Here is a 117,077-nt window from a genome sequence, read left to right on the forward strand (position 1 = left end):
TGATCAAATATTTTACATGATGTTTTATTACGGTTATAATTATTCTGTGAGTGCACCAATCCTTAGGTGTATAAAGTTACAACTTAAAATACAATCAGTGATAACTGTAGACTTTGCAGTGGACGACAACCTTTTTAAGGGAATGCGATGTAGTCAACCATTTATCATGTCCCAGATCAAGCCACCATTTTTCCACAAATTTGCAAAATTTTTGCCAAATTCTGAATAGGAGTATTCACATCAAAAATTTTATTTTATCTGTATTATTTCTTTCATCATTTTATTTCAAATTAAAACCAACATCACCATTCAAAAACAGATAGTTTATTGAGTGTGAGTATATTTAGTGGGGGACCCCCACAGTACCCAGTTTCTGAGACAGACCCAAATATCAATGGGGATACCAAGGTGGAATTTCAAAGAAGTCAACTGGGACAAATTTCAAATATTAAATAAAATAAGATGTGAAGAACTGGTAAGGGAGGATATTACTGGTGTAGATGAGTTTAATAATAAGTTGGTGACAGCAATCATACAGACAGCAGAGGAAACAATTCCAAAGGCAGTAGGAGGCAGAGAGAATGGGATGAAAATTGTAGAAAAGCTGTCAAAAGAAGAAATGAAGCTTTGACAATTAAAGAAAGTTCATTAGAAACATCAATTCAGTATAAAAGAGCACAAGCAATAGTTCAAAGAACTATTAGAATAACAAAACGTACATATTGGAGACACTACTGCAGTAGCATAGGCAGGGAAACGCAGCTATCAGATGTCTGGGGAACGATCAGAAAAATGAGTGGTATAAGAAGAAGGTATGAAATACCAGTGTTAAACCAAAATAATAAAATAGGAGTTACAAACAGGCAAAGCAGAGCTATTGGCACAAACATTTGTTAAAATTCACAGCTTAGAGACTCTGTCAAATATGGCTTGACAATCTAGGGATAATACACTGGCATTAAATCCAGGTGTTGAGGTGAGGAAAACTACATTAGGACGGTGATAGTCTAGACTTACCCTTCAGTCTATTTGAGTTAAATAGCGCCATCATGAAGGTAAAGCAAAGTTCCCCAGGGAAAGATGGTATTAGCTATAGCATGCTGGAACATCTGAATAATAGTTCATGTGATGTAGTTTTGAGACTATTTAACATGGTTTGGGAAACAGGAATAATTCCAACAACCTGGAAGCAGTCTCCTTTATCATTTAGTGATGTGTCATGTGCAGCTTTGTAGTGAATCAGAAGAGCCAACTCCCATCGAGTGAGAGCCGGCTCCCCACTTTTTTTTTCCTTTTGCTGCTCAGCTCTCACTCTCAGTGGCTCAGCTCTGCTCACGGCAGAACTTTGTTTTGATTGGCAGCATGGTGGCCTTGTGGCCAATCACATGTGAGGATATAGGATCATACCATTATGTGAAAACAGAGAGAGGGACAGACACGACAGTCAGGTGGAGCATCTGTCCATCCCCGTCAGTGAGTGAGACAGTAGACAGCAGTGAGGAGGACAGTGCGAGTGCGTTGCAAAAACACGTAAATATGACTGACACCCGTAAACGAAGCAGCATCTGGCTGCAGTTTAAAATATTGGGAATAGCAGAGCAGAGTGCCTTCACTGTAAAATGAAAATAACAGTAAGAGCAGGTTCCACCACAAACCTGCACAGACACATCAGAACTGTCCATCCCACAGTGCAGTTGGAGGAGAGAGGGCAAGCTGGCTCAACGTCTACTGACCCTGGTGTGTCTGGTCCCAAACCAACAACTGCTGCAGCAGCTACTAGTAGTGCAAGTATAATAACCCCTCCTACTGCAACTCAAAGCAAAATAAGTCAGTTCATACCAAAGCAGATGACCCCAGCCAAACAGCACAGTATTGATGAGGAGTTGGCTAAAATGATTGCCACTGATTTCCAGCCCTTTTCCATTGTGGAGGACAAAGGTTTTAAAAGTTTTGTCAAAGCCTTAAATCCCACGTACACTCTACCCAGTAGAAAAACACTGTCCCTAACAATGATCCCAAAACTATATGACACAGAACATGCATTATGGCAAGACAGGGTGAAAAAAGCTCCATCAGTTTGCCTGAAAACTGACTGCTGGACCTCTAGAACCACCTGCTTTTTCATGTCCGTCATTTGCCACTTTATTGAAAATTACAAGATGACATCTTGCCTGCTGGACTGCTTTGAGTTCACTGACAGACACACTGCAGAAAACTTGGTAGAGGAGCTATTAAGAGTGGTAAGTGAGTGGCAAGTACAGGACAAAGTGGTATGCTGTGTGAGTGATAATGCTGCAAACATCACCAAAGCCATAAAAAATCTGAAGTGGACCCACCACCCATGTCTGGCGCATATATTAAACCTGATAAGAGATTCCCTGAAGGTGGTGAAAACAACCGTGGACAAGGTAAAGGCTATTGTGGAGTTTTTCCACAGAAGCACAGTAGCTGCAGAGAGACTGAAGTCCACACAGCGCCAGATGGAGTTGCCCGAACTGAGGCCCAAACAAGAGTGTACTACCAGGTGGAACTCAACATTTTATATGTTGAAACGCATTCTTGAAACAAAAGATGCCATCATCTCCAGATGCCAGGTTTTCTTTTTTCTCCTCCCCCCAAATCTGTCCCTCTGAGTTACATGTCGGTCCTGGGATCCAGCCCTCTCAATATATTTCTGAGAAAGGGGCAAGTAAGAAAGAGGAGTAGGCAGAGGTTAAGCATAAGCTGAGTGGAGGCTGCGTTAGCCGCCGCCGTGATGTATAAAAAAGAGGGGGGTCCGGGGGTCCTCCCCCGGAAAATTTTGAAAATGTAGATGTTACATGGTAAATTCTGAGTGATCCTGAATGCAAAATTTGGATACAAAAATTATATTCATGATCTGAAGATCATTTAATGTGTTTATATGTACAAATATAAATTTTAAAAATAAAAAAAGACTGACACAAGAATAAAATTTCAATCAGTTATTCATTAGAACTTAGAAAAAGTGACAAATACTGTACATCATTTGTATTTCAAACTATTATAAGCAAGTCAATTGTATTGAAATATTCTAACAGAACTTTAGTAAATATCATTCACAGTCACAGCTTATAGCATTCATAAAAATATTTATGATCTATTATTGGAAATTGTTCAGAAGCCATCAAATTCCTCATCACTGTAATCCTCTTCATACATGTCTTCTTCATTGTCACAGGCATCTAAATTCAGAAGACTGCCAAGTGTCTGCATTTCTGCTTGCATGGTCTGTTTTGTAGCAGTGGTTTCCTGATGAACCTTCACTGGAGGCAGCTTTCTCCTAGGTTTAGCTGCCAACCAGTTTTTCACAGCTTTAAAAAAAAAAAAGTCACTGATGTTTGCCTGGCGCTTCCCCGACATTTTTCAGCTTTTTGTAAGCCTAAGGTAGTGTTGAACAGCCCCGGGTGAACACCACAGTTACATATAACACACGTGCATGCATACCGCAATATATCTGTCAAGTCTAGGCTGTCCGCATACCCGAACAGAATTCTTAGGCCTACTGTCTAAAACAACCGATTTTTGAGGGAATAAAAGAATGTCTTATAAAAATAGATGGGGGAAATTTTTATTTTTATGAAGTAAATTATGAAGTAAAAACTTATGAATTTAAATTATTTGAAAAACCACTGTGAGTAGCCGGCAATGGAGCGTTTGTAGGCGGCAAAATCGCCGGTTGCCGGCAGTTATTGAGAGGACTGGGGATCGAGATGCTGACCTCTTCTACTCCTCGGACCTGCCTGATCCATCCTGGTGCCCTGTGTCTGGTTGGAGTCTCATCGCATTGCTCCTGTGGAGGGTGGCCCCATGTGGACAGTTGGGGGTCGCGCCTGGAGGACACTCTGGACTCTTGCAGCAGTGCTTTTGTGGCAGGGGACTGCAGTTGACTTGCTGACTTTGGGACTGCGGTTGTCATGAACGGTTTTGCGCTCGGGTTTCCGTCGGTGGGGGGGTTATAGCAGCAACAAAGCTGACTTTATGTTAGGACTGTTAATGTTATAGTCATGTTGTCTCTTGCCCAAATGAGGATGGGTTCCCTTTTGAGTCTGGTTCCTCTCGAGGTTTCTTCCTCATGTTGTCTGAGGGAGTTTTTTCTTGCCACTGTCACCACAGGCGTGCTCATTGGGGATAGATAAGGGATAAAATTAGCTCATGTTTTAAGTCGTTCAAATTCTGTAAAGCTGCTTTGTGACAATGTTTATTGTTAAAAGCGCGATACAAATAAACTTGACTTGATCTCCACCCTGGCCCTCATCAACGCACCTGTTGATACGTTCAGTCAAGAGGAATGGGAGCTCGTGAAAGAGGTCTGCACTGTCCTGCAACCATTTGAGGGGGTGACTGTGGAGATAAGTGCAGACAGGTACCTTGGACAATTGTTTTTTCTCTACTACTATTCAGTCACTATTATACATTGCAGAAACAACACATATGATTGACAAAACTAAATTGAAAAAAGCAATATGCTGCATAATTTTTAAAAATCCTAATTTTAAAAGTTGCTGTTTTCTCTCCTTCAGCTATGTCACAGCCTCCAAAATGCTCCTGCTTTGCAAAGGTCTTCAACCTGTGACAGCCCAACACCAACTGACAGTAACCGTGCAGAAAGTAAAGGAATTGGTTGTGGCTCGTTGTTCAGCCATGGACCGAAAATTTCTGCGTATGGAGTTCAACACTGTCCTCTCAGAAACCACATTACCGGATCCTAGGTTTAAAAAGCTTGCATTCAGTGACAACAGAGCTGTTGACGAGGCACTTCAGAGAATAACTACCACAGCAGCAAAATGCACCCCCAGCAGCCAGCCAGCTCCACCATTAGAGGGCCAAGTGGAGGAGGAGCCACAAACTTCTGCTGTGTGGAGGCTCTTTGATGAAAGAGCTACAGAAGATGCTGCAAGGAGAAATACTACAGCTGATGTTATAATGGAGATGTGATGTTATGTTGAGGATGTTATCTTAAGTCAGGAAATGAGATGAGAACTTTTTATTTTTTAATTTTTAACTTTGGTCAGAAACACTTCCACTATAGATTTATTTTTAGAATGTACTTACACACACACACACACACACACACACTTTTCCCCTTCTGCTTTTTCATTTTATCCTTGGGCATTTTTTTTTGATAATTTTATTTCTACTGCTTGATCATTTTGTAGTTTATTAGATTATTATGGTTTCAGAATGGGATCAGAAATTTAAATAGAATGTAAGTAAACTCTGTGCAAATATTACAACAAATTCAATATTAAAGATGTTTTTAATTACAGTTACAGATAATGGATGGATGGATGGATGGATGGTCAGATCAATTAATCACTTCAGAATCCTGTTCATGAGAGAGAGAGAGGGAGAGAGAGAGAGATGTGTTCATTGTTCATTTAAACTATCACTGGTAAGATTGTTCAAGTCTATACGCCCTGTAGGAAATACACACACACTGTTTCAAATCTCTTCACACTGAATAGCAATTTGCGAACATAGCCAGGCCACGCCTTACACATTACAAAAAAGGAGCCCTCTCTTTAAAGCCATGCCCACTCTCTCTGCCACACGGAAGCAGGAAGTTCATTTCAGAGAAAACTAAACTCAGCAGAAAGTTCAGAGTCTTTCTCTCTCTCAGTACAGGAAAATGGCAGAGGCTGGTATTTCAGTAGATCATTTTTCTGTGGATCAGTTCAGCTGTTCAGTGTGTCTGGATCTCCTGAAGGATCCTGTGACTATTCACTGTGGACACAGTTTCTGTAAGGTGTGTATTAATGGATTCTGGAATCAGGAGGATGTGAAGGGCGTCTACAGCTGCCCCCAGTGCAGAGTGACTTTCACTCCAAGGCCTGTTCTGTGCAGGAACGACATGCTGGCTGAAGTGGTGGACAAACTGAAAAAGACTGAACTCCAAGCTGCTTCTCCTGCTCACTGTTACGCTGGACCTGGAGATGTGGAGTGTGATTCCTGCACTGGGAGAAAACGCAAAGCCACTAATTCCTGTCTGGTGTGTCTGGCCTCCTATTGTGAAGATCATCTTAAACCTCATTATCAGTCTCCTGCCTTTAAGAAGCACAAGTTAGTTGAAGCCTGTGCAGAGCTCCAAGAGAAGATCTGCTCTGAACATGACAAACTGAGCGAGATCTTCTGTCGTACTGACCAAAGCTTCATCTGTTATTTGTGTACAGTGGATGAACATAAAGGTCATGATACAGTTTCAACTAAAGCAGAAAGAAATGAAAAACAGGTGAGAACTGGACATCATTCTTCTTTTCCAAGTCATTTTATACAAATTCTATTTCTAATCTAATTTCTATTCAGTGGATTTAATTGGTTCTCTGACTGTCATTCTCTGTGAAGTAAATTTTTATTTCCAGTCAAACAGTAATATGTAAAGACATGTTAGAGGTCAGACCAGTCAGTCTGCTTTAAACAGCCAACCCGCAACAACCTTCTTCCAGCATTTTACAGCTAAAGTGCTCACGTGACTGTGTTAAAGCTCTGTAACTGGATATCATATTTCATAACATTTAATGATCTACACGTTAAAAAAAATCTTTATCTTTCTGAATGTGAGTGGATTTGTGGTCCATTTCTGAAAACTTCTTTGGGATGAATGATCCCGATTCTGGAAAGTTCAAATCTCTGCAGAGATTTTGGTCAAAACTCGGCGTTAATGTGAACATTCACTAGATTGATGAAGTTCAATCCCAATGTTCACTGATGGTTCCTTTAATCCAGTGGAATTGGGTGTGGTTTTGAATGTACACACAGCACCTTAAAGAAGTAAACCTGACTATGACTCTGGATCTTACTGCTGAACAAATAAATAACTCCCATGAATCCAGATGTGCACTGTGCATGTCTCCCCCCTCTAAACTCACTGAGAAATAAAAGGGAACAGTGATGACACGCACTGCTCTCAGATCAGTCTTCTTCTGTCAGGTTTTATGGCAGTTTACAAGCAGAGTGTATTACCGCCATCTACTGGACTGAGGTGCAATCAAATGGATGTCATTTCAAAGAAAAATTGGATAAAAAGGAAAAAGAACACAAAACAACAAACTAAATCCTATTTGCTAATTTTGTTTCTTTGATAAATGTTATCATAGCACAAGTGATGTTTTCTGACCTCGGCTCACCTAATAAGGTGTCTAAAGAAAAGGCTTTCTTGACTGCGTTCACTTCCCTCTTCAGTTTTTCTCTTTGTCTGTAGAATTTTAAGCACCTTAAAAGAACATGATCTACATCCTCTCTCACGCCACAAAGTTCACATTTTCCAGATGGATGTTTGTTCACAACGTATAAGCTGTTATTTAATCCAGTATGGCCTATTCTCAGTCTTGTAAACCAAACCTCCTCCTGTCTGTTTGGGTAACTAGGTTTGCTACTTGAGATATCTTTTTGTATATTATACAAGTGTCTACCTTTCTTCTCCTTATCCAATTCAGCTTGCCATATGTTAACTTTGTTTAATGAGTACCTTAAAGTGCATATCACCGGGTAAATTCAGGAGCAAGATCAATGTAATTCTATTTTATATTAAACTTTGGTCAAATATCTGTAACATTCTGCATTTTTTTGTTTGTTTTTTACCTTGCGCAATACCAGAAAAATTCAGTTGAAATCAAGCCATTTGAGGCGAATTGGTCTGCCACTGAAAAAACTTGGCATTTGAATTTCCCGGCAAACATTTATTTTCGTGACATCATCTGCGGGATTAGTACTCATCGTTTTCCAAAAGACCGGACAATGAGAGAGAAATGGGAGCGCTTGGTCTACACAGGCTGTGCACTGAAACCGCACAAGCTCTCGCAGCCTGCCGGCGCTTCCGCAGGTGACGTCACGATTCTGGCTATCAGACTCCCTTGGGATTTTTCCAGACGCGTTTTATTTTTTTATTTTTTCTGCTGTAGACAGATGGCCTTGTGAAAAATTACCCTTCTGGATGAGTGTGTAAAGGGACATACTTTCATATAAAAAAACGAAATTGGTCCAGAATATGCACATTAACTTCTGATCTACTGAGTGGAATACTTAACTGAACCTCCTCTTCTTTGGTTGCCTCTTTTGCCAGCTTGTCTGCTTCCTCATTGCCACCGACTGCTTTATGGGCTGGAACCCATACAAACTGGATTGATATTCCCTGTTGACTGATTGCAAATAAGATATTATTAATTTCATTCAATAAGTCCTGTCGGCATGACGATTCTCCACTTTGAACAGATGTGAGAGATGACATAGAATCAGAACAAATAACTGCTTTAGGGGGCCTAGTTTCTTCTATCCACTGTAATGCAATAATAATGGCTGTCATTTCAGCTGCAAATATAGACAGATGGTCTGATGTTCTCTTTTTAATAGAGATTTTGTAATGGGGATATAAACTGCAATACCTGTTTTACCCTCTGAATCTTTAGATGCATCTGTATAAACCTGTGTTGTATTATAGTACCTACTTCCTAAATATTGCTCTACGTTCTGATACACTCCTCCAGATTTAGCTATCTCTTTGGTTTCCATGATCACTGTAGGGGAGCAAAACAACCAAGGTGGAGTTGTTACCAGGGGCACAGTCTTACTACAAATGATATCATCTATTCCCAATTGATTTGCTAATTTGTTACCATCCCATCCAAAGCTACAAATCTGGGATCTACCATACTCCCAACACTCATTGAGAACTTTTTTAGTAGGGCGTGATGCCTCATGTCCATTTAAATTAATCCAGTAAGCCATACTCAACTTAAGACGTCTGAGGCTTAAGGGCATTTTTCCTGATTCTACTTGCAACATTGGTATGGAAGAAGTTCTAAATGCACCACAACATGTCCTGAGACTTTTAGCCTGCATTCTATTGAGTTCATTAAGCAATGTCTTAGATGCTGAAAGATACACAATACAGCCATAATCTGAAACTGATCTCATCAGTGCAATATAAATTCTTTTAAGGGACATCCCTGAGGCTCCCCAGTTGTACCCTGATAAACATTTCAAAACATTAATGCCCTTTTTGCATTTCTCAATTATTTTCTGAATATGTTCCTCAAATGTTAACTTGACATCAACCCAAACTCCCAAGTACCTAACAATATTAACTTGCTCTAAGGACTGGTTATACAACTTAAGCTCTAGTGTGGGACTTACTCTTTTCTTTGAAAAACAAATAAATTTGAGTCTTTTCTACAGACAAATGAAAACCCCACTCACATGCCCATTTTTCTACCTTGTTGATAGCTCTAATATTGCATCTTGCATTTTAGTTCTAATATCAATATTTTGTCCTTTTATCCACAAGCTCCATCATCAGCATATAATGCTCTATTGATTCTAATGTCATCTATTTTATTAAAAACATCATTAATCATAATGTTGAACAGTACTGGACTGCATACACTACCTTGAGATGTTCCATTTTCTATTGAATCGATGTTAGAGAAGTTAACCCCAACTCATACTTCTATTGTTCTGTCCTTTTGGAAGTCTCTAATCCAGTTAAACATCTTGCCACCAATACCCATCCTATTCAGCTTAATTAACAACCCCTCCTTCCATAGCATATCATACGCTTTATATCAAAGAATGTTGCTAAAAATGATTCGTTATTGACTTGTGCTTTCCTTATTTCATTTTCTAAACATACAATAGGGTCCACTACGGAACCCGCTCTGGTGTGGGGAGACAAGACCTCTTTTTTTCAGTTTCTTACACTAGCCTTCTAGTGATCATTCTTTCCATAATCTTACATAAATTAGATGTTAATGCTATTGGCCTATAACTTTTAACTTCAGTTTTATCCTTCCCTGGTTTTCCAATCGGAATCATTACAGAATGTTTCCAACACAAAGGCAATCTACCTTGCTCCCAAATCTTATTAAAAAGACTTAAAATTACATATTTAGCCAAGTCATTGACTTCATTAATCATTTTATAACATATACCATCTTTCCCTGGTGAAGTGTTCCTAACCCCATTTAACGCTCTCCAAAGCTCAAATAATGTAAAATCCTTATCAAGTACACTCTCACTTATTACCTGCTTTTCCAGTAATCCTTTATTCTCATCTATTACTTTAACTCTCCAAGACAATTCTTCATCAGTTAAGTTCTAATGCCTCCCATCTTTTTAATCATGCTCCAAATATCATCCACTTTGGCTTCTGCCCCTATTTTAGAACAGAAATCACGCCAATATTTCCTTTTAGCTTCTCTTATAATTCTTTTAACCTTTGAATGTGATTTTTTTTTTGTATTCCATTAAATTGGTATAGGAATGGTTTGATTTAACAATTTTGAAAGCTTTATTTCTAGCTTTAATTGCTTCCTTACAATCATCTGACCACCAAGGTACCATTCTCTTTTTCCTCATCCCAGAAGATTTGCCAAGAACCTCTTCTGCTGACTCACATAATATATTTGTAATCATTGAGTTTAACTCATCAACATCATTACTCATATTCTTCCCATCAGCCTACCGCTTGCCTTCATGCTATATAATTTGCTTCTCTCATTTTCCATCTTGGAAACCAATTCTCTTCAAGTCTCACATTTTGATTTCTAATACATAATCAAATAATATATAGGCTAGTGACAAACTGCCAAAAAGTGCTTTAGTTTTCGAGCTACCCCTACCGGAGGTAGAACTAAACCCAACAATGTTTTTCTTCATCTTTAAGGTCTCCATATGAAATGGATTCTTGGATAAAAAATATTTTGCTGCAAAGACTGTTAAATTGATAGATGTTATACACCCCAAAACTAAAAAAGACCTAAAATATGGCCTGGCCGTATGGGACTTAAGACACATAAACTGCTGTAGAGAAGTAACACAAGCTCAGAGAGCTTTAAAATTTGGCATGATTATAGTCAGGATGTTGCTTTACTTACTAGAAAAACTTGGATGTGAATATTTTAACGTATGTGGCATTTAGGGACCTAGGAACACATACCTAAAACAGGCGGACATGAAAAAAAATTTATATAAATGCAGAATGCGCTCATTTACTTTGTAGTTGCTTTGTCAGTGATGGTCATAGAAATATGTATGATGGCTTGTTGGAAAGGTGGGGTATCCAGCAATACCACACATGCCAATATAGCATGCATAATCTGGGCGCTGTATCCCTAAATGTATGAGGTGTTCCTAAATGTATGAGGTGAAACACAAACACTGACATAATCAAGTCTCCAGTCCAAAGCCCATTATCAGTGGTAAGAATAATGTTGACCAATTCAATGATACCTTTTGTAACTTACTTTGCAGTAAGTACTGCTCTACTTATATTGCATACTGGTTAACATTCCTAAATGGGGCTGACCTGTTGTTAAGGATCCTTCGTTCAGAGCGTGAAGCTGACTTTTTAGCTTTGAATTTTTCTTATCCACAATTAAAGTCTCTTCAGTTACTTTACAGCATTTCAGAGTCATTTGAGTTTGACTCGGGGGGTAAAACTACAGGAGTCATACTTCTTTTAACCATTGATTTTGCTTGGTTTTCTTTGTCAACCTTTTTAATAGCTGTGGCATAAGTAACGCTCTCTTTCACCTTTACACTTTGCACTTGAATTGCTCTTTTATACATCTCGCACCCTTTCTAGGCCGCACTGTGTTCACCTCCACAGTTACAGCACTTGATTTTTGTTCCTTCCTCACATTTACCATATTCATGTTCACCAGCACACCTAGGTTTTGACTTGCACACAGAAGAAATGTGTCCATATTTAAATGTGACATTTAAAGCATCTAATTGGTGGGTGGATGTAAGGCCTCGTCATATAACTTAAATATCCAATCATGATCCGCTCAGGCATCTTAACCTCATCCAACACTAACAAGACAGACAAACTTGGTCCTTTAGTTCCATTCCTAATTACTGGCAAACGCTTGACTTTGTTGATTTTAACTCCTTTAACATTGCTTTTAATATCGTCCTCTAACAAGTCAGTCGATACACCTGATATCACCGCCATTACTTTACCTCTTTCTTCCCAGTCTTGGACTTTAACGTGTTTCCCCAGTAAAGTTTTAAGCTTCATTAATCCCATTCTCTGATCTCTATCTTGACAAACAACTAACAGGTTACCATCTTTTAACGTTGTGACGGAGCGAACTTCACCTACTTGCCTATAAATGGCTTCACTGACTTTCAATGGGTTTAGTATACAAGGGGTTTGAAATCAGATCACAACTTTAACATCAGTCCTCGATCTTTTCGCTTCATCTTGTTTAGCTTTCACCTTTTCTTCGATGCTCTTTGAACCAAATTCCATTTACCTGACTTATCTTCACCTTCACTTTTATAGTACTCTCACTGTCATTCTCTTCTTAAAACTCATCTCATCTCATCTCATTATCTCTAGCCGCTTTATCCTTCTACAGGGTCGCAGGCAAGCTGGAGCCTATCCCAGCTGACTACGGGCGAAAGGCGGGGTACACCCTGGACAAGTCGCCAGGTCATCACAGGGCTGACACATAGACACAAACAACCATTCACACTCACATTCACACCTACGGTCAATTTAGAGTCACCAGTTAACCTAACCTGCATGTCTTTGGACTGTGGGGGAAACCGGAGCACCCGGAGGAAACCCACGCGGACACGGGGAGAACATGCAAACTCCACACAGAAAGGCCCTCGCCGGCCCCGGGGCTCGAACCCAGGACCTTCTTGCTGTGAGGCGACAGCGCTAACCACTACACCACCGTGCCGCCCTTCTTAAAACTCCTCCAAATCATTAGTTTCACACTCATCTAGAACTCCTTTTAATCCATGATCGCACCCCAGTCCACCAAACGCCAGTTGCAATGAATCTGGCGGCTCTTTCACATTCCCGGAAGCACTCATCGCGTTTTTTCTCAGATCAGTCTGTCTGTGAATCCCATTGAAAGTCACAGCTGCCTTTTGAACAGTTTCACTCCAGAGAATATTGCTAAATTACCTTGATGTTTCTGTCACACAAATAACATTGAAATAATCAGTTGACATTTTCACAGAAAACTAAACTTATAATATCATAAATGGTGCAAACATATGAAGATAGAAGTTACTTCATTTTGGGTGTCTTTTAATTTTAGTTAGTTCTCGAGGCGATATTTCTAGTTTTCATTGAAATGTTTTTATTGCCTTTTTTAGTTTAGTTTTTTTCATTTTGGTTTTAATTGTGTAGAAGATGATGAAATGTATTTAAAACGTATTTCATTTGGTCATAGAATGAGCTAAAGGAGGAGCAGATGAAATCCCAGCAGAGGATCCAGGAGAAGCAGAAGGAGGTGCAGGAGCTGAAACAGACTGTGGACACTATTAAGGTGAGGAGTGAAGAGTAGCTGTGTTTCAATTAACCTGCTTAAAGGAGATACGCAGAACCATGGCCTCATTTTTTGTTTATAAATGCCTTGAGACCAGTAGCGGCTGGCCTATAGGGGGCGCTCGGGCACTGCCCTCCCAGATGTGGAGGGGAAAAAATATATATAAACAAATGTTATCAATGGGGGCGGTATGGTGGTGTAGTGGTTAGCGCTGTCGCCTCACAGCAAGAAGGTCCGGGTTCGAGCCCCGTGGCTGGCGAGGGCCTTTCTGTGTGGAGTTTGCATGTTCTCCTCGTGTCTGCATGGGTTTCCTCCGGGTGCTCAGGTTTCCCCCACAGTCCAAAGACATGCAGGTTAGGTTAATTGGTGACTCTAAATTGACCGTAGGTGTAAATGTGAGTGTCAATGGTTGTCTGTGTCTATGTGTCAGCCCTGTGATGACCTGGCGACTTGTCCAGGGTGTACCCCGCCTTTCGCCCGTAGTCAGCTGGGATAGGCTCCAGCTTGCCTGCGACCCTGTAGAAGGATAAAGCGGCTAGAGATAATGAGAATGAGATGAGACATTTCCACCAACTGACTCTCATTCAACAGTGAATTTCCACTGACAGACTCGTATCATTTCTCTTCTTGGACACTCGTCTAAACACCCCAGAAGTGCAGCGAAATAGCCAATCATGTATGGTTGCTAGGGAAAAATAATAAATATTTGGCCAATCAGCATCGCCGAATTTAATGGTTTTGGGGCGCTGGAAATTTCGCCCCCGTTACAGAAAATGTGGGAGTTTTGGTTGCTATGGTGACAAACATGAGGTCTCAGGTGAGTCAGTCAGAGAGATGATGGCGACGATGACAGCTGAGGGGCAGCTTCCACCAAATTCAGCGAGATCTTTGAACTACCATTTCGCAAGAAGGACGATGGTGGAAAAAAATCCGTGTTAAGGAGCTGGGACCCGACCAGCCCGAAATAAACATCACCCAGCCAACCAAGGAGAAAGTTAAAGCCTACAACAGGACTTTTTGCAGGAGTTGGTTCCAGCGCAAGTCGTGGCTGACAGGCTGTGGAACAGCCAATGCACTTTTTTGTTTCCCCTGCATCCTTTTCAAAAGTGACAGGTGTGATTTGACGTGGACACAGTCTGGACAAACTGACTTAAAGCAGCTCTCTGAACGCATCAAAAAGCAGGAAAGATCAAGAGTTCACATGGGAAACTGCGTAAAGCTAGCTGTGCTTGGAAGGATTAGCATAGCGGCGCAGCTAGACGATAGGCACCGCATTGCTGGAAGAAGGCACAATGAAGAGGTCAATAAAAACTGTCATATTTTATCTAAGATCATCGACTGTGTTAAATGTTGTGGTGCTTTTGAACTAGCAATGCGGGGACAGACAGACGAGCAAAGTTCTTGTACAAATAAGAACTCTCCACCCCATTCACTCACTTATTTCATCTACTCTCTCTCTCTCTCTCTCTCTCTCTCACTTGCGTACAGACATACAAATACCCACCTACTCAGACTCGCACTCACCCACTTAAAAATCACATCATACTCTCTCTCCTCACTCACTCACTCACTACACAGTCCAACTTCACAAACACACACACTGACTCAAAGTAGGAACATCACTCTCTCCCTTTGGAGTTTGGACAGAGGAGATGTAAGGACTAAATCTGCCGAGTGTAAACATAACGCCACTGTTGAATCAGAGCTTGTCTTTGTTATTATTGTTAGTTTTGGTTCGTGTTGTCTCTCAGTTCTGAACTGGACAGTAACTTCAAATCCTTCACTCTCTCTCACAGAAATCTTACCCTCATCTCAGAAACACACACACACACACACACACACACACACACACACACACACACACACACCACCCCTTTCTCTCTCTCTCTGGTTAGAGGTGATGTTCAAAACTAGACTTTTGGTTCATACTGGACAATAATCACATCTTTCTTGTCATAGTTTGTATTCACAACAAGAGTGTCAACACTGTGTTTCACTCCCCCTCTCTCTCTCTCATTTGACAGAAATAAACCTAGCTCAGAACACACACACACCACCTGTCTCTCTTTCTTTTGAATGACCTTGACGTCTGTAACGTCACAGCAGGAAGGCTATCGGTCTCATCGCCATTTCCACTATACTAAAACACAGAGGTAACTGCAACTTCCAGCTTCCATTTTGAGCTAATTTATCGCCATGTCACGTAGATGTGTTGCTGGCCGGTGCAGCAACATGACAGAAGGTGGATTTATGTTGCATTCATGGCCCAAGAATGTTCAAACTGCAGAGATTTGGATGCATTTTGAGAGAAGTTCATAGGCACATTCGGCGTCTATGAAATGGTCTCTCCTCTGCTCTGCACATTTTACTGAAGACTCGTATGCAAGGACGTCACTAGGTTTGAGAGACAGGGGTAGCTTAGCACCCAGAGGAGAAAAGGTATTGTGCGCGCGCAGCGCGCGCCGATATCAATATAATGTATACCATATTTTCCACAGTACTATTAGTATTACAGCATAAAGGGAAGTATACGGCTGTTTAATGAAATGATGTTATAATAAATTAAGTTCATATTTTGTTGTGCACTGTATATAGGCCAATTTCCACGTCACACAGTGTGTTCATGTTAAATTGGCCAGAATAAGGGCAAAACACTCTCTAAGAGGGAAAATACCTGAGTTTGCATAGGTCATCACTTTGTGTTGTGTTTTTATCCCAGGTTGCTAATGCAAAGGGATTACTTGATTTTCTACCTTAAACGTGTAATTTAACAGGGGGTTCATGTTATACACGTTCTAATCAGGCATGTCATACTGATAAGCATGACACTTCAGACACTGAGACGCCCAACTCAGATGCCTTTTTTTTTTTTTTTGATAGGACAGTGTAGAGAGACAGGAAATGAGTGGGAGAGAGAGACGGGGAGGGATTGGGAAATGACGTCAGGTCGGAATCAAACCCGGGTCCCCGGATTTATGGTATGGTGCCTTAGCCATCAGAGCCATGACACCCCCAACTCAGATGCCTTTTGAAAAAAAAAAGTTCGGCGGCCACAACGTTCTGACACTTTCCCAATAATACAATTAGAAGGCGACATTTGCAACGTCTCGACGAATGCGTCTATTGCGTTGCACAATGATGTGGCCAAAATACATTGTTGCTCGTAGTAGACCTTTACTGACCTCAATCGAGACAGCTTCAGCATCTGCTCCTTTGCCTCTCGCTGCTGACTCCCTTTCTTAAAAAATCTTCGTATATCCATCTAGCCAAAGGATAGACAGACAGATAATCTTTTCCCATGCCAAAAAACTAATGCTAGTAGGCTACAACCCACACAGCTTAGTAAGTTTGTTCACCATGCTAACGTGCCAGATTTACAGTTGAAATAGAAAAGCTACAATATCGTCTTTCCTCACTACCCATTGCTCAATATAGCCTAGGTAAAGTTAAGCAAATGCAAACCACTGACATCAAATTACAATCTCACCGTGTGTGTCTGCAAATGAAAGCATAGAATTCTGACTCTCTGCAAACCCAACTCAATGGAAGCCCGCACCGTGCCTGCTGCAGAATGCCCGCATAGTTTTTTTTAAGTCCTACTAGCCTACCACTCGACGTGACGCTTGACACAGAACCAATGAGGAGGAATCATAACGATATTAATAATATTGCATTAAACAATAAATAAGCAAGCAGAAACTGTTGTTCGGATTAACTTGCGTTCTTGATGTCTCATGTTCAGTGCTTTACTGCCTTTGTTTTTTTTTTTGGGAAAAAAAATATAAATAATTTAAAAAAGGGCAAAAAATATAGGGTGGCTTTGCCATAAGATAGGGTGGCTGGAGCTACCCTAAAATGGGTCTGGCGACGTCTATGCTCGTATGAAACCTCTGATCTGTTGAGGAGCGTTGGCTATAAGCCCATTTTGAAAGAGGGTGCAGCACCATTAATTAAATAAAACTACAAGCAAAGGAAAATTTATTCATTTTTTTTTTTTAAAGGAAAGTAAGTTCAGTGGCACCAGCTCTCCCACAGTTTGAGCCAAGGGTTGTTGGTAAAACCCAGGATGGAATGGGATGCAGGGATGTGATTTTGGGCTAGTGAAATTATCTGAAAATTTTAGCCGGGGGTCTGGGGGCCGCAGGCCCCCAGCTGGTCCAGGGCAGTGCCCTGGTGGGGGGACAAGGGGGGTGAAGCCCCCCGAAGCTCCTGGGTTCTGGGGTTTTCTGACTTAAAAATTGTACTAAAATGGCAAGCAAACACACAAGAAAAAAACTTGTCATGATTAACAAATTCAAGCCAATTTAATGGTCAACATGCAACTCTGAGCCCCTATAGTAAATTCAATGATTCTTAACTGAGAAAAAGCCAAAACATGAAACCTAAAAATGTAATTCTAAATTAAATCATCTGCATTAGAATAAATAGAAAATTGTATAAGGAAAAACAAAATTTATACTTTCAATTACTGTAGAAGTTGAACATACCTAAATGTGCCTTTTCAAACAAACATGATGCAACATAAGAATTCATCCACAAGTCTTCAGGAACTCTCAAAGAAAAAAGATGCTAGCATCCATGTCCAGTTCCAGCATATCAGTCACTTTTTTTTCTGCAGTTTCTACTCTAGCAATGTCAACTTCATATACATAACTCTATAGTGTTCACTCACCAACGGATAATCATAACTCCACAGTGTTCACTCACTTAAGGATATTCAGAACCCCAGTGTTCACTCACTTAAGGATATTCAAAACTACTGTGTTCACTCACTTAGGTTTCGTTTCTATCCCGGGCTCCAGCCCAACTTTGCACGCTCGTAGCTCGGGCAGGGGAGGTCCCAGCATCCCCAAACTTGACAGCCAGAGACCTCTGCCCTCTCCCCAAAGAACGAAATTGCTGAACAAATGTCTCAGTCTTATGTCCAACGTCTGTAGCAACCTCTTTCTCCAAAAATTCCCAGCAGAACTTGTTTTTCACTATTCTGTCGATTTCTTTAACTCGATTTGCATCTTTACGCTCGATCACGGAGGCTGCCATCTTTCAAATCTTTGTTTGAAGCGAGCTTACGTACAGCTATCTAACAAGCGCGTTCATTGGTTGTTACAGAGCGATGGGCCAATCACGTACCTCGTTTCATCTGAATGACAGAATTACTGAAAGTCGGAACGAATAGGATACGAATGCGGATTTTTGAGCGAAAAATCGGAAAAATTTTTTTTTTTCAAATTTTGAGGTGAAAAAAGCGGAATTCCGCGAATTCGTGAAAAAATCACATCCCTGGGGACGTGACATATCACTCAGGCAGTGACCTCCCCGCGGTTATTGCTAAAACCGGCGATGTCCCGTCCCGGGTTTTAGTAATTGCCTGAGCCGAGCAGTAATGGTGGAGTACTCAGTATGGAGAAAATGGAGAATGAGTGGAGCAGCCGTCTGATTTCTAAACTGGATATTGTTGCCATCTCGCCCTTACGTGGAAGAAGCGAATGAACGGAGAACTGAATGAACAACTGAACATCAGATTGTTTTGAAACAATCGGCCACAAGATCGGCCTTCAAGAAGCAAGAACGCAGACGGGTAAGCTCTGACTCTCATTTGGATAAAAAACAACAAAAACAACACGGTTACCTGCATTTAGATTAATACATGTAACTTGTATTGTGTATTTAAGTTACTGGTAGGGTGGCACGGTGGTGTAGTGGTTAGCATTGTCACCTCACAGCAAGAAGGTCCTGGGTTCGAGCCCCGTGGCCGGTGACGGCCTTTCTGTGTGGAGTTTGCATGTTCTCCCTGTGTCTGCGTGGGTTTCCTCCGGGCGCTCCGGTTTCCCCCACAGTCCAAAGACATGCAGGTTAGGTTAACTGGTGACTCTAAATTGACCGTAGGTGTGAATGTGAGTGTGAATGGTTGTCTGTGTCTATGTGTCAGCCCTGTGATGACCTGGCGACTTGTCCAGGGTGTACCCCGCCTTTCGCCCGTAGTCAGCTGGGATAGGCTCCAGCTTGCCTGCGACCCTGTAGAACAGGATAAAGCGGCTAGAGATAATGAGAAGTTACCGGTATAAGATTTATTTAATTTGCTTCAGAATGTGATTGTCTCAGTTCATCTGATTATTTAATGAGCCTTTTATGTTTTATCAGTGAAAATGGATGCATGTACATGTATGTTGCACAAGTTATAACACCTATCCTGTTTTAATGAGAGTCAACCCACAATCAGTGAAGTCAAATCAGTCTTACTTGAGCAAGTCGGAAACGGTATTTCTTACTTTCACCATAAATTATTTATATGACTTTGGTCTATAGCTGTCAAAGGCCTTGGCCTTAAAACTGGTTCTCGCAGTTACGTCACGCGCTCAGGGCTGGCTGGCTCAGCGGGGCAGCTCCAATATCAAATTTGCGGTAGAGTTTAACTCTCAATTTTTTCTTTATTACCATTTATGCATCATACAAAAGTCAAGGATGGAGATACTATCCACTCAGAAATGTATTTAGAAATAAAGATTCTGCGTATCTCCTTAAAATAGTGAATTAAAAAAACAAGGAATGAAAACCCGGGGTTTAACAAAAACAACTCAAATATCTCGAGAGAGAGTTTATTTTTTACAGAGTATCCCATTAGGCCTCCATTTTGTGTGTGTGTGTGTGTGTGTGTGTGCGCGTGTGTATTAAGGTGTTACTCCAACACCTCAGTCGGTGAGGATATCCTCATTTTTACCATCAAAGCCCTTCTTCAAGTGCTACTGACTAAATCTAATCTGGCCATCTGGTATCCATCATCCACATTGCATTCTCCATCTCACTACCTGTCATAATGAGACGGTTGCACATGTTTTAAATGGATGCAACTTTTATAAAGGTCTCTATATGGCACGGCATGACAGGTTAGTGGACCTGTTAACAAAAGACATCAAAGAGGTGTACGGACTTTCAATAACCATAACCACTGTGCAGTAAAAATGGACTGGTTTAGTGCTAATCATAAAGACACCCCCTTTAGTAACATTCCAAACACCCCTGACATCACCATTATAAATGCTGAAAATAAGAATTTTATTTTTGTGGAAATAGGTTGTTTTGATTTATACATGGACACTTGTTACTACTCCAAGCTTTTAAAATAACAGCCACTTTTGGATACAGTCACAAACCAGGGCTATAGGTGTAAACTTGTTCTAGTGTTTGGCAGCCTGGGAAATGTACCGTACATAGATTTGCTCTGCATGGGCTGCAATTCTGTGGACTGAATAAGGACAATTCAAAAAAGCTTGCTAAGTATTGTTCAATCTCTGCCATAATAGACAGCATATCAATCTGGAGAAGGAGATGCCATGTGTACCCTTAACCATGCCTATTTTTACATGTTTACCCCAACTATCAATACAGTGTAATGTATAGTATGGGACACTTTGTGATTGACCTGTCCTAGTTAATGCATAGCAATGGATAGCACATGACATTTTGTGATTGACCTGTTCTTACTAATCCTATGAAATTACTTCCATCAGTATTTGGATCTGTAATAAGAAATTTCCTTGTGTTTAGAGCCAAATAAAAGTATTAAAATGTGTACTAACAGGTGCATTATCAGTCAGCAGTAGATGACAGTGAGAGGATCTTTACTGAGATGATCAGCTCCATGGAGAAAAAGCGTTCGGAGGTGACGGAGCTGATCAGAGCTCAGGAGAAAGCTGAACTGAGTCAAGCTGAACGACTCCTGAAGCAACTGGAGCAGGAGATTGCTGATCTTCAGAGGAGAGTCACTGAGCTGGAGCAGCTTTCACACACACACGATCACATCCACTTCCTCCAGGTAACACTCACTGTCTGATCTACAGAGGGCGCTGTTCCTCACAAAGTTTCCTCCTAAAAGCTCATTACAGCAACAATAAATGTTCCTGTATGAGATCCCAAGTGTGTCTTTGGTCTGATTCAGTCTGAGATTCATTCGTTCCTCTCCTACACTTTCCTCCTTCTCTATTCTGTGTTTCCTCTCTGTAGAGTTTCCTGTCTCTCTGTGTTTCTCCTGGATGTGACGACTCACCCAGCTTCACTGTCAATCAACATCCCTCGTTTGATGGAGTGAGGAAATCTCTCTCAGATCTGAAAAAACAAGTTAAGAAAATCTGTGAGGAGGAATTCAGCAAAATCCATCCACAAGGTAAACAAACAAACATTTGTTCTGTATCACAGTAAAGAGAGACATAAAATTAATGTAACGGAAATAAAACGTAAGCATGAACAAAACTGCATCAAATCACAAAGCATTAGTATTAGCCTCAGAAATTACATGTGCAAATTACAAATAAATTTCCCAGATAAACAGGACCTTAATCACAAATCCACAAACTAATCTTATTGAACTTTACACATAACAAATATGATGAACATTAGATCAGAACCGAGGCCTTAATTCCTCCATAAAATCCATCAGAAAGTAAAAACACACACATTGTCAGAGCTTCAGCTGGGAAAAGTTTTTTGCTTCTTCTCATGATTCTTACATTCAAATGCTGCACAGTGTTATGACATTTTGGCCGATCTCTAAATCGTGTCTAACTGAGAGCAGTGAGGAATCTAATTTTTCATTTTCATGCTTTAAACTGTTTTCATGTCATTTTTCAGTCTCCATTTTGTCTCTGTGTCTCTACAGCTGCAGCAGTTCACATGATTTTACCCTCAAAACCAAAGAGCAGAGAAGATTTCCTGCAGTGTAGGTGTAAAACACACACACACACACACACACACACACACACACACACAGAGAGAGAAGAGGACCGCCCACATGATGGCTTTTCTTTATTTCTTTCGACCTACAACATACAGAATGTGTATCAATAATAGTTTATTTATATCACACACAGAAATCGAGTTACACACACACAAATCTAATACATACGAAGGATAAAATGCTGCATTGAAATAACTAGTAATCTAATCTCACCAGGCAGAAAAAAATAATGGATTACTGTTATAAAGAAGAAAGCTAGTCACACAGAGGCACAATGATAAAATACAATATTTCAACAAATACAGAAAACAATAAAAAAGAGGGAAAAATGAAATGACAGTGTGAGGAAAAGAGAAAGGAATGCTGATCTGAAGCGATAATCATACTTTTGAAAGAACGCTTGAAATTGCTGAAGCTAAGACTCTGGAAAGATTCATCAATACTGTTCCAGAGAGCAGCAGCTTTGAAGCGAATATTAAACTTGCCATCGTTAGTTCTGGCTGAAGGAACACAAAATGAAGATCTCGAAGCCAGTCAAGTTTTATACTTGTGCCTTGATGCTAAAAGTGTCAAAAAGTTATCAAAGGCAGGCACCAAATAAACTAGAATGAAATTTAAACATAAAAATACTGTTTAAGTAATCTATAAAATCAGAGAATTTCATCATCTCCAGCTTTTTAAAAATAGGAGGTGTGTGTTCATTAAAAGAAGCTAAATTAATAATTCTGACAGCTTTCTTCTGGAGTCCGGTTATCAGTCGAAGGGTAGCCTCATAAGTATTACCCCAAACTGTAACACCATATATTAAAAAGGAATAAATAAGAGAGTAGTACAGCTGAGTTAGAATACTTTGAGAAACATAGTGATGAAGCTCAGCAATAATTCCAAAGCCTCTGGAGATTTTCTTGCTCTACTGGTGGATGTGTTTCCTCCTGATGAGGTGAGAGTCGAAAACTACTCCAAGATACCTGATGTGGTTCTTCTGTTTAATCGGCTTATAATTAATTTTCAGCAAATGGTTCTGCTCAATTTCTTTTGGGGTGGATTAAAAAAAAGAACAAAATTTGTTTTGTCAACATTCAGAGAGAATTTATTTGCACAAAGCCACGCAATGATATCAGAATTACTTTATTAATCCCTGGAGGGAAATTCAAATTTGCAACCAAGCTCCCGAATATTGACATTCAGAATTTACCCTGGCTTCTAGAGAATCTAAAGATGAATCTGCCAGGAATAAATTTGAGTCACCTGCAACAAGATGAAAATCAAATATATTGGAGCAGTTCATAAAATCATTTATGTATAAGAGAAATAGAAGGGGGCCATGAAGCGAATCCTGTGGTACTCCACATGAAATTGGTAAAGAGCTGGATGAAATATTACTGATTTAAACAAACTGATGTCTATTTGATAGATATGAGGCAAACTAATCATGGACAATCCCACGGATGCCATAAGAATATAACTTTGCTTACAAAATATCATGATCTATGGCATCAACGGCTTTACTCAGACAAAGAATGATACCACAGGAAAATTTGCCATCTTCAATTGTTCTTTGGATTTTATCAGTGATTTAGTAAAAGTGCATGTTCTGTAGATCTGTTGTCACGGAAACCAAACTGACCAGAATATATTAAATCAAACTTCTCTAGATATGTATTCAGCCTATTTTACATGAGTTTTTCTAATATTTTTGACAAAAATTGACAAAAGAGAAATTGGTCTATGATTAGAAGTTAAGAGTTGAGCTCCTGCTTTAAAACACGGGTCTGACACGAGCAAGTTTAAAAGAATCAGGAACAGTACCAGAAGTAAAGAAGTGATATAGGATCTCCACAGGCTTTGAGATTGAGTTTAATATCTTGAACAGGGCTACAGAAATACTAAAGGGGCCACAAGCCTCTCCAGACTTGAGCCAGAGAAAAATGTCTTGAATTTCTTATGTCCATGTAGGACTAAGAAGAAAGCTGTCGCTTGTCGGAGAAACAACAAAATCTGAAAATATTTTGTTGACCTTTGGTATTGCTTGGCTGATACTTTTACCAGTGTCTGCAAAATAAACATTGAACTCATTTGCTAGATCCTTTTGCCTATAGGAGTCAAATGGTTTAGCTTATTTCTCTACACTTTGTACTGAGCATACAGGCACTGATTTCTCGTCTTGATAGATTTTTCTATACAATTTGATTTTATAATTCATTGTTCTAAGACTGAAAGGAAATCCAAGGTGCAGATTTGAGTTTGATTTCCTTCCTTGACATGGTTTTTCAGAGGAACATGAGCAGTAATAATTTCATCAGAGTTTTCAAGAAAGCTGGAGAATGTCATGAATATCAGGCTCGCCATCGGACTGGCTAGAGCAGTCAATTTGTTGAAAATCATAAATTAATGCATCTTCATTGAACCATATGAAATCCATCCATTATCCATAACTGCTTATCCTGTGCAGGGTCGCAGGCAAGCTGGAGCCTATCCCAGCTGACTATGGGTGAGAGGCAGGGTACACCCTGGACAAATCACCAGGTCATCACAGGGCTGACACATAGAGACAAACAACCATTCACACTCACATTCTCACCTGCGGTCAATTTAGAACCAACAATTAGCTTAACCTGCGTGTCTTTGGACAGTGAAGGAAACCCACACAGACACAGGGAGAACATGCAAACTCCGTACAGAAAAGGCCCCCATTGGCCACTGGGCTTGAACCCAGAACCTTCTTGCTGTGAGGTGACAGTGCTAACCACTACACCACTAATCAGTCCCCCCAGGATTTCGCGGGCCTTTTTTGTGATTGTTGCGGGCTAAAATGTCTGATGTTGCAGGCGGTTTTCCAAAAAATTGCGATGAAAGTTGCGGTGTTTTTTAGGTTTTTGTTGCGATTACATTGCGGGATGAAGTGAAAGTTGCGAGAAATTGTTGCAATTTTCTCTTTTTGTGATTAAAATTGAGTGATATGTTAAATATTAAGTTATTACTGAAAAACTATTGATTAAAAAAACAAAGACACTGAGAAATGGTCCTATAAACATCTTTACCAATATAAAAGATTACCAGGACTACAAAAATGCAGAAAAATAGGCTTTACTTATCCAAATGCACCTGTTGGTTCAAAAGTTAAAGTGCATAGAACCTCACAGCACAACATGAAGTTACCTTAAAATATAATATAAATGCCTCAGCTTTCATGTAAGAAAAAAAAAACTATTAATACTAGTGCTGTGTGCAGGCAGTCTCTCCTGAAGACTAAATTAAACAAGAATTATAAACTAATAAAATAAATGGCTCAGGCTTCATAGAAGAAAAAAACAATTTGAACAGAATCTCACAGTATGATGCTGAAGCTGCCTAAACAATGGAAAATAAAATACCATTTTGGCAAAAATGTTGGCATTCATTAATTTCTTGTATTAAGTAAAAAAATAAAGTGCGCACAGTCCTTCACTGTAAACATAACACACTTTCAGTAACAGAATTTAAGTCTATATAAACACCGACTCGCACATGCTGCTTCTCTTGAACGTACACACGGAAGTAAGGCGGGAGGTAGTTTGTCGACGTCACCTCAAGACGACGCCAACGATTGGTCAAATTTGCGGGAAAGTTGCAGTGATTGGATATAATTGCAACACCGCCCTGAATTCACGGGGATTGGTTGAATTTGCATTGAAGTTGCAAATCGCAACATCGCAAAATCCTGGGGGGTCTGTTCAATGGGGAGGGTGAATTGAGTCAACAGACAAAAAGTTGGGAAAATGGTTAGTTAGGTCATTATAAAATATTCCCACTATATGTAGCATATTCAAGTCATCCAACCAAGGGTGTAGATTTGTTCTTGACATTGGTGGGGACCTTGGAATCCACCCCCCCCCACACACACACCAATCCGTCTCCATCTCTGCTCTGTGATAGAACAATAAATGACTACATACAACATATGCTGTTCTACGTACTTGCAATTCTACATAATTCACACTTTAATTCATTAATTAAACCAGTGACTGACAAACAAGTTGTTTAGAATTCAGTTTACTTCTGCCACAGTACAAATTAAATAGTTTTCATACAATAATAAAAGTAGCTGGAGCACTGCATAACCTCCACAAAACCAACAAAGTAATCAAGTAGCCTAAGTAATCACAGAAAAAACATTACTCTCAATGTGTCAATGAAAGTACAAGACATATTTTCAGATAGTGTTGCCACGAATACATGGAGCACTGCATAACCTTGTGCTGTTGTCCACAAAACCAAAGTAAAAATCCCAGAAAAAAATAAATTCTCTCTCAATGTCTCAATTAAACTAGAAGGCATAGGCTCATTTCAGCACGTTTCAAACAGTGAGTTTATATCTAAAGGCTTATCAACATTACTTCAGCCATAGTGCAATTGACATCTTTTACAAATTAGCACTGATAAAAGTAGGGAACATTATCACAGAATAAAAAGTATTTCAGTAGTCTCTCTGTGAACCCCACAACAGCTCAATGTTCATAGCTCCTATGTGAAGGAGCCAAACACATGCCTTCGCCTCTCATTAACTGAGATAAACTGTTGGCATATTTCTTTTATATCTATACTGTCCAGTCTGTCCTGGTGGACATGGCATACAGCAGCATTGTTTAATCTCACTTGGGTCATTGTTGACCTTAGCCATGTTTTTAGTCTTCTGAGAGCACTGAAGCTTCTTTCAGCCTCAGCCGACGATACAGGGATGACTAAAAGCAGCCTGACAAGGCTTTCGACTTGATCAAATAGACCCCTCACCTCCACTGGCATTCCCCTCAAGATAGTAGCCACTTCTGTACTAGATGTAAAAGGTATATTTAGATCTGAACATGGCTAGCTGAACTTTTAGGCTCTCCCTGTTAATTTCTGGGTACTGATCAACAATGCCCTCCACCTCTTCAGTGAGCAGAATTTCTTCCAGCTTCTGCAAGACACCTAGATCTGGTTGGTTCAACCTCTCCTGAAACTGAACAACACTATCCAGCACTTTGTAAAACTCTGCTCTGTAATGCTCCTCAGGTGACTTGGGAGTGTGCTGGCTAGCCCCGCCAGTGTATCGTTTTGGTGGCTGTCTCTGGTGAGGAATCTGAATGGGCTCAATACCAAGGGAGTCCACCATTTCCACTGCTTTATCAAAAATCTCGTGAAATCTTTCATTTCTTTTCAACTGCAGAGTGGATCGGACACACTCTATTGAGCTTCTCATTCCTGCAATAGTCCGTTTCTGCAGAGACTTGTTCAGACATTCGAACTCCTCAATAACTTCCAAGGCCAAAAAAAGCCCAAGCACTGTTTTGCCCTTTTCAAACCTCTCATGCAATCCATTTGCCCTTGCACTTGTGCTAGATCCCGTTGCTGCCATCTCCTCTAAGTTAGTCAAAACAGTGTCATACTGAGACAGCACTGCTTTGATAGCATTTCCCCGTACTGTTCACCTGGTTGGGCAGAGTGGTCTGAGTGATGCTGATGGTCCCTCTGATTCTGCTGCTATCGCTGAAAACATAGCTTTGAATTTTCCAGATTGTTTGCTTAATGACCCCAGATCATGTACCCACTCTAAGGCCAAGTTTACATTAGACCGTATCTGTCTCGTTTTCTTCGCGGATGCACTGTCCGTTTACATTAAAACGCCTGGAAATGTCGGGAAACGGGAATCCGCCAGGGTCCACGTATTCAATCTAGATCGTGTCTGGTCCGGTGCTGTGTAAACATTCAGAATACGCGGATACGCGGATACACTGTGCTGAGCTCTAGCTGGCGTCGTCATTGGACAATGTCACTGTGACATCCACCTTCCTGATTCGCTGGCGTTGGTCATGTGACGCGACTGCTGAAAAACGGCGCGGACTTCCGCCTTGTATCACCTTTCATTAAAGAGTATAAAAGTATGAAAATACTGCAAATACTGATGCAAATACTGCCTATTGTGTAGTTATGATTGTCTTTAGGCTTGCCATCCTTCCACTTGCAAGTGGTAAGTGATATGCGCTGGGATCACACACACAGCGGCTCAGTCCCGAATCACTGCTTGTGCACTTCACTCGCGCGTTCTGTGAGCTGCGCAGGGCCGGAGTGCGCACCCTCCAGAGGGCACTCGCTGTTCAGGGCGGAGTGATTTGGAGCGCAGGATGCCTGCGGAGCCGAGCGTATCCGTGTATTGGTGTTGCTGTGTGCACGTGAATCGTGTATTGGTGTTGCTGTGTGCACACTAATCGTTTTAAAAACGTTAATCTGATGATCCACTGATACGGTCTAATGTAAACCCCACCTAAAGCATCACGTATTAAAGGGCTAGCCTGACATGCAGCCTGTGTAATTAAGTTCAGGCAGTGAGGCCCGCAGTGCACGTACAATGCCAATGGCTGTCGTTTTTTCACTTCTGCCTGAGCACCTGAATAAGCTCCTGCCATGTTCAGAGCACCATCATAGGTCTGACCTCTTAAACATGCCATCAGAATATTCAGCCTCAAAAGCACATCCACAGCTACTCTAGCTATCTCCACTCCAGTAGTTCCTGAGACCTCACAAAAGCCAATAAAAACCTCATGTGGAACCAGGTCCTCATCCACATATCTAAAACATATGGACTCTTGCTCTCTACCTGAGATATCTTGAGTACCATCTATAATGATGGAGTACTGCAGGACAGATAGGGACTTGATAGTTTGTGCAATATTTCTGACAATGCAGTTTCCTAACAACTGCAAAATCTCATTTTGCTACCATCTTCCTTGCCATGGCCCCACAGTGCCAAACCCTGCCTGGTAAGGAACTGTATTGAGCCCAAAATGCTCTGTAAACAGTGTCTGGCAGTTTCCTGTTGTTTTGACCAGGCACTTGAAAGTTGCAAATCTATTGGGGCTGCTTCTTGAGCACTAACTGTGACTGCATGGTGATGGGATTGAGAATTTTTATGCCGTTCAAATCTTTCCAGAGCATTCTTCCAGTTAGTAAACCTCTTTGAGGAGAATGCAGGGTCTGCCTTTTTTGACATAGTACTTTTCTGTACAGTATATGTTTTCACACAGTAAAAAACAGAGAATCCCCTTCACTGCTGGGCTATAATGGAGCCATGGATACTCTTTGTACCACCTCTCCTGAAAATGAAGGACCCTACTGGACAATGTTTGAACTGGGATGCATTTGGGATTAGGCTGGTTTGGCTTGTTTTCAATGTCCAGAATATCTCCACTTCTACACTGTTCTTCATTGTTGTCACTCTCACTGCTGCTCTCCCTGTTGCTCACTACAGGTGTACCAGTTTCCTTAGAGATAGACCACATTATACAATTAGCCATACTGTGACACTGACTGTGATGATACATATGTGACTTCATGAGATCACCACTCATTTTATATAGATTACATAGTTTACCTCCACATTAAAACCATGATTATGTGCTTAATGGGTCTCACCATTGGCCCTGACTCTTCCTCGCTGACTGCACTAGTACCTGTCAGGATTGTCACCTGATAACATATTGATACATGCCATACAAAAAGTGAGACATGTCAATTCAAATTCTGTCAAATATACACTAATGAATCACTTTACATCATCAGCCTAACATTTGTAATGATGCTAAATATTAGTAATCTATAGCACCAAATCAACATTCAGATTCACCTGTGACCTTGCCTCTACCTCGGTCACCTGTTATATAACAGTGAGACATTCCATATGAGCTGTCACACAGTATGTGCTTCAAATACAGTGATGAACCACTGTTCACATTGTTAAATCACAGGACAACTAGCCTACATCACCAAGTCATCATTCAACTTCACCTGTGAACCTGTCTCTCCATCGCTGTCTGATGGTTGTGTTGGTTCTGTCACCTGACAAAATAGGACATGCATGCCAGTATGGAAAAAAAAATGGATAGCTACTTCAACCTTTCTGAGTCACTTTGTGCAAATCTTGAATCATCATTAATGTTTCAGTGAGTACATTTTTAAAACAATTTGTGCCAACTGCACTGCAAAGTGGAATACTTGCAGAAGCACATGATAGCCTACTTTGTTGTCTCAAAAAATTAACCCAATGAACATGTCAAGTCAGTAGTAGGCTACTAATACAACTAAGTTATTGTGTGTCACCAGATAGACATGTCATTTCAACAGGCTCTGTAGTCTAGCCTAATATCCTTGCACAAGGCTGCAGTTTTCTCTGACAGAGTTTCAACCGAAGTTAGAGATGCTACTCTGTGAGACTTTAACAGAACTGACAGTTGGCAATTTGTGTAGTTGGTTTCCAAACCATGTTATTCATCATAGCTGACGTTACTGACAATTTTAGCCTGCTGTATGTACAGTAACATTATGCTGTGCGACAAAGCCTTGCCATGTTATTAGACTAATTTCATTAGTGAACATGACTTTAAGTAACTCACAGGTTTCTTTGAGAAGTAGGTCCTTATGTCCACTTTCTTCTTTTTCGCTGCCATCCTTACTCGCTTATGACACCCATGTGTCACGTTGCACCCGAGTCTTACACAGTAAATCCCGCTGGTGGTCTACCTTCCAGTTTTGGTGCTGCTAACAACCAAACGTGGCTACAGAGTCTCACATGACAGCTCGGGAAAGGCACAGCCAATCACACTAACTCATCTCATCTCATTATCTTTAGCCGCTTTATCCTTCTACAGGGTCGCAGGCAAGCTGGAGCCTATCCCAGCTGACTACGGGCGAAAGGCGGGGTACACCCTGGACAAGTCGCCAGGTCATCACAGGGCTGACACATAGACACAGACAACCATTCACACTCACATTCACACCTACGCTCAATTTAGAGTCACCAGTTAACCTAACCTGCATGTCTTTGGACTGTGGGGGAAACCGGAGCACCCGGAGGAAACCCACACGGATCACACTAACTATAATGTGTAATCGAGGTAAGACTCCAGTAGAGAACGTGATTTAACCCTTTCTGCACCTCTAGGTGAATTAGACATTGACAGATCATTTTTTTTTTTAGGGAAATTATTGGTGGGGACAATTCAATAATCGCTGGATATTGGTGGGGACACTTACTTCCGTCCATGCCAATTCTACACCCTTGCATCCAACCATCCATCATCCTTAACCGCTTATCCTGTGCAGGGTCACCTGGAATAGGTTCCAGCTTGCCTGTGACCCTGCACAGGATCTCATCTCATTATCTCTAGCCACTTTATCCTGTTCTACAGGGTCGCAGGCAAGCTGGAGCCTATCCCAGCTGACTACGGGCGAAAGGTGGGGTACACCCTGGACAAGTCGCCAGGTCATCACAGGGCTGACACATAGACACAGACAACCATTCACATTCACATCTACGGTCAATTTAGAGTCACCAGTTAACCTAACCTGCATGTCTTTGGACTATGGGGGAAACCGGAGCACCCGGAGGAAACCCACGCGGACACGGGGAGAACATGCAAACTCCGCACAGAAAGGCCCTCGCCGGCCACGGGGCTCGAACCCGGACCTTCTTGCTATGAGGCGACAGCGCTAACCCCTGCACAGGATATTTAAGTGAATTAAAATATATATTGTCAATAAACATGGTTGAAAAGAATAGCAGGGGTCGAAATTAAGCATGTACCGATGGACATGGGCAAGTCATTCTCATACTCGGGCAACAATAAAATGATCACTAGTTGTCCGTCGGACAACTGTGTTTGAATGTTTATTTTACCAAGTGTGGCAGCGGGGGCGTGGTCAAGCATCGGTCTGTGACCGGAGGGCAGAGTCAGGGAAGGTAAGTGGCAGAATCACTGCACCTGATGTTGATTAACATGTGTTTGTGCGTCTTCCCCAGTGACCGTGCCCTATTTAAGGAGCGAGCGAGAGCAGAGGAGAGCGCTCTCCCCGAACCAGACACCTGATGTGTGTGTGCGCGCGCGCGCCTGTCTGGATGTATGTTTATGAGAGACCACTGAAAAGTGTATAAAAATAAAAGGGTTATGAAACTCAGTTCTGGCTTGCCGTCATCTTTTGCGCTCCACGCCCCGGGTTTCGGCACCACTGTGGCAGTTTGTAGGAGTGGGAGAAGCACAGAAGACGGCAGGCCAGAACTGAGTTTTGTAACCCTTTTTATTTTTATACACTTTCCAGTAGTCTCTCATAAACATACATCCAGACAGACGCGCGCACACACACACATCAGGTGTCTGGTTCGGGAGAGCGCTCTCCTCTGCTCTCGCTCTCTCCTTAAATAGGGCGCGGTCACTGGGGAAGACACACAAACACACGTTAATCAACATCAGGTGCAGTGATTCTGCCACTTACCTTCCCTGACTCCACCCTCTGGTCACAGACCAATGCTTGACCACGTAGAACACTGGTGGCATGAAGGTCCCAGGGCCAGAAGACCCAATTTTTTGGACTGATTTTTAATTCTGATTTGATCAGTTACACTTGACCATGATGACATGATGTTTTCTGACTGTTTAACATGTTTAATAGAAGATACTAGTAGTTATATCTAGTTGTTTTACTGTTCATCATGATGAAATAAATACCAAACACATACGAGTGTTATAACTTTATTTCTATCAATCAGTAATCAAACAATGGCAAAACAAGTTGAAATATTTTATTGCATACTCTATAATATACATACAGATTGCTTTTTATGCAAATTACTTACCCAGTCAACCTGCAAAAAAGTAGGGCAACTGATACATGCATGCAGGGAAGTAAATTTTGGGGGTTGATTGCCCTGAGGGCAAGTACATTCAAAAGTTAATTTCGACCCCTGAATAGGAAGATAAAGTATTGATAAATTCACCTGTAGGTATCCGAGTGTCTGAATTCATCAGATTTAAGTTTAGGTTGCTCACAAAAATACAAAGCTTTGAATCCTCATGGATTTTATCAATTATGGAAAGCTTATCCAGAAATGGCTGAAAAGAATGGTTTCGGTATCTGTATCTTACACTGTAACATTGATATTATAACTGCTTAGTTAGACCTTTCTGTTTTATTGGTAGTTAAACAGAGCCATCTGGTGGTGATTTAGTTATGCAGTAATGCCCGGATGTTGCCTGTGTGTGTCAGTCTGAGAGTTGCAATAAAGTGGTGCAGACGTGTTGGCCTCAGTCATCTTTAGTTGTTATGGATATATTAACAGTGTAAGATTAGTCCAAATATATTACAGTGGTGACGAGGGTGGGATCTCTTTTAAGTGGAAGGGAATTCCAGTTGCAGAGCTAGTATATTAAAGTTTAACACGAAGTAACGGGATGCTACAAGATAGCTAGCAGCTAGCAAGACGAGCCAAGCTAACATGGACTGTGGAGCGCGGTGCAGCATGGCATTTTTCATCGGAAACATTTGCAAGTACAAGGAAGGTCAAGAAGACTTTGAGTCATACCTCGAGAGGTTTGAGCAATGGATGATCGTCAGTGAAGTGGAGGAAGGTAAACAGGCCAATGTTTTCCTGTCTGTAATAGGCGCAGAAGCCTATGGACTGTTTAAAAAAAAAAAACCTCTACATACCGGATAAACCAAGTAGCCACTCATATGAAGTGCTGAGCGGGAAACTAACATCCCATTATAAGCCCAAGCCACTAGTTAGTTATCGCTGAAAGGTTTAAATTTCAAAAAAGGAACCAGCAAGAAAATGAGTCCATGTCGGATTATGTGGTGGTGTTAAAGCACCTGGCCACACATTGTGAATTTGGTCCGCATTTGGACAAAGCACTGAGGGACAGATTTGTTAGTGGTTTGAGGGTGGAGGCTATTCAGAGAAAGTTGCTTACGGAACAAAATTTGACGTTTGCAAAAGCATGTGAACTGTCTTTATCGATGGAAATGGCATCGGAGAATATGATGGAATTCGCCAGCAAAATGAAAGGACCTGCCACAGTGAATAAGATAGACAAGGAGAGAGCAAGCAAGGGTGCGTGGAGAAACAAACCAGACACCAGAGAGTGGAAAGGTAAGGCCACAAGTGACAGTTCCAGACCACAGAGAACAAAAATGCACCAGCCCTGTTACCGATGTGGCGGTAGCAATCACGCAGCGCAAGTATGCATGTATAGAACAGAGATGTGCCACAAGTGTTCAAAAGGTAGGATGTGTAAAACTAAAAATAGTCATGGACACACACAGTATGTCGCTGAAAACAGTAGTCCAAATGACAGCAGGAAGTGGAAATGATGATGAACGGTTCGGGTCATATTTCATGAATACAGTGTACATCACTAATACAGTTGGTAATGGGAAAAAGGACATTTGAGTAAATGTCAAGTTAGAAGGAACCCTGGTAGCTATGCAGCTTGACACAGGAGCGGCCGTAACACTTGTTTCTGAGATAGTGTATAAGAAACATCTCTCTCATCTGCCTCTGAAGGAAAGTAAAGTGCGGCTGTCAACCTTTTCTGGTGAGAACATTCCCTTGATGGGACAAGTGACTGTCAATGCGAAATATGGAAACCCGAGTGGTGATTTACCCCTTGTGATAGTGAAAGGTGACAGACCAGCCCTCCTGGGCCATAACTGGCTCACACACTTCAAACTAGACTGGGCAAGCATATTCTCAGTTATACCAGCAGGGGGCAGTAGTAATGCAGATGTGGAGGCAGTGTTGCAGAGACACAAAGCAGTGTTTTCTGAGGAGACTGGCACTATTCGTGAGTTTAAGCCAGCATCACAGTAAAACCAGAGACCAAACCGGTCTTCAGGAAGGCAAGACCAGTGCCATATGCACTAAAAGATGCAGTTGAGAAAGAGTTAGACAGGTTAGAAAAAGCAGGTATTATCTCAAAGATAGAACATAGTCAGTGGGCTGCCCCGATAGTAGTTATACCCAAATCAGACAAGTCAATTCGTATCTGTGGAGACTACAAAGTCAAGGTAAATCAGAGTGTGGAGGAGGAGAACTATCCACTACCGAACGCCGAAGATCTCTTTGCCACACTGGCCGGGGGCACTCTCTTTAGCAAATTAGACTTGTCACATGCCTACCAACAGCTTGAGTTAGAGAAGGACTCAGAGAAGTATTTGACAATAAATACGCATAAAGGACTGTATGTCTATCATAGACTTTCATATGGGGTGTCCAGTGCACCTTCAAATGTTCCAGAATGTGACGGATCAGATCCTACAAGGTTTAGAGCATGTGACCTGCTTCCTAGATGACATACTGGTCACGGGCAGAACAAGAGAGGAGCACCTGAGGAACCTAGAGGAGGTACTGAGCCGGCTGGAGAGTTACAGGGTGAGAGTAAAAAGGGCAAAATATACTTTCATGCAGGAGAAAGTTGAATACCTGGGGCATCTGATAGAGAGGGACTTTACCCCACTGAGACAAAGGTTGCTGCCATAGGAAATGCACCCCAGCCCACAAACGTCACAGAGCTATGGTCATTTTTAGGACTGTTAAACTATTATGGCTGGTTCATGAAAGACCTGTTGACCATACTGCAGCCGCTGCACCAACTTCTGAAGAAAGAAGTTGACTGGAAATGGGCACCAGAGTGCGCAGCAGCATTCAAAAATACAAAAGAACAGCTAGTGAAGAGCTCAGTAGTAGTTCACCATGACATCAAGAAACCCCTGAGATTAGCTTGTGACGCATCCCCTTATGGGATAGGTGCGGTCATGTCACACATAATGGAAAATGGGGACGAGAAGCCAGTCGCTTTTGCAACGCGCACACTGACAAAGGTGGAAAGTAAATATAGTCAGATAGAGAAGGAGGCTTTGGCCATAATATATGGCGTGACCAAATTTCATAAATATCTGTATGGCCGCAAGTTCAGTTTAATAACTGACCACAAACCTCTCCTTGCCATCTTAGGACCAAAGTCTGAAATCCGCACACTGGCCGCTTTGCATATGCAGCGTTGGGCACTGAGACTGATGGCTTATGACTACAGTATAGAGTACAGAATGTCAGTGGAAAATGCAGATGCATTATCTAGACTGCCAGGGGAGGGAAAGGATAATACAGCGGAGGAGAACAGTATCTTTTATTTCTCATTAGTAGATGAGCTTCCCGTGCAGGCTACAGAGATTGCACAGAGCACTCTAAAGGACCCAGTCCTATGCAAGGTACTGGAGCTGACTCATTCTGGATGGTCGAGTTATATCAAGGAGGAGGACACACTGAAACCATACTTCATCCGAAGGAATGAACTGTCTGTGGAACACGGATGCATTCTGTGGGGAATTCGAGTTATCATCCCACCAGCACACTGAGACCGACTACTGCACGACCTACACCAAGGGCACCCCAGAGGGTGCAAGATGAAGAGCTTGGCCAGGAGCTACTTGTGGTGGCCCCAGTTAGACAGTGATATAGAACATGCAGTACAGCAATGTGATGCTCGTCATAGTGTGAGGAAACTACCAGCAGCAGCACCACTACACTGCTGGCAGTGGCCTACTAGGGTGTGGCAGAGGCTACATATTGACTTTGCAGAGAAGGATCAACACCACTTCCTAGTGTTAAGTGGACAGTCATTCAAAATGAGGTAATCCCCATGGCAACAACTACAGCTGCAAAAACGATTGAGGTGCTGCGGAACATTTTTTCCTCCTACAGTCTCCCCGAGGAGATTGTTTCCAACAATGGTCTGCAATTTACCTCGCAGGAGTACAAGACATTCCTGCAAAGCAATGGCATAAAGCAGACCTTGGTACCAGCCTACCATCCCGCTTCGAATGGAGCCGCAGAGTGAGCAGTCCAAACAGTGAAAGTGTCACTGCTAAAACAAGTGCTTGACAAGAAGAAACAAAATGTCACTATATCAATGCAGCACAGGCTAGCCAACTTCCTGATGTCCTACAGGAGTACACTACACAGCGTTACAGGTTGGAAGCCAAAACAACAAAAACAAAGACTACCATGATCAAACCGCCTCCAAGCTGAGACATCTGTCTGAGGGTGACTCAGCTCTGATCCGGAATTTCCACGGAGGAAAGGAGAGGTGGACGAAAGGAACAGTGGAAAAGAAACTAGGACCAGTCACCTACCTGGTGTGGAACGGGGTGAACCGATGCCCAGTCCACATCGACCATCTGCTGTACAACTGGCCATCCAGTCTGGAGACATTTGAGTCCCAGGATGAGCAGATGGACATTACCAGCAACTAGCATGCAGTGGTTCATGCGGACTTGGGGGAGGCACACCTGGAGCAGTAGGTGGTAGCCCGTACTCACCTGAAGCTACACCGTTGCCTCGGATGCAGGCTAAGGAGACACTTGCAACACCTTTTATCAGGCTCAGTGGCCTGTGACAAGGCAGCGACACCTGACAACCGAGCAGCCACCTCCCCTGAGGTGTTTGGGCACAGGTACCCTCTGAGAGAGAGGACACCTCCTAAACGACTGACCTTGTGATCAGTCAGTTCCTGAGAAACATTGTTCCTGAAAACAAAAGAGTTCCTGTTCATACAAAATTGTGGGGAGGAAAAAAAAAAAAGAATTCCTGAGACTAAAATGGAAATGGGGCAAAAATGGGTCTAATGGATTGTGCTGGCAGTAATGATTTTGTTAAATCTCTGAAAGTAAATTGCTGGCGCAAATGTTTTTTTTTGTAAAGTATGAGTTTTTATTAGTGGGGACTTCATAGTCTAAGGGGGAAGAGTGTAATATATTGATATTATAACTGCTTACTGTCTTGCTGGGATTGCCACCTTATCGCGGTGAGGCAGTTTGCGTGTCCCAATGACCTCTAGAGCTATGTCAGCTGGAGTCTCGAACTCCTGGCAGGGTCACCCATGCTGAACAGGTCGAAAGGTAGGGGCCAGACAAAGAGCAATTCCACATTTTCCTCTTGTGAGAGGTTGGTCTAGGGCTAACAACCCTCTACTCTAAAAAAGGATGTTACAGAATCATCGAAGAGAAACTTGCAGCAACCGGGGCTGGGAGAGGTAGGATCTTCAAGAAGGCTTATGACGCGACACAGTGAAAGCCAATCGGAAGCTGTGAGGCCGAATGTACTACTGACTCCTAGAAAGACCATCAGAATAGGGAATTGGAATGTGAGAACGATGTACGAAGCAGGAAGAGCAGCACAGATAGCTACGGAAATGAGAAACTATGGCCTCTTTGTTCTTGGTTTGAGCGAAACAAGATGGAATCAGGCTGGATGGCTAACATTATCATCTGGAGAAGTGATTTTGTTTTCTGGTCATGAAGAGGATGGAGCCCCTCATAAGCAAGGCGTCGCACTGATGTTATCAAGGGAAGCAGCCAAGGCCCTGGTTTGCTGGGAAACGGTGAGCCCTAGAATGGTTACAGCTAAATTCGCCACTAAGCAGAAAAAGATCAATGTTATATTATACAGTACTATGCTCCTACTAATGATGCGGAAGAAAGCAAGAAGGAAGAATTCTATTCCGTACTACAGGATCTACTTGACAAGGAGAGAAGAAAAGATATTACCATCGTCATGGGGGACTTTAATGCTAAGATTGGATCTGAAAACACCCAGTTATGAGGAGGTTATGGGAAAGCATGGTCTGGGTGATATGAATGAAAATGGAAAGCTGTTAGCTGACCTTTGTGCGCTAAATCAACTGGTCATCGGAGGTAGCGTTTTTCCACACAAGAAGACACATAAAGCTACGTGGGTATCACCAGACCACAAGACTGAAAACCAGATTGACCATGTTTGTATCAGCAAGAATTTCAGAAGAACTCTGCAAGACGTCCGGGTTAAGAGAGGAGCTGACGTGGCATCAGACCATCACCTTCTGGTAGCCACCCTAAAACTGCGCCTCAAACGGCATTGTCAACCTGCAGTCTCAAGGACGCGATACAACGTGGACCTGTTCAGGGAGCAAAGGATGCGAGACAAATACCAGGAGAGTTTGTCAAATAGATTCCAGGTATTACAGGATTTGTATGAGGCAGAAGGAGTTACTGATATTGAGATGGAATGGAGAAGAGCAAAAAAGGTTTGGACAGAGATTGGTGAAGAGACCATCGGGAAGAAGAAAGCAACACCTAAGGACTGGATGTCTCCAGATACTATGGAGAAGATTGAAAAGAGGAAAAAGTTGAAAGCTGAATTGAATAACTGTCAAACTAGAGCTTTGAAAGCCAGGGCCCAAGAGGTATATGGAGAAGCTCACCGGGAAGTACGGAGAAGTGTTTGGAGAGATAAAAGGGTCTACACTGACAGTTTGGCAAAAGCAGCAGAGGAAGCAGCAGAGAAAAGAAATATGAAAGATCTCTGTAGTTGCACAAAGAAGCTGGCGGGGAATCAACATCATCTACAGAAACCAGTAAAGGACAAGCAGGGGAAACCACTAACCACTGCAGAAGAACAACTCAAGTGATGGGCAGAGCACTTCGGAGAGCTTCTAAACCAACCTGCCCCCCAAAATCCTCCAGACATTCCACCAGCAGGCACTGCCCTCCCCTTGAATTGTGTTAAACCAAGTAAATCTGAGATTAGGACAGCTATCCAGGCGATGAAGAATGGTAAAGCAGCAGGACCCGATGGGGTTCCTGCTGAAGCCATGAAGGCAGATTTGTCAACATCAATAGATATCCTTCATAGGCTCTTTGCTAGAATATGGGAAGAGGAGAGCAGCCCAGACAAGTGGCGAAAAGGGATTATTGTCAAAGTTCCTAAGAAAGGAGACCTTGGAAATTGCAACAACCACAGGGGCATTATGCTACTATCTGTTTCAGGCAAGGTGTTAAACAGAATACTTTTGGAGAGGATGAAGACGGCAATTGACCTCATGCTTAGAGACCAACAGGCAGGCTTCCGGAAAGACCACTCATGTATAGATCAGATTTGTACCTTACGGATTATCATAGAGCAATCAGTAGAATGGAATTCACCCCTTTACGTCAACTTTGTGGACTATGAGAAAGTGTTTGACAGTGTGGATCGGGAGACGCTGTGGAAACTTTTAAGATCTTATGGAATTCCAGAGAAGCTTGTCACTATAATAAAGTGCAGCTATGAAGGGTTTACCTGTCACATGTCCCATGAGGGCCAACTTTCGGAACCTTTTGAAATCAAGACTGGGGTGTGACAAGGGTGTTTGCTGTCACCTTTTCTTTTTCTCTTCGCAATTGATTGGATAATGAGATCGGTAACCAAGATGGCTAATAATGGAATACAGTGGACACCTTGGAAACAACTGGATGACCTTGATTATGCGGATGACCTCACCTTACTTTCTCACAATCACACTCAAATGCAGCGAAAGACATCAAGGCTGGCAGAGCAATCAGCAAAAGTGGGGCTGAGGATAAACAAGTTGAAGATGAAGGTACTAAGAATGAATACCACGTGTGAAGAACCTATCATGGTGGATGGACAGCAGCTGGAGGACATTAAGGAATTTACCTATCTTGGAAGTGTTGTTAATACCATGGGAGGAACAGACAAGGATGCTTTGACAAGGATTGGCAAGGCTAGAGCAGCTTTCCTTATGTTGAGAAAGGTTTGGTCATCAAAGGAGCTATCGATAAGAACTAAACTTCGTATATTCTGATCAAATGTGAAGTCCGTCTTGCTTTACGGGGCAGAAACATGGAGAGCTACCATAAAGATACAGAGCAGAATCCAAAGCTTTATCAACAACTGCCTTAGAAGAATTCTTGGAATCTGCTGGAAAGACAAGGTTTCAAATGAGGAGCTGTGGAAGTGGGCTGGGGAAGTACCAGTAACAGTGCAAATTAGAAGAAGGAAGTGGGGATGGTTAGGCCATACTTTGCGAAAGCCAGCAAACAACATCACGCGACAAGCTCTTTTGTGGAATCCCCAAGGAAAAAAGGAGAGAGGATGCCCAAGAAACAGCTGGAGAAGGGATCTGGAGAGCGAAGTTAAAGCAAATGACTGGAGTTGGACAGAACTAGCTAGAAAGGCTCAGAATCGGGTGCGCTGGAGGAAGCTCGTCGATGGCCTATGCTCCGCAGGGGGCGATGGGCATAATGAATGATAACTGCTTAGTTAGACCTTTCTGTTTTATTGGTAGTTAAACAGAGCCATCTAGTGGTGATTTAGTTATGCAGTAATGCCCGGATGTTGTAGCCTGGGAAATCCCATGCTGCTTTGCACAATCATTCCGATCTGAAAAGACAGCATGGAAACTATGGTCTAAAGGCTCGCCTGAGTTAGGGAGCCAATCAGAGAGTGGGGAGGGGTGGAAAGACGGTGATGCGTACTACTCGACAAACGGAAGCTTGTAGTTTATTTGGGACTGTTTATGGATCACATTTAACATGGCGGCGAGCGATACGAACCAAACTTTCGATCAAGCTTTGTCTTGCACAAACGGCAGTAATCGTTCGGTGCCATTGTTTTCCTATTTTTGTTTTGCCTTCTCTTTCTCTTTCCTTCTCTTCGTCGCTCTAACTACGTCACCGGGTACAACTGCCATGATTGTCCATGGGCTACGTATACGCCAAATGATAGACATTCGCAACGTCCAATAAACGGCCGTTGACAATCGTAAACCACACCTCCCCTACGAGAAATTCAATAGGCGGATTCCAGACCATATTTCACTTGTGATATGGTCTGGTGTTAACCAGACTACGGATGTTGCCTATGTGTGTCAGTCTGAGAGTTGCAATAAAGTGGTGCAGACGTGTGGAAGTTGGCCTCAGTCATCTTTAGCTATTAGGGATATATTAACAATGTAAGATTAGTCCAAATATATTACACACACCACAAACTATGTTCTTACTGCCTTCATTATGGAGCTCAACAGAAACTGATTCATCTTGATCAGAAGTATTAGGGTCATATCTTAGATTATAACTTCAGGAATTTATGAAGAGTCCAATTTGGAGAGTTGGGAAATGTAATTAAAGTCAGGTAAGTAAAAATTGACAAAACTATCTGAGTTGAATGCCAGGTTTCTGAAAGGCAAAGGATCTTCAATAGATGATCTAAAATACTGATTATGTCTTGAAATTCATCAAATTTAGCTGAGAAGCTCCTGATAATATAGTGAAGGAAAGAGAACAACTTGTCAGATAAACAAGAAGACACAGTCATCTATATTCCCTGTCCTATATACCAAGTTTCAAGATATTATTTGTCACGTTTTTCAAGTTCTGCTGCAGGAAACCAACCCTACCTTCTTTACACTGACCTCAGCAGCCCATGACATAAACCCACCGGACCTTTGGTCCAGGTGAGCTAAAAATTTAAATTTCACATTTCTTAGTATCAAAAGGCACATCTACCGTACATTACTTCCTCAACACATATACCAACTTTCAAGACCAAACCACTCATAGTTTTCAAGTTCTGCTCTGAAAACCAAACCTACCCTAGAGACTAAGTCTGAAATTGTTTCCATGGAAACATGAAAAATTTAAATTTCTCAAATTTCTTAGTATGAAAAGGCACATCTACATCACCTTGTTAACATGTATACCAAGTTTCAGATTTGTATCATGAATAGTTTTGGATATCTCATCTCATTATCTCTAGCCGCTTTATCCTTCTACAGGGTCGCAGGCAAGCTGGAGCCTATCCCAGCTGACTACGGGCGAAAGGCGGGGTACACCCTGGACAAGTCGCCAGGTCATCACAGGGCTGACACATAGACACAGACCACCATTCACACTCACATTCACACCTACGGTCAATTTAGAGTCACCAGTTAACCTAACCTGCATGTCTTTGGACTGTGGGGGAAACCGGAGCACCCGGAGGAAACCCACGCGGATACGGGGAGAACATGCAAACTCCACACAGAAAGGCCCTCGCCAGCCCCGGGGCTCGAACCCAGGACCTTCTTGCTGTGAGGCGACAGTGCTAACCACTACACCACCGTGCCGCCTAGTTTTGGATATATGCTCCAGAAACAAACTTTGCTCAAAGTCAAAATTTATTACTATGTAAAAATTTGAAAAATACTTTTTTCCAAAAATCAAAAATAGCAAAAGGCACCAGTTCACATATTGCTTGATATGTATTACAAAGGTTCATGAAGATATCTTCAGTAGTTTTAAAGATATGGGCCGGAAACGAAAACGTGACCAGACGGACGGATGGATCGACAGAACCTGTTTCTATATCCTTCTCCAACCTTCATTTGGGCGTGGGATAATTACGAAGTTCTTGAGAAGAATGAAATTCGTGTGGGGAATAGTACCTAGAATTAATATGACAAGGAGTATTAATGTCAGGATTGAAATCATTTAGGTTTGGTGATAATTCTAATAATCATAATTAATCTAATAATAATTCTAAGCAGTAACAACGTCAGCTTGATTAATGCACAATTATACTGAGGTTTTTTTAATATATTATTTTTTTTTTTTCATGAATTTAAGCACAGACATTAAAGGATATGGGACATGGATTTTTACCTGGGCATAATTATGTATAAAGGACATAAGAAATGCCATCTAAATCACTGCAGGGCGTCAAAAATGTGAAAATCATCATATTATTCAAGTTTTTCTATACATCAGCATAAAACAAGGATTCGTTAATGAGCTAGGTGGTCACGTGACCCATGACATCACAAAAACTTTCCAAGGAGCCAGCGCTTGGGAATCTAATGTAAACAGGTTACCGAAATGGACACCATCGACAGTCATATTCCCGATGTTTCACAGAGATGTGAAGTTAGACCCTATCAATTCAAACCGATAGCTGGAAATTCACATGAACATAGATCTTGTCTTTACTCTGACGGGTCAGATGATTCTGAGAGTGAGAGTTCATTCAATCCCCATGAAACTGAAAGCGGTCGGCTCGATAACACTTCCTGGTAAGTTAAAAACAATTCTGCTCAAAGGCTAATGATCTGTTGAAAGAAGTATTCTTTTTGTATCATACATTGAAAGTTCATCATAGATCTAGCTAAAGTCCGTTGCAAGCTAGTTTTTTTTTGCTAGTATTTTTCGAGATTGATTGAGATACAATGCTTCCAGAGTCCGAGATGAAAACATTCAAAATGGCGAAACGAGTCAGAATTATGATAATCAATAATTGATACACCCAAAATTATAATACTAATCCTTACCTCGGCTTTCAGTCGCTTAGCGCAGAGGTCTTCAACAGGGGGGTCACGAAATCGCACCGGATCACTCATATCAACAAAAATATTCCTGCCCTGTCCCCTGGCCTCCGTGCAGGGATGCAAACAGCGCGCCTTTTGGCGGATGCCGCCTTTTTCACGGCTGAATCGCGCAGATCCGATTTAAAAAAAAAAAAATAGCGATGTTGGTTCATGGAGCATGAGGCATGAAGTGTAAGGATGAGAGAGAGGCGGTTTGGGTCGGGAAGCTGCGCGCATTTGTGCAGCCTGGCGCAGGTGTGCGCGGCTTCCCGATTTGAACTGGTTTTTTTTTCTCATCCTTATGCTTCCTGTTTCATGTTTCATGAATTAATATCGCTCAGTACCTGAGTATTAATGTTGAAAGAATCCTCAGTGAAATGGTCCGAATACAGTTTGTGGGAAACAGTAGGTGCAAAGTTTTTTCAACAGGTGTTCTGTAAAGTTGTCCTACCAAGCCTACTGCGCATGCGCGAAGCCTACTGCGCATGCGCAGGTGAGCCCACACTTTCCTCAGCTTCGGGTCCTTGGAGAATGCAAAAAAACTTACTCCAGGGCATTTCCCATTGGAATTATTGCAACCATAAGCAGCACAATACACCATGATGTCCAATGTACTTTAAAGACTATAAAAACAATTTTCTTGTCATCCACTTCTCCATTCATCTACCCGCTTGTGCTGTGCCCGAAAGTTTTTGTGACGTATGATCACGTGACAGCGGCTCTTCCGGTTGCAAAAAATGCATATCGGAAGTCGAGCAGAAATGCCATATAATCATCACGAATATAACGATTTTGCTGAATTTAATAGATGATTTTGTATTTGTTGATGCAATTAATTCATCTTTTTAATGGAAAGAAACTGATATAGCGTGCTTTTATGTTTCATGTCCCATATCCTTTAAACATAAACGGGGGGGGGGGGGGGGGGGTGTCACTGATCATCAGATTGTTGACTGAGGTTATATGCAGTCCCCCCAGGATTCCGCGGGCCTTTTTTGTGATTGTTGCGGGCTAAAATGTCTGATGTTGCGGGGGGTTTTCCAAAAAATTGCGATGAAAGTTGCGGTGTTTTTTAGGTTTTTGTTGCGATTACATTGCGGGAGGAAGTGAAAGTTGCGAGAAATTGTTGCAATTTTCTCTTTTTGCGATTAAAATTGAGTGATATGTTAAATATTAAGTTATTACTGAAAAACTATTGATTAAAAAAAACAGACACTGAGAAATGGTCCTATAAACAACTTTACCAATATAAAAGATTACCAGGACTACAAAAATGCAGAAAAATAGGCTTTACTTATCCAAATGGTCCTGTTGGTTCAAAAGTTAAAGTGCACAGAACCTCACAGCACAACATGAAGTTACCTTAAAATATAATATAAATGCCTCAGCTTTCATGTAAGAAAAAAAAAACTATTAATACTAGTACTGTGTGCAGGCAGTCTCTCCTGAAGACTAAATTAAACAATAATTATAAACTAATAAAATAAATGGCTCAGGCTTCATAGAAGAAAAAAAACAATTTGAACAGAATCTCACAGTATGATGCTGAAGCTGCCTAAACAATGGAAAATAAAATACCATTTTGGCAAAAATGTTGGCAGCCGGGCGGCACGGTGGTGTAGTGGTTAGCGCTGTCGCCTCACAGCAAGAAGGTCCTGGGTTCGAGCCCCGTGGCCAGCAAGGGCCTTTCTGTGTGGAGTTTGCATGTTCTCCCCGTGTCCGTGTGGGTTTCCTCCGGGTGCTCCGGTTTCCCCCACAGTCCAAAGACATGCAGGTTAGGTTAACTGGTGACTTTAAATTGACCGTAGGTGTGAATGTGAGTGTGAATGGTTGTCTGTGTCTATGTGTCAGCCCTGTGATGACCTGGTGACTTGTCCAGGGTGTACCCCGCCTTTCGCCCGTAGTCAGCTGGGATAGGCTCCAGCTTGCCTGCGACCCTGTAGAAGGATAAAGCGGCTAGAGATAATGAGATGAGATGTTGGCAGCCATTAATTTCTTGTATTAAGTAAAAAAACTAATGTAAAGTGCACACAGTGCTTCACTGTAAACATAACACACTTTCAATAACAGAATTTAAGCCTATATAAATACTGACTTGCACATGCTGCTTCTCTTGAACGTATCCACGGAAGTAAGCAGTGTTGCCAGATACTGCTGACATTTTCCAGCCCAAAATATGCTCAGAACCCGCCAAAATGCACTTGAAACCCCCCAACTGGGTGGGAAACCGCCCAATCTGGCAACACTGGAAGTAAGGCGGAAGGTAGTTTGTCGACATCACCTCAAGACGACGCCAACTATTGGTCAAATTCTCGGGAAAGATGCGGTGATTGGATATAATTGCAACACCGCCCTGAGTTCACGGGGATTGGTTGAATTTGCGTTGAAGTTGCAAATCGCAACATTGCGAAATCCTGGAGGGTCTGTATATGGTTCATATGAGAGTAGGGGGTCCCAGGTTTTATAGAATTTTTTCAAGGATCCTCTGACAGCATGTTTAATTTTTTCCTAGGTGTAAGAATGACATAAGCGCTTCAAACCAGGAGTGCATACCAGGAGGTTTAGGGCTCTTCCAATGTAATAGTATTTGTTGTTTGGCTATGAGTGCGGCAAATGCAATAACATCAGCTTGGCAACTGGTAAATTTTCCCACTACTGGAGACACACCAGATATAGCAATTAAGGGGCATGGGGAGATGGAAATATTTAGGACTGTGGAAAGAGTATTAAAGAAAGATGTCCAAAAAGCATGTAGTTTGGAGCAGGAGAAAAAAGTGTGTGTATGGTCTGCTGGAGACTGAAAACACCTGATGCAGAGATCATCCGCATCTGGGAACAGTCTTTTCAATCTGGCCCTAGTATAGTGAATTCTGAAAACTACTTTAAACTGAATTAGACTTATTCATGCACAAATGCAGGTGGTGTTAATTCTAATCAAGACTTCCCTCCACCAGATTTCACCTAATGTGAGGCCAAGCTCCTTTTCCCAAGTGTCCTTAAATCTAAGGAGAGGGTCCACCTGGGACGAGAGGAGGTGGTCATGTATTGAGGAAATGCTATTTTGCGTAACTGAAGAGCCCATAATGTTTTCTAACAGGGTTGTTGCTGGCAATATTGGAAATGGAGTGAATCGAGTTTTTGCAAAATTGCGTAACTGAAAATATCTAAAAAGACCTTGTTTTGAAACACCAAATTGTGACCAAAGCTTCCAAAGGTCTTGTCTAAATATAGGTCACTGAAAGAGACAGGGCCCAAGTTTGTTCCAGAGCATAAAAGTCTTGTCTATGGTGGAAGGTAGGAACCAGTGACTGTTGCATATGGGAATAAGGACAGATGGAGATTTCAACCCGTAGTGATGTCTGAACTGTTTCCAAATTTTTAAGGAAGAACGTACAACAGGATTATTAGTGTGTTGGGAGGGGCACATAGAGAGTGGTGCGAAAAGCAATGCAGGGAGTGAGGATGTAATGCAAGAGTTTGCTTCTATTACACACCAGTTTATATCTGGGCAATGATACCATTTTTTTAAGCATTTGAATGTTGGCGGCCCAGTAGTACAACATGTTTGGTAAAGCAAAATCCCCTGTCAACTTAGGTCTCTCCAGAATTCTTTTCTGAATTCTGGGAGTCTTGCCTGCCCAAATGAAAGATATAATGGTGTCCAATGATTAAAAAAAAGGATTTAGGGAGAAAAAGAGGGAGTGTTTGGAAAAGAAATAGGATGAGGTAGCACATTCATTTTGACTGTTTCAATTTGGCCAACAAGTGAAAGGGGTAGTGTGTGCCATCTCTGCAGGTCTGCTTTGATATTCTGAATAAGTTTAATGAAATTGTTTTTAGAAAGGGAGTTAAGAGAATGGGAGATGTTGACACCTAAGTACTTAAAGCCACTGGGGGAAAAGTGAAAGGGTAGAGCACCTGGAGGGATTGATTTAGCAGACTGATTGACAGGAAAGCAAAGACTCTTAGCAATATTCAACTTGTAACCTGAAAAAGTGCCAAACAACTTAAGTAGATCTACTATTCTATCAGTGCAGTTTATTGGATCTTGCACATATAGCAATAAGTCATCAGCATAGAGTGACACTCTGTGCTCAAGGCCTCCTTGAATTATACCAAAGAATGCTGGAGAAGTTTTTAGAGCTATAGAAAGGGGCTCTATTGCTAATGCAAATAGTAAAGGGTACAGGGGGCACCCCTGATGTGTGCCACGTGTTAAAGGGAAGGGAGGAGATACTTCAGAGTTTGTTTTGATGCTAGCCATTGGGGCCGAATATAACAGATGAATCCAAGAGATAAATTTAGCTCCAAACCCAAATCTGTGCAACACTGAAAATAAGTACTGCCATTCCACACAGTCAAATGCCTTCTCCGCTTCCAAAGAGATGACCAACTCTGGAGTTGGAGAGGCAGAGGAAGATAGAACCACATTCAAGAGTCTATGTACACTAGACGACAGTTGGCGACCAAGGATAAAGCCTGTTTGGTCCTCTGATATGATACTTGGAAGACAAAACTCAAGTCTACGTGCAAGCACCTTTGCCAACAGTTTGACATCATTGTTAAGCAAACTGATGGGTCTGTAGCTACCAGATAAATCAGGGTCCCTGTCTTTCTTTAATATAAGAGAAATCAAAGCCTGATTGAGTGTTGGAGGCAAAACACCCTGTTCTAAGGAGTCATTATAAACTTCCAGTAATAGAGGGGCAAGTTGTGTAGAGAACTTCTTAAAGAACTCTACTGGATAACCATCTGGGCCAGGGCTTTTGTTACTCTGCATTTGAGCAAAGCAGGTGGTGATTTCTTCTAACCTAAGGGGTTCATCTAAACTCCCTGACAGATCTTCATTTAAAGTAGGAAATTCTAAGTTATCAAGAAAGAACTCCATAGAAGAGTTGTCAGGAGAAGGTTGTGACTGATAAAGCGTAGAATAGAAAGAGGAGAATTCTGAGTTTATTGTGGAAGGGTCTGTAGTCAAGTTATGAGAAGAATCATAAATTTGTGAGATAAGACGGGAAGCGTCTCAGTTATGAGGCTAGAAGACGACCAGCCCTATCCCCATGCTCGTAATAAGTTGCCCTTGTACGTTGCAATAAAATGTTCTGCTTTCCCTGTTGACAGTAAGTCAAATTCAGTTTGCAATTGTAGATGTTTGGCAGTTAAATCAGGGTTGATTACTAAGGCCTGTTGTCTATCTAATCTTAGGATGGCGTCTGTCAGTTCTTGCTGTTTCAATCTTCTGTTCTTAGCTAATTGTGGACTGAAAGATATAATACTACCCCTGATAAATGCTTTTAGTGTTTCCCATAACAGAGAAGGAGATACATGGTCAGATCTATTTGTTTCTAGGAAAAAGTCAATGCTTGTGGAAACATAATCACAAAAATCTGTGTTAGCAAGCAAGCTAGAATTAAGCCTCCATCTTCCTTGGTGTCTAAGGGAACCAGATGGCAGGCAAAGGTCTAAAATGTGGGGGGCATGGTCAGAAATTACAATCGCTGTGTATTGTGTAGTGCATACAGAGGGTAGAAGAGCCTTGTCAATAAAAAAGTAATCAATACGGGAGTACACCTGGTGTACAGTGGAATAGTAGGAGAAAACTTTAGTACTGGGATGAAAAAAGCGCCAAGGGTCAACACAACCAATTTGATCCATAAAAGATGTTAAAGACTTAGACATGGCTGATGGCGTCGCTGATTCAGAGTGAGTATGATCAGTAGTAGGGTTAGTAACACAATTGAGATCTCCACCCAGGATTAACTGATGGGTATCCAAATTTGGTAAATGAGAAAATACAGTGGACATGAAATTTGGGCTATCCCAATTTGGGGCATACAAGTTTGCTAAAACCACAGGTGTTTGAAAAAGCAAACCTGAAACTATAATATAACAACCGCCAGGATCAGAATATACCTGATCAGGGGTGAACCTGATTTCGTTTATGAATTAAGATAGCAGTGCCTCTGGATTTACTGTTAAAATTGGAATGGATGATTTGACCAACCCAAGGCTTACGCAATCTTGTATGATCTTCCATGCGTAGGTGTGTCTCCTGTACAAAGGCAATATCAGTTGACAGGCTCTTTAAGTGTGAAAGAACTTTACATCGTTTAATTTGCCCTCCTAAGCCATGCACATTCCAGGTTATTATTTTAATACACTGCCCATTCAATCCATAATGCATTGTAGTGTCTGGTGTCATCTATGTCAGGCAGGTGAGACTAAGTAACTTCTGATGAGCTACAAAGCACGGGCTCCCTGTGAGTGATGGGCCATGACACAAAGGGGATGGAAAGGAGAAGGAGAAAAAAAAAGAGACAGAAAAAAAAGAGAAAAAAAACCCCACCCATCTGGGCTTCGGACAACATCCCACCCTAACCCTACCCCCCACCCCACATACACACAAACCCCCACCCTTCTAGCAGTGAACATAGCAGTGTATGTCTGAAGCTCATCCGCAAGAAGCGGCGAGATGCCAAAGCTAGTATACATACCACCGATTTATCATGCAGTGTTAATTCCTGCTCCTAAGTTGCATTGGTTTGATACCCCATAACAGAACAATACAAGAAATGGAGTAGAAAAGAGAACAGTCCTTGAAAAACAATCTGGATGTAAACCTCCAGATGGCAACATTGCCATGCAAAAAGTCCACAGTGAATGCTAGGTATGAGTTGCTTACAGTTCTAAAATAATAATCAAAAGGGTTAGAGCAGCTTTCAGCCGTCTATAATCTAAATTGAAACAACACCACCACCACAAAAAAAAGAAAGAAAAAAAAACACAACATGCATGCATGTTCGCTGTTTGCCAGAAAAGGAGAAAGCCATATCACTTCAGCTTCCTAGCATACCAATAAACCGGTCAGCTAAAAGCTAGCTATCACCTGGACTCAGCACTGCAGCTGTTTTTGGGCGAGTTAGCGATGATCCGCGGGAGACGTCTCCTGCTGGCTGGAAATGCGCTCTTGGTAGAACGCCACTGCATCTTCAGGGGAGTTGAAGATGTGTTCTCTGTTGTTGTAGGGGACACGGAGACGGGCTGGATATAGAACTTCACTCCTTGTTGGTAGAGAAGCCCTTTTACATTGTTGAATGCTGTGCGCCTCTTCGCCACTGCTGCACTGAAATCCTCAAAGATTCTGATTCTGTGACCATCATATGAAGCGTCTTTATGAGATTTCGCCCAATTCAACACAGTATCTTTCTCGGGGTATCTATGGAATGTGACGATAAAGGGTCGCAGAGCTGCTCCTGGTCATGGCTTGGGCTGTAAACTCCGATGAGCGCGATCCAATTCAGGCAGTTCAGAGAGTAATCCACTGAGCAAGGCAGAGAACATTTTAGCCATAAAGTCTCTAGAGTCTTTTCCTTCAATGTTTTCCGGTAAACCCAGTACACGGAGGTTTTGACGTTTTGATCTTGATTCCAAGTCTTCCACCTTAGCTTTGAGCCCAGCATTCTCCTCCATTACCGACTCAAGATTTGATTGTAGCCCACTCACGTCGCGCTCTACCTGTGTTATTTGATCGCTATGGTCAGATAGGCTAGTTTCCATTTCTCTCATTGTAGAGGCCTGACTCACCAGGGTTGACTCAATCGCTTTGACTGATGAACGTATAGGTTCCAAAGAGCCATTCAAAAGAGTATTGAATTCACCAATCATTGCTTTTCGAAGTTTTTCAAGTTCTTCAGCAAGTTTCTCAATAGTTAGTGGAGGGTTTTCCGCCATGCTGCAAGCACCAGCTTTAGCACTCTGGTTTGGCGTTTGGTTCGCCGTCCTGCCACTGTTTTTCCCCATCTTCTGCATTCCGTCGCTCACGGATGACTGTATGTTACTCCAATACTCCAGAAGTTAAACACTGGATGTTATAGAGGTATTTTTGGAAAAAATAAACTGAAAGCTATCGGAGCTCAGGATGCTCACGTCTTAACACCACATTGAGCAACCGGAAGTCTCCTATACTGACAAAGTTAAGGTCAAAACAGAAAAAGACGCCAAGATACATCACTAAAGATTATTTTGTGTGTACAGAATGCTGAGGGAAAAAGGAGGAAAAGAAAAAAAATGGCTGAATGTGAAAGCTGTTTGGAGTGGTTCCATCAGGAATGTGAAGTGACCCCAGGGCCTGTTTTTCACGATGGGGGGCAGCAACTGCAGAATCTAAAGGGGATGAGGTGCAGTGGGTGAAGACGGACCACCAAAAGCAAGATTTTGTTCATTAACTTGGTTATTAATGCATAAACAACATTTGATTTTTTTTCTTTCACCTTGACTGTCGTGACATGCGTGGATTAAAATGTACATTATCCTCGATGCGTCAAGTTGGAGCTTAATCTTATTTTTATGTTATAAAAAAAGGCTTCATATTTAACAACAAATGCACTGGACTTGGAAAACTGATCTACATAACTCGCCACAATTTATTAACACATCAGTGCCATCTTTTAAACTTAAATGGTCTTCAAAAGTCACAAATCTAAGCTTAAAGGTTGATTTTATAGACATGGTATCTACATTTTAAGCTGGGATTTTATAAAGCTCATGGGCTGACATCAGGGGCGTCAGAAGCATTTTTAATGTGGGGGGGGACACACTGGCAGGGGGTCTGGGGGTCCTCCCCCAGAAAATTTTTAATTAATTAGATGCTATTTCCTGCATTCTGGTGTATTTTTAACAGGTTGTTAAACATCTAATTTTGCCTACAAAAGTCACTTAATTCAATGACTATTTTAGAGACTCAACAATAAGTCCTCATTCAACTAGTTCATATATTCATCAGCCTGTTTTTAAAGGTCCCCTTGCATTGTTTTTTCATTAATTGTGCGGTGGTCTCTAGTATGAATAAATGCCCTGTGAGCTGGTTTTGCAGCCCTCTCAGTATATTTCTGAGAAAGGGGCAAGTAAGAAAGACAGTCCCCCCAGGATTTCGCGGGCCTTTTTGTGATTGTTGCGGGCTAAAATGTCTGATGTTGCGGGGGGGTTTCCAAAAAATTGCAATGAAAGTTGCGGTGTTTTTTAGGTTTTTGTTGCGATTACATTGCGGGAGGAAGTGAAAGTTGCGAGAAATTGTTGCAATTTTCTCTTTTTGTGATTAAAATTGAGTGATGTGTTAAATATTAAGTTATTACTGAAAAACTATTGATTAAAAAAACAAAGACACTGAGAAATGGTCCTATAAACATCTTTACCAATATAAAAGATTACCAGGACTACAAAAATGCAGAAAAATAGGCTTTACTTATCCAAATGCACCTGTTGGTTCAAAAGTTAAAGTGCATAGAACCTCACAGCACAACATGAAGTTACCTTAAAATATAATATAAATGCCTCAGCTTTCATGTAAGAAAAAAAAAAACTATTAATACTAGTGCTGTGTGCAGGCAGTCTCTCCTGAAGACTAAATTAAACAAGAATTATAAACTAATAAAATAAATGTCTCAGGCTTCATAGAAGAAAAAAAAAAATTTGAACAGAATCTCACAGTATGATGCTGAAGCTGCCTAAACAATGGAAAATAAAATACCATTTTGGCAAAAATGTTGGCATCCATTAATTTCTTGTATTAAGTAAAAAAAAAAATAATGTAAAGTGCACACAGTCCTTCACTGTAAACACAACACACTTTCAGTAACAGAATTTAAGCCTATATAAACACTGACTCGCACATGCTGCTTCTCTTGAACATATACACGGAAGTAAGGCGGGAGGTAGTTTGTCGACGTCACCTCAAGACGACGCCAATGATTGGTCAAATTTGTGGGAAAGTTGGTGATTGGATATAATTGCAACAGCGCCCTGAATTTGCGTGGATTGGTTGAATTTGCGTTGAAGTTGCAAATCGCAACATTGCGAAATCCTGGAGGATCTGGAAAGAGTAGTAGGCAGAGGTTAAGTGTAAGCTGAGTGGAGGCTGCGTTAGCCGCTGCCGCGATGTGTAAAAAAGAGGGGGGGTCCGGGGGTCCTCCCCCGGAAAATTTTGAAAATGTAGATGTTAAATGGTGAATTCTGAGTGATCCTGAATGCAAAATTTGGATACAAAAATTATATTCATGATTTGAAGATCATTTAGTGTGTTAATATGTACAAATATAAATTTTAAAAATAAAAAAAGACTGACACAAGAATACAATTTCAATCAGTTATTCATTAGAACTTAGAAAAAGTGACAAATACTGTACATCATTTGTATTTCAAACTATTATAAACAAGTCAGTTGTATTGAAACGTTCTAACAGAACTTTAGTAAATATCATATTCACAGTCACACAGCTTATAGCATTAATAAAAATATTTCTTCTCATCTCATCTCATTATCTCTAGCCGCTTTATCCTTCTACAGGGTCGCAGGCAAGCTGGAGCCTATCCCAGCTAACTACGGGCGAAAGGCGGGGTACACCCTGGACAAGTTGCCAGGTCATCACAGGGCTGACACATATGCCGCTTTTCCACTACAAACGCGGCTGAGCCGTGCCGTGCCGAGTCGAGCTGAGTCGAGCTGAGCGGGGCTGTTGGAGTTGCATTTCGACTACAACCGCGCTGAACCGTGCTGGCTGGAAGTGGGTGGACACATTGGGTGGAGTTAGCGAAAGTGGGTGGACGTCATGTGATGTCGTTAAGCAGCGCAAACAGTGACATCAGTGACAGTGGCGGAACAAGTCAGAGCCGGGCCGGGGGCGGGGCAAATGACCGGGCCCTTTATTAAAGCTTATCATAACATCATTTTAGGCTACAAAATGTCCGCAACTGCGGTGTTTACCAATTTCAACACTACCGGGTGCAACTATGTTATTTAGTACATCAAGTCCTTCAAACGAACATGTAACTCAGAAACAAAAAAACATTAGGATACTGTACATGGCTCATAATAAAACATCAATAGCCTACTGCGCGCATTATTTGAAGGGCATACGACGAGCCTTGCGCTCCGCGAACTCGTCCACGATGCTCTGTATGTCACTGATTCAGTGATCTTTTAAGCGGTAGTCTCACGACCCGGATAGTAAACAATAAACATGGAGGACATGGAGTCGTTAGTGTTGCTGGTCTTGGTGCTGTGGCTTGTTGTCACCGACAACGCCAACAGATACTGGCAAGAGTGTATAGATGAGGCGAGGCGCATAAGGCTTCAGAAATTCTCGTAATTCATAATTCTTCTTCTTCCGGGTTTGCAGTGTTTACAGATCCCAGCGCGCTCGCGGGGCGTGTGTGGGCATGTGAGGACACTCCTCCTCACCAATCAGTGCACAGGGGAGTGTCTGCTCACACCCCCAACCTCAGTCGGCTCGCTTTGGCTCGCTTCAGCCCCACTCCAAAACGGTGCGAGTTTTGGGGGCTAAGCAGGGCTGAAACGAGCTGAGTCGTGCTGGTTTTTGGTAGTCGAAACGCGAGCCGTGTCGGGCTGAAGTGAGCTGAAGCGAGCTGAAGTGAGCTGAAAAAGGGTAGTGGAAAAGGGCCAATAGACACAGACAACCATTCACACTCACATTCACACCTACGGTCAATTTAGAGTCACCAGTTAACCTAACCTGCATGTCTTTGGACTGTGGAGGCATAAAAATATTTATGATCTAATATTGGAAATTGTTCAGAAGCCATCAAATTCCTCATCACTGTAATCCTCTTCATACATGTCTTCATTGTCACAGGCATCTAAATTCAGAAGACTGACAAGTGTCTGCATTTCTGCTTGCATAGTCTGTTTTGTAGCAGTGATTTCCTGATGAACGTTCGCTGGAGGCAGCTTTCTCCTAGGTTTAGCTGCCAACCAGTTTTTCACAGCTTTTTTTTTTTTTTAAAAAGAAGGTCGCTGATGTTTGCCTGGCACTTCCCCAACATTTTTCGGCTTTTTGTAAGCGTAGTTCAACATGGTGTTGAACAGCCCCAGGTGAACACCACAGTTACATATAACACACGTGCACGCATACCGCAATATATCTGTCAAGTCTAGGCTGTCCGCATACCTGAACAGAATTCTTAGGCCTACTGTCTAAAACAACCGATTTTTGAGTGAATAAAAGAATGTCTTATAAAAATAGATGTGGGAAAATTTTATTTTTATGAAGTATAAATTATGAAGTAAAAACTTGTGAATTTCAATTCTTTGAAAAACCACTGTGAGTAGCCGGCAATGGAGCGTTTGTAGGCGGCAAAATCGCCGGTTGCCGGCAGTTATTGAGAGGACTGGCTTGGGTAAAAAAAAAATGCTGTGGTTCTCCTGTTTCAGGCTGTTCTAGTTTGGTGGAGGAGTGGGTGGCGGGAGAACGACAGGATTTCAGCTCTTACTCATTAATATTCATGACATGTAAACATGTTACCTCTGATTGACTAACAGCACTGTGACGCTACCTCCAGTGGGTCAGAACAAGCAGATGTGGGTGTCTTACTACGGTGAGATAGAAGGAACAAACCGCGAAAGGAAAAATACCGGGCGCTGACGTCATTGATGTGCGACGCGAGGAAATAAATTCAACAAATGTTTGGGTTTTTACTGAACAAAAATGAATAAAATGAACGAGTGACTTTTAAAAAAATGTGGGTGCCTTTGTAAAAACTGTTTTGATTGGCTATGATGGTCTCAACATCGATGTTTTGACCAATAACAATGTAGATAACACAAATTTTACATCACATTCAATGAGATTAAACGAGACTAAAGATGGCAACTTACAAATAATGTGTAAACATCGTTGGAGTTAATAAAGTTTGAACAGCATGAAGGAACATACCCCAACCCCCCGAAATTAATTTAAATAAATTCTCAACGGATTTGGCATAATATAAAAAGGTCGTTTTTTACTCAGAAAAAGCAGAAAACTCTCATCCCTGCCGAGCTTGTGACCATGTCATGCATGCTAACATGGAGAATATGAACATGCTATTTTGTAACAAAAACCTTCGAACAAAAAGTTCATGTTTTACTTGCATCTTGTAAGCTGGTGGTTGGTACAGATCCAGGTATTAAAAACAACCTCAAAGCAAAACCACTACTGAAGGCACCAGATGGGCTCTGTCAGTGTTGCCAGATACTGCTGACGTTTTCCAGCCCAAAATGTTTAAATCCACCAAAATGCAATTAAAACCGCCCAATCTGGCAACACTGGCTCTGCTCTCTCTCCTCGCACATCAAATCTGAACTTCCTTCCCGTGGGCCGTCGCAAGCCAAGGTGGGCGAGGCCATGAATACTAATTTACAAAGTGACGTAAGATCGTATGGCTTTTTCAGATCCGCTCGTTTTTCCGACTATTTTCTTTCATAAGCTAATACAGGGAATGGGAGTAGAATTACATTTTCACATGCAGCATGCATATGCAACTCGGAGTGAACTATGGTATTTCAAAAAGAGTCACAAGTTATCACCAACAATGACTTTATGGGTGCATTTTACTTTTTATTTTGTGTTTCCTTTTTTATTTATTTTTAGATGTAACGCAACATGCCACTGTGCCAAGCAATAGTGATGCTCAACTGTATGTTTAAAAATAAGAATATTCATAATTTCACACAATGAACAGGCATGACATGGCATCATGCAAACTTCATAACACAAAATCACACTGTGTCAAGCAACGGTGACACAAAAAATAACTTCACACAATGAACAGGTGCAATTTTGTTCACCACCAACAGTGACTTTAATGGGGGCATTTTACTTTTTTCTGATTTAGTGATACTCATAACAAAAATGACATGGCATCATGCAGTCTTCATAACAAAATTACACTGGGTCAAGCAACGACACATAAAAGAGAACTTCACACAATGAACAAGTGCAGTTTTGTCAACCTACATGCAATGGTGGTACTACAGTAACATTTACAGATTAGTATAACAAATAGATTTATAGCTATAACTCCTTACATTGGTGCCACCACAATTTCTACCACTTCATAACTTTTATCCCCCTTTCCTTCACAATCCACCTGGAATAACATCCATCTCTCTCCATTGCTTTCCTTTCTACTATTCTTTCCCCATACACTGATTTCCCATGTTACTTTCCAGAAAACTGGCAAAGACCAGACAAAAGTTCTTCAAATCACAACAGGGAATCAATAAATATCATCAGAGCAGACTTGACCTCATTCTTGGCATTACAATAAGGCAGGCCCACTGGGTTTGAATTAAACGATAGCTAAAACTAAGATGGTGGCACGTACACATGCAGCGGCTCCTCTCCGTCCCGACAGAATGGTGTTATGTTTTTTGTGTTTTAAAACAGCATGTATCTGTTCATCTTTGTCGCATCCATCAGTCTTAAGGTGCACATACTCCCGTGAGTTTCTCCTCAACATCCACAGAACTATATTCATGGATATAAATCCAGCAGATGCAGAAGTGCTATGCGACTACGGTTTGCTCTGGAGGCCTGCTCAACCACCGACCCCCACTCCTGCATCCAGCCCACAGTGGAGGCACCACAGGTGGAACATGCGGAAACAGAAGAGGGGCAAGTGCGGAGGTATCCGGGCTAGGCTAGCGGCTAACCCTCACTGGCCGGCTATCCCTACCATCACTCTGGCCAATGTACGCTCGCTGGACAACAAGCTGGATTATGTCTGCCTACTCTGCTCATCTTCTAAGTCTGTGAGTGAGTGTTGTGTCCTTGTGTTTGTGGAAACATGGCTTAACGACAGTGTCCCAGACTGTGCCATTCAGCTAGCCTGGCTAACATGCTACCGGTCAGACAGAGTGCTAGTCAAGGGGGGGAAGATTCGTGGTGGAGGACTCTGTGTTTACATCAGTGATGCCTGGTGCTGCGATGCTGTTGTGGTCTGCCAACGCTGCTCACCACTGGTGGAGTTTATAATTAAGTGCCGGCCATTCTACCTGCTGAGGGAATTTACAGCCATATTGCTGGTAGCACTATACATCCCTCCCGGCTCCAATAGCAAGAGGAGTGAAGCACTGAATGAACTCTATCAGCACATCAGTGAGCAGCAGACACCCCACCCAGATGCTTTCCTCATCCTGGCTGGGGATTTCAACCATGCAAACCTCAAGAGCATGTTTCCAAAACTCTTTTATTTATTTAGCTTTTGCCATAGGTATATATATATATATATATATATATATATATATATATATATATGTATATGTATGTATGTATGTATGTATATGTGTGTACATACATCATGGCATGGGAAACGACAACAGCTTGCACCAATTACAGTGGCCCCATTGTACCGAATTTGCATGTCTTTAAACTGTGGGGGAAACTGGAGCACCCGGAGGAAACCCTATGGATATATCAACTTTCCCACACATGGAAACAATACTCTGGACAATGTTTACACCATGCATAGAGGGGCTTACAAAGCCCTACCCCTCCCCAACCTTGGGGCCTCAGATCACTCCACTGTTATGCTAATGCCAGCATACAGGCCGCTGGTTAAAGACACCAAACCAGCTACAAAGCAGGTACGTGTGTGGCCAGAGGGGTCCTCAGAGGCACTCCAGGACTGTTTTTCCACCACTGACTGGAGCATGTTCAGACAGGCGGCCACCTACAACACCACCACAGATCTCCAGGAGTACACAGAGACCATCACTGCCTACATGAGGAAGTGCATGGACGATGTTACAATCACCAGAACCATCTCCATTCGGGTAAATCAGAAGCCGTGGCTGATAGGGGAAGTCCACAGGCCCCTGAGGGCTTGGAACGCTGCCTTCAGAGCTGGGGACGAGGTGGGCCTGAGGACAGCTAGGGCCAACCTGTCACAAGGCATCAGGGTGGCCAAGAGACAGTATTCCAGGAACATTGCTGACTACTTCAACGACAGCAGAGACACCAGGAACCTGTGGTGGGGGATTCAGACCTTCACAGACTACAAGCCCTCGCCGCAGACCTGTGATAACTCCACCTCTCTACTGAATCAGTTGAACGACTTCTTTGCTTGCTTTGAGGCAGACAACAGCACCACGGCACAGAAAACCCCACCACCTCCCGGCAACCAGGTGTTGACACTGTCCCCAGACAGCGTGAGGAGAGCTCTCAGGACAACAAATGCACGGAAAGCCCCAGGTCCTGATAACATTCCTGGTCGTGTCCTGAGAGACTGTGCCGAGGAGCTCACAGATGTCTTTACAGACATCTTCAACATCTCGTTGAGCCAGGCTGTTGTCCCCACGTGCCTCAAAGTCACCATCATCATCCCGGTCCCAAAGAAGCCATCTCCCTCCTGCTTCAATGATTACCACCCGGCCACACTCACTCCCATCCTCATGAAGTGCTTCGAGCGGCTAGTTATGCAGCATATCAAGTCTGCCCTCCCCCCCACCCTGGACCCTTTCCAGTTTGCATATCAGTTCGACCGATGACGCCATCTCCACTGCCTTCCACTTAGCCCTCACCCACCTGGAGACAAAAGACTTGTAAGTCAGAATGCTCTTCATAGACTTTAGCTCAGCATTCAACACAATCATTCCTCAGTAGCTCATTCATAAACTGGACCAGCTGGGACTCAACACTTCCCTGTGCAACTGGCTGCTGGACTTCCTGACGGGGAGACCACAGGCTGTACGGGTCGGCAGCAACTCCTCCAGCACCATCACATTGAACACGGGGGCCCCCCAAGGATGTGTGCTGAGTCCCCTCCTCTTCACTCTGCTGACCCACAACTGCACACCAACATCCAGCTCCAACCTCTTCATTAAGTTTGCGGACGACATGACTGTGGTGGGTCTCATCAACAATGGCGATGAGACAATCTACAGGAGTGAGGTGAGCTGCTTGGCCATGTGGTGCAAGGACAACAATCTCCACCTCAACGTGGAGGAGACGAAAGAGATTGTTGTGGACTTCAGGAGAGCGCACACCCAGCATGCTCCACTAACTATCGACGGTGCTGCATTGGAGAGGGTGAGCAGCACCAAGTTTCTGGGTGTACACATTTCTGAAGACCTGTCTTGGAGCAACAACACCACATCACTGGCCAAAAAAGCCCAAAAGCATCTGTACTTCCTCCGCAAACTGAGGAGAGCAAGAGCCCCAGCCCCTATCGTGTACACATTCTACAGAGGCACCATCGAGAACATCCTGACCAGCTGCATCACCATGTGGTATGGCACCTGCACCATGTCCTGCTGCAAGACTCTGCAGCACATCATGAGAGCAGCTGAGAGGACCATTGGTGTCTCTTTCCCTTCTCTTATGCACATCTATAACTCCTGCCTCACCTGCAAAGCCATCAGGATTGCAGGTGACCCCACCCACCCATCTCACAGCCTCTTCAGCCTGCTGCCATCAGGGAGGAGACTGCAGGAGTATCCGGGCCAAAACCAGCAGGCTCAAGGACAGTTTCTTTCACCAGGTGGTCAGGAAGCTCAACTCCCTCCCTGTTCTGCCCCTCCTCCCCCCTCTGCCCCCTGCCACAGATTCTGCCCGCACACCCCCCTGCCCCCCTTCAGCATCTGACATCATGTCACCCTCACAGTTCCCCCCAACACACTCTCAACATTCATTTGCACACTGAACTCAGGAATTCAGAGACTGCACATTTCACTTTACCTCGCTCATTTGCACTATTCCGCACTACCTCACCTTAACAGCTATTAGTTTATTGTTTATACTGCTTAATTCATGTTTATCTGCTATACCTCAAGTGCCCTTGACTGTTTATTTTATGTCCTTTTGCTCCAATTTATATATGTATATATGTATATATGTGTGTGTGTGTGTGTATATATAAAAAAAATCTCCTTCTCACCCCCGGCGGGGGGGTGGGGGGGGTGGTATCCATGTCATCCTCAAGCTCGGGTCCTCTACCAGAGGCCTGGGAGTTTGAGGGTTCTGCGCAGTATCTTTGATGTTCCTAGGACTGCGCTCTTCTGGACTGAGGCTTCAGATGTTGTTCCTGGGATTTGCTGGAGCCACTCTCCCAGTTTGGGGGTTACTGCCCCAAGTGCCCCCACTGCCATGGGGACCACGCAACCCTTGACCTTCCACATCCATTCCAGCTGCTCTTTCAACCCTTGATACTTCTCAAGTTTCTCATGTTCCTTCTTCCTGATGTTGGCGTCAGCTGGGATTGCTACATCTATCACCACCACCCTCTTCTGCTCTTTGTCCACCACCACTATGTCTGGTTCGTTAGCCAGGATCTGTTTGTCAGTCTCGAAGCTGAAGTCCCACAGAACCTTGGCCCTGTTGTTCTCAACCACCTTCTGTGGTATGGTCCATTGGGACTTGGGTACTTCTATTCCATATTGGTTGCAGATGTTCCTGTATACTATCCCAGCCACTTGGTTGTGCCTCTCCATGTACGCTGATCCAGCTAGCATCTTACACCCTGCTACTATGTGCTGGACTGTTTCAGGGGCTTCTTTCCACAGTCTGCATCTTGGGTCTGATCTACTCTTGTAGATCCTGGTCTCTATGGCTCTTGTGCTTATGGCCTGTTCTTGTGCTGCCATGATTAGTGCCTCTGTGCTGTCTGTCAGTCCTGCATTATCCAGCCACTGGTAGGATTTCTTGATATCAGCCACTTCCTCTATCTGATGGTGGTACATGCCATGTAGGGGTTTGTCCCTCCAGGTTGTCTGTTCCTCCTCCTCCTCTGCACTCTCATCAGGGTTCTGCTGCCTGAGACATTCACTTAGCAGTTCATCCTTTGGGGCCATCTTTCTGATGTATTCTCGGATTTTCGATGTTTCATCCTGGACCGTGGTCTTGATGCTCACTAGCCCTTTCTGCTTAGTGTATAGTCTCAGGGTGCTGGACTTGGGGTGGAACCCTCCATGCGTGGTGAGGAGCTTTCTAGTCTTGATATTTGTGGCTTCTATCTCCTCCTTTGGCCAGTTTATGATACCAGCAGGGTATCTGATGACTGGTAGTGCGTACATGTTGATGGCTCGGACCTTGTTCTTACCATTCAGCTGACTTTTCAGGACCTGCCTTACTCTCTAGAGGTATTTGGCTGTGGTTGACTTCCTTGTGGCCTCTTCATGGTTTCCATTAGCCTGTGGGATACCAAGGTACTTATAGCTGTCTTGGATATCACCTATGTTGCCCTCTGGTAGGTCAATCCCCTCAGTCCGGATCATCTTGCCTCTCTTTGAGACCATCCGGCCACACTTGTCCAATCCGAATGACATCCCTATGTCATCGCTGTAGATCCGGGTGGTGTGGATCAGCAAGTCTATTTCTCGCTCGTTCCTGGCATACAGCTTGATGTCATCCATGTAGAGCAGGTGGCTGATTGTTGCCCCACTACGGAATCGGTACCCATAGCCGCTCTTCGTGATGATCTGACTGAGGGGGTTCAGGCCTATGCAGAACAGCAGTGGTGATAGCGCATCTCCTTGGTATATGCCGCACTTGATGTTGACTTGGGCAATGGGTTTTGAGTTGGCCTCTAGGGTTGTCTTCCACATTTCCATTGAGTTCTGGATGAAGGTCCTTAGGTTCCTTATACAGTTCCAGACATTCCAGTATCCATGTGTGTGGCATTGAGTCGTAGGCTTTCTTGTAGTCAATCCAGGCAATGCACAGGTTGGTCTGTCTCTTCTTACAGTCTCGGGCGACTGTTCTATCGACCAGTAGCTGGTGCTTGGCTCCTCTGGTGTTACTGCCAATTACTTTCTGTGCCTCACTCATGTATTGAGCCACATGCTTACTCATTTTTGCCGCAATGATACCTGACAGGGCCTTCCATGTTGTGCAGAGACAGGTAATTGGCCGGTAGTTGGATGGGATGGGTCCCTTCTGGGGGTCCTTCATGATTAGGACTGTCCTGCCTTGGGTTAGCCATTCTGGGTGAGTCCCATCCCTCAGCAGCTGGTTCATCTGTGCTGCTAGGCATTCATGGAGTGCAGTTAGCTTCTTCAGCCAGTACGTATGGATCATATTGGGGCCTGGTGCTGTCCAGCTCTTCATCTTTGACACTCTTTCTTGGACATCTGCCATTGAGATGGTTACTGGTTCTTGTTCTTGTATCTTAGGTCCACTAACCATTGGGCATCAGTGTTGTGTGATGCTTTTCTTTCCCATATGTCTTTCCAGTATTTTTCCACCTCAGCTCTTGGTGGGTCTGACTGGTTGTTGTTCCCCTGCCACTGAGAGTACACCTTGGCTGGTTCAGTGGAGAACAGCTTGTTTATTCTCCTGGCCTCTCCCTCCTTGGTGTATCTCTTCAACCAGGTGCTGTTAGTCGCTGTTTGAGTGCCTCTGGTATGGAGAGTGAGTTGTACTTCCTGGGTGCCCCTTTATTCACCATGTTCCCTTTCTGTAGTTCAGCTAGCTGGCTAACTTCTCTCCATGCTGCCTTTATCTTGGCCTCTAATCGTCTCTTCCATGGTGGATACTGTTTGTTATGCTTGTGTCCAAGCATCTCCATGATTACTGTTGCTGTACTGTGTATCAGCTTGTTGGTCTCAGTGATGGTTCTTGTGGAGATTGTCTTCAGAGCAGCATTCACATCTACTAGTAGATATTCTGAAGGTACTTGGCAACTCAGCTTCGGTATTCGTCGGGGTCACGAGCTTCCTTCTCAGGTCAGCAGCTCTTGTGTTGTGTTAGGTACCCAATCTCTGGTTGTGGGGATGATGATGACATCTCCCCGCTGACCTGTCTTCCTGGCTCCCCCTTGCTGTAGCATCGTTGTTGTATTAATCTCTAGTTGTGATAGTAGATTTCGATTACGGATGTTGGAACACTGGGCTAATAGCTGTTTCTTTGTTAGCCTTGATTGTGCGTTTCGAAGTATCCAATGGTCACACATTCGCTGTATGTATCCCCTCTCTCTGGGATTGCTTGTATAGTAGCATTCCAGCAAATCCGTATTTTCTGTCCTCGTCCATCGATGTCTTGTTCCAGTAGCCCATTTCTCATCAGTTTGCCCTGGTTCCCTAGCAACTGACGCAGACCTTGTTGACCCGGGCGACGTCTGAGCCGGTATGACTCTATTCCTGAGGTAGGCTGATATATCATGAGGGGTCTTGCCTAAGGGCCCTTACTGGATGATGTTTAGCTTCGGCTTTAGCTTTAGATTCTTTAGCTTTAGATTCGAACCCCGATCTCCTGCATCGTAGTCAGTGAGCATTACCACTGTACTATCCAGCTGATATATATATATATATATATATATATATATATATATATATATATATATATATATATATATATATAAACACACACAGTGGGGCAAAAAAGTATTTAGTCAGTCACCAATTGTGCAAGTTCTCCCACTTAAAAAGATGAGAAAGGCCTGTAATTTTCATCATAGGTATACCTCAACTATGAGAGACAAAATGAGAAAAAAAATCCAGAAAATCGCATTGTCTGATTTTTAAAGAATTTATTTGCAAATTATGGTGGGTGGAAAATAAGTATTTGGTCAATAACAAAAGTTCATCTCAATACTTTGTTATATACTCTTTGTTGGCAATGACAGAGGTCAAACATTTTCTGTAAGTCTTCACAAGGTTTTCACACACTGTTGCTGGTATTTTGGCCCATTCCTCCATGCAGATCTCCTCTAGAGCAGTGATGTTTTGGGGCTGTCACTGGGCAACACGGACTTTCAACTCCCTCCAAAGATTTTCTATGGGGTTGAGATCTGGAAACTAGCTAGGCCACTCCAGGACCTTGAAATGCTTCTTACGAAGCCACTCCTTCATTGCCTGGGCGGTGTGTTTGGGATCATTGTCATGCTGAAAGACCCAGCCATGTTTCATCTTCAATGCCCTTGCTGATGGAAGGAGGTTTTCACTCAAAATCTCATGATACATGGCCCCATTCATTCTTGCCTTTCCACGGATCAGTCGTCCTGGTCCCTTTGCAGAAAAACAGCCCCAAAGCATGATGTTTCCACTCCCATGCTTCACAGTACGTATGGTGTTCTTTGGATGCAACTCAGCATTCTTTCTCCTCCAAACATGACAAGTTGAGTTTTTACCAAAAAGTTCTATTTTGGTTTCATCTGACCATATGACATTCTCCCAATCCTCTTTTGGATCATCCAAATGCTCTCTAGCAAACTTCAGATGGGCCTGGACATGTACTGGCTTAAGCAGGGGGACACGTCTGGCACTGCAGGATTTGAGTCCCTGGCGGCGTAGTGTGTTACTGATTGTAGCCTTTGTTACTTTGGTCCCAGCTCTCTGCAGGTCATTCACTAAGTCCTCCTGTGTGGTTCTGGGATTTTTGCTCACCGTTCTTGTGATCATTTTGACCCCATGGGGTGAGATCTTGCGTGGAGCCCCAGATCGAGGGAGATTATCAGTGGTTTTGTATGTCTTCCATTTTCTAATAATTGCTCCCACAGTTGATTTCTTCACACCAAGCTGCTTACCTATTGCAGATTCAGTCTTCCCAGCCTGGTGCAGGTCTACAATTTTGTTTCTGGTGTCCTTTGACAGCTCTTTGGTCTTGGCCATAGTGGAGTTCGGAGTATGACTGTTTGAGGTTGTGGACAGGTGTCTTTTATACTGATAACGAGTTCAAACAGGTGCCATTAATACAGGTAACGAGTGGAGGACAGAGAAGCCTCTTAAAGAAGTTACAGGTCTGTGAGAGGCAGAAATCTTGTTTGTTTGTAGGTGACCAAATACTTATTTTACCAAGGAATTTACCATTAAAAATCCTACAATGTGATTTCCTGGATTCTTTCCCCTAGGGCTGCACAATTAATCGAATTTAATCGAAAATCGCGATTTTGGCTGCCACGATTAAATTAAATGAAAATCGCAATTTATTTCCATTTAAAATGCGGGCTCTGCTGCATATCTGATAAAGCACTTTTTGACCAGTACTCCGCCAAACCATTAGGGGGCGAACCGACGCATGTAAGGTTTCATTACTCCGCCTAAATAAGCAAGCAAGCCAGCCAGCAGTGTTGCCAGATTGAGCGGTTTCAAGTGCATTTTGGCGGGTTTTGAACATATTTTGGGCTGGAAAACGTCAGCAGCATCTGGCAACACTGGCCAAGTGCGCAGAGCTTCAGTGCAGCGGTATCTTCTTCAAGGGGTGATAGCGTGAGAGTAGGTAACAGATTGAGGTGAGAGAGAAAAGCTAACCATGTCAGAACAACAGACTATTTAGCACTGGAGGCAATGTTGTGACCTGCCTTTGCTCATGTTTAAAGCCAGAGCATGTTGATAGGCTGGTCTTTCTAGCTAAAAACTTGTAGGCCTCAGTATAATGCTATGTAATTGTTGCAATTGAGTTTTCAGTTCCTTCATCCTTTGGTAATTTCTTGGATAAATTTCATTTATTTGTCATTTGGAAATCAGAATTTCTCTTTTAAATTTCATTCTGCACTGAAAGCTGTTCATATTGTTTGTTTGAATATAGTGAAATAAAATTTAAGTGATTTCCCTAACATCAAGAATAATTGTGATTAATAATCGCGATTACAATTTTGATCAAGATAATCGTGATTATCATTTTTTCCATAATCGTGCAGCCCTACTTTCCCCCCATTCTGTCTCTCATAGTTGAAGTGTACCTATGATGAAAATTACAGGCCTCTCATCTTTTTAAGTGGGAGAACTTGCACAATTGGTGGCTGACTAAATACTTTTTTGCCCCACTGTATATATATATGTGTGTGTGTGTGTGTGTGTGTGTGTACATATACACACACACACACACACACACATATATATATACACACACACACACACACACACACACACACAGCCCCGATTCCAAAAAAGTTGGGACAAAGTACAAATTGTAAATAAAAACGGAATGCAATAATTTACAAATCTCAAAAACTGATATTGTATTCACAATAGAACATAGACAGCATATCAAATGTCGAAAGTGAGACATTTTGAAATTTCATGCCAAATATTGGCTCATTTGAAATTTCATGACAGCAACACATCTCAAAAAGTTGGGACAGGGGCAATAAGAGGCTGGAAAAGTTAAAGGTACAAAAAAGGAACACCTGGAGGACCAAATTGCAACTCATTAGGTCAATTGGCAATAGGTCATTAACATGACTGGGTATAAAAAGAGCATCTTGGAGTGGCAGCGGCTCTCAGAAGTAAAGATGGGAAAAGGATCACCAATCCCCCTAATTCTGCACCGACAAATAGTGAAGCAATATCAGAAAGGAGTTCGACAGTGTAAAATTGCAAAGAGTTTGAACATATCATCATCTACAGTGCATAATATCATCAAAAGATTCAGAGAATCTGGAAGAATCTCTGTGCATAAGGGTCAAGGCCGGAAAACCATACCGGGTGCCCGTGATCTTCGGGCCCTTAGACGGCACTGCATCACATACAGGCATGCTTCTGTATTGGAAAATCACAAAATGGGCTCAGGAATATTTCCAGAGAACATTATCTGTGAACACAATTCACCGTGCCATCCACCGTTGCCAGCTAAAACTCTATAGTTCAAAGAAGAAGCCGTATCTAAACATGATCCAGAAGCGCAGACGTCTTCTCTGGGCCAAGGCTCATTTAAAATGGACTGTGACAAAGTGGAAAACTGTTCTGTGGTCAGACGAATCAAAATTTGAAGTTCTTTATGGAAATCGGGGACGCCGTGTCATTCGGACTAAAGAGGAGAAGGACGACCCAAGTTGTTATCAGCACTCAGTTCAGAAGCCTGCATCTCTGAAGGTATAGGGTTGCATTAGTACATGTGGCATGGGCAGCTTACACATCTGGAAAGACACCATCAATGCTGAAAGGTATATCCAGGTTCTAGAGCAACATATGCTCCCATCCAGACGACGTCTCTTGCAGTGGATGGAGTGTTGACACGTTAACTTTCGGATTCTCCGCTAGTCTTAGAAGGCAATTTGTAAGTCCTGATAAACCTAAACGCCTCTCACACTCAAGCCATACTCCACCTCCGTCAATAGGACAGGTGCACCCTGGGGAGCCTGGCTTTGCAGCTAGGCGAACCAACAGTGTCACTGGCGCTAAGTTGTGAAGTAGCCTCTTCCTTCTTAGTTGGAAAGCTCAGTTAGAAATTTTTTGGAGTAGCTTTATTAAAAGGTAGAAAAGTCCTAGTCCTCTAGTCGGGACAACCATTTAAATATTATCTGGATATTAGTATCCGCAGCTAATCTTATTGTATCTTCTACCCACTTATATAGTTTGATTTATTTTCATTTACATTTAATTGCATTTAGTAGATTGTCTTACGAGTATGGCGGAATGCCACCAAACTGCAAAGCATCATAAAGCAAAACGGAAACCTAAGAATTACCATCGTGTCAAGATTGGAACAATAAATGTAAGAACTTCAAAATGCGAGATGAAGTTGGCAGAACATGTATTGCAGATTAAGAAATTACAACATGATATATGTTGTATACAAGAAACTCGCATGACAGGCCTGGGAGAGGTTGAGTTTGGGGATGATGTACTGAAGGGTTGGCGGGTCTTTTACTATGGGCTAAAACGAAAAGCTAATGCCGGTGTGGCAATAGTGTTGTCACCCCATGTTAAACTTGTTGATATTGAACACCTTATGGAAGGCAGAATTATTCTGGCTAGAGTGGCTTTGCATGGGATTAAACTTACCATAGTATCATGCTATTCTCCAAATGAAACATATGCCGCCTCGAGTAAAGAATTATTCTACAATACCCTCTCAAGGATCATAACAACAGCAAAAACATCACATCCTTCCTTCAAATTAGTTGTCTGTGGCAATTTCAATGCCACCATAGGAAAAGATTGCAGCCAGAGTAACAGCTGGGCATGTGTTGGCCAATTTAATGATGATGAGCCCACAAGTTTCAATGGCATGAAGCTTATTGAAGTTGCTGAAAACAATGGTCTCTATCACCCATGTGCAATGAACCGGTGCTACAGGTGCTCTAGCCCCTGCCCCTTTTCTGTTTGCTGTCCAAAGTGCCCTTTTCATAGGGACTGTTTTGTTGTTGTTGTTTTTTTTAATATTTGTAAAAGATAAGTTAGCTCCAACATCAATATTCTCTACAATTTGACAATAATATATGAAATTATAGATTTATAAAATAACGTTTTTCTATGTAAATGCGGGCATCAATCCGTGACGTCATGCATTCAGTGAGCCTCCGTGCAGAAAGCGCATGCAGGCGGTTGGCAGTGGGAGACAGTGCGAGGAACGGCATGGTGGGTCACACTGAAAGTCTCCTTTCATTTCTTATCTGAACATGCAATATTGTGCAGCTTAGAACACAACAGTAAATGCGTAGGGTTGTTTATCATTTAATGAAGCCGCCTAGGCTATATTTAAACCGTTTGCTCCATCCATTTCATTAACGTGGCAGATTCGGAAACTTTAGTTTGAACGACGGAGTTACATATTCTAGCAGCTTCGAAAACTTAAGGCTGAATGACGACGTCCACAACATATTCCATCAAGACACACAGAATGTTCAGTTGCAATTGAAATTTAGTTTTGAATAAAGTTAACTTGTGTGAAAATTTGTTCCAAGTGCCCTTTTTTGAATGTTGAGCCCCTGCCCCTCCAAAGGTCTTTGCACGGCCCTGGTCTCTATATTCTTAACACCTTGTGTAAGGTTTTATTTCTTATTAAGAATAAATTCTTACAATTATTCACACAGTGAATATAAAATAAAATACAGATGATCTACTCACCAAACACTGAAACTAATTGATTAAGGGCCCGTTTACACGAGGACGCTGTCAGGTAAAAACGACTAAATATTTTATCAGAAGTGCCTTTCATTTACACGGGGACGGCGTTTCCGAGGCTGAAAAACGGATAAAATTGAAAACGCCTTCCAGAGTGGATAAGTTAAAAACGGCCCCCGTTGCATATCCGTCTAAACTACCCAATACGCGAAACTCTGCTCGGATCTGCTCACGTCGGGTACGCGTTTACGTCATACATATGTCATATACTGCACATGCCAGCCCGGGAAGTAAGAAAGTAAGTAAAAAAGTAAGAGCATGTCTGATTACATCGATCCAACGGACCTTCAAGCTGCTCTGTGTTTTAATGCAGTAGATGTGTTTTCCTGCTCACCCGCCCGGCTGGAGCTCCTCAGTTTGGTGTCGCCAAGTTGCACACGCGTGTGCGTGCACGCGCGCGCCACCTATTCAAGCCGCTCGTGAAACCATAAACCCGAGACTGAAAACAAAACTAGCAGCCGAACGGGTTTATTTTGCTGAGATGGACACTGCCTTTTCTCTTCTTCACCGAAACAAGAGTGAGTGTTACTTAATAAAGGCAGATTAAAAGAGTTTCGGTTTGCTCCTGCTCCTCCCTCGAGCACTACAGTACCTCAGCCGGACCGGTGTTCTGTAAAGTTATCCTAGCAAGTTCGCATACAGACCGTTTTATTATTCAAAACAAGTCATTACAAATTATTTGACTCTGCCAAAGACTCGACCAATACGCACAAAACATAAAAATCGGCAAATGCATGAAATTCTCACCGATTTTCTATCAGCCCAGCTGATCGGTAGGACAAAACTACTGTTGAATTTTCCTACCCTCCTGGATTTCGCGCATGTGTAGTAGGCTTGGTAGGATAACTTGACAGAACAGCGGAGCAGATGTGCAGATCAGACAAGACGGAAGATGTTGCGCATGCGTGCAGACATAGCGGAGACATTTATGCGTCACTGTATAGACGCAGATTTCCTCCTTGAAAACGGTCGTGTAGATGCGGAAAAAAGTGAGAACGAAAACGGACTTTTGCGTTTTTGTTTTATACCATCCCCGTGTAAAGTGGGCCTAAGAAGCAGCCATTCTGTGTTGAGGGATCTCTTCTCTCCTTCCGTAACAGTGACGAAGCATAAAAATGACTCGATCGAGCGAATTGATACAGACGCATGGACTGCATTTGTTTGAGTTCATGCACATGTAATAGTTTGAGGAAAGTTCATACTTTAAGTTCATGCAGCATGAAAGTGTGATTATGGTTTACAATTTGAAAACAGGAATACAAATAAGGTTTCCGTAGATTCTGAGTCAAGAATCAAGTAAATTGATTCACACGCATGCGAGTTTGTTCTAAAGAATCGATTCAGTGAAGCTTTTGTTGAGATTAAAATGAATATACAGAATGTCCGTATTTTATACGGATTTGATTCAATAAACGTAGTATACGGGCGTACAAATAAAGTTATACGGATTCTTTGTAAAGAAAAGGAGAAAAAACTTCAATATTTATTTAGAGCTATAATCAATTCCCACGATGATAAAAGAGCACATAACATTTACACTTTGTGTTTTTGTCAAACATTGGAGCTTTGTATTCATTCTGAAGGTTTATTGTTATTAATATTGAATAAAAAGTAACTGGGATATATCATTGTTAATTATCATTCAAATTTTAGGTAAATTATTTTAATTTGCATCTTATAAGGATTTTTATAAGGGAAATAAGGATTTTGGAAGTTGGTTATACAGGTTTGATTGACCAAAGGTTGACATGTATGCACACCAGAAACATAGTTCTGACTGTTCATGTCCAGAGTACTGATTTGTTGTTTCATTATTTTGTGCATATCCAGTAATGCCATATATAAATGCTGAAACAATAAAAAAAATATATATATACATTACAGAGCTCCTAGAGATTGCAAATGCCTGCACGAGGATAAATCAAAACTGAGGCAGCCAAATTGTCTAGAATTTGTGTAGAATGCTAAACCACAGCGATTCATCCAATCCCGTGGGTTTTTCTTGGGGTCTGGGTACCTTAACACAATTTCCCCTCCCATTGGTGACATGAAGGAAATGGTCTCGAGATTAATTATTATGTGTTTAATTCATAAAGCGTGCTCTTCCCGTGACAGCTCATTCACAAGGATAAACAAAATCGTCCCGTGGCTCTTCTACGAGAATCACAATCTTCCTGTGGCTCTTCCACGAGGATAACCAAACAATCTTCATATAAAACCAGTTACGAAGATAACCAGACAATCTTCCCGTGAAACCAGTCACGAGGATAACCAAACAATCTTCCTGTGACAGCTCATTCACGAGGATAAACAAATATATAAATAGATAACTGGGTTTTTCTGATACTACCAACCAGGCAGAAGTCCCCCCCAACTAATCAATTAAAAGAGACCCCTTACCTGATTGGAAATAGCCCCGTACGGGCCACCAAATTGAAAGGTTTTCTTCACCTCTTGCCCTCACCATCTCGAAATCAGTCCCCCTGTGTCACCCAGAGCTCTGGGGGTGAGTCGCGAAAGAAAGACAGGAACCCCATGACTTCGCAATCTTTATTCACAAGTCCCCCAATACAACGAGAGGATACAGGGATTTTATATGTGTCTTATCTGTGTGGATGAAATGACATCACTGTTTGATATCTGTCTGTGTGTGTGTGTGTGTCTGTGTGGATATGCAGCTGTGGGTGTGTCTGTGTGTATGTCTTGTGGCTAGGTCAGCAAATCACATCTTAATTCCATCAATATGTATGTGTGTGAGTGAAACCTTGGCATATTAGCAGATGTTCTAACAGATATCAACATTTACGCACAACCTTAGGTCAGAGATAGCACAGTTCTGATAGAATGTTCCAAAAGATATCAATATTATGTCTCGAGCAATGTGTCTAGCTTAGACAGAAGGTCACTTCTTGAATGCCAGAGACGGAAGAATGCCTTCTTAGTCATTTTAAACAAAACAGAGGGTCACACACTAAATCCTTTACAATTATTAAGAATAAATTCTTACAATTATTTATCCTTACAAAGAAATAAAACCTTACACCTTGTTTGCTACCAAGACACCTCAGCATAGATGGTCCTTTAAATCTAACTTAGGATACTTTAGACGGCTTGATTACATAATGGGAGAGTGGTTTGTCAAAAGAGCCTCACAGAATTGCAGAGTGTATCCAAGTGCCAGTGTTCCTTTTGAATATGACCACCGGGTAGTGGTCCTTGATGTTATGTTTCCAACTAAAGGCAAAAGGAAAATCATTTTCAGAAAGAAGTCAGATGATAGAGCCCGTCAGGTACCAAACATGCAAGTACTTAGGGACTCTGAAGATGTTAGGGTTGAATACAGTAGGCAACTTGATATTCTTAAGCAACCTCCATCCACTAAAGATATAGATGAGATCACACAAGATATTGTCAGTGCTATCCACATAGCCACAGAGGAAACGATTCCAACATTGCATAGAAACACTGACAATAAACCTTGGGTGGACGAGGAGTTCCTTACCCTTCTTGAGAAAAGGCGAAAAACAACTGATGCCATGGAAAGAAAACAACTGTCTAATCAGATACGTAAACTCCGTCTTAAGTTGAAAATCACATGTTATAAAGTTAAAGCAAGTAAGATCAACTTTGCCTGTGAGCAGAGGAATACTGAAGAGGAATTCCGTCTAGCTAAAGACTATTCTGCACTTCAAAAACTGAGTCGACAGGTTATACAGCTAGAGAAATTGGAGGAACATTTTGCACAACACTTGGGAGAGAGAACATTTAGTATGCAACCTGAGATGCTGACCCCTGATCGTTTCCCTCATATAGTACCCTCTTGCGATGTAGATCATAGTGACGAGAGTGCACCTGGAGCCTCAGAGTTAGGGGAGTGCATGTCAGAGTTAAAAAATGGGAGATGCCAGGGAACTGACAAGATCTTCAGCGAGCAACTAAAGTATTCATACTCGAAACAACTTATCCTCTGCATTGTGTTTCTGATGGGAATGATCTGGGAATGTATTATGGTCCCAAGTACGTGGCTGCTTTCTTGAATCACATGTCTCTACAAGAAGGGACTGTGGGTGGTAGAAAAGGGCAACTGGACTTGCTTGAAGATTCTTGAAAACGTTTCACCTCTCGTCCAAAAGGCTTCCTCAGTTCTCAGTTTACTATGACCTGGATGATTGAGAATCTTCACAGACATACAAGAAGGGACTGAGGTCTCTAGCAGAGAACTACAGGGGCCTGTCTATTATTGCAACACTCTCTAAGTTAATATCTATGGTTGTTATTCAGCGAATAAGATCAATTTATGAAATGATCATAATACCTAACCAGTTTGGCTTCAGAAAAAATCGTTCAACTTGTGATGCAATCTGCATAGTGCGGCACATACTAGGAAAAGAGAAACACCCGCTCTATGTGTGCTTCATTGACCTTAAAGCGGCATACGACTGTATCCCAAGAGAAGCACTGTTCCGTGTTCTAGAAATTCGTCTCCAGTGCCCCAAATTGATTTCTATTATGAAAGCCTTGTACACTGGCACAATGGCCTGTATAAAGGGTACTGGTCACTACTTTAATACCTATGTAGGCTGTCGTCAAGGTGCGCTTGAAAGCCCTATAATATTCAATGTGTATATGGACTTTATGCGATGTACTAAACACAAGATCTCCAAACTGTTTCCTCAGACTGGTGCACGTATCGAGTTTGTCATACCAAACGAAGTTTCCCCTCGTGAACTTCGCACCAGTACAGCGTATGGTGTGACCAGAATAACAGAGCTCATGTATGCTGACGACATTGTAGTGGTCTCCGAAAATGTAGATGAACTGAAGAAGATCTTAGAGATCTATGACAACATGTTCTCTAGATTTGGGCTACAGATGTCCTACAAAAAGACTGAGACAATGACATTCAACGTGGAGGAGAATATTAAAGATCAGAAGAGCCTACTGACTGTCAATGGTGTAGAAATCAAGAATGTGAGGCAGTTTCGCTATCTTGGCCACCTCCTTACTAACACTGGAAAATCATCATCATTCATACATCACAGGATCGCCTTAGCGTATGAAAAATGGAACGAGCTGAAACATGTACTTACTGATCATGAGATTCATCTGAATACCCGCATGAAAATCTTGACAGCATGTGTACGTTCCCAGTTATTATATAGTGTTTAGATATGGGAGCTTCCCACTATTGAACTCCAGAAGATCAACGCTGTCTGGAATGGGTTCCTGAGAAGAATGATAGCTGGAGGCTATGCAAGTAAAAATGCCCCTACCAGAAACCAACACAAAAAGGGTGTCGACCCATCATCCCAAGTGGACGGGGAACTGAACTGGGCATTTAAAATCTCAAACACGAAACTTTATGAAATTACCCAATCTCAACTGATCGAGGAGTTTTGCCATGTACAGTACTTAAGATACCAATCGCATGTATGTCGCATGCCAAATGATGCATTGCAAAAAATTGTTTTATTTGACAAAAGAAGGAGTTGGAAGAAAACAGAAGAGTTGCTCGGGGTCGACCGTAAACAGGCCTTCAAAACCATGATGGACAAAAAGGATTTTATGCGGCTGCTGGAATGCAGATTTCCAACCTCCAGACAGTCGCGCCCCAGGCCGATCTCATGCCAGGCAGGAAACAATGATGATGATCTTTCAGGGAAGACCTTGCATTTTCCAACATGACAATGCCAAACCACATACTGCATCATGGCTGCATAGAAGAAGGGTCCGGGTACTGAACTGGCCAGCCTGCAGTCCAGATCTTTCACCCATAGAAAACATTTGGCGCATCATAAAATGGAAGATATGACAAAAAAGACCTAAGACAGTTGAGCAACTAGAATCCTACATTAGACAAGAATGGGTTAACTTTCATATCCCTAAACTTGAGCAACTTGTCTCCTCAGTCCCCAGATGTTTACAGACTGTTGTAAAGAGAAAAGGGGATGTCTCACAGTGGTAAACATGGCCTTGTCCCAACTTTTTTGAGATGTGTTGTTGTCATGAAATTTAAAATCACCTAATTTTTCTCTTTAAATGATACATTTACTCAGTTTAAACATTTGATATGTCATCTATGTTCTATTCTGAATAAAATATGGAATTTTGAAACTTCCACATCATTGCATTCCGTTTTTATTTACAATTTGTACTTTGTCCCAACTTCTTTGGAATTGGGGTTGTGTATATGTACGTGTGTGTGTGTGTGTGTGTGTGTGTGTGTGTACCTGTGAGGTGTTTAGTCTATGTCTATTTCTTATCTAGAGTGTTTATACTGTTTATATTGTTTATTTCAGTTATTCTGTTTTTATTTATGCATTGCCTGTTTGCACCGTGGGTCAGAGAGGACTGAAATTTCATCTGTGCTGTATGTCGAGCATGTATAGCATATGTGGCAGCGGGGGCGTGGTCAAGCATCGGTCTGTGACCGGAGGGTGGAGTCAGGGAAGGTACTGTAAGTGGCAGAATCACTGCACCTGATGTGAATTAATGTGTTTGTGTGTCTTCCCTATTTAAGGAGGGAGAGCGAGAGCAGAGGGAGCTCTTCCCCGAACCAGACGCCGGTTGTGTGTGTGTGTCTGTGTTTACATTCTGAATGTTTCACTGAAAAGTGTGACAATAAAAAACGGTTTACCAACCTGAACTCTGTCCTTCCATCTTCTGTGCTCCGCCCTTGTGTAAGAACTGCTACAGTGGTGCCGAAACCCAGGATTATTTGGAGCGCAGAAGCAGAACAGCCCCATGGAGTCCTCCCCGTTTGCCGACCTGGTCCACGTCTTCGCCACGGCCCAGCAAAGCCAGCACCATGCACTAGTCGCCCTCCAAAAGGAGCAGGAACAGCGGTTTGAGGCCCTGGTGTTGGCTCAGCAAGAAGATCGTCAGGCGTTCCGGCACCTCCTCGCGTCGGCAGGGTCTACCAATGCTCCCACCGCGGGCCCATCCCCCCTCACCCTAACAAAGATGGGCCCGCAGGACGACCCCGAGGCATTCCTCACGCTCTTTGAGCAAGTCGCAGAGACCTTGGGGTGGCTGATGGAACAGCGTGCGGCGTGCCTCCTCCCCCTGCTAATGGGAGAGGTGCAGCTGGCCATGCTACAGCTCCCCGCCGACCGTCAGCTGGCCTACGCAGACCTTAGCCGGGCCGTCCTCCAGCATATGGGGCGCACCCCCGAACAGCAGTGTCAGAGCTTCCGCGCTTTGCGCTTGGAGGAAGTCGGCCGGCCGTTCGCGTTTGGCCAGCAACTCCAGGGCGCCTGCTGGCGGTGGTTGAGGGCCGACAACCGCGATGCCGAGGGGATCATCGACCAGGTGGTACTGGAACAATTCATCGCACGCTTACCAGCAGGAACCGCGGAGTGGGTCCAGTGCCACCGCCCGGCGTCGCTGGATCAGGCAATCGAGCAGGCGGAGGACAATTTGGCAGCCGTCCCGATGGCAGGACAGCAAACAGCCTCTTCTCTCCTCTCCTCTCTCTCTCTCTCTCTCTCTCTCTCCCCCTCTCCTCCCGTGTCTCGTCCTCGCCCCATTCCCCCACCATGGAGGCGGCGGCCGGCGCCACCCCAGCCGGCCCGCCGCACCCACGGTGCCCTCCCATTTCTCCCTTCTGTGTCTGTCTCTCCCCTCCCCCCCAGGTGAGTGAGCCCCAGAACACCGGTTCAGAGAGGAAGCCTGGGCCGGTTTGCTGGCGCTGCAGGGAGCCGGGCCACCTCCAACAGCAGTGCTTGGTAATGGAGGTGGGCATGGTGGTTCCGATCCCCGACGTGCCAGGAGCCGCCCTCGATCGAGCCGGAGCGTATCGCATACCAGTGAGTATTCAAGGGGATACATATCAGGCGTTGGTGGATTCTGGTTGTAATCAGACCTCAATCCACCAAAACCTGGTGCAAGACGAGGCATTGGGGGGAGCACAATTGGTGAAGGTGTTGTGTGTGCACAGGGATGTTCACAACTACCCTTTAGTGTCGGTCCACATTTTTTTCGAGGGGAAAAATTTATAGTAAAGGTGGCGGTTAATCCTCGCCTCACCCACTCTATAATTTTGGGGACTGATTGGCTGGGATTTTGGGATTTAATGAGTCATCTAGTGAAGAGTGGGTCCTGCCATAGTGTAATAAGTGGAGGTCCTGGTGTCGCGTTGGCGGGAGCAGCTGTCACAGAGCCGTCTACATCATCTCTGTGTCAGAGTGAGGAGCCACTGGCCCCTCCTCTCTCTATTGGGGAATCCCTCGTGGATTTTCCATTAGAGCAGTCGCGAGACGAGACTCTGCGGCATGCATTTGACCAAGTGAGAGTAATCGATGGTCAAATGCTCCAGCCAAACGCCACCCCATCCTTCCCCTACTTCGCGATTATGAAGGATAGATTATACCGAGTGACGCAGGACACTCAGACCAAAGAGCGAGTCATGCAGCTTTTGATTCCAAAGAGCCGCCGGGAATTGGTATTCCAGGCGGCTCACTTTAATCCCATGGCTGGACACTTAGGGCAGGATAAAACACTAGCCCGAATAATGGCCCGGTTCTACTGGCCAGGGATTCGTGGTGATGTCCGTAGGTGGTATACGGTGTGCCATGAATGCCAGTTAGTAAATCCAGCGGCCATTCCAAAAGTGCCTTTGCGCCCTCTACCGTTAATCGAGACCCTGTTCGAAAGAATTGGGATGGATCTCGTCGGGCCATTAGATCGGTCAACACGAGGGTACCGCTTTATATTAGTTCTGGTGGACTATGCAACGCGATACCCAGAAGCGGTGCCTCTTCGCAATATCTCAGCACGCAGTATTGCGGAGGCACTTTTCCGCGTCATCTCCCAAGTTGGAATCCCGAAAGAGATTCTGACTGACCAAGGCACCTCATTTATGTCACGTACACTGAACAAACTGTATGGGTTGTTGGGTATTAAGCCGATCCGCACCAGCGTGTATCACCCACAAACAGACGGTTTAGTTGAATGGTTCAACCGTACCCTCAAGAATATAATTTAAAAAATTCGTAAGTGAGGACACATGTAATTGGGATAAATGGCTCGAACCCTTGTTGTTTGCAGTGCAAGAGGTCCCCCAAGCCTCCATGGGGTTCTCCCCATTCGAATTATTATATGGGCGTAAGCCACGTGGCATTCTAGATGCGCTGTGGGAAAATTGGGAGGAGGGACCTTCACCAAGTAAAAATGAAATCCAATACGTTATTGACCTGCACGCAAAACTCCATACACTCACCCTCCTAACCCAGGAGAATTTGCGGCAGGCCCAAGAACGACAAACCCGCCTGTACGACAAGGGTACGCATCTTAGAGAGTTCGCACTGGGAGATAAAGTACTCGTACTGTTGTCCACATCGAGCTCCAAATTAGTTGCTAAGTGGCAAGGACCCTTTGAGGTCACAAGGCGAGTCGGGGACGTTGACTATGAGGTGAGGCGAACGGACAGGGGTGGGGCGCCACAGATTTACCACCTCAATCTGCTCAAACTCTGAAACAAGGAGGTCCCCGTGGCGTTGGTTTCAGTGGTTCCAGAGAAGGCGGAGCTGGGGCCAGAGGTTCAAAAAGGAACATTAGCATCACATACCTCTCCGGTCCCCTGTGGAGACCACCTCTCCCCAACCCAACTCGCGGAGGTTGCCCAGTTGCAGACCGAGTTTTCGGACATGTTCTCGCCCCTGCCCGGCCGCACCAACCTCATAGAGCACCACATTGAGACGCCCCCGGGGGTGGTAGTGCATAGCCGCCCTTACAGGCTACCCGAACACAAGAAAAAAGTGGTTTGGGAAGAACTCAAGGCCATGCTCGAAATGGGCATCGTCGAGGAGTCTCACAGTGACTGGAGCAGCCCGGTGGTCTTGGTACCCAAGGCCGACGGGTTGGTCCAGTTCTGTGTGGACTATAGAAAAGTCAACGCGGTGTTTAAATTCGACGCGTACCCAATGCCTCGTATTGATGAGTTTCTCGATCGACTAGGCACGGCTCGCTTTTATTCGACACTGGATTTAACAAAGGGTTATTGGCAGATCCCCTTGACTCCACTATCCCAAGAAAAAATGGCCTTTTCCACACTGTTCAGCTTACACCAATTTGTCACACTTCCTTTTGGGCTGTTTGGGGTGCCCGCTACGTTTCAGCGGCTGATGGACAGGGTCCTCTGCCCCCACGCCACCTATGCGGCCGCCTACCTCGACGACATTATTATCGATAGTAATGACTGGCCGAGGCACCTCGAACATCTGAGGGACGTCCTTAGGTTGCTGAGGTGAGCAGGTCTCACAGCCAACCCGAAGAAGTGTGCGATTGGGCGGGTGGAAGTACGGTATATGGGCTTCCACTTGGGCAACGGGCAGGTGCGTCCCCAAATTAACAAGACAGCAGCAATTGCAGCCTGCCCAAGACCAAAAAGGGGGTGAGACAGTTCCTGGGGCTGGCTGGCTATTATCGTAAGTTTATACCTAATTATTCGGACGTCACCAGCCCACTGACTGATCTGACTAAAAAGGGGGCACCAGATCTGGTCCAGTGGATGGAGCAATGCCAGCGGGCTTTTTCTGAGGTAAAGGCTGCACTGTGTGGGGGGCCACTGTTACACTCCCCTGACTTTTCTCTCCCCTTTATGTTACAGACAGATGTGTCAGATAGAGGGCTGGGGGCTGTTTTGTCCCAGGAGGTGGAGGGGGAGGACCGCCCAGTCTTGTACATCAGTAGGAAGCTGTCGGTGCATGAGGGGCGCTACAGCACCATAGAAAAAGAGTGCTTAGCAATCAAGTGGGCGGTCCTCGCCCTCCGTTACTACCTGCTGGGACGCCCTTTCACCCTCTGTTCAGACCACGCACCCCTCCAGTGGCTCCACCGCATGAAGGATGCCAATGCGCGGATCACCCGTTGGTATCTGGCACTCCAACCCTTTAACTTCAAGGTGATCCACAGGCCGGGGGCTCAGATGGTCGTGGCGGACTTCCTCTCCTGTCGGGGGGGGGTTGGCTGCAGGCCGGACAGCCGCCCGGCCTGAGTCAGGCGGTGGGGGTATGTGGCAGCGGGGGCATGGTCAAGCATTGGTCTGTGATCGGAGGGCGGAGTCAGGGAAGGTAAGTGGCAGAATCACTGCACCTGATGTTAATTAATGTTTTTGTGTGTCTTGCCCAGTGACCGCGCCCTATTTAAGGAGGGAGAGTGAGAGCAGAGGGAGCTCTTCCCCGAACCAGATGCCGGTTGTGTGTGTGTGTGTCTGTGTTTACATTCTGAGTGTTTCACTGAAAAGCGTGACAATAAAAAACGGTTTACCAACCTGAACTCTGTCCTGCCGTCTTCTGTGCTCCACCCTTGTGTAAGAACTGCTACAGCATATTTGGCAATAAAGTTGACTTGACTAACTTTAAGCTAGCTGATACATCTCCTAACATTGACTAGCCAGTTATCTGCACTAACATTTTCCATTGGGACAAAAAAAAAGCCCTGTCCTGTGGGGAAATTCTGACTGACTTTCCACTTCTTTGTAAAGAATGTCCTTATGTCCATTGTGTCTGGGGAGGAGCAAATACTGCAAACAATTCATCATCAACCAAGAATACCCCATTAGGCTAAGCTTATTTCATTGTTTAGTTGAACATTAATTTAACGTGGCCTAGGGTTAATTTTGAGGGCATATAACAAAAGAATAAGGTTTTAGCAAAAGCTACAATAGACATTGTGAGGTGGCAATGGGACTGATGTCACCTCATCCACTTTCGAACAGCTGCACCAACATGTCTCTGCTTGCACTGAGATTCACCCACGCGCAGTGAGTTGTTGTAGGTAACGCCTGGAAAACCCGGAGTGGATTTTCAGTGGTCTGTGTATTCTCTTATCAATCAAGTGGAATGGATTATTTCACGAAGCAGTAGAAATGGCACTGGGTGAATGAATATTTTATGTTAAATGTGGGGGGGTCCAAACAAAGAGTTATTCAATGTGAAGGGGACACGCCCCCACCACATTCAATGGTGGCAACGCTCATGCTGTGCAGACACAATTATACTGAGCATAAATTCATACAGAGACTGTGTGTGTGTGTGTGTGTGTGTGTGTGTGAGAGAGAGAGAGAGAGAGAGAGAGAGAAATAAGAGTACGCACCGAATAACAAAAAGGTATGTAAAAAAAACCTTATGACATAAGTTATTTTAAAATGGAAAACTGTGTGAATAATAATGTAAAGTGTCAGAACACTGTTGTGATGTAGGAATTAAAACATGCTGTACATTTCTCTGAACAGTAGGTGTCGCTAGTGAACTCTGTTGAATGAGGCTCCGAGTCATGAATCTTTTCGTGAATCACAACCACTGAGCCCTATATAAAACCTGGAGGGCTCCGAACCCATTACCCTCTGTAGAGACGAGTGAAGCCATCTGGACACCATCTTACCACTCACATCGCGTGGATTTGGTTTGTGTGTTAAACCGTCGTATCTGATCAAATTTGCCCCAAGAAAAGTATCTCCTGAGTTTTTTCCTTCCATTCCACCCTCTTATTTTCTCAACTTTACCCCCATTCAAACAGCAGCGGTGTTCACATAATCGCAGGAAACTTTAATAAGGCCAACTTGAAGACTGTACTGCCGAAGTTTTACCAACATGTTAAGTGTTCTACTAGAGGGGAGAACACTCTGGATCATGTTTATTCTAACATCAAGCACGCGTACAGAGCCATACCCCTCCCCCACCTCAGCCAGTCAGACCATCTTTCCCTCCTGCTCTCCCCAGCCTACACCCCCTCAGACACACAAGGACTATCACAACCTGGCCTGACAACGCACTCTCCAAACTACAGGACTGCTTTAAATGGACAGATTGGGACTTACAGTATTTGAACACCAGGAGCTGGAGACATTCACAGGAACAGTACTGGACTTTATCAAGTTCTGTGTCGGAAATGTGACAGTGGATAAAAACATCCGGGTTTTCCCAAACCAGAAACCCTGGATGACCAGCCAGGTCCGCTCACTCCTCAGGGCTCGCAACGCTGCTTTCAGGTCAGGTGACAGAGCTCTGTACAGTGTCGCTCAAGCTGATCTGAAAAGAGAAATTAAAAAAGCCAAGGTGAACCATAGGCTGCGTATAGAGTCCCACCTGTCCAGCAACAACATACGGGAGGTGTGGCATGGCACACAACACATCACAAACTTCAGAGACTGTGATGCGTCAACAGGAGACTGGAGTGCGCTGCTGGCAGAGGAGCTAAATTGCTTCTTTGCTCAGTTTGAAACATCTCAGGAGCACTCATCTGCTCCAGCCTTGCCTCCACCACCACACAGTTCGTACATCACCCCATTCACTGTACAGGAGCACGATGTCAGACGGGTGCTCCTGGCAGTGAACCCCAAGAAAGCTGCTGGCCCAGATGGAGTACCTGGTAAGGTGCTCAGAGCGTGTGCCCACCAGCTCGCCCCTACCTTCACCAGGATCTTTAACCTCTCCCTTGCTCAGGCAGTCATCCCGCCCTGCCTAAAATCAGCTACAATAATCCCGGTTCCAAAGAAGTCTCCCGTCACCAGCCTGAATGATTACCGTCCTGTGGCCCTCACTCCGGTAATCATGAAGTGCTTCGAGAGACTAGTTCTTCAGCACATCAAGGACCACCTCCCCCTAGACTTTGACCCCTACCAGTTTGCATATCGCGTGAACAGATCCACAGAGGACGCCATCGCCGTAGCTCTGCACTGAACCACCTGGAGCAGCAGCAGAGCTACGTCCGCATACTCTTTGTGGATTACAGTTCAGCTTTCACCACAATAATCCTGGACATCCTTATCAGTAAACTGGACACTCTCGGCCTCCCCCCTCTCACATGTGTCTGGATAAAGGACTTTCTTACCAAACGGCCCCAGACTGTGAAATTTGGCCCCCACTTTTCCTCCACCTGCATGTTGAGCACCGGCTCTCCACAGGGCTGTGTGCTGAGCCCCCTCCTGTACTGCCTCTACACCCATGACTGTAGTCTGACCCACAACAACAACAACCTTATCGTCAAGTTTGCTGACGACACCACAGTGGTTGGACTCATCTCAAAGGGAGATGAGGCAGCCTACAGAGAGGAGGTCCTGAAGTTGGCAGCCTGGTGTTCAGAAAATAACCTCGCTCTGAACACCAAGAAAACCAAAGAGCTCATTGTTGACTTCAGGAAGCACAGCACTGACCTAGCCCCCCTTTACATCAACAACGAGTATGTGGAGAGGGTCCACACCTTCTGGTTTCTCAGCGTTCTCATCTCTGCTGACATCTCCTGGTCAGTAAACATTACAGCAGTCATTAAGAAGGCTCAGCAGCGGCTACACTTCCTGAGAGTCCTCAGGAAGTACAACCTAAACTCCAACCTGCTGCTGACCTTCTACCGCTCATCCATCAAGAGCCTGCTGACGTACTGTATTACAGTATGGTACGACAGCTGTACTGCTGTAGACAGGGAGAGGCTCCAGAGAGTAGTAAAGGCAGCACAGAAGATCATTGGCTGCCCTCTCCCCTCCCTGATGGACATTTACACCTCCCGCTGCCTTAGCAGAGCTAAGAACATTATCAAGGGCAGCTCCCACCCTGGCTTTGATCTGTTCGACCTGTTGCCCTCAGGGAGGCGCTACAGGTGCATCAGGACAAAGAAAAATCGATTCAAAAACAGCTTCTTTCCAAAAGCCATAACCGCCCTGAACTCAGATATGCTCTGACTTTATAGTCTATTTATTTTACAATATCACTCTCTTTGTGCAATAATTTATAATGTGCAATACTTTATAAGGTGACTTTCTCTGTGCAATACTTTTATAATGTGCAATACCTCACTCCATTATGTGAAACGCAACACATACACCTCAGGACTATGCACCTGGAGCAGATGGTGGAGCAGGAACAGGGGGAAGGTCTGGAGGAGGCGATGCGGGCATAGGAGTCAACTGTGCCAGGGCTTTCCCAATTTGCTGAAGCAGTACCTCGTGGCGAGCAAGGGCCTCACGTTGGCTTGCAAGTGTTCGTCCATGAGTGTCCATGGTTGCTCCGAAGTGTGATAAGCTTCGAAGCTGCCATAATTCCCTGAAGGTTGGCTGGGTAGACAGTTGAAGCAGCCTCTGCTGAGTCGGTCATGACAGAGTCTTTCTGTTAGGGTTTTGCTGGGAATAGAACCCGGGTCGCTGGTGTAGTAATCCAGCAAACCCCCACTAGGCCACCAGGGGAATGACTCAAGTGCAGAGGAGTGAGGCGAAAGTAGAGTAGAAAAAAACAGTTTATTTACAATGCAAAAATCCATGGCAAAAAACAAAAGTATAATCCCAACACTCAGAAGATATATGAGAAAAAATAAAAAAATCCAAAAGTTCAAAGTCAAAACAAAAAGCCAAAGATAAGAAAAGGCAAAAATTCAAATGCTCAGAAGATCCAAAATGGTAAATACAAAGTCCAAAATATCCACAAGAAAGCAAAGTACAAAAGACCACAAAGACAAAGGCAAGGAACACAGAACAGAGACTTCAAGAGATAACAAAGACTCCATGACTAGGGACCAAACAGAGGAAGTATTTATACACAGGGAAATTAAGAAACTGGGCGGGGCAGGAAATAAAGAACAGGTGGGTGTAAAAGGCACATGGAAACAGGCAATCAAAACAAACACAAAACACAGAAGCAGTGGCGGCCTCTAGAGGCCAAAACAAACATGACATGATAAAGCAATGACCACGGCCTCTAGAGGCCAAGACAGTCCCCAGTCCTAACACAGGCTGTTTGCACTGTTATTGGAGATGCTTTTCATCTCATTGTACATGTGTAAAGTGACAATAAAGGCATTCTATTCTGTTCTATTCTATTCTATTCATTCCTTACATATCCTTATAGTGCTTCCCTTCACTGCTACTGGTTTATTTTTTCTCTTTTCCAGTCCAGTCTCTGATCATTTTTTTTTTAATGGCTCTTTTACGACTATAATTATTTTTACGGAGATTATTGCAGTTTTTTTCTTATACAGTGTCTCTCTTTTGTATATTTCTGAGATGAGATAATAATAATAATAATAATAATAATAATAATAATAATAATAACACAAAAGGCTGTACAATACTTCCTTTCTATTTAGGACAGCTGTTGAAACAGGATTATTTTCTCATGTTATTTGCCATTTTCACTTCATTCTCACAGTCATGTCTTAACAGTATTTATTCATCACTGTGTAGTCAGCTGGGATAAGCTCCAGCTCGCCTGCGACCCTGTAGAAGGATAAAGCGGCTAGAGATAATGAGATGAGATAATTCACTGTCATTTTAGACACAAACGATTCAATTTTGATGCTTTTTCTTTTTAAGATGACACAGTGTTTAGCAAATGGGGTAACTTTTAACGTGGTAAACAAATGTAATAAGAAATACAGCATCTGACAGTATGGATGCCGGATGCACCATCTGTCCAAATGCTTCAGTGAGATGACGACTGGACTGAACCCACACTCCACAAGCACTTAACAAAACTCATCTTGCATAGGTGTGAATTATTTTATTTTCCAATGCATACCGGGTACATCATTCATAATTCTGATAAAAGTTGCATTTGTTTACCACATTAAAAGTGACCCCATTTGCTGAACAGTGCGTGGACTTAAAAAGAAAAAGCTTCATTCTCAAATGTTTTAACAGTATTTATTGATCACAATTTTGCTAATTGAATCTTTTATGTCGAAAATGTGACCAATAAATACTGTTAAAACAGAGGGGAATGGGTTCTGAACCCTCCAGGTTTTATATCGAGCCGAGGCCTCTTTCGTCATCGGTCACGTGGTTTCATCTGCCACGCCCCCTTCTACTCCATATGCGCTTGAGAGCCTCACGACAGACAGGTGTCTCACACACACTTCTTATAAATCCTGTGATTAACATCTAACCTGTGGATATTTTATTGTTTTAGATTTCTGTTATCTGACTCTGGATCCAAACACAGTAAATTCTGACCTCATTCTGTCTGAGAAGAACAGAGCGGTGACACACAGTGAGACAGAACAGCGATACTCTGATCATCCAGAGAGATTTGACTCCTGGCCTCAGGTGTTGTGTAAGGAGAGTGTGTGTGGACGCTGTTACTGGGAGGTGGAGTGGAGGGGTGCTGTGGAAATATCAGTCTCATATAAAGAGATCAGCAGGAAGGGAGAGGGTTATGAGTGTGGGTTTGGATACAACAGTCAGTCCTGGAGTCTGTGGTGTTTTTATTCCTCTGTCTGTTTCTGGCACAACGACATTAAGACTGATCTCCGAGGTCCATCACCCTCCAGAATAGGAGTGTATGTGGATCACAGTGCAGGAACTCTGTCCTTCTACAGTGTCTCTGACCCGATGAGGCTCCTCCACAGAGTCCACACCACATTCACTCAGCCTCTATACGCTGGGTTCTGGATTGCTCCTGTCTCATCTGTGAGGTTTTGTGATCCGATGAAAAAATTAAATGTTGGTAAAAGTTGAAATGTTTAGTAAAATTATAACTGAGGTGTCAGATTGAAAATAATAATTAATTAGTGCCACAGTTTCTGCACACAAAAGTGTCTTTGTATTTCAGGGAGAAATTCAAAGTGCTTCTGTTTTATAGATTAATAATAAATAAGTTCCATAACTAAATGTCTTAAGGCAGAATGTTGGATGTTTCTAGAAAATAAGAAATCTCATCAGACTATTTTAAATGTCTGCACTATTATGAGATTTATTACACTGATATGAAAGTTTAGAATGTCTCAAATTCTCTTTTTTCTTTGGCAAAATCTGTTTCTTCAGAAATAAAACTTCCTCAAATGACTGCGTCTTTCTGTCCTGCTGCTGGTGGAAACACACCCTACTGTGTGTAAGAACACTTTTAACAATTTTGTGTCTTGAACCATTTTCTGTTCAAAAAATAATAATTGCACTCACTGTATTCAGACCCCTTTAAAAATATTTAAAATCTAAAATATGGAATATTTTGCAGGTTTTGGAATCTATCTATATAAAATATTATTTACAAATCATTTTCAGTTTTAATTTCAATTTCCACATACAATATCACCTTTTTCTGATTTGGGGCTGTTTTTCCTCTCAGATGCCTGATTTAATGTCAGTGATGTGTCTCTCTCCCCATATTCTAAACTCATTTGTACTAGTTTATTGTACTTTAAAACTAAACAAATGATGTAAATCAATTAAAACAATGTGTTAATTTTAATAACCAGGGCATTAAAATTCCCTTTGTGTTTCTACTTTTCTATTTCCATTAAAGGCCAAATGACGACTATTAATCAAACTCAGGTTTATAAAAGATGCTTCATAAACTCAAGATCCAAACACTGTGTCGAAACAAAACTTTATGAAACAGAGATCAGTTTAAATCCCAGAGGGAGCGCTCGCGTCTCTCTCCATCACTACACACTGGGAACTGCACACACTTCAGGCCTCACACACCACACACTGGTTTCCTGTGAGGCCTTCACTAATGTGCAGCTCCACACGTGCGCTAGCGTACGGGGAAAAACCACAAACACCACCGATCCAGTATCGTCAGGATTCTCTGTTCAGACACAAATATACAGTACAAAACAACAAAAAGCAAAATAAAACTACAGTTTCAGATGGAACAGCTGGAAAAGGGCTGATGATCAGGAGAAGGACGCCTGGAATCCAGTCCTGTTCTAAAGGAATGCCATAATTAGGTGTAAATCATGATACAATGATGAGACTTAAGATAGGCCCACGCCTAGTCAAAACCTGAAGAGGTGAATTAAACAACAAAGTGGAAAAGGATGAAGTGATTTCATTATGAACTTTGTTTGGATGACTAGAACATTAAATCTTATAAGTCTTCTGTAACTGTTCAAGTATTTATAGATTTTATTTTTAGAATGTAGTTCACACACACACTCTCTCTCTCTCTCTCTCTCTCTCTCTCTCCCCCCTTCTGCTGTTTCATTTTATCCTTGGGCATTTTTCTGATCTTTTTATTTTTTACTGCTTGAACATTTTGTAGTTTATTAGATTATTATGGCTTCAGAATGGGATCAGAAATTTAAACATCATTTACTTACATTATGTGCAAACATTATAACAAATTCAATAGAAGAGATGTTTTTTTAATTGTCCAGTCATATGTGACACAACAAATAAAATAAATGACAAAAGAAAAGTACACATGGGGGAAAAGTGTAAAGGAATAGCAGTGTTTGGTCAGATCAATCCCACAGTCCAAAGACATGCAGGTTAGGTTAACTGGTGGCTCTAAATTGACTGGAGGTGTGAATGTGAGTGTGAACGGTTGTGTGTCTCTGTGTGTCGCCCTGTGATGATCTGGTGACTTGTCCAGGGTGAACCCCGCCTCTCACCCATAGTCAGCTGGGATAGGATCCAGCTTACCCATGACCTTGCACAGGATAAGCAGCTACAGATGGATGGATGGTCAGATCAATTAAATCACTTCAGAATTCTGTTCCTAAGAGAGAGAGAGAGAGAGAGATGCGTTCATTACTCACTGAAAAGAATAGAAAATGTAAAGTAAATGCATGCATGGGTTGGTAACTTGTAATATTGAGAGCCTGTAAGAAAAGTTTCAGGCATGTTTGACCATTTATAAGAAAGTTGTGAGCGTTTTTGTATCGCTGCTCTAATGCCACCAGGAGGCCGCCATGTTGCCTGTTGGAAGGGCGATGCATGACGTCATTTGGGCGCAAGGCTGAGTGCAGCTCTTCAGTACTGAAGGAGCAAAGCGAAAGGTCTGCTAAGATGAGAATGTTGATTTTTTTTCACTATACATCTGAAATAGTGTATTACTGAGCTGCAACCCTGACTTTTGGACAAACCTGAACTCTTTACCTGTAAAACGAGGCTGAAACTGCGTTATACTACTCGTTAGCACGCTTAGCATGCTCTCGACTCATTCATGAAAAACTTCATCAAGACGTCCCCAGGCTAGCCGACCATAATTACCGTGGTAGACAGTCCAACTCCCGCAGCAATGCAGAAAGAGGGTAAACAAGCACTGCTTTACTATACAGGATTCATCTGAACATTACAGCAGGATGCACTTGTACGAGAAAAGGCAGAAATATTGCCAGAAACCCCCGAGCTGCTGGTATGGGATGGATTTATCTGGTAAAATTCATACATGCAAAGGATACAGTATAAATAGCACCGAGGACAACACAACGTATAAAATACACTTATTTCCAATGTGGTCCTCTTGATGACAGCAGGAAACAATAAAATATACCAGACAATAATAAATTGTCAAAATTCTATAAACAATGATGAAAGTCATAAACAAAAATATGCTAACTGTAATTATCACAGAGTACAACTAGATTACAGAAATAGCACCAAAATGATTAAAAATTAGTTACACACACAAAACTGGGTTTGGAATTTACTCCATAATATTTAAGAAACAGGTGAAACAGTTATCACGTGTTTGACGTCACTTACAATACACGGCCGTATTCGATAAAATGGACCACAGCGCCAGCGACATTTCTTCACCGATTTCCTCAAGTATTTCAGACAATGACACGAATAACGATGAGGATCATGATAAACAAGCATTACCGTATCAATTAGTTACACACAAGTGAACAATATTTATATGGTAGAGTTGTTTAGTCAGTCATTACTGAGGCTTTTCTGAGAACATTGAATCAAAGCAAGACACCCAACAAACATTGAGCTGCTTAGTTGCATCAGCAATTATTACATTTATGCCCAAAGGAACTCAAAATAACATCACGCTTCATAAAAACTTAGGGAAGCCATAAAGTGTTTTCTTACCCTTTGAATTTCTCTTTTACAGACTACTGACCGTGGTGTCTCGTTTGTAAGCTTCAAGTCTTACTCGCTATGTGGAGCTTCCGTGTCTTGCACCCAAATGATGTCAGAATTGCCGGAAATGATCGGGGGGAATTTTCTGATTGGTTAAAATATTTTCAATGGCGGTATCCATGAACTCATCCATTCTGCATAGAAACTGACTTTCGGAGATGGAGCTCTTTGTTGTGTGAGCTCCTATTTTTCAATTATTCACATGAATCGTTAGTTTATGATCTAAACTATCTTCATAATTGTATTTTAAAAATGGATTTTCTTTTCTTTTCAACTACCACTGGCAAGATTGTTCAAGTTTATATGCCCTGCAGGAAATACACACTCACACACTGTTTCAAATCTCTTCACACTGAATAGCAATTTGCTAACATAGCCAGGCCACGCCTTACACATTACAAAAAAGGAGCTCTCTCTTTAAAGCCACGCCCACTCTCTCTGCCACACAGAACCAGAAAGTCCATTACAGGAAAGAGGCGGGAAGAGATCTGAAGGGGGCGGGGTCATGGCATGCAGCTGGATTGTGAATGGACAGAGGATGGCAGAAGGAAGTGACGGATCAGGAAGTGAGCTAGGAGGAATGGATGAGGGCGGCGGGAAAGACAAAAGTTGGTGGACTGCAACTTTTAAAAATAGTCATAAACGAAGGAAGTGGAAGCAACGAGGGAAAAATATGAGTGTTGAAGACACGGACAGTGATGAAAGCATGGGAGCTGCAGGGAAACAAGTTGAAGAGTATAAAGTGATAATTAAACTAACTCAAGAAGGAGCGTCATTCATTGAGTGGAATCTGATTCAACTAACCAAAGCGATAAACAAACTGCTAGGTGATGTGAAGAGTGCCAAGATACTACGAAGTGGAGCACTTTTAGTTGTTTGCAGAGATAGTACTCAGCAAGGGAGGGCCATCAAACTGAATAAAACTGAAGACAAAAGAGTGCAAGGAACATTGGTCAAGGACAAGAAGTTTGTATGAGGAGTCATTTCAGGGGGACCCACAGCTGCATCAGTGGACCAGATTAAAGAGAATATAGTAGGGACAAAAGTGATTGAGGCAACACGACTGAGAACGACAAGAAACAGTGAGAAGTGTGATAGTTTAGCGGTAATGAAAAAAATTGATGAGGAAAAGCTGCCAGCTAAAGTCTATTTAGGTTCTATGTGCTATGATGTTAAGCCTTATGTTCCCCTGCCACCGAGGTGCTTCAAATGCCAGAAATATGGACACGTAGCAGCCATATGCAAAGGAAAACAGAGGTGTGGAAGATGTACAGGAGAACATGAATATGGAAAGTGTGAAAGTGGAGCCAAGTTAAAGTGCTGTAACTGTGGAGGGGAATAGAGCTCAGCCTCTCGCGGATGTGAGGCCAGTAAGAGAGCAGCAGAGGTACAAAAAGTGAAAATCTCACAAGGGATAACACATGCAGAAGCAGTAAGGAGAGCGTCTAGTCAGACAGAGAAGCCAAAACAAAGTAACACAGAGAGCTACAAAACAAACCCATGTGAAGGCTGTGATAAAATAAAGGAGGAGACGCTGATTGTAAGGAGAAATGATTTTGTGTTATTCATGGTGGAGGTGATCAACTGCTCAGCACAAACAGACAAGAAAACTAAGAAAATCAAAATAATAGTGAAGTCAGCAGAAAAATATCTTGGGGTTAATGGTTTGTGTTGGGAAGCGGTTGAGGAAGTGCTAAGTGGGGAAGGCCCCCCTAGTTCACAGGCCCCGAGGCTTAGGCTACGTTTACATTATGTCGAATCAGCGGATCATCAGATTAATGTTCTTAAAACGATTCGTGTTTACACTAAAACCGTTAGCCGTGCACACAGCAACACCAATACGCGGATACGCTCGGCTCCGCAGGCATCCTGCGCTCCAAATCACTCCGCCCTGAACAGCGAGTGCCCTCTGGAGGGTGCGCACTCTGGCCCTGCGCAGCTCGCACAGCGCGCGAGTGAAGTGCACAAGCCATGATTCGGGACTGAGCCGCTGTGTGTGTGATCCCAGCGCACATCACTTACCACTTGCAAGTGGAAGGATGGCAAGCCTAAAGACAATCATAACTACACAATGGGCAGTATTTACATCAGTATTTGCAGTATTTTCATACTTTTATACTCTTTAATGAAAGGTGATACAAGGCGGAAGTCCGCGCCGTTTTTCAGCAGTCGCGTCACATGACCAACGCCAGCGAATCAGGAAGGTGGATGTCACAGTGACGTTGTCCAATGAGACGCCAGCTAGAGCTCAGCACAGCGTATTCGCGTATTCTGAATGTTTACACAGCACCGGAGCTGACACGATCTGGATTGAATACGTGGACGCTGGCGGATTCCCGTTTCCCGGCTTTTCCAGGGGGTTTAATGTAAACGGACAGTGCGTCCGCGAAGAAAACGAGACAGATACGGTCTAATGTAAACGTAGCCTTGGTGATTCATGGCACTGATCATTCTGCAGTGGAATGCAAGAAGTCTCCTTGCTAATGGTCAGGAGTTTAAACATTTCTTAATAAATTTACAAGATAAACCAAACATAATCTGCATACAGGAAACCTGGCTGAAACCAAACTGGGATTTTATTCTACATGGATACACTGCTATTAGAAATGACAGGAAATATGGTAAAGGTGGAGGGGTGCTAATATTTGTGCAGAATGGGGTGAGGTACAAATGTAGTCAGTAAAGGGAAAGAAGATGAATCAATAACGGTTAAGATCTGGACAGGACTAGAGGAGATTTCAATCATTAATTATTATAACCCTTGTAAAAGGTTGACTAAAGACATGTTAAATATTATTGCTGGAAGGCTGCAGGGTAAAGTAATACGGTGTGGGGACTTTAATGCTCATAGTACACTGTGGGGTAGTAGGGATACAGATGCTAATGGTTCAAGTATAGAAGATTTTATTGATGAGAAACTATTAGTGTGCGTTAACGATGATAAAGGCACAAAATATAACTGTATACAAAACACAAAGTTCAATCGACCTCACATTCACGTCGCAGGAAATAGCAGGTATCACAACATGGGAAGTGATTAATAAAACACCTGTCAGTAGTGATCATTATCCTATAGTGATCAAAGTTGGTATAGAAGTATGTCAGGTAATGGGTCTGTCTCAGAAACTGGTCTCTCATTTGGGACATTATGGTCAAAAAATAAAATTTTCTAATTTTACTATTTTTTTGCATTTACCTAACACTCAATGTTTCTTTTGTCATGTTTAATAAGAATAAAGATAGTGTCTTGCTTTATCGGGCCGCCACTGTGGACATTTTTTTTTTTTGATTACAGTTCAAATTGTAATTCGGGCAGCATGGTGGTGTAGTGGTTAGCGCTGTTGCTTCACAGCAAGAAGGTTCTGGGTTCAAACCCAGTGGCCGGTGAGGGCCTTTCTGTGCGGAGTTTGCACGTTCTCCCCGTGTCTGCGTGGGTTTCCTCTGGGTGCTCCGGTTTCCCCCACAGTACAAAGACATGCAGGTTAGGTTAATATGGGACGGCCTTGGGCCGAGGTGCCCCGAGTGAGGCACCGAACTCCCAACTGCTCCCTGGGTGCTGTTAGCATGGCTGTCCACTGCTCTGGGTGTGTGTGTGTTCACTGCTTCAGATGGGTTAAATGCAGAGAGGAAATTTCACAAGTGTGTGATGAATAAAGTTGTGCTTTCTTTTCCAAATGCTTTTGTAAATTTGATTTACATATAAAAATTTTTCTCTCTGTGCTTTCACGGAAGGCGGCCGCATTTTTCTCTGCTCTTCCTTTCCCTTTTTTCCCTGCTTGTGCTCTTTTGTCTCGTCTCATCTGTCTATACTTTTGAGAGACTCTCTCCACACTGCTCTCTAAACTAAAAAAAAATAATGGAATTGATAAACTGGTCTCCTAATGAAATTGACACAGTTTTCTGGATGAGAAGCCTGGGTTCAGGGGAACCCGCCTGTCCTGCCGGAACATTCGCGGCTGGCTACACGATGGATGCGTGGGAGCAATGGCGGGTTGTGTGCCTGGCGATTCTTTCTGTGGAGGACATTGAAGACATCTACCTATTTGGAACCATGATTACAGGACTTTTGCTGATTGGATTAGGCATTGCCCTGGTTTATTGAGGAAATTAGACAATGGTGACAGCTGTTCAAAGTACCATAAAGCTGCCCGATATGATTGAAGCAGTGTGCAGAGCTGTCGGCACTCAGACTGTGGCTATTCAGAACTTGAACCACAACATGGATGACATCATGGAGAGGCTTTCAGCTTTACAAAGAATATGGATTGATTTGGAGACCAAATTGGACAAAATGGACAGACAGAGTGGACGTGCAAAATATGCGTCTGCTCACCCCAAGACCAAACAATCCCAATCTATCTGCTTTTGGCTCCCTGAGACAGCACTGGCCTCGGCCAAGGCCATTGCTGGGACAACACCTCCCCCTGAAGGTCACTGCTGTGAGACACTCTCGCATTCCTCGCATTCCTTCCCCCACTTACCGCGGTCGCCGCTTTCACCCCTAGTGTGACAAGTGGGTGCTGAATTGATTATTCACTTAAATATGAACAATATGATAAATTTTGGGTATTTGATATGGTGAAATAGGACAATAGGACACAGTGGAAAAATCAAGAACACACCGGAAAGATGAGAATAACGGCGGTGGTAAAAGAACAGTGACTGTACCGGCTGAAGGTCACGCGGGTCTCTGCTGCAGCACACAAGCAACAGGACATCACTACCGCACTGGACAGAACGCGAGGCAGGGGCGGGGCAAAATGACAGAATCTACAGCCAATCAAAAGTTCGATCTAAATTGACCATGGTTGCAAAATATTGGCCAAAAGTACCCAAAAACTACGAAATATGAAAGTAAGATGAAAAATAAATATACTGCAAGACTAAAACAAAATAAAACTATCAAAACTCACCTTTTCAGTGATAATGTCTGAACAGATCACCCGCGTAACAGAAAGACCGCAAATGAAAGCATGATCAAATTCTGTTGGAGTGGAAAATTCCATTCTACACATGCAAATTGTTAATGTGTGTCCTTCCCCGCACACAAATAACATGCTACGGTAAAAAATAGACCACAACTCATTTTATAGCTCAGAAATTCATACAAGACCAGCTACCATTGTAACATTTTCTGTAAGAGACATTCTATACCTAACTTTCAGCTTTCATTTTAAAAAACAAAATCGCAGATTTATAACTAAATTTTTATATGGCATAGTGATTTTAAGTTACTACTTTTGGTGAGGTAGTGACCTTGACCCTGAGGCTTTCCATTTAGATCAAAACACACGATCATATTGGTTTTGGGTATGCGGAAAATGGAGTTACAACCGTGATGAAATATTTTGCATGATGTTTTATTATGGTTATGATTATTCTGTGAGTGCACCAATCCTTATGTGTATAAAGTTACAACTTAAAATACAATTAGTGATAACTGTAGACTTTGCAGTGGACGACAACCTTTTTAAGGGAACACGATGTAGTCAACCATTTATCATATCCCAGATCAAGCCGCTATTTTTCCACAAATTTGCAGAATTTTTGCCAAATTCTGAATATTCACATCAAAGATTTACTTTTAGGGCGGCACGGTGGTGTAGTGGTTAGCGCTGTCGCCTCACAGCAAGAAGGTCCTGGGTTCGAGCCCCGTGGCCGACCAGGGCCTTTCTGTGCGGAGTTTGCATGTTCTCCCCATGCCCACGTGGGTTTCCTCCAGGTGCTCCGGTTTCCCCCAGAGTCCAAAGACATGCAGGTTAGGTTAACTGGTGACTCTAAATTGACCGTAGGTGTGAATGTGAGTGTGAATGGTTGTCTGTGTCTATGTGTCAGCCCTGTGATGACCTGGCGACTTGTCCAGGGTGTACCCCACCTTTCGCCCGTAGTCAGCTGGGATAGGCTCCAGCTTGCCTGCGACCCTGTAGAACAGGATAAAGTGGCTAGAGATAATGAGATGAGAAGATTTACTTTTATCTGTATTATTTCTTTCATCATTTCATTTCAAATTAAAACCAACATCACCATTCAAAACTGGATAGTTTATTGAGTATGAGTATATTTAGTGGGGTAACCCCACAGTACCCAGTTTCTGAGACAGACCCAAATATCAATGGGGATACCAAGGTAGAATTTCAAAGAAGTCAACTGGGACAAATTTCAAATATTAAATAAAATAAGATGTGAAGAACTGCTGTAATGGAAATTTCTAATAAACACTTCAGAATGCTTAGCAGTCGTCTTTTCAGTTATTTATTATAGTAAATCATACAAAGGAATACAAGAAAGGAAAGAAAGAAAATTAAAGCAGAGCATCACCTCTAGTGATGTGAGAGTACGCGCGCGCTCTCTGAGTTGTGTTTTAGTGGCTGCTATCTATTATACTCTAAAGGCATTCGCTTACTGCTTGCATCTTCATGTGATTGGATCAAGATTTTCTATGAAGCTTTGTTAAAGCGTGCACCTGGCGTGCTCTGGTATGTGCAGGCAGATGCGTAGTTATGAGAACTCAGGCACCCTGCTTATCACCACCGAGGTCAGGAAAGGTGGTTACATCATGAGAAGATGCATAGTTAGGACAAATTCAAGCACCCTGCTCATTACCACCAAGGCCACAGAAAAGTGATTACAACATTGGAAAAAAACATCTTTCTCAGTATATTAGGCCACTTGAGCTCAACACACAGGAACACAGAGAATAGGAATGTTCATCCACTAAATTTCCCTCACATTCTCCCCCCTTTTTATCTTATAGGATAAATTGCTAAAAGGAAAGAACTGTACACGGTTTCAGTGATAAGAGTTCTCAGAGAGATTCGACTTAACACGTCATTGAGTGTACAGGGATAATGCTAAGGCTGTTTTTATAAGACATAAACATCTTAAATGAATGCTAGCAAGCCATATACATAGATCAGGAATAAGAGAACAGGAAACAATCATAATGAAAGTGTTTTAAGTCAGGACTAGTTTCATGTCAACTGTGCTGATGTCATCGAACGGTGGGTTATAGTCTTCATGTGAGTTTGGAGGCCAGTCAGGCAAGTCATCGGACTCTATTTTCACCATCTGGTAACCGATATTTGTCAGCTGCCTCTGAAACACAGACATACAACATTAACAGAGAACAGGGAGCAAACATAACATCACAATCACTAAGCCCAGGACTGGTATGGTGGATAGAATTAGAGTCTTCCATCCACTAAACCAATGCCACCAGCTGTCTTTGTCTCCTCCATGTTCGTCTGCTTGTAATTGTTCAGCAACCTTGCGCATCTTGTTCAGTGCCTCAGTGATGTTACCATGATTCCTGTTGTTTTCAGGAATGTACGTACAACAGTGTTCTGCTATCATGACACACACACTACCTTCCTTTGCCAAAAGGATGTCGAGAGCCATGCGATTCTGTGTTGTCATTAATCTGAGCGCGGTCAATTCAGTTCTCATGCCCTCCATGGCCTCTGTGGTTGAATTCACAAACTGCGCCAGTCTATAATGCACCACCTCAAGTTCATTCCAGAGTTGTGTTATCCCGTACTGTGGAAACAGTGCCTGGAAGAATTTCTTCACCTTGGGTTGCAGCTGATGTTCTGGAGGAGGAAAATCATTGTCGACACTTCTGCACCGTCTGCCACTCGTCTCAGGGGTTGCTATTATTAGGTGGGCATCTAATTGGATCAGGGCACACGTGCCTTTCCAATCTACCGGAAGAAAGTTATACACATAGTGACCACACTTCCATTGCCAGCCTGGGTAATAGAAGGTTGGACCCGCTAACTGAGTTAGATTCCCTCCTGGTCCTAAGTCACCTCCTATTGTCGCTTTTCTGCCTTGCTTGTACAGAGTGCCACTTCGTCCCGTGCAGGTCACATTTGGATTTGGGACTGAACCCTGCACAGTGCAAACGGTTGAACACCTAGTTTCCTTGACCTTCCCTATGAGGTTTGAGTTCGGATCGCCCTTTCGCCCTGCGCATAAGGTATAATTTAGCCCCTTTCCTGGTTCATTTACACTAATTTCTACCCTCAGGTCGTCTCCCCCACCTTGATACGTGACACTACAGCCTTTTTCTACATCATTACAGACAGCTTCCATCACAGCTCGCCATGCTTGCGCAGTATCTTCATCCGTTGTGTTGGCGATCTCGAACACGAATGGTTGTGTAATGGTGTGTGGCAGGGTTGAGCAAACTAGACAATTTGACCTGTTAGCTTGTTTAGCTGTAAAATTAGCATACTGCCAATACAAATTATGAGTTGGATGTCTCCCTCGTCTCGATTCTGTGTCAGTCTGGATTCCCTGTATCGACCACCACACGAATCCTCCCATGAGCCCCAGTAGGATCAAGATGCTCAGGCCCACGACTGGACCTAGTTTATAATGATTTACCCCCTTCATTTTATGTTAACTAGGTCTCCGAGTTAACCCTTGCCCTTCTTGATGTGTATTGGTGCTCAGAGGGCGGGCATGCCCTATCAGCCCTCATCCCACCTCACCGGAGCTTGGAGAAACTCGGGACTTCTGAAACCACTTTTACTGACTAGATACTAAAATACTCTTCTCTATTGAGGGTGCAACAGCGTAACTGTGCTGTCACGCTCAGTCCTGCGGAACTTGCTCGCCACGTAGTTTAGATCAAGGCAGGAAAGCGGTCATGTAGGGCACCTTCTAAATGATAATCGCTTACCTCTCCTCCTGAGTCTCGGGTTACCACTTGTCCCACCTTATGGTTGGGGTTCTGTTCTCAGATGTACTCAATTAACACTTCTTTCTCCTCGAGCTTTAGTCAGCATCTGGGTCACTTAGGCCTTCTTTTCCCTCCTGCTCAGCCGGTTCAGGAACCCTCCTGCAGTGGCTAGCATGGATCCACGTCACTCTGCCTGTGACCTTCACTGCTGTTGGGGTCGTGAGCAGGACCTGGAATGGGCCATTCCACCGTGGCTTGTTCCACTTGGTTCGTCGGAAGTCCTTCACCACGATCCAATCCCCTGGTTGTAGATCGTGCAGAGGTCCCTCAGCGGGTTTGGGAAGTGCTTCTTTTACCTGTTTGTGGATAGATTTCAAAGCAGAGGACAACATTGCACAGTAATTCAACATTGCATCATCACACAGTGTGGTGTCCGGCAGTGTTCCTTGAGCTGGCCCTATCCCTGTGTTGGGTACTCGTCCAAACAGAATTTCGAATGAGCTTAACCCATGTTTAGGCCTAGTTTGCATCCTCATTTGTGTGAGTCCAACAGGGAGGACCTTTGTCCATCCTAGCCCTGTTTCTGCACAAGCTTTGCTTAGTTTATTTTTAAGTGACCCATTTTCCCTCTCTACTGCTCCCGCACTTGCAGGATGATAGGCACAATGTTGTTTCAGGTCTATCTCTAGGAATGCTCCTATTTTCTTTAGGGCTGCATTAACAAAGGGTGTTCCATTGTCACTTGAGATTTTGCTAGGTATACCCCACCTAGGAATTACATCTCTCAGGGGTGCTTTGACTACCACCTCTGAGTCTTGTTTAGCTGTGGGGAATACTTCAACCCATTTTGAAAACATCAACTATTACCAGGCAATACCTTTTCCCTTCACTAGGTGTCAGTTCAATAAAGTCCATTTGGAGGTGATCAAATGGTTTGTCTGGTATTGGGTGTGCTGCTTGAGTTAGTCTGATACCTTGACCTGCATTATGTTGTGCACATATCAAGTATTGCTTGCAAAATTTTGCAGCATAATTTGAAAACCCCTTTGTGAACCATCTCTTTGTTACTTCTGCTACCATCCCCCCTTTTGACACATGGGTGAGCCCATGTGCCAATTTTGCATAGAAAGGGAACATGTATTTTGGTAGACAGGGACCGCCCGAGGGACAAACCCAGACCAAGTTTGCAAAGATACAGCCTGCCTGTTTCCAGACTCGTCTCTCGTCCTGAGTGGCAGTGCTCTGAAGGTCCACTAGCTGTAAACAAGGGGTAGAAACCTGAGGAAAGGCAAGGTTAGAGGGTGAACTGGAAGCCGAGGCTGCACACTTAGCTGCTGCATCCGCCCTGGCATTCCCTTGAGACACAAGATCAGTATTGTTAGTATGGGCAGCACACTTACACACAGCAATGGCTCTAGGGAGTAGAATAGCATTCAACAACTCAGAGACCAGTTTATGATGTGCAATGGGAGATCCTGTGCTAGTGAGAAAATTTCTGTGTTTCCAAATGGTGCCAAAATCGTGCACAACACCAAATGCATACCTACTGTCCATAAAAATATTGACAGATTGCCCTGCCGCCAATTTGCATGCCTCAGTAAGGGCACAGAGCTCTGCAGCCTGTGCCTACAGGTTCAAGGGCAGATGTGACACCTTGAGGACCTCGTGATCTGAGACTACGGCAAAACCTACTTTGTTCTTTCCCATCTCTGGGTCTCTGGAGGCTGAACCATCCACATAGAGGATCATGTCTGGATTTTCCAAAGGGTCGCTCTTTAAATCTGCCCTGATGGAACAAAAATCGTTAGTGAGAGCAACACAGTCATGTGGCTCTCCATCGTCCTCTGTAGGGAGAAGAGAGGCAGGATTCAGAACAGTACAACGTTTCACAGTGATGTTAGGCATATCAAGTATGACCGTGTTATACTTCAACCATCTCTGTGCTGACAAATGTGACATCTTTTTCTCCAACAGAAGCAGGGAGACAGCATGTGGGACCAAAAGGGTGAGGTTAGAATACCTCACAATATTTCTGGAGGCAGTTACCACCTTTTCAGCTGCAGCAACTGCACGCAGGCAAACAGGAAGTCCAGCCGCCACTGGATCCAGCCTGCTGGAGAAGTAAGCTACAGGTCTCAATCTATCCCCATGTTTCTGCAAAAGAACAGAGGTCATAAACCCTTCTTTTCATCGACAGTTTGAACAAATGGTTTATTGGGGTCAGGCAGTCCCAGTGTGGGTGTGGTCTGCAGGGCGCCTTTTAGGGCCAGGAATGCTTCTTCAGCTTCTGGTGTCCATACGACAGGTGACGAAGTGGTGAGGGATGAACCGTGCCCGAGCTCTCTCACTGGACTTTCCAGGATGGAATAATTCGGAATGAATGCTCTGCAATAGGAACACATACCCAAAAATGACAAAACTTATTTCACAGTGATCGGCTTGGGAATTTTCTGAATAGCTGAGACTCTGTCCGCAGACAGCGTTTTTCCCTCCCCTGTGATATCATGCCCCAAGAAATGCACCTTCTGTTTTGCAAACTGTAATTTTGTGAGGCTAGCCTTATGACCTTCCTTAGCGAGGTGTCACAGTAGCGTTACGGTGTCATCCTCACATTGAGCTTTAGTTGGGGCACAAATCATTAAATCGTCAACATACTGCAGCAAAGCTGATCTTGGTGACAAAGTTAACGAAGCGAGGCTGTCTCTGAGGCACTGGCTGTATATGGTTGGGGACTCACAGTAACCCTGGCACAAACGAGTGAAAGTGTATGGATGACCATCATACATAAAGGCAAACCAATACTGGCTTCTCTATGTATAGGAATAGAAAAGAACGCATTTGCTAGATCCACCACTGAAAACCACTTACTGTCAGCAGGCACCTGGCCCAAAATGGTGTATGGGTTAGGGACGTCAGGTGCGCGCGGAAAAACTGCAGCATTAACTGCTTGCAGATCTTGGACAAACCTCCACTCATCAGGCTGGGATGGTTTTCTTGCCTTCTTAACTGGAAAAATAGGAGTGCTCACTGGAGAGTCTGGGCAAGGGACAATTACACCTGCCTTCAGCAACGAATCAAAGACCAGTTTTATACCTGCGATTGCTTCTGGTTTGAGTGGGTACTGGGTCTGTCTAGGCCTGAAATCTGATTTGGGGGTGATCACCACTGGTTCAGCATTCTTTATTAGGCCCACATCATGTTTACCCTTTGCCCAAACGGAATTTGGAACTCCTGCCAATTTGGGGTGCACCTCTGCTGGAGTTATGCCTGTGGAAACAGAGACAAACAGGCCACTATGGCCAGGGTCCCCAGGACCCTGGTCATCAGTGGCTAATATTACGCTGCGCTTAACATGCACACACATAGCCTGACTTTGCTTGTAGACCCCAAGCCTTTGACAAAACAACACACTAGGGTCCTCTGTTCGGGACCATTCATTGTCATTGGCTGCACACTTCTTGACCCACTTCCCCATGTCTTTCCAATGGGCAGCTCACGGTTTTGCTAATGAGACATGGGGTATAGAATTAATGATGTCAAAGAAATCATGTTGGCAGCAGTCAACCTCAGAGTCCTCTGTCATGAGGCCATGACAGAGTTTGAGAACACTGTTTGAGAACACTGCGATGAGCATTGATGCAGCTGTTTGGACAACGAGTAAAATGGACCTGCACAGCACAATAATGTTTAGACCAATATGCAGTTTTGAGGGTCAATCTTTCATGTGTGTGGGGGTCTGCAAACCAAGTCTTTTCAAACTCTACATCTTGCCCTTGGTGAACATGTGCTGTGCAATGCAAATCTTCCTCTTTCATATAATCTGTGTCAACTGATGAGGTATTCAAGTGTGCGAGCTGTACAAGGTGTTTTGGAGTTTGTGTGAGTTGATCTGAGCAGAGCCGCCAGACATACACATATAGCCCTCCTCTTGTGTTCGGGTCGTCACCGACCCGTTTTCAACTTTGACTTTGTAAACGAAGCCCTTGGGTTTAGATTCTTGCCTCAAGGCTTTCTGACTTTGTCAGCCACCTGTATTTTTACAAAATAAAACAAAATTTTTTTTTCCAAAATTCTGTTATGCTCTAATTAAAAATATAGCACTTGTGGTGTTCGGGTCGTTTTCGACCCGGTTCTTAATAAGTAGTTTATGGAGCAATTATTACAACCAAAACTGAACAAATAAATTAACTGCTAGCTAAAATTGATATAGCTAGCTCCTCTGCCAACCATTCAAGCTTATGAACTAGCATGACATCATGATATTGTGTATATAAATAGCTCACTAGTTTGAAGTTTTTGGGTTATGTTGACATATGTTTTGTGCCATTAGTTCAGCTAAGGGGTCCATTTGGCCCGACCGCTTTTCCCCAATACACTAATCACTCATTTTATTATGGTAATGAGGCTGTTAGTGGCAGTGTGTGGGGTGAGGGGGTCACACTTCACACACTTCACACTTCAGTGGTGAAGTCATGTTGGCTACTTCTGTGTGAATGTGAGAATGAGGAATAAAAACACATTATTCTCACATTCTCTATTCTATTCTATTCTATTCTATTCTATTCTATTCTATTCTATTCCCATGTGACCATAACGACTCATGTGACTGCAACCAGACAATTGTTTGATGGATAAATACCTCAGTGCACATGGACTATCGCTTCAGTTCCCTCAAGAATTTTGTGGTGAAAGAAGCTCCTCTCCAAGGAACGAAGATGCAGAGATTCAACATTCAACAGGCATTGTAAGATTTCATTTCTAAGGCTACATCCACACGACAACGGCAACGAGATGTTATTTAAAAATATATCGCGTCCAAATGGGCAACAATCAGTAAAATATCAGGTCCATATGGCAACGCAATGCTTGCTGAAAACGATGCAATACACATGCCACACCTCTAGGGGCGCTGTAAGACGGTCCCTTCGGAGACACCAGAACAATAGAAGAAGTAAGGATGCATATTAGCCACAAAGTCAGGAAAATCTGTTTGTAAAATTACATTATAATGACCAAATACAATGAAAAGTATTTTTCCAGTCTCACCTGTGAAAGGTAATCCCATGTGATCTCGTTTGGATGGCAAACCTGTTGGTACAGTTAAACGCAGCTAATCTTTATTCTCCGCTTTGACCTCTCCAAAATGGCGGCGAGGATGACCTATGATTCTATGCGGAAGGCGGTGTCTTTAATGGTCTGGAATAATTTGAATGCTAATTAAATAATGATTAATTTGCTCCTCTACGCCCTTTTTGAGGAATGTATTGTAGGACTTAAACCCACATCTGAAGAGGTGAGATTGCTCTTTTTTTCTCTATTTTTGCTGGCGGGATTGACTCTCTCTCTCTCTCTCTCTCTCTCACTTTGCACCATTACACAATAAATATTCACAGTGAAAATATTTTGTAAGCGCGTTTCATGAACCAAGTTATAGGATTTGTTGACAACTCGCATCGCAATGAGAAGATCATTGGCACTACTGGTGTTAAGAATCAGACCATTTCATAAATGAATATTTTGCTGTAGAGCTGCAGTGTTTGTACAATTGCATGTTTTTGCTTCACTATTACTGTCACTATTCTGCTTCTTGCATTACTACTGTGAACTAACACTGAACATAATAATAATAATAATAATAATAATAATATCTAAGCTCGTGTTTCACTCTCACTAGTGCTCTGTAAGGCTTTTTCCTGGTGATATTCGTTACACTTCTACCCGGCGTGAAGCACTCACAGTCATGTGGTTGTGACGTCATCGTAAACAAACCCGTTTTACTCATCCAGACGACTTCACAACGGCAACGTTGCCAGATCTTTCCACTCTGGAACCCGTTCTCAAAAAGATTGCGTTTTGGGCACCCAAAACGCCGGTGCCGTGTGGACGCCAGGCCTAAACGATAAGCAATTGTATCGGAGTCACCTGAATCCGTTGCCGTGTGGACAGGGCCTAAGCTGTAAGGTAACTAACAGCCACATTTCCATAACAAAATGAGTGTCTACAGGGAGGACTTGGGGCCAATTGGCCCTCTTGTGGGTTTTCTAGGTAAAAAGGCCAAATGGCCCCTCTCTGGGACTTCTAGTGCTAGACACACACACACAACACACACACACACACAAACACACAGAGAGAGAGAGAGAGAGAGAGAGAGAGAGAGATTTTTAGGCACACAAATGAGTGTAGGCCTTATTGGTTTGATTTGGTGGATTATTAGGGGTTTGTTTGACCTTACAAAACTATATGTTGTGCCATGACTTGTTCATTTTCATTGTTCTTTGTTTCATGTTATGGTCACATTAAAGTTCATTCACTGAAAAAGATTCTGTTGTTCCTGTTTCTCAGTGGTAATTATATATGGGTCGAAAACGACGCGAACACCATAGATGTAACTATTGTAAATAAAATCAAAAATAAAAACATGAAAAAAAATTGTTTTTCAAGATATGTTCTAATACCCCACAGTAACAGCCAGGTAACAATAAATCTTTTTAATTATTTGTATTACACTTAAGAGGTTACTTTTTAATTTTTTCCTACTGAAATAAAGGGGTGTACACAGAAAACAATAACCTTAAACCCTTGACAAAAAAATAATAAAACTAATATTTCCATCTAAATGGAAGCCTAAAAGAGTAGTCAAGACATCAGGAAAAAAAATGGTGACAAATCATTGTTACTTGTGACTTTTTTAGCTGATTTAAAAGACGGGTCGAAACCGACCCATGAACACCGGGCATGGTGATAGAAAACGAACACAAGACGAGGGATAGGGGGCTTCCAAACCCATACTGCACACCGCACATTTCACTTACTTCAATAGTTAGCCCATCTGGAGTGGACATGAGATTTACTCCTAATTTGCACATTAAATCACGTGCTAACAAATTTACTGGACATGTATGTGAGATGAGAAATGAGTGGGACATAACTATTCCTCCCTCGCTTTCACACAGGAGGTTGACTGAGAAAGTTTCGGTTACAGGTCGTCCTGAGATGCCCACTGTCTGAATAGAATTTGAGCTGAGCGGTGGGTCTACTGGAAGTACCCCATGTTGTATCACTGAGTGTCCTGCTCCAGAATCTACTAAAAAGGTTAACACATGCCCACACACAGTGAGGGGCATACAAGGGCGTTTAGAAAAGGGAGTAGTTGTTTATTTTAACAAACTTAATGCAACTTCAGGTGTATCTATCTGGACTGGTGTATCGGGCGTTTCTGTGTAGTCTTGCTGTTGCATGCAGGTGCTGCTACTAATGTGTTTAATGTTATGTGAATGCTCCTGTCTATGTGTATGTGTATCATCAGGTGTGTGTGTGTTACCTCCCCTGTTCTCTGTGTGGGGCCCATTCCTGGAGTCCGCCTGTCAGTCTGCTTTGCTGTACTCCTCACAGGGCTTCTGCCTGTGACTGTGGAGACAATCTCGAGCCATGTGTTCCTTCCGATTGCAGTTGTAGCAGGTTACGCCTTTTATCCAGGACGGGTCACCCCAGGTCATCCTGCTTCGGCCCCTACCTCGACCTCTTCCTTCTTGTCCAGGCTGAACAGTCTGGAAAAGAGTGAGAGTGTCAGCGTGTAGGTCTTGGTCTCTTTGTGCTGACTTTGTCTTCTCCTTCTCTTTCAGCAGCTTTTCTGCATGCACAGCGTACTGCTCGATCTTGGTGAGACTGGTGGTTTCCCACAGGAGACAGAGCTGCTTTACTAACTTGGCCACTGCTGGATTCATACCGCTCATGAAACTGTTCCACAGGTGCGCTTCCCAGACCTCAGGAGTGCCTTCCACTCTAGCCAGGGTCACGGGTCTGGTCAGGCCACTGTGTTTCTCATGCATGGCAGTGAGACGGGCAAGAAACGCTGACACCCCTTCTCCATCTTCTTGCTTACACATATTGATCTTAGTCATGTCTATGTTCAAAGGAAAAGCTCTGTCCAGACGAGCACAGAGAGCAGTGATGGTATCTCCTGGGTGCGATTTGCTGGGGGGGATGGTGGGGATCATCCTCCCCTCTGGTTTTTATCTCTGCTGAAAAAAAATCCTCGGGGACAACCCCGTCAATAAAACAAACAAACCAAAAAAAAAAAAGTTGACATGACAGGCATGTTGTGACACAGTTTTCTATGGTCTACATTGCACTCACTTTCAAAATGACCCGAAGTGGCAGCTTTGATGTTCACGAACGTCACCAGCAAATAAATACATTGTAGATAATAACAATATCCAGAGTGTGAACATGGATTTAGCGCCATGAATCACATCCTTATTGATGAGCGCAACAGAATGAATGTATCCACACTGACAGCCTTCTTTTCCTCGCTGTCAATGGGCCAGACGTGCATTCCTTCCCTGCTGAGAAATTCACAGAAATGTGGATTAAAGAAGGGCGAAACGCGGCGGATAGTGCACCGACGGGAAAGCAGAAAAGGCCACATGAACTGCGCCATCAGAGCAAACTGTTCATTTAGTATTCATGTATTTTAGTGATTTTCGAGTCACTGTCCATTAAATCCGGAGGGAGAGAAACATCACAGCAATGCGACAAGCAATGCGAACTTTGTTGTGTGTTAGTGTTCGTGTATTTAGTCAGAGAGATAGGAAGATGAATTTACTATCTCTGGTTTAGTGTTCGTTTTCATTTAGTGTTATTCATTTGATATCATCGGATGTTATTGAGCTGTTAGCCTATTGTTACCTTAATTTTGTGACGTTTCATGATAAAAAAAAAAACATCCCCCCTTCTGGTTTTTTGACAAATCGCACCCTGGGTATCTCTATACTCACTATTGCCAGCCACGCTCCAGTCTGGTGTAGTCATTCGCTGGTCAGCTTCCGGCCACTCTTTGGAAACTTTGTTCCAATCTATACCCATCTTGATCATGAGTAGGCGGCGAAGTTCATGGGTGGTCGGTCGGAATTCTCTGCAAAATATCAACAGCTCATTACCAAATCTCTTTCCTCCTACCTCTCTCACGTTGGGAAGAGAAGCCATGCTTTCCTTCATGTCAGCTGTCGTCCAGGGTCTGTGGACTAAAAGCACGCCTTCAGCTCCAGCCACTTCCACCATTGGAAGATGAAGGACTTCAGACTTTAGATTATGGCCTTGTGGACCCACTGGTGAGCACGTGGTCAGGTCCAGGAGAGTGTCTTTTCCATCGCCATATGTAAGACCGGATCTCATGTGTGATGGAGAAGCGAGGGGACGTGCTGATGCTGGAGGTGGCTGATAGGCTGGAGGAGATTCCAGAGGCTCAGTTTTTTTCTTTGTCTCAACTTCTCCCCTTCTCTGTGGGTGAGGCGCTTGTGGGAATGATGCTCCGCCTTGCTGAGGAGGCAGTGTGTGTCGGGGTGGTGGGGCAGACTTCAGGTCAGGGTCCATCTGAAACTTCAAACACTGAGAAGAGGGTGAGAGCCCTGCCTGTCGTTTCTCTCTTTTGTACTCTCTCTTAAGTGTTTCTTCTTTCCATGCAGAAAACGCCCTCCAGTCCCCTAAGAACTTAACATTATCTGCAGGCTCTTCTTTTTCCTTCTGTTTCAACTTTTCTTCTAACTGTCCTATCTGCCTGGGACTAAAACTGCCCTTTTCAGGGAATCCTAAGTCCTTTACCCATATGTCAAACTGTGCCAAACAATCCTCGCCATACGAGCAGTGGTGATCCCAGAGTGATTTACTCCCCGGGCGAAACCCCCTGCTGGCGCCCCCCCGCCCGTCTTGTTTTTTTTTTCGGGGGGTTTTTTTGGGGGACCTTTTTTTTGGGGGGGGGGGGACCGTTTTTTTTTTTTCACGCCCGCGCTTGTGCCGCCCCCCCGCGTTGGGCTCTGTATTAGCCAACAGAATGTTAACAGCTTTATGTGGTTGTTTAAACATTTCTCGTCATGTGTTGTACGTCGCAGACACGGCCCGTTATAAATTTGCTGTTACCAGAATGGCAATGATCAAGTCGTAATGTATTACTTAAGACTCTGTGTAATGTCATAGTAGTGTAGTAGTACTATGGTAGTAAAGTCTTTTTGATGATTAGTACAACGTTCCGCTGGCGGGATTGTGCATATTATGGGGCTACAACAAGTTAGGCACACATACTGATGACGTCACCTGCGCAACTTTGGTATTGGGCTTCCCCATCCAAAATGTTCACACACACACACACCCGCCTGTCTTGTTTTTTTTGGTTTTTTTTTTTTTTGGGGGGGGGACCGTTTTTTTTTTCGCGCCCCGGCCGTCTTGTTTTTTTTTCGGGGGGTTAAGTAATACATATTACTTAAGACTCTGTGTAATGTCATATAGTAGTGTAGTACTATGGTAGTAAAGTCTTTTTGATGACTAGTACAATGTTCCGCTGGCGGGATTGTGCATATTATGGGGCTACGACAAATTAGGCACACACACACACTGATGACGTCACCTGCGCAACTTTGGTATTGGGCTTCCCCATCCAAAATGTTCACACACACACACACCCGCCCGTCTTGTTTTTTTTTTTTTCGGGGTTTTTTTTGGGGGGGGACCGTTTTTTTTTTTCACGCCCCGGCCGTCTTGTTTTTTTTTTGGGGGGGGGGTTAAGTAATACATATTACTTAAGACTCTGTGTAATGTCATATAGTAGTGTAGTACTATGGTAGTAAAGTCTTTTTGATGACTAGTACAACGTTCCGCTGGCGGGATTGTGCATATTATGGGGCTACGACAAGTTAGGCGCACACACACACTGATGACGTCACCTGCACAACTTTGGTATTGGGCTTCCCCATCCAAAATGTTCACACACACACACACACCCGCCCGTCTTGTTTATTTTTTTTTCGGGGTCTTTTTGGGGGGGACCGTTTTTTTTTTTCGTGCCCGCGCTCGTGCCCCCCCCCCCCCGCGATGCCGCCCCGGGTGGCTGCCCGGTTGGACCACCCCCAGGACCGCCCCTGCATACGAGGTTTTCATAAACTGGATGTTTGGGTTGTCATAGGAACACCCACTTCTTATTATAGCACATGTAGCCTCAGGCTTACTTGCTTCTTCCTTTCCTTTCTCTAACTTGCTGCTTCTGTTCCCCATTGTACACTGTTATATTAATAGGCTGTGACAACAGTGGCTGAGTTTCTTTATCAGGATCACAAAATGAACAGGTTGGAGTATGTCCAAAAATGTGACACTATAATCTTTTAGGTGTGTTCTTATTAGTAAACAATTTATCTGACATTTGCCTTAAACCAAAGTAGGTATCATTTAACACAACAACCTCAAAGACAACTCACGCATGTGTACAAAATCTGTTTCTCTGTTTCAGAATTTGGAGGAGGACAGTACCCCGATAGCAGAGGGTCGTTGAAACGACGTAGAGTTTTGGTCAGAATGGTCGGTTTCCGTCGTACGTCAGAAAATCAACGTTGAAACGGCGCCGTGAAACGTCGATTTCTCCGCCGTCTGAGAGGGTTGATTTATCACCGTTGAATCAACGTGGGTGAAGGTTGATCTGTCGACCGTCAGAGAAGGTTGAATATACGACGTTGAACCATCGTCACTTTTGCCGGCCAGTTTTCAACATTGGTAGGATGAGCAACTGGCCCGTAGCCAGGGGGGATCGGAGGGTTCGTTCGATCCCCCCCCGCGACACCGCGCCCCGGACACACACGCCTCAAGATTACTCAAGATTTATTCATTTGTTCATGTCCGATGAATATACATTGATTCACATTTAAATTTACAATATCAAATCCAGACTAATCAAAAAAGAAAAGTAGACTAAGTGAGGACGAGTTAGAAAAACGGGTTCATTTCTCCTATGTTTATGTTTACACGTTTTGTTCAGACTGCTTTACACCCCAATCCAGTGGGTGGCGGTAATGCCCCCATTAGACGCCTTTCACTGACGTCACCCGAAACCGGAAGTAAACAAACCCTGCGCCACATTGGAAGACCAACAAACTCGTGATTAGGGGGAAACAACGGCAGCGCGCGGTATGTGAACCCACGAGGCACTTGGTTCATCATAAACCTACAATGGTAAACTTTTGTGCTGTGTTAGGGTTCTAACAAAGCTGATGGGAAAGGTGAAAAGAAGTCTTTCTACAGAATACCAGCTGTGATTGAGACACAAGCAAACCAAGGAGCTTTCTGCCAGGAGACAGAGAGAGGATTTAGCTGCTTTATGCAGAGCGGATCTGAATACTTCAAGTCTATTTTGTTACTGGTAAGTCACTAGGCTAGAGTGTTGTAGAACATTTTTTTAAATGTTTACTGAATAAAAACATCCTTAATTTTATCAAATATTCTCTACTCTATATTTCATTTCTTTCTTTTGTTTTAATTTTCCTCCCTCCATCCCTCTTTGGATTTTAAATATAGTTTTCCCCATGTCCAAATAATGAGGTAGGGTGGCATTTAGAAACCCATAGCCTACTGCTGACTTTCTTTATCAATGCTGCATCAAATTAATTTTGGTTATGTTTTTCTGTTTCCATGTACAGGTCTGCGCCGCAGGAGGAATAGGCCACAATCATAAATAAATCATAAAATGTTTCTAAGAACTTGTTCAAGTGTGTTCTGTTCCTTATAAATGTTAAAAGTTATGCCTCATTAGATAGCTTGACAAACATTAGGAGAGGTGCATTGTTGCATGCATTTTTATATCCTGTTGTACATTAAACAGGACGTGGCCTACGCACATTGATATAAATTAAGTTTCACTTTCATGGTTGAAGTATGCATGTGTGTGTTCATCCTAGGCAAGAGCCCCGATGCTTTATTGTTAGCTAGTTTAATTTAGCCTGTTTTGCTTAATTTGTAGCCTTCCTGTTGTACATAAAACAGGAAGTAAAGTTGGATGAATCATCGCCGAAAATTCAACTATAAATCAACCGAAATACGTAGTTGAATAAAGGGTGAAAGGGGGTCTATTCTCTGTTGGCCACCAGCCACTTTTCAACGTCGTTTCAACGGAAACTCGTATGAGCAAAGCGGTGTTGAATCAACGTCGGTGATCGACAGTGATTCGACGGCGTATAGGTCGAAGAACATGCCGATGATTCCACGTCTAATCAACGACCCTCTGCTATCTGGGTACCCTATTAATTCATCAATATTTTGTGTGCAGACCGGTGTGTCTTTGCGTTTTCGCGATCGAACCTCTCTATCCCGTTCCCCCGATGGGCCAGTTCTTCACACAGAACAAAGGGAGCAAGATTCAATTCCCACGAATTACTGAACGTGAATCCATCGAAACACTCACCCGTACTTCCCCTCCTCAAGTAGGCGAGCGATTACCCAGTCGTCACTTAGCCGGATAATTCTCTTACACAATCCAATAAACTACTTGCGGTTTATTGTCTCAAAATTGTGTTTTATCCGTTGTCTGCAAACATATTGATGGTACCACAGCTTAGCAGTCCTGGGCTTGGACAAACTTCTGTCCGTCTCTTATATCAGTCTTCCTTGAATGGAACAATCTCTGTCCATCTATTATATCATGCTTTAAATACTAGGACAAATCTCTGTCCATTTCTTGTATCATTCTTTAAATACTGTTTCCACTAATTTCTTTACACAAGAATACAAAGTTATCACTTACTGGTTCGGTGAGCCCTGATGGCCTGGTCTCTCGTCCGAGTTCTCAGCTCCACACCATAGCCTTGGGAGTGTTCCGTCTTCCGAGGATCAGACGCATGGGGCCCACCCAGGGACGCCAAATTGTAATGGAAATTTCTAATAAACACTTCAGAACGCTTAGCAGTCATCTTTTCAGTTATTTATTATAGTAAATCATACAAAGGAATATAAGAAAGGAAAGAAAGAAAATTAAAGCAGAGCATCACCTCTAGTGATGTGAGAGTATGCGCGCGCTCTCTGAGTTGTGTTTTAGTGGCTGCTATCTATTATACTCTAAAGGCATTCGCTTACTGCTTGCATCTTCACATGATTGGGTCAGGATTTTCTATGAAGCTTTGTTAAAGCGTGCACCTGGCGTGCTCTGGTATGTGCAGGCGGATGCGTAGTTATGAGAACTCGGGCACCCTGCTTATCACCACCGAGGTCAGGAAAGGTGGTTACATCATGAGAAGATGCGTAGTTAGGACAAACTCAAGCACCTTGCTCATTACCACCAAGGCCACAGAAAAGCAATTACAACATTGGAAAAAAACATCTTTCTCAGTATATTAGGCCACTTGAGCTCAACACACAGAAACACAGAGAATAGGAATGTTCATCCACTAAATTTCCCTCACACTGGGTAGGGAGGATATTACTGGTGTAGATGAGTTTAATAATAAGTTGGTGACAGCAATCATACAGACAGCAGAGGAAACAATTCCAAAGGCAGTAGGAGGCAGAGAGAATGGGATGAAAATTGTAGAAAAGCTGTCAAAAGAAGAAATGGAGCTTTGACAATGAAAGAAACTTCATTAGAAACATTAATTCAGTATAAAAGAGCACAAGCAATAGTTCAAAGAACTATTAGAATAACAAAACGTACATATTGGAGACACTACTGCATTAGCATAGGCAGGGAAACGCAGTGGTCAGATGTCTGGGGAACGATCAGAAAAATGAGTGGTATAAGAAGAAGGTATGAAATACCAGTGTTAAACCAAAATAATAAAACAGCAGTTACAAACAGACAAAGCAGAGCTATTGGCACAAAAGTTTGTTAAAATTCATAGCTTAGAGAATCTATCAAATACAGCTAGACAATCTAGGGATAATACACTGGCATTAAATCCAGGTGTTGAGGTGAGGAAAACTACATTAGGACGGTGATAGTCTAGATTTACCCTTCAGTCTATTTGAGTTAAATAGCACCATCATGAAGGTAAAGCAAACTTCCCCAGGGAAAGATGGTATTAGCTATAGCATGCTGGAACATCTGGATAATAGTTCATGTGATGTAGTTTTGAGACTATTTAACATGGTTTGGGAAACAGGAATAATTCCAACAACCTGGAAGCAGTCTACTGTATCATTTAGTGATGTGTCATGCGCAAAAGCATCAGAGTGAATCAGAAGAGCCAACTCCCATCGAGTGAGAGCTGGCTCCCCACTTTTTTTTTTCCTTTCGCTGCTCAGCTCTCACTCTCAGTGGCTCAGCTCTGCTCATGGCAGAACTTTGTTTTGATTGGCAGCATGGCGGCCTTGTGGCCAATCACATGTGAGGATATAGGATCACACCATTATGTGAAAACAGAGAGGGGGACAGACGCGACAGTCAGGTGGAGCATCTGTCCATCCCTGTCAGTGAGTGAGACAGTAGACAGCAGTGAGGAGGACAGTGCAAGTGCGTTGCAAAAACACGTAAATATGACTGACACCCATAAACAAAGCAGCATCTGGCTGCAGTTTAAAGATATTGGGAATAGCAGAGCAGAGTGGCTTCACTGTAAAATGAAAATAACAGTAAGAGCAGGTTCCACCACAAACCTGCACAGACACATCAGAACTGTCCATCCCACAGTGTAGTTGGAGGAGAGAGGGCAAGCTGGCTCAATGTCTACTGACCCTGGTGTGTCTGGTCCCAAACCAACAACTGCTGCAGCAGCTACTAGTAGTGCAAGTATCATAACCCCTCCTACTGCAACTCAAAGCAAAATAAGTCAGTTTATACCAAAGCAGATGACCCCAGCCAAACAGCACAGTATTGATGAGGAGTTGGCTAAAATGATTGCCACTGATTTCCAGCCCTTTTCCATTGTGCAGGACAAAGGTTTTAAAAGTTTTGTCAAAGCCTTAAATCCCACGTACACTCTACCCAGTAGAAAAACACTGTCCCTAACAATGATCCCTAAACTATATGACACAGAATGTGCATTATGGCAAGACAGGGTGAAAAAAGCTCCACCAGTTTGCCTGACAACTGACTGCTGGACCTCTATAACCACCTGCTCTTTCATGTCCGTCACTTGCCACTTATTGAAAATTACAAGATGACATCTTGCCTGCTGGACTGCTTTGAGTTCACTGACAGACACACTGCAGAAAACTTGGTAGAGGAGCTATTAAGAGTGGTAAATGAGTGGCAAGTACAGGACAAAGTGGTGTGCTGTGTGAGTGATAATGCTGCAAACATCACCAAAGCCATAAAAAATCTGAAGTGGACCCACCACCCATGTCTGGTGCATATATTAAACCTGATAAGGGATTCCCTGAAGGTGGTGAAAACAACCATGGACAAGCTAAAGGCTATTGTGGAGTTTTTCCACAGAAGCACAGTAGCTGCAGAGAGGCTGAAGTCCACACAGCACCAGATGGAGTTGCCCGAACTGAGGCCCAAACAAGAGTGTGCTACCAGGTGGAACTCAACATTTTATATGTTGAAACGCATTCTTGAAACAAAAGATGCCATCATCTCCAGATGCCAGGTTCCCCCCCAAATCCATCCCTCTGAGTTACATGTCAGTCCTGGGATCGAGATGCTGAACTCTTCTGCTCCTCAGACCTGCCTGATCCATCCTGGTGCCCTGTGTCTGGTTGGAGTCTCATCGCATCGCTCCTGTGGAGGGCAGCCCCATGTGGACAGTTGGGGGTCGCGCCTGGAGGATGCTCTGGACTATTGCAGTGGTGCTTTTGTGGCTGGGGACTGCGGTTGTCGTGAACGGTTTTGTGCTCGGATTTCCGTCGGTGGGGGGTTTATAGCATCAACAAAGCCAACTTTATGTTAGGACTGTTAATGTTATAGTCATGTTGTCTGTTGTTGCCCAAATGAGGATGGGGTTCCTTTTGAGTCTGGCTCCTCTCGAGGGTTCTTCCTCATGTCGTCTGAGGGAGTTTTTCCTTGCCACCGTCGCCACAGGCGTGCTCATTGGGGATAGATTAGGGAAAAAATTCTCATATTTTAAGTCGTTCAAATTCTGTAAAGCTGCTTTGCAACAATGTTTATTGTTAAAAGCGCTATACAAATAAACTTCACTTGACTTGATCTCCACCCTGGCCCTCATCAATGCACCTGTTGAT

The 117,077-nt window shown here is 43.1% G+C and overlaps 1 protein-coding gene and 1 long non-coding RNA gene across 2 annotated transcripts; both read left to right on the forward strand.

Moving 5' to 3' along the window:
- The first annotated feature begins 5,600 nt into the window (after positions 1 to 5,600).
- On the forward strand, positions 5,601 to 88,293 carry LOC132864431 (tripartite motif-containing protein 16-like). Its single transcript, XM_060897847.1, has 6 exons — positions 5,601 to 6,250; positions 13,212 to 13,307; positions 20,887 to 21,120; positions 21,309 to 21,468; positions 21,961 to 22,020; positions 87,549 to 88,293. The coding sequence occupies exons 1-6, from the start codon at positions 5,651 to 5,653 to the stop codon at positions 88,094 to 88,096; spliced, it is 1,698 nt and encodes a 565-aa protein (XP_060753830.1). The 5' UTR covers positions 5,601 to 5,650; the 3' UTR covers positions 88,097 to 88,293.
- A 9,608-nt stretch (positions 88,294 to 97,901) lies between these two features.
- Positions 97,902 to 112,663, forward strand: LOC132864432 (uncharacterized). The gene is made up of 4 exons (XR_009650224.1): positions 97,902 to 102,269; positions 107,131 to 107,721; positions 111,424 to 112,326; positions 112,604 to 112,663. It is a non-coding gene; the product is annotated as an uncharacterized LOC132864432 (long non-coding RNA).
- The last annotated feature ends 4,414 nt before the right edge of the window (positions 112,664 to 117,077 follow it).

Source organism: Neoarius graeffei, chromosome 17 (genome assembly GCF_027579695.1).
Source record: "Neoarius graeffei isolate fNeoGra1 chromosome 17, fNeoGra1.pri, whole genome shotgun sequence".
NCBI lineage: Eukaryota > Metazoa > Chordata > Actinopteri > Siluriformes > Ariidae > Neoarius > Neoarius graeffei.

Bases quoted from the DNA above. Each gene is read 5' to 3' on its own strand.
- LOC132864431 (XM_060897847.1), top strand. From the start codon at position 5,651: ATGGCAGAGGCTGGTATTTCAGTAGATCATTTTTCTGTGGATCAGTTC. The intron at 6,251-13,211 runs GTGAGAACTGGA...ATTTGGTCATAG, and splicing joins CAGAAAGAAATGAAAAACAG to AATGAGCTAAAGGAGGAGCA. The intron at 22,021-87,548 runs GTAGGTGTAAAA...TTATTGTTTTAG, and splicing joins CAGAGAAGATTTCCTGCAGT to ATTTCTGTTATCTGACTCTG.